General features: G+C 43.8%; 12 protein-coding genes and 1 non-coding gene across 15 annotated transcripts in view; 6 read left to right on the plus strand and 7 right to left on the minus strand.

Moving 5' to 3' along the window:
- The first annotated feature begins 4083 nt into the window (after window positions 1–4083).
- On the plus strand, window positions 4084–5508 carry nr0b2a (nuclear receptor subfamily 0, group B, member 2a). The gene is made up of 2 exons (XM_056286702.1): window positions 4084–4676; window positions 4851–5508. The coding sequence occupies exons 1-2, from the start codon at window positions 4142–4144 to the stop codon at window positions 5090–5092; spliced, it is 777 nt and encodes a 258-aa protein (XP_056142677.1). The 5' UTR covers window positions 4084–4141; the 3' UTR covers window positions 5093–5508.
- Window positions 5509–8672: 3164 nt separating this feature from the next.
- On the minus strand, window positions 8673–11575 carry kdf1a (keratinocyte differentiation factor 1a). The gene is made up of 4 exons (XM_056287100.1): window positions 11553–11575; window positions 10207–11267; window positions 9651–9725; window positions 8673–8764 (listed from the first exon to the last, which is right to left on the minus strand). Exons 2-4 carry the CDS (start codon window positions 11246–11248, stop codon window positions 8673–8675), a joined length of 1209 nt encoding a protein of 402 aa, XP_056143075.1. The 5' UTR covers window positions 11249–11267; window positions 11553–11575.
- An 11573-nt stretch (window positions 11576–23148) lies between these two features.
- Window positions 23149–24649, minus strand: LOC130118467 (trophoblast glycoprotein-like). Its single transcript, XM_056286921.1, has 2 exons — window positions 24390–24649; window positions 23149–24127 (listed from the first exon to the last, which is right to left on the minus strand). Exons 1-2 carry the CDS (start codon window positions 24647–24649, stop codon window positions 23149–23151), a joined length of 1239 nt encoding a protein of 412 aa, XP_056142896.1.
- Window positions 24650–26989: 2340 nt separating this feature from the next.
- Window positions 26990–35062, minus strand: LOC130118227 (transmembrane protein 222-like). The gene is made up of 6 exons (XM_056286625.1): window positions 34939–35062; window positions 34540–34624; window positions 34143–34174; window positions 33932–34028; window positions 33604–33734; window positions 26990–29132 (listed from the first exon to the last, which is right to left on the minus strand). The coding sequence occupies exons 1-6, from the start codon at window positions 35055–35057 to the stop codon at window positions 29045–29047; spliced, it is 552 nt and encodes a 183-aa protein (XP_056142600.1). The 5' UTR covers window positions 35058–35062; the 3' UTR covers window positions 26990–29044.
- An 11483-nt stretch (window positions 35063–46545) lies between these two features.
- Window positions 46546–66465, minus strand: wdtc1 (WD and tetratricopeptide repeats 1). 2 transcript variants are annotated; one of them, XM_056286241.1, is made up of 17 exons: window positions 66333–66465; window positions 65655–65795; window positions 65072–65155; window positions 64911–64957; window positions 64074–64185; window positions 63773–63960; window positions 63469–63651; window positions 62828–62922; window positions 62581–62696; window positions 62397–62472; window positions 62199–62292; window positions 61539–61709; window positions 61175–61410; window positions 57385–57553; window positions 53216–53408; window positions 48177–48402; window positions 46546–47909 (listed from the first exon to the last, which is right to left on the minus strand). In XM_056286241.1, the coding sequence occupies exons 2-16, from the start codon at window positions 65718–65720 to the stop codon at window positions 48205–48207; spliced, it is 2028 nt and encodes a 675-aa protein (XP_056142216.1). In that variant the 5' UTR covers window positions 65721–65795; window positions 66333–66465; the 3' UTR covers window positions 46546–47909; window positions 48177–48204. The 2 variants fall into 2 exon arrangements, with proteins under 2 accessions (XP_056142216.1, XP_056142217.1); XM_056286242.1 differs by lacking the exons at window positions 46546–47909; window positions 48177–48402 and having other exon boundaries at window positions 53335–53453.
- Window positions 66466–66560: 95 nt separating this feature from the next.
- cep85 (centrosomal protein 85) lies at window positions 66561–80241 on the plus strand. 2 transcript variants are annotated; one of them, XM_056286207.1, is made up of 14 exons: window positions 66561–66586; window positions 68775–68834; window positions 68926–69057; window positions 72979–73775; window positions 75565–75695; window positions 76784–76901; window positions 77022–77207; window positions 77300–77452; window positions 77576–77730; window positions 77860–77977; window positions 78156–78206; window positions 78286–78393; window positions 78521–78764; window positions 78948–80241. In XM_056286207.1, the coding sequence occupies exons 2-14, from the start codon at window positions 68795–68797 to the stop codon at window positions 79109–79111; spliced, it is 2397 nt and encodes a 798-aa protein (XP_056142182.1). In that variant the 5' UTR covers window positions 66561–66586; window positions 68775–68794; the 3' UTR covers window positions 79112–80241. The 2 variants fall into 2 exon arrangements, with proteins under 2 accessions (XP_056142182.1, XP_056142181.1); XM_056286206.1 differs by lacking the exon at window positions 66561–66586 and adding an exon at window positions 67542–67741.
- A 68-nt stretch (window positions 80242–80309) lies between these two features.
- Window positions 80310–84704, minus strand: ubxn11 (UBX domain protein 11). Its single transcript, XM_056286922.1, is given in 14 exon segments — window positions 80310–80621; window positions 81107–81256; window positions 81419–81492; window positions 81669–81772; window positions 82452–82581; window positions 82698–82775; window positions 82864–83081; window positions 83270–83396; window positions 83492–83571; window positions 83712–83763; window positions 83854–83957; window positions 84181–84297; window positions 84417–84505; window positions 84634–84704. Coding segments are annotated over 14 exon segments (1551 nt in total). The 3' UTR covers window positions 80310–80464.
- Window positions 84705–85532: 828 nt separating this feature from the next.
- On the plus strand, window positions 85533–91214 carry fez2a (fasciculation and elongation protein zeta 2a). The gene is made up of 8 exons (XM_056286727.1): window positions 85533–85922; window positions 87357–87465; window positions 87607–87723; window positions 88169–88301; window positions 88482–88753; window positions 89598–89673; window positions 89764–89829; window positions 90890–91214. Exons 1-8 carry the CDS (start codon window positions 85621–85623, stop codon window positions 90904–90906), a joined length of 1092 nt encoding a protein of 363 aa, XP_056142702.1. The 5' UTR covers window positions 85533–85620; the 3' UTR covers window positions 90907–91214.
- A 2906-nt stretch (window positions 91215–94120) lies between these two features.
- clec3ba (C-type lectin domain family 3, member Ba) lies at window positions 94121–96199 on the plus strand. Its single transcript, XM_056286642.1, has 3 exons — window positions 94121–94368; window positions 94517–94609; window positions 95396–96199. The coding sequence occupies exons 1-3, from the start codon at window positions 94272–94274 to the stop codon at window positions 95794–95796; spliced, it is 591 nt and encodes a 196-aa protein (XP_056142617.1). The 5' UTR covers window positions 94121–94271; the 3' UTR covers window positions 95797–96199.
- A 2105-nt stretch (window positions 96200–98304) lies between these two features.
- On the plus strand, window positions 98305–98378 carry trnat-agu (transfer RNA threonine (anticodon AGU)). The gene has a single exon. It is a non-coding gene; the product is annotated as a tRNA-Thr (tRNA).
- Window positions 98379–109798: 11420 nt separating this feature from the next.
- LOC130118469 (CUB domain-containing protein 1-like) lies at window positions 109799–116102 on the minus strand. The gene is made up of 9 exons (XM_056286924.1): window positions 116093–116102; window positions 115947–116024; window positions 115425–115787; window positions 114914–115282; window positions 113102–113296; window positions 112456–112818; window positions 110921–111277; window positions 110613–110700; window positions 109799–110255 (listed from the first exon to the last, which is right to left on the minus strand). Exons 1-9 carry the CDS (start codon window positions 116100–116102, stop codon window positions 109799–109801), a joined length of 2280 nt encoding a protein of 759 aa, XP_056142899.1.
- Window positions 116103–124239: 8137 nt separating this feature from the next.
- Window positions 124240–124973, minus strand: LOC130118409 (transmembrane protein 158). Its single transcript, XM_056286855.1, has one exon. The coding sequence runs from the start codon at window positions 124955–124957 to the stop codon at window positions 124259–124261; it is 699 nt and encodes a 232-aa protein (XP_056142830.1). The 5' UTR covers window positions 124958–124973; the 3' UTR covers window positions 124240–124258.
- Window positions 124974–137646: 12673 nt separating this feature from the next.
- The window catches only part of lars2 (leucyl-tRNA synthetase 2, mitochondrial), a 51550-nt gene continuing 47878 nt past the window's right edge, over window positions 137647–141318 (plus strand). Inside the window, exons 1-2 of the mRNA XM_056286332.1 lie at window positions 137647–137783; window positions 140806–141049. Coding sequence (XP_056142307.1) covers window positions 140816–141049 — 234 coding nt within the window. The 5' untranslated portion in view covers window positions 137647–137783; window positions 140806–140815. The remainder of the gene's footprint in view (window positions 137784–140805; window positions 141050–141318) is intronic.

Consider the following 141318-nt stretch of genomic DNA (forward strand, 5'->3'; position numbering starts at 1 on the left):
TTTCTAGAACTACTGCTCAGTTGGAAGCAGTATTTCTAGTTAGCAATTTCATCTTTATCATTTCAGACCACATAGAATTGAAATTATGAAACAAATTATACTTGAACATGTAAAAAAATAAGCATATATAGATAACATCACAATGAATGCTCACCAGCTAATTTCTTGTCAATCTTTCTCTCTAAATATGTCATTTACTAACAAATTGAGAAACCGCTGAGATTCAACACTAGACAATGTCAACAAAGTGTTACCCAGCAGCCAGGTGGCCAGCAGCTAGGGCAGAGAAACAGTCTCTGACAATGGAATCTTTATTTGGAATAATTATTAATGACACTTGGAGCCAGGATATTCATTGAAAACCAACAAGGGTGTCTGTCTTCCTTCTTGTAAGCCAAAAAAATTTTTTTTCCCTAATTCTTTCATCCCCTTCAGTGAACTGGAACCCAAATGAACTTAGAAAGTCTTCCTGTTGGAATTGTTGAATGCAACTGCAAAGCATGGATAGGATGTATATGTAAGCGCACAGCTATTTCCTTGGATCTCTAGGCTACAGTGGCGAAAATCAGAGAGAATGGCAATCCAATGTATGCAATATGTAAGCCCTTATTGATTAAGATCATGAAATCATTTTTTTTCCCTCACAGCCCCATTGCGTTGTGGTTTTCATTCCATGGTCTCGTCTCGAATGGTTGCAAACGTGTCTTGGTGGGTGCACAAACAAAAAGGCACACACGCAAACACGAACAACAGACATGTCCAAACACAACGTAAACTAAACCAATAGTGAGCCAAAAGGAGAAGATACCTCTCCCTAAACTGGATGTTTGATCATTTGGGCCGAATTCCTTCTAAAATAGGGGATTACTGTGAAGGGTTATGTGACGGACCAGATTACTTTAACATGCTGTCACAAGAGTATGCTGTCACCTCTGGGTTGATGACCCTGTGAAAAGGGATACGGGAAGTTAAATCTGTGTTGCATGAGCCATAGGTCAAGGCCAAATCATGTCACAGACTGGATGTCCATCATGCACATAGACAGTTGTGTATTACCACCGTATGAGGTCAGTGACCCAGGAAAGCTAAAAGCTGTGCAAGTGCAAAATCTTTTAATTAATAATGGGGTTGATGTTGTATGGGAATTAGTGATTTCAATCAATACTTGGTTTCTGTTGCCCAAGTCATGGCCATGCTGACATATTAGTTCTTAGTATTATCAAGTAACTGTTTATACTTGTTATGTTATACTTTTTGATCAACTTTGTAACAAGTTCAACAGGGATACAGACACAAGAGTGTTGGGGGATATAATGAGGCAGCTATTACATCATGCTCCACCTGTCTTGACAAACTGATGGATCCTTTCACTCCCATGGTCGCAGAATACAGCTGCTGCCTCATTTATGGAATGAAGGGCATATGCAAGTTTTTTTTTGCCCCCCCCACCCCCCACCCCAACTATCTTGGCAGTGATAAGGGTTTGTCCTCCGTGCCCGTCTCTGCCTGCTCCTAACATCCATAAACACAGGCCTTATCGCAAGTATTTACAATTATCAGTACACTTGCGGAATGACGTTATTATAGCCCAATGGCTGCAGAGTGCATTATGGGTCACCCTCAAGGAAGGATAATTCAGATCGCATGGTGGAATGTATTGGTAGCAATGGTGGTTTACACTACTTCTTCATAACGATCACTATAGCTGTAGTGGATCCTAATCGGGTCATTCCACAAGAGAGGCCATGATGAATGAAAATACCGAAAATATGGAATGGGGGGGGGGGGGGGGGTCAATGAGGCTAAAAATCCTGTTCAACAAGATTCTAGACACTATAGTGTCTTGTGAAGAGGGGTAGCGACACAGATGGAGAAAAACAATTCTTTGGTGACTGGTGCTGCCAGTTTTGTCTGGCATATATAATCTCTTTATTGCTGTTATTCGCTTTAACCGGCCTTGACCCCGCTGCTCTGTGCTGTGGAGAAGTTCACCCGGGAATCCCATGTTACTGCAGGTTTTAAGCTTCGGCCGCCCCACTGAAACATATTAGCAACGTTTATGATTCATACTGAGTCGCATATTATTGAAGTTACGGTGCAGCCATGACGGTAAACCTCCCAAACGGGGGAAGTGTATATTTATTTACAGATTGTTTACTTCTCATATAAATAAACTCATGTGCTTATCCGTCTCAATCCTCCGTACTAGGCACAGGGAAGATAACAAGTTAGGGGTTGATTATTGGCGTTGATAATCACAAGTGACAGGTGGACCATTTGTACTGCTAATTATCCTTGTCGGACGCCACAAACTAGAATTCTCCTTGTTTTGTTTTCGTATTATTCCAGACAGCAGCTCTAACAGATATATGTGAATGAAGACCTCTTTCTTTTGAAGTTTGATCACAGAGAAGCTATAATTTACTTGGTGGTACGACATCAGGAGGCTTTTGCTGCAGTCGTTAGCAGACTGTTCAAGGCTTCACCGGCCAATGAGTAAAATGTTATAATGACACCATTACCTTGTGTTTGTCTGTATAGTTTTGCTTAGGTTATAATGTATTAATTGTTTTTGTATTTATTTCTATTGTTTCCCCCCTCCTTTTTCTCCCCAATTGTACCCAGCCAATTACTCCACTCTTCCGAGCCGTCGCAGTCGCTGCTCCATCCTGCCGATCCGGGGAGGGCTGCAGACTACCTCATGGCTCCTCCGATACATATGGAGTCGCCAGCCGCTTCTTTTCACCTGACAGTGAGGAGTTTCACCAGGGGCACGTAGCGCGTGGGAGAATCACACTATTCCGAGGCGCCCCGAGCGCGACCGACCAGAGGAGGCGCTAGTGCAGCGACCAGGACACATACCCACATCCTGCTTCCCACCCGCAGACACGGCCAATTGTGTCTGTAGGGATGCCCGACCAAGCCAGAGGTAACACGGGGATTCGAACCGATGATCCCCGTGTTGGTAGGCAACGGAATAGACCGCTACGCTACCCGGACTCCCCTGTTTCTATTGATTTTTACTGCACCAATCTGAAGAGCAACCACAATCTCGTTGTACTTTGTGCGATTACAATATGTAAAGATTTTAATCTAAAATCCGCCCCCTTTCTTTCAAATTGTTGTCATGTTCATTAAGTAGATGATCAAAATGTCGCCCACGTGACAAACTGGGGTTATTTTATAGTTTTGTTACCAGAATACTTAGTCATATGAGTCCAGTCTCGGCTCAACGGTTCAGAATCGGTCTGTCTCTGTAATGTTAATTTGGATTTTGAATCTTAAAGTCGGAGCGAGATTAAAGGCATCAATTTCTGACGAGAGACGTTATTTGCTGCTATGTTGTCAGACACTATATAGAACTCGATATTTACAATAACTAGCATGATAAATTTGGTCAAAACGTTTTTGTTTTTTGTTTTTGTTTTTACTCTAAATTACACTCTTTTCTTTTGGGAAAGACTTGATTTTTTTAAAAAGAGAATAATTCAGAACGTCTAAGTCTAAAACCTAAATTATACTTTCTTTTCAGAAAAAAAGGGAGCATAATTTAGAATTTTTGAAAAAAAACATTTTGTGCCAATTTTATAAGGCTAATGAATACAAAGTCGGTTCATTGAAAGGTGTTCACTGGTCTTGATGCAAGTGAAAACCACTTGGAGTCAGAGAGGCAGCTTGCAGCTCTGAAGGACTTAACTTGTAGGTCAATGCCCTTTCCTTGCTTTAGCCTCATTCCACCTTACTAGGTGTGAGCTGGCAGCATGCGGGGACATATAGTCTGCATTATTACCTTCACGGTCCTTGGTTGCTTGGTACGGCCTGGGTTAATGACCCAGTTGAGTAAGATAAGACCAACCCCACCTGAAATGTAGACATGACTCCAACCGTTCCTTTCCTTTGGGAAAACCTTATCACATCCTGGGGCTGTTTGAGTCAGTCACCTGGCTGTGCATGGAGTTGTTTTTCACGGACAGAGTATTGACAAGTCAAGGTCCATCGAGTGGGCTGGGCTGGCCTTATAAATACTGGCGTAGTTAAAGGCAGCATCACCATTACTCACAACCACATGAAGATCCTATCTCAGGGAGAGGACAAGAACATTGAGCTGCAGCGATCACGGTAACTTCAAAAAAAAAAAGAAATGGATAACAGGTGTCGTTGTTCAGATCACAGCAATAGACATTCGAATGCTATTCTTTACAGCATCCTCAGCCAAATGGATAAAAGCGAACCAAATGCAATCAACCCAAGCTACAGCTTGATACCTCATAGGTGCAACTGTGAGACACGGCGGACCGTGTGCTTGCAAAGGCCGTCAGAGATTTGCAAAGAAGCTTCAGCGGTGTTGGTTAAAACAATTTATTTTATGAAGAACTTACCTGCTTTTAACCAGCTCCCACCAAACGACCAGTTTACACTTCTTCAAAGCTGCTGGGCACCACTTTTTGTCTTGGGCCTGGCCCAGGAAGGTTTGGACTTTGAGGTGATTGACACCCCTGCTGACAGCATGCTGAAAAAGATCCTCCTCAACAGTCAAGAGAGCTCTGAGATGGAGAGAGAGCAGCCCACCATGACAGGCGTCAGCAAACTCAAGTCCTGCCTCAAGAAATTTTGGAGTTTGGATTTGAGTCCCAAGGAATACGCGTACCTCAAGGGAACCATAATATTCAATCCAGGTGAGTGCTCACTTGATGATGGACATAAATGAAGTTCATTGCGAGTTCATTAATTCTGAATGACAAATGCAATTTCTAGGATGTCTTAAAAAGGTATTTGAATCAGCACTGGGATATTTGCAAGTGTGCCATATGCAAATGTGTCACTAATTTCACGTTTCGACATTCAAACAGATGTACCAGACTTGAAGGTGGCTCTGTTTGTCGAAGGCTTGCAGCAGGAGGCTCAACACGCTCTGAGAGAAGTTGTCCAGCCCCTCCATCCGGGGGACCAGGGGCGCTTTGCTCGCATCTTGCTCACAGCGTCCATGCTGCAGACCATCACGCCCGGACTCATCACTGAACTGTTCTTCCGGCCTGTGATCGGCCAGGCCGATCTTCTGGAGCTGCTGGTGGAGATGCTCTTCTGCAGATAGAGTAGGATAAACCTGTCATTCTCAACAGCTTCAGTGGCAACGGCAGAAGGGAAGAGTCCGGTATGTAGGGCTTGGATTTTTCTTGCCCTACTTGGACCAAGTTTTTCTTGTGAACCAATCAAAGATGGACTGCAAAAAAAAAAAAGCACCCATATTTGGGAGATAAAAAAAATACAAAATTGATCTGAATACATCGTCTTCTGTTGTGAATTCATAATACATAAGATGGAAATGAGGTCACTTTAGCCACATCTGTATTCATTTTATTTGCCAGTGAAAGATGGCGAGATAACTTTCCACACAGTGTAAAACTACAGATTGTGTTGTTCTGGGGACGCATTGTGTTGCTTGGATGTTGTAAATACGTTTTGTGTGTGAGGTTTTGGAAAATATTTCAAATAAATATATTTTTTTACATCAAATAAAAAGTGACTTAATACTTCAGCATCAGAACAAGCCATACACGTTAGAACAGCCACATGACATTTCAGGCCATTCTCAAAATAGAGCAACTACAGTGGCTCTATTTATTCGTAAAGTAAATAAGAGTTACGTTATAAGCATTATATACACTATCAGCGTGAGGTACACTTATGTCATCCCTCCCTTGTTCTGTCTGTGAACCCAACTGAACTTGGATTACATTTCTGTGTCACCGGCCATGGGTCACTGGCTGGTTAATGTAAATGTTACATCACATCTGCTGCACCCAAAAAGGCCTAAACAGTGTCATGCCCTCTCTCATACAATAAAGTTATTGATACAGATGTGACTCACACAAGAGACCACACAAGACTGTGTACTATGACTTACAAGAGATCCCTTATTGCGCAGCATGGTGGCTCAGTGGTTAGCACTGTTGCCTCACAGCAAGAAGGTCCTGGGTTCGAACCCCAGGCTGTCCCAGGTCCTTTCTGTGTGGAGTTTGCATGTTCTCCCCGTGTCTGCGTGGGTTTCCTCCGGGTGCTCCGGTTTCCTCCCACCATCAAAAAGACATGCATGTTAGGGTTAATACTCCTGTCTGTGCCCCTGAGCAAGCCAATGGAAAGAAGAACTGGGGTTGGCCCCCGGGTGCTGCAGCTGCCCACTGCTCCTATACAATAGGATGGGTTACATGCAGAGAACAAATGTCATTGCAGCTGTACAATGACAAATAAATAAAGTGGCTCTCTAAATAGACAGACGCAGGTTCATAGTTTAAGAAACGCTATGACGATTTAATTTACGCAAATCTACTTTCAAGGGTGGGCGAATGGTGGCCCCATCTCAGGAGGCAACAGCTTCTTTCACATAAAAGGGTTTCATGTCAAAAAGTAAATACTTGGTCCTTCTTTTTTTTTTTATTCTAGTAGTGTTTTGTCACCCTCTCATGGTAATAATCCGATGTTACTTCTTCCCAGCTAAACCTGCCTGGCATGGAGGAGCACGACACAAGGGCCGAAGGCGAGCACACAGGAGAGGCATAAAAAAAGGTGGAACTTGAAATGTTCTCCTTCTTTTCATGTACGGTGTACCCAAATGAATTCAACGATTTGCAATTCATAAGTTAAGGATTTGCAAAAGCATTGCACGCCCTCCTTCTTGTGCGAATGCAAACGCTATTTTTGGTATCACAAAGACTGCAGAAGCAACACTCCAGATATTTGACACAGATCAAGTCCTTAATGGCTCGTCTTCACCTGTGGTATGTTAAGTTGTGAAACAGTCAGCGTTTACATGACAACTCATACAGGTAGAACAGGAATGTGCCGGTGGGGGCAGACGGCGAAAAGAAATGGGGAGTTTACGCAGAATAACCCAAACATACCATAAACAGCAGGCATAAAAGTCACGTAAATGTCAACACCGGGCACAGGGGACTTCGGTTCATTTGCAGGGAGGCCGCTGCAGTGCGGTTGTGCACTATCTTAAGTCAGAATATCTAATGAAACCACATGGGCCCCATTCACTTAAGACCACATATTTCAGCATTTGCATCAGCTCTCGGTCAACGGGTTGCTGGTGGCCCTCCAGCCCAGATCAGCATCTCTATCTATACCTGTACATCGCAGGTGAGTCCATCTTGCAAAATCAAAACATTTGCTAAATTTGCATAAAAACTATACAATGCACATATCCAAAAAATCACCAAAAAGGGAGCGTAAATGACAAACAAGTTGCCAATGATGCAAATGTTGTAAGTGGCATTCAGATTTCAGGATGAGGGCAGGGGGGAAGCTCCTGAAATCAGGTCGGTTTTCTCCAGTGCTTCTTTCCACTGTTATAAATGACAAAGACAAACCCCGGGATTTTATTTCCTTTCTTTTGTCAGAACCAGCCAAACAAGTTCTTCCTTTTTGCTGAGGGCGGAAAAAGCATGCCTGACACAAACCAGTGACCCCAGGGAGAGAAGAGCTCGACAACGATGTGTTAAGAGTAAAAAGCCAGGTTAATGAGACATTGGCTGAAAAGGCTGGCAGGGAAATAACAGACAAACCTGTTTTGGGGGACGTAGTTAATCTTGTGGTTCAACACAAGAGGATTCAGTGGAACCAACACCGAACTGGCTCTCGAGAAGAGGTGGTTAACTCGGTTGTTCAACACTCGGTGTAACGGCAAGTTCCTGCACAGTCAAGATTTCTATAACTCCACATCACTACTCTTTTCATGATGAACCAAAGTGAATACTATGCAGCCTCAACAGTCCTTCATACAGCAAAATCAATTTATAATTTACTGATAATTTGACGATGCTATATAAATGTAGGATAGCCAAAAATGGTGTTGAGATATTTTTATTTTGATAAAAACAAGACCTTAACATTGAAAAAAAAAGGCTGATAAAATGCCACAACTGGTTTAACAGCCCAGGAAGTAACAAAACACAACAAGCATCAAAATATGGCTTTAAAATACAGCTGGAGGCTTGTATTCAGTTGTATATAAATGAATTTAAGTCAAAAGTCCAAATAACAGGACTCCTTCAAGGCCATACAAAATCTCTTGTACTAACACACGTGCGCGCACACACACACGCACACACACGCGCACGCGCGCGCGCGCGCACACACACACACACACACACACACACACACACATGGAACGAGGACGGTTATGTTTTGAGATCAGTCCTATCCTTTTGCCTGCGCCAAAACTGAATGGAGTGTAATGGTGTCTCTTTGCACCATAGAGGCACAGGTCAATGCATGACATAAAAATAGCAGAAAATCTTCCATTTTTTCTCCAGTCTCCAAAACAAAACAAAAACAAAAAAACAAACAAACACTGTGTGTCCTGTGTGCTTGATGCACAAGTGAGCTGGTTGCAGGGGAAACACGGGGCCAGATGGACATGCACGCGGGTGTGCCATCCCCTCTGACTCACACTGAGGTCCTTGAATTTTAAAGGGCACTCCAATATCAAACATAGGCAGGATCATTAAAGGGAGCGCTACGGCGGTCCGGGTACTCCGCTTAGTAACAGCATCAGTCTTTTTATGCAGGCAAGTTAGAAAAAAAAAGATATCAGAAGGAGACAGTTGTCCATCCACATCCATCTATGTGTCTTTTGAGTGTTGGAGCTTTGGTTGTTGCATGGCGGTTCAGAGAACATGTAGCAGAGGGGCTCCCGAGGAGTCCGTTTCAGTTTCATGTTGATAGGGAGAGTAGGCTGTGGCACTGCTGGAGGAGTACGCTGTGAGTGAAAACAAAGTATTTCATCAAAACAATGTATGGAAAAAATACAGCATCATGCTAATACAGTGCTGATACAGTGGATGATAGTGGGATCTGTATGCATCCAGGAAACCTCGCACATTCCCATGCCAAGATGTGAACGATAATGTAGTGTACCCTTGTTCTAAGGCGCGTAATAGGACACTGCCTCCTTTTCATCACTGAACAATAAAAAAGGGCCGTTGCACACCAATCCATCTGTAACCCAAGCTGTTTGCTAAATTGCATAATAAACCATAGGACATTATGTGGTATATGTTTAATGCGATTTGATCCACTGGTCTCGTTTAAGGTGAAGTGAGCCAAAAGGTAAATTGAGGAGGGCAGATGGGTGGGTGTAAGGTGGGAATGGAGAGGAGGAGACAGCTAATGACCAAAGGATTGCAATACACAGAGAAAAGATAGGAATGTGGGGACTTTACTCTGCAGGACTGCTACCAAAGCCTGGTATGTTGCTGGAAAGTGGAGAAGAGGTGAGAAAATGCCTGCAGCTGCAGCGGGTGCAATGGAAGATGAATATCAGAACTCTACGGCCTCTGAATGGACTCAACGAAGTAATAAATAGAGTTCACTGACAAGGGCAAGTCTGGACCGTGGCTCCAATCAGCACAGTAAATAGTTCACTTTGACACTTTAAACTGTTGTGATGCCCTATTTCTTCAGTGCTCAAATCACATGTGCATACCCACTGAGCCATAAATTAACATCAGCTCAAATTCAAGTCTTAATCAACATTTCTCTGCGTATGACTTTGACAGAAGCCTGAGAGAACACACAATCTTGCGTTTTGACCCAAAATTATGTTGGAGGTCGTCCCGGCGATAAGAATCCAAACGTATACTTACTTCTGCTGTTGTAGTGTCTCATTTTTCTTGCTAGCTCATCTGACGACGTCTGCTCTGAAACTTTCACCTCAGGCACTGTGGCAGAGAACAAAGAGGAGTGTTATAAAGAAGAGAGACAGATAACAGGAGTGGACATACCCAGATTCTAGTCTAAGACGCCACATCGCAGATATCCACAACACACCAGCGTTTAAAGCTGAAGTGGATTGGGTGACCTTTACTGGTATTCTATACATGATTCTCGAAAAAACTCTGTGCATATCCATTTTCCAAATACGATGAATAACCAAATGTTATCGTCATGAAAAATAGTGAAGAACAACACAGCATCAGCGATGCTCTGCAAGTCACCATGAGTCATAAGGACAGGTGACGTGACCGGTATTTTACGCATGCTGTGGAGGAAATGGCTGTGACAAATGATCTTGTGTATCAAACAGTCAGTATATAAATACTCCTTATATATTAGTACATGTATGTCATAAGCAGTTAAAGAGGAGTGCAAGGAACAATTAAACAAGCTTTGGTTTGTTGTGTTGTGCAGTCCTTATCTTACAATCACTGCTCATTAAGGTGCAGATCATGGTTTCATTGCCGCTGTCGGGAAGGGTTCCATCGCTCCGGCCATTGGGTCTCTGCACCGTAGACTGGAGGTTCTTGTTCCTCTTTCCTTTTCGTGTGCTAATGCGGATGACGCCATGTACCAGCTTGCACTCAGCCTCCTGCTCCTCCAGGTTGTAGTCCTGGGCGATGCTGTAGATGAGCTCGCTGATCTCGTTGGTTTTGCGGGAGAAAGAGGAGTCAGAGGTGCACTTGGCCAGCTGGTCGATCTGGTGCAGGGCGTAAAGCTCCAGCAGCTTCTTGGTGATAAGAGAGTCAATGTCTGTGCCTGTGTCGCTCAGGTCATCCAGGTCGAGGTCCTCACGGGAGTACAGGCTGGTGTTGCTGACCGGTCGCTGACTGTCCCCCTTGCCCGCAGCATGGGTCCGTCTGGGGTTAGAATACGGATACACCACAGTCTGCCCCGCGATACGCACGTCTTGGTAGCGGAAGCTATCGCTGGTGGGCAGTTTGGAGGGTTTGGCAGGCTTGCTGGATTCTAAAGGGATGCCACAAGTGGGGTTGGAAACAGCCATGCCGTTGGGAGGGCGAGACTCGCCGGGCGATTTCGGGGGTTGGTCAGTGGAGCTCTCGTTAACAGGCAGGCACGGCTCTCGGCTGCCGTAAAATCCACAGGTCAGCACGCAGCAGATGAGGGCCTTACAACCACCCCAGCCCATGGAGGCACAGGAGCCGCAGGCATGTCTGCCGGCAGGCGCCTTATCTGCTGACCCAGGAATAAAACCTATCGTCTCTGACCCCCTCCCATTGGTATTACGTGGGTGGTCCCTACGCCCGTGCTTAGCGTCCGAGTGGCGGAAATAGTCCGTGTGGTGCTCCTGGGTGTGCTCCCCGAGGTGGCCCTTGCAAGACTCTTGGCTGGTGGCACTATCCCTGGATATGGTCCGACCTTGCCGATAGCCATCTGCTCTGGAGCTGGAGGGGTGCTGTTTGTGATGGCGGGACGACTGGGGGGGCCCTGTGCTGTGGCCAGGCATGGCTCAGAGCACTTTAGACCTGTTCAGGGGAGGGTATTTTGATTGATGATACAATCAGATGTAATTTAAACCCTCTATATATCCCCCCCCCCCATCTCAGGCTTGCAGTTAACCCCATGACGTCATAAAACAGCCTAATACAAATACGGGAGCTCTCTCAAAACATTTACATCATCTTTTTTTAAACACACACACACACACACACACACACACACACACACACACACACACACACACACACACACAATGTAAATACCACAGTGAGGCCGCTGTAAATGCTGGCCGGATGACCCGCTTGACTCACTCAGTCGCGCCGAGAGAGAGAGCTCCTGCGTGGCCTACGTCTGGAAGACTCGGCTCAGGCCAGACGCTTCATCCGGCCGTGTGCCCCGGTCGTCTGCGTTAAGCTGAAACTCACCGCATATGAAGGCGATAAACCTGGCCGGGCTTTTCTCGCAGCCCGGATTATCCGATCGGCGGTGGAACTGCGGAAGTCTCACGGGAGGGAAAACAAAACAAAAACAAAACGTTGTTCCTCTGGCGCTGGGAAAACAAAAAGAAAAACAAAAGCTTAACAACTCACTTCCCAGGTGCTTTCCTTCCGAGCAAACGAAAAGCCAACACGGGTTCGGTTAGCGCGGGTTTAAACGAGCCGAATCATCTTTCTTTTTTTTTCTTTTTTTAAAAAAAAAATTATTAATATAAAAAAAAATAAAGCAAAAGTGTCGTCTCGTTTAGGTAGATTCCGGCGTTGCCTTTCCCCCGACCCGTCCCCAGTGTGTTTGGTTAACCAGCGGCCGCAGCTACTTCCAAAACCTTACACCCACTTACAGGTAAGCGGTGACGTCACACGAGGCGGATATGTGTTTTGGAGAAGGGTTGGAAAACAGTCTTGGGATGACTTTATACGGTGTCCTCGGTACGGACATCTTTTGCGCAACTACCACGCAAAAATTGGGGAGGGGGGGGTCCAAAAGGTAATGCCTTGCACTGTGACAGTTTTGGACAGAAAGTGCAGATGGTTATCTCGTTCGTGTGTTTCTGAATCGTATCTGGCTGGCAGGTTTTATGTAAGGACGCAGAGTGAGACGCCAGAGAGGTGCACAGCCGCAGAGCCAGCAGTGTGTGTTGCCTACCCAGATATTTCCTTCTGTCCCATTTCCCGCTATTGAAACACTCGGATCTTCTTCTTCTTGTTGAAAACTTGGTTTAGTGTCGGAGGTATGAGTCTTTAACTTATTGATATGCTGTATTTCTTATTAGAACTGGGGGGGGGGGGACAGGCAACAGAAAGTTAAATGTAGGAATATTTTATTCATGACTGAATACCTGAAAAATGGAAATATGGATAAGAGCCATGGGGATGTCCGTACGGTTTCAATACGTATATCCACACACACACACACACACACACACACACACACACGCACACACACACACACACACACACACACACACATACACACACACATAAATTGCATGCACTGCACGATACATGGTTATAATACAATTACGCAATTCAGCACTTCCTGTACACATTAATTTTACCGAGTCATACACTTATGAGCTACACAATAATCAGAGGGTTCCTCTATCTTTCTAGATAAAAGTACTTTATGCCCAACATGCATTTTTCCCATGCCATGAAGTGAACATTTATGACAGTTTTTCCTACCAGTCCTCCAACTTGCTCAGTGGCACTAAGACTTGATAATGAAGGACAGAGCATTGACTGACAAAACAGTCCAGCTTCTGATTGTAACAATTCTGTGTATCCTGTGTACTTTAAGAGAGCTGTGAAGATCAAATGATGGTGACATCGCTCCCATGAAAGCTCACCGAGATGGAAAGAAAATGAACCGCCTATAAAATAAAAAGGCACTTATTAGTCCATGGGCCAGACGATATTTCGGTACACTCAAGGTGGCAAAACTTACTTATAATTTTTGAAAGGATCCATGTCTGTAGATGATATTTTGGTATGATAACCATTCCTGAGTGGCAGCTGTACCACAGTTATCAGCTCATGAAGTTAACCACCCGCTAAACTAAATTGCATTTTAGACGCTGGTGCATATCCTGGTTTAGCCTCATGGTCAGGACATTTTTCAATGTTCTATAATATTGTCTTTGGTATCATTTTAAAGGGGACCTTCTTAGCTTTCATTCAAGCCCTGTTGTGGATATTTCTCACAAATATAGAGGTCACTTGAGCTCTTCAACCCATCAATAACACACATCTTTCTGCAATGTTCGCCTAAACTATATACTTTCTTTTAGCCCTGTGGCATCTAGGAATATCAGGGACACAAAACACAAAAACTGGACTACTCACAGGACTGTAAAGATTCAGAAAATGTATAATATACCCATACTATTTCATTGTGTGAGGTGATTGTGAGCCTTAAATGAGAACTAGACCAAAGCCAGTTAGGTCACAAACTGGTCTCTATACATTTGTTTAAATACACAATCAAAATACATGATAAAAAGGAATACCATAGTGAGGTAATGAACTATTTTAACATTTTAAACAACATTGACATTTACATATACTTAGTCAATGATACATGTAATCCCATATCATTAGTGGGTATATGTAATGGTAATGGGTAGGGTAATGGGTATATGTGAATATGGTTACATTATTGTTATCAAGCTCTGGGTAACCAAGTCCAGAATCAACATCCTGTGCATCAATAGACTACTACCACAGTAATACCATCAGAATCATCACACTGTCATTCATCAAACTGCTCGTTTCTCTCATCATCTGACTCCCCAAGTTCAAAGTCCAGTTCTGGACCATCCTGCTGTTTTTGGTTACTGCAGGTCTGTAACCTGCACATGTCTGTGCATGGAAGTCCATTTGACAGGCACATGCAGCTTGGCATTTTGCATGAATGCACACACTTGCATGTTAGCATTTCCAAGACCACATCTGGTGCAGGTGGGGAGCGCATCCAGTAAATGGCCAGCTTGCCTTCATCGTCTGTCCATCCATACTCAGTAGGGCTTGGCACCACAGGGTTAGCCTGCAGACAGCACTTCCATATTGCTGCCTGATAGTTGGCTCGTTGAACATGCATAGAGAGACAGTCTCTACATGGTGGCAGCTGGCTGGACTCAACCTCTCCCCTTTTGGTGCAGAAGAGCTGGTAACGCAGTTTGTTCACCTCAGCAGTGCTGCTATTAGCAACATACATCCGACAGGTGAACTGCTCAATTTTCTGGAACAGCTCATCACTCACATTCCATGTCTGTCCCAGTTGACTAAAAGTCTCTTGGCAGGAAGTGTGCTTTCTCACTATCTTCAGGGCATTCAGCTTCCCTCGACCAGCGAATGCACTGACAGTGTCGCAGCCTGTGAAGGCATGTAAGCCAATTAGGCTGTCACAGATGCTGTCTCCAAGTGAACTTGCCAGTTTGGTGATGTCGACAAACCGTGTGCGGTTCTGAGTCCCATACTTCTGGTAGATGGGACAGGTGATGTCCTTCTGGAAGCCAAGACAAAGCACCATGACATCAGTGTCCTCAGCTGTGATGATAACTGACTTTGAGCCCGCATTTGCTGCATGCAATGCATGCAGGAGCAGACGGGTGTCAGCTTCTTCATGTGTGGAGTGCAGTTCTGCTGCTTCCTCACACCCATCTTCTGTCAACTTGTAGCAGGTTTCCTCACAGGTCATGTACAACACCTTGCCATGCAGCATAGCTCTGTATCGTGGGAGTTTCCACTCTTCCACCAGAAACTTGATGAGACTGGTCTTGTTGGAGGAACTGCACAGAAATTTTCTCCACTGCTGGACATGGTGTCCCCCTGCAAGACTCTTGTACTGGAGAGTGATGTCTCCACCCCGGTTCAGTCGTTCAGCATCTTTGATCGAAGTCTGGTGACAGACATCAAAAACAACATCAATCCTCCCACTCTGTGCTCCCTCATGGAGGACCTGGGTCAAGGCTGACTCTGCCACCTGTGCAAAGGTTTTGTTGTTGCCATTCATTTTTTGGACCAGGCTCATCCCATCAATGATGGAAGTAGATGGGATTGGGATGTCTTCTGCCGGAGATACATACTTTTCAAGCTCTCTGGCAAGTGCAGCCTTGTTTGTTTTTCGTAAGGACCCATCAGCATTTGCCAGTGCCCATGGTAGTGGGCCCAATGGGTAGGCAAGGACATCCTTCAGATTCACCTTCTTGCTTTCAGCCACCAGGATCATGTGACTGAAAAGGTTTCTATCTGCCTTCAGAACCACATCCTGTGCTTTCTTTCCATGAGCTTGTTTTGTGCTGACATTGGAGAATGTTTTCAGACTTTGCTTGGTCATCTTGTCGTGGAATTTCACAGGTGGTGGGTCTGCATCTAACCTTGTTTGCTGGAATGCTTGGTAGGCCTCTTCTCCTTTCTCAAGAGCTCTCAAGAGATCTATGGTCACATCAGGTGGAGCCATGTTGCCAGTGGAGAGGCTAACCAAATCAATCTCATCAGGGGACATAGGATTGAGCCAGTTATTCTCCATAAGGTCCATGAGAGACTGGACATCTGCTTCATCTCTCTTGATCCTTGGACTCTGTAGATCTGGATGAGACCATTTGCACCTGCCTTGACCTGTCAGGTCTCTCAGCTGTCTGAGGTACATGCTTCTATACTCAGCTGTGAGATAATATTTGGTCACAGCTCCTGGCTTCAAGCTGAATCCCTTTGTCCCTCCAGCTGTTTGGGTGTCTTTGTTCACCGTTTCTTCTATAGCTTGGTCAACAGGGATTCGGCCAAAGGGATTGGTGGAGCCCAGTTGGACTGAGAAGCCTCCTTCCATGAATTCTGTGTACACATCTGGGTGTGTGATGGGCAGCTCAGACATCTGGGCGTAGTAGTAGGGGAGGTAGCGTGCATAATTCATCCTGTCATAAGCAAAGCACCATGGGATCATTGCTCGAATGCTAGCCAAGTGTAGCATCCAGTCTCCCTCTCTGGATGCTCGGATGAGCCCCAACAAGATTTCAACCATGTCCAAATAGGACATCTAGAAGTTCGAGAGGCTGCCGTTTCCACCTCTAAGGAACTCACGGTAGACTTCAAATAGATCCATGATGCGTGTACAAGAGCTGTTCTCGAGGACCTCCTTCAAAGCATGTTGTGAGACTTCTTTCCCAAGGCTGTCAATGGTCTTCAGTGTCTCATTCAGGTGAACCATGTCATTCCTGTGAGTTTCTTCCAACCAGGACAGGAAACCATTCAAGGTCAGTCACATGAGAGCCTCATACAGGAGCTTGTGTAGTCGCACTGCCCTGTTGTACTTGCGGCCATCCATAACACCAGCAATTGAGCCTTCTGCAATCATGCCAGACTCAATGCAGAGGTCTTTGAGTCCAGCATCTTGGAAACGCTTTCCTATTATTGCCAGCAGTGTGCAGATGGTGTGGAATACCCCAAGCCTAACGATGATATCATGGAACTTGTCATGGTGTTTCCATGTGATCTCGGCAGCCTTCGCATACAGGGCTTGGTCAAAGACACAGACAATCTTCCTCAGGCCTAAGCACTGCATGATGCTCAGTGACTGGTTAAGCACCTCGTTGACAGTAGACATTTGTGTCGCTGGAGCATTGATGGTAGGCAGATAGCCTATATTGTCGGGGATGACCGTCATCTCTCCTCGAGTCAGGATGTTGAAGCCTGTCCAGCTGCTGACTGACTGTTCTTCTTGTTGTGACATGCGTGCTAGGACCCAAAGGAGGTTTTTCTCTCTGGCAAGCTTAGTATTGGCTGCAGTATCGGCATCTGACTTTTTGCTTTGTGGTGGCCCTACCCGTTGTCCAGCATTGTAAGTTGGTAACATTGGTGGGGGTCCATCAATGCTTCTCTTCTTTGTTTTGGGAACAGTGGGCATGGGTTGGACAGGAAGTGGGTTGACTGGCTTTGCTTGCACAGCAATCCCATTGACTCTGTGAGATGTTCCCTCACCACTGACAGTTTCTTCAAGACGGTCGATATTGTCCCAGGCTAAAGTTGTGAATATGCCAGAATGGATGTTAGCTGGAAGGGCAATGCCACTCCCTGATGATGAGAGTTTCTGGAGACACAGGGCAGTGTTGATCTCTTCCATCTGTGAATAGGACACACTGTGACCAAGTCGGTTGAGGATGTTTATCAACTCTACATTTCCTGTCAACGATTTGACACTGAATGGCAGAACAATGTGCTTGGAAGGCTTGGTACTTCCACATGTCACTGCATATACTATGTCATGGCCAAATGACTGCAGAAGGCACTGCCCTCTCTGGGATGCATGATCAGGATCATTTGAGCCTGTGAGTAGAGAGTACAGGAAGATAATGAGCGACTCTGGAATGGTAGGACATTCTGCTTCTGGTTTGACTTCAGGCGGCCAGGTTTGAGGAACATCTTGACTTTTAATGTCTGCTCTCAATTTGATGGCTGCTTTGGCTATAACATCTTGTGCACTGACACTTTTCAGGGTCTGCAGCTCCCTTTTGAGAGACTGATTTTCTTTGGCAAGTTCCCTCATGGACAAGTTATCAGGATAGAGGAGGAATTTTCCTTTCTCATCAGGGAATATCTGCAAGGCTCCAGCAAACTCACTCTCCAGGTTTCGCCTTATGTGCTTCTTGGTTGATTCCTTGACTTGGGCAATGCCTTGGGAGTTCATTGAAGCTACCAGTCTAGAAGAGAGATCAGTCATTGTCATCACTTGAGGATTGCCAAAAAGCTCCATCCTGATGAAGAGGAACAGCTCATTGTATGCCTTATTCACAGCAGCTTCATACTGGGCTGCAGCATCATCATCTTCATTGCTGGCAACCTCTCCTTTGGAAACTTCTTCTTTGGTGTAAAGTCTATAGCATGACCTGTGGTAGTTCCCTTCAGCTGCTACAAGGTCTCTACTCACAATGGCAAGGATTCTGCTGTCCCTTTTCTTTGTGGCTGCACTCCTGATCTTTGCATCAGCTCGCAGTTCTCGACACTGCACCAGTACTTCTCTCGTATTCTGTCTCTTGGAATATTTGCTGTTTTTCTGACAAAATGTGCACTCTGCATCATAAGTCCTAGATGTACTTGGAGCATGTCGAGCTACTCTCTTAGATGGTTTCTCTTCAGCAGAGACACAACTTTTCTTTTCTTTTGCAAGGAGGCCATCAAGAATTTGCTTCATAGTGAAGATACTGCGACACTTTCTGTGGTAGTAGATTGCTGGAATCTGTCCCTCAGGAATGTCTTTTGCCAGTTTCAAAACTGGTGCATGATTTTGTATCTGAGCTGCCCTGTGCAGAGTTCTCCATGAGTCGACACTTTGTAGTGAAACCAGCTTATCTGTATCATCAGAACAGTGGATAATGCACTCCACCCGTGGGCGCTTTGGTATTGGGTAAAAACTTGCTTGTTCACCAGTGGCCATATTCAGTCAGTTTTCACCTGCCACATACAAACAAATACATGTAACTTAGGTGTATGAACACTACTAAAACAAAGTTTACTTTGCTTCACCAGCGTCATATTACCATTATTTATCTTACATAGCCACAAATAGATACATTACCTAGTTGCTATGCAACAGCTGTATTTTGTCCACATGAGGCCGCTAAAATCAACACAAGATGAAAGTTCCTCGTAGCCACTTTAACTAATCATATTAACATATACATTAAAAGAACATGCTAACATTATGGGAAATTAGCTTACAATCTTCTCCAGAGTGAGACAAGAAGATAGATACCAGTTTCCTCTATATGTGTTTAGTAGAAAGCTATCTGGCTGCACGTTAGCCTAGCTTAGCACAATGAATGGAAGTACACAGTACTGGTTATCCTTGGTTGTTGGCCAACTAAGAACTGTCCCAGAGTTTAAGCTAGGCTAATCAGTACCAGGGGTGTTGAAATGCTATATTTGTAAAAATCTGGGCAAATACACAATCGTGAGAGGCACAGAAACAGGTTTCCTGAAAGAAAAATGAAATAGCTGCTCATTTGGAAAGGTTATCATGTATTATTTTACTTCTGTTAGTGTACCAAATAAAATGGCACCAGTGAAGTTGTGTCACCTTGGGTGATATCGATATCTGGTCTGACCCATGGACTAACTGGCTTTGGTCTAGTTAGTTTCTTAGTAATAATGCCCTTCTAATTTAAGGTTCACAGTCACCTCACACAATGAAATAGTATGGGTATATTATACATTTCCTGAATCTTTACAGTCCTGTGAGTATTCCAGTTTTTGTGTTTTGTGTCCCTGATATTCCTAGATGCCACAGGGCTAAAAGAAAGTGTATAGTTTAGGCGAACATTGCAGAAAGATGTGTGTTATTGACGGGTTGAAGAGCTCAAGTGACCTCTATATTTGTGAGAAATATCCACAACAGGGCTTGAATGAAAGCTAAGAAGGTCCCCTTTAAAATGATACCAAAGACAATATTATAGAACATTGAAAAATGTCCTGACCATGAGGCTAAACCAGGATATGCACCAGCGTCTAAAATGCAATTTACTTTAGGGGGTGGTTAACTTCATGAGCTGATAACTGTGATACAGCTGCCACTCAGGAATGGTTATCATACCAAAATATCATCTACAGACATGGATCCTTTCAAAAATTATAAGTAAGTTTTGCCACCTTGAGTGTACCGAAATAGGAAATTTTGGGCTCTGGCCCATGGACTATATGAGGTCAGCTCCTTAACCCATGAACACTGCAGTGCTGAAACGATCGGTCGGTTAATCAGTCAGTCGACAGAAAATAAAACTATATCAAAGGAAGTCTGTGAATGTTCCCATTCATCCAGGTCATGGTTATCCAAAGGAGTTGAATCCAGTGCAACTGGACTTGGTATATATCCGTGATGGTATATATCACGGATATATACCAAATCCAGTTGCACTTGATTCAAGTCCTTTGGATATATCAAAGGAAGTTGAATCAGTTCATCTGGACACAACGTTTATTGAGAGAGAAACGTTTCATCACTCATCTAAGTGATGTCCCGATGTGCACATCCTTGATAGGAGGGCCGCTGGTTTGAACGGGGAATCAAAGAGGCCAGCTATGTGAAGAGGGAATGACCATCACTGAACCGGGGGTGGGCTAAGAGTGCATCTGTCACTATTGTAGCGAAGTCGGAGGACAACGCAACCACAGGAACTGCCGCGGCCGGGAAGCAAACAAGTATCGCCCGCACCGCAGGAGACATCGCTAACCGCTCGACTAAAGGGTCAGACCCGCCACCCAGCGGCCAACGTGTCTTCTTATCCATGCACGTTACACTACCGCCCTCCTTCGGGAGGCGCGTCCCCGCGCTTAAGCGTATCAGCTCCTTCACGCCGTAGGGCGCATGCGCTTCCGATGGCCTTACGGTCTTTCCATCCCACTTCTGACACCAATGTAGCGAATACGGGGGACAACGCAACCACAGGAACTGCCGCGGCCGGGAAGCGAACCCGTATCGCCCGCGCCATTAGACACGCTGGCCGCTGATTGGCGGGTCTGACCCTTTAGTCGAGCGGTTAGCGATGTCTCCTGCGGTGCGGGCGATACGGGTTCGCTTCCCGGCCGCGGCAGTTCCCGTGGTTGCGTTGTCCCCCGTATTCGCTACACTACCTTACAATGATGTGATTGGAAATATTCCCAAATCCTCTGTGAATAGTACACATGGCCATTGTAACTCTAGTTAATGGTCACAAAAATGTGCATACCCTGTAGGAAGTGGAAAAGAGGGCTCTGATGTCCTATCCAGGGACAACACTTGGCCATTGGCTCAGATTTGTGGACGACACCTGGGTTAAAATTAAAGCTCTTGATGTACCACCTTTCACCGACCACATGAACTCTGTGGACAACCACATCAAGTTCACCAGGGAGGAGGATGTGAAAAATGGCAGGTTAGCCTTCTTAGACTGGGAAATTGCAATTGGTGATGGGGGACATTTGATTGCTGACGTTTACCGTAAACCAACACATACTGATCACTAAAGTTTGACTCTCATCATCCACTGGGGCACAAACTAGGAGTCATCAGGATGCTGTACCACCGAACTCACAACGTCCCCATCAACACAGTGGCCGGGGAAGAGGAGAAATCCCACATTAAACAGGCCCGGGTTAAGTGTGGTTATCCTAACTAAGCATGTTAAGTGTGGTTATCCTAAGACAGGAGAAGGACAACAGTTGCCTAAGCGTTAAACCAGTGGTGAGTCCATAAGTGGCGGAAAAAATCAGATGGGTATTTTCAACACACCGCGTCTCAGTTGCTTTCAAACCCCAAAACACACTGTGCCAGAAATTAGTCTACCCCAAGGATCGGGTCCCCCGGCACAAACAGAGCAATATAGTGTACACTGTTAAGTGCTAGGAGGAATGCCGTGACTTGTCCATTGGGGAAACTAAACAGACGCTGGCCAAGAGGATGGCACAACACAGGAGAGCTAACACGTCAGGCCAGGACTCCACCGTCTACACCCATCTACAGGCCAGTGGCCACTCTTTCAAGGATGAGGCTGTGCACATCCTTGATAGGGAGGAACGCTGGTTTGAACGGGGAGTCAAAGAGGCCATCTATGTTAAGAGGGAACGACCATCCCTGAACCAAGGGGGGGCTAAGAGTACATCTGCCACCATCTTACAATGCTGCGATTGCAAACATTCCCAAATCCTCTGAATAGTGCGCATGGCCGTTGAAAACTGTACTTAATGGTCAGATGCATATTTGTATATGAAACTAGTCGGTGGTTTCGGTCGTTATACCACTGTGTTGTTTATAAGGGTGAGGATACCTGCAGTCAGTTTAGACTGAAGAGGTCACTTAGACGAGTGATGTCCTGATGCATGCTCAATAATAAGGTTGAATCAGTTCATCTGGATACGTTTATTGACAGATACATTTCATAACTCATCTACGTGACCTCTTCAGTCTAAACTGACTGCAGGTATCCCCACCCTTATAAACAATAGTTTCATATGCAAATGTAGGCGTGACCATTAACTAGAGTTTCAATGGCCATGTATTCACACAGGATTTTGGAACGGTTGCAATCACAGCATTGTAAGATGATGACAGATGGACTATTGATTGTACCGATTGTTGATGTTTACCATAAACCAATACATACTGGTCAGTCCTTAAGGGTCTGACTCTCATCATCCACTGGAGCACAAACTAGGAGTCATCAGGACGCTGTGCCACCGAGCTGACACTGTCCCCACCGACACAGCAGCCGGGGAGGGGGAGAGGGGTCACTTAGATGAGTGATGAAGCATATCTGTCAATAAACGTTGTACCCAGACGAACTAATTCAACCTTCTTTGATTAGATGAGTGATGAAACATTTCTCTCAATAAACGTCGAGTCTAAATGAACGGATTCAAATTTCTCTTGATTTTCTTACCTGGATTATTGAGTGTGCATAAGGACATAATACAATTACAATTTTGGCAACTAATCATTTAATTTAGTCATTGATCAAATGAAAAAAAATGTACTGTTACAGCTTCACAAATGCAGAATTTGCTTGCCTTTCTCAGATTCATATCATGACATAACAAATTGAATTATACACATTCATATGACATCATTATGAAAACGGATACAAGTTTTGTCTGGCTGCTGGTCTTAGTGGAACAGTTTGAAGATATCCCTTTCAGTTCTTGTTTAGGCATTTGCCATTATTTTTGACATTTTTTTTTAGACCAAATGATTAATTGGCCAATTGGGTTGGGGGGGGGGATCAATATTGAAAATAATTGTTAGTTGCAGCCCTAGAATACGTTTCAGAAGCCAGGGAGCCCAAACACATTGAAAAAGCTCTTAGAACAATGTCAGAATAATTTTACTTTCGTAGGACATATGTATCGATATCTACATGGGTCAGTTCATCCTGGTTTTATTGATGGATCATAGGTTCATGGGAGGCGGGGTAGTCACCTGTTTGAGCTGTGTGTCTGTTGGTATCTGAGCAATACAGGTGTCAGATGGTAGCTGGGGTGAGGTAGCTGGTCTAAAATGTCCTGGTACCCTCCCCACAGTGCTGTTTGTGGACAGGTGCCCCAGACGAGGGTCCGAGTCGATCTCATAACGGTAGTGATACCCCTCCATCACATCCCGACAAGCATCTCTTGTGTCTATGATCCACTTTTTCATGCCTTTGCGGTTGAGATAGAGCACCAAAAGAAAGACCATGCCGACAAACCCCAGCACCAGCCCCAGGAAGACGTAGGATGTCTGTAGGGAGAGGTCAGTCACCTTGGCTGGGGCAGCTACACTGCAGCCAATGGCCTGGATCCCAAGCCCTCGCAGACTAGCATTGTGCAATCCTCTGGGTGAGGCGCACCTCGCAGCTTCTACATCTGTCACCTGGGCCCAGGAGTTGTTCAGCCAGGCCACCAAGTCACGAATCTCACAAGAGCACATATAGGGGTTGTGACCCAGCAGAATGTGGCCGTGTCCCAGCCTCCCAAGCTCTCCCAGCGCGTCAGCCCCAAAAGTCCTGAAGGCATTGTGGGTCAGGTCCAGCACCTCCAGGTGCTTCAGCCCAGAGAAGGTGCCATTATAGACAGCTGCCAGATAATTACTAGTGAGGAGGAGGTGCTGCAGGTTGTGAAGTTGGGAGAACATTCCTGGAGGCAATAGTACTAGATGGTTTCCAGAAAGGTCCAGGCGGAGAAGACCCCCAAGGCCACCCCAGCGCAGGGCAGTGGCGAGGTCGGTCAAAGAGGTGGAGTTGTACAGTGACTGGCTGAGGTTGAGCTCCTGAAGAGGACTGCCTGGTATACTAAGAGCCTCTGGATGGATCAGTGCCAGCTGGTTCCCGCTGAGATCCAGAAAGCGCAGGTTGGACAGGGCAGAGAAGCTGTGGGACGCCACCTCTGAAATACTGTGAAAACGGCTAGACACTATAATAATCTGTCTTCAAACATTCAGCGTTTATTACTTTTATGTTTGGATTACATTTTAAAGATCAATAAAAATCTTTAGTGTTTACCAGTAACAGGGTCAAAGTAACACACATTCACAGAAACACAGCACTTATTTCTTCAGATACATATCAGGGGAAGCTACAATCATATTATTTGAACGCCAGTCAAATTTCAATCAAGACATATTTTGAATGATAAACAAACAGACGATATCCTCACCTGTTATTGCTTAAAACGAGATTGGTGACATTCTCCAGTTCTGTGAATGAACCAGGTCCAATCCCATAAATTTTGTTTCCTGTGACGATTACAGTCCTTGCATATCCTGGGATACGTTGCGGCATCGTGCGTAGGTCCTTACGGATACATTTCACCGTGCGTGTGGCAGCAAAACACTCGCAGCCAAAAGGACACTCCGTACACTGGTATGGTGCACAAAGCAGTACACCCAAAAATACATGGATCACAAAAAAGTACATATTTAGACTGTAACCTGTAAACAACAAAGACCTTTTTTTTTCCAAGTTCAGAACAGCAAAATATGACCCGAAATGTAAGAAATCTTTACTACCAAGCAAAAAACAAAAAACTCCAAACCTAAATGTTGTCAGATTTTTCTGTAGGAAACAGCTTTTACACTAAAAAATAAATGTATAGTGGCATGGGTGGAAAGTGCTTTGCTTTCATCCTTCTACATCTGCTGTGCTGTGGAAATAAAGATCCCAGTAAGCTGATGGTAGTTCATATCACACTGAATCCTGTGAAGGCACAAAAAAAAGTGTGGTTCTCTTAAAGGTACAGCGTATGAGAGCATCACCGGTGACCGACCGACTCAAGACGGGGTGAACATAAAAAGAACTTTGCACAGAGTACTTCCCATAATGATCGTTCCACAACGCAACACCAATCAATTGATATGGCATATGTATAAAACAATAGTTTTATTTAGAAATACACAACACCAAAATAAACACAATACATACTCAAAAACACAATACTGCAATGTAGTATTGCCCATTGTTTGCAAAACTCAACGCGACAGGCAAACGGGCTGCACGTTTCCCAAGCACAGAAGTTCTGTGTGGAAAACGGCTAACAAATATTTGGTACAAAAAGGGGACATGGGAGTCAATTTCACAAGACAAAACTGGCATTTTTCAGATGTGGGTATTTTGATAGTGTTCCTTTGATAGTGTTCAGATGTTAACTGTCAATACTTGAGATGCATATCCATTTTGTGCTGATATAACACCGCTATAAAGATCCAGTTTACCTTAAACTATACAATAGATTTAAAAGATCACTGCAGCCTGAAAAAGCCTTGCTAAACTCAACAGCGTTGCTTTTCCTCTGAAGGGTTTGGATTTTGTGATTCAGCATCTAGTGGGGAGGCCGTTCCCAAGGTTTCATGTTATCAAAGCTAAGGATGGCGCCTCGCTGTTGCAGCGGCTCCTGTTGTGTTTTCATTTTTCATCACTTTATTTTCTTGTTCATGTGTTTTTTTTGTTTGTTGACTTTTGTTTCAGTGAATTAGCAGCAATGGGTACTTTTTGTTTTGCCACTTTTCTCATGGTTCTACTGTTAGTTTTTACACTCTTTGTAACGGAGAGCCATGCGGAGAGAAGTGAGGGGATTGTTTACTCATGAGACCAGCTGATCACATTGAGTAAACCACACAGGGGAGACAAAAACAACTTGACAGACTGCATCAAATTCTGTGAACACACCGCCTTGCTGGCCTAGACTATTCGCTGCTTCCCTAACAATAAGCCCTGGGTCACCGGTGACCTGAAAGTACTTCTTAACAAGAAGAAGAAAGCCTTCGGGTCTTGGGATAGGGAAAAACAGAGGAGTGTACAGAACGACCTGAGGGAGTTCAAGGACTCCTACAGGGGGAAGTTGGAGGCCAGACTCAAGCAGAACAACGCGAGGGACGTGTGGCCTGGAATGAAGGGTTCAAGGTGAGAGACAGACAACCAGTTGGCAGACTGGTGAAGGCAAATGAGCTTTACCATTTGTTCAACATTACAAAGTTGAATCAGTTCATCGGGACACAACGTTGTCTCCCGATGAACTGATTCAACTTTCTGTGATTTTCTTACCTGGATCATTGAGCATGCATAAAAAAATAAAGATTTTTTCAACAGGTTCAAGTTCACAGCCCTCAGCTGTCTCCTCCATCACACCAACACACATCCAGACTTCCACACACTTCCACTAATGCTTTCGGCCTTTCGCCCTCAACCCCCCCCCCCCCCAAGTGAGCTCCTTGGACCCAAACCCCCAACTTTTGAAGTACCTTTCCTCCACTGAGACAACAAGCACCCTCCCCCGCCTGACTGTGACTACTGGTCAGGTGAGGAGACAGCTGGAGACTCCACCAAGGCAAGGCCACAGGCCCCGATGGTATCGACCAGCTGTCCTTACATCTCATGTGATGAAGGTGCTTGGAGAGGCTGGTCTTTGCCCACCTTTGACCCCAGGTGAAATCATCACTGGACCCTCTTCAGTTTGCCTACCAATCTCATCTGGGAATGGAGAATATCATCTACCTGCTGCAGCAAGCTCACTCACATCTGGATAGAACCAGTTGTACCTAAAGAATAAGGTTCTTTTGTTTTTCCAGTGCATTCAACAGCATCCAGCCACTGCTGCTGAGGGAGAAGCTGCAAGCAATGGGGGCAGACATGTCCCCCCCCCCCATCTCCTGGATTACAGACTACCCGATAGGCAGACCTCTGTTTGTCCAGCACTGTTCTGTCCGAAATGGTGGTGAGTAGTACAGGCGCTCCGAAGGAGACTGTGCTGTCTGTCTCCCTTCCTTTTATACACCACAGATTTTCAGTACCACTATGGGCTCATGGCACTTGCAGAAGTTCTCTGATAACTCTGCAGTGGTTGGGTGGGAGGAGGAAAAGTACAGAGCAGTGGCGGATGATTTTGTGGAGTGGGCTGGAAGAAACCATCCGTTTCTAAAAGTGGCCAAGACCAGGGAGATGGTGTTCGACTTCAGAAGGAAGAAGCTTGCTACACAACCACTGGGAAAGAATGTTGACGTGGTGGAGGACTAGAAGTTACATGGGCGACTACATCGACAACAGACTGAACTGGAAGACCAACACTGAGGCTGTATATAAGAAAGGAATGAGCAGATTTTTTCCTGAGGACGCCAAGATCCTTCAATGTGTGCAGCAAGATGTTGGAAATCTTCTACCAGTCTGTTGTGGCCAGTGCACTGTACTTTGCTGTAGTCTGCTAGAGAAGCAGCATTGGAACTGGTGACACCAACAGATTTAATAAGCCGATTAAGGAGGCTGGCTCCGTAATTGGCTGCAAATCTGACACCTTTGAAGTTGTGGTGGAGAGGAGGACACTGAAAAAAAAAACAACTGATCATTATGGACAATCCTTACCACCCTCTCTACCACCTACTGGACAGACAGCGGTGCTCTAACAGACTGGTTCAGGTTCACTGTCACAAGGATCGATACAGGAAATCTTCCCTGCCCAAAGCAATAACTCTCTACAACACCTCACCTCTGTCTAACAGAGAACGCTCAGAACTCAAGTTTTATGGCTTCTGTCTCAACCAAACTCCACCCTATTTTGCTCCTTCAGTAACTTTGCTCATGGTGAATCTGCACATCTTTATACTCCTACTTTACCTCATTGCATTTTAAAAACGTTAACTACTTTGCACACTTGTCTGATGTTTACAGTATGTTATCCTATGTTTATATTTTACAGTGTATTCTAATATATTTATATTGCGTATTCAAAAGACATATCCTGTATTGAGCCATTTAATTTTAGTTTATGTTGTTTACTTTTCCCATTGATATATACTTCTTTCTTCTAGTGTTGATATGATTATTTATTGTGTATTTACTGTTCCCATGCAATGGCTGGATAACCTGCTGCTGTAACAAGAATTTCCCAATTTGGGATCAATAACCCAAATTTCCCCTCGGGGATTAAAAGTATTTTTGATTCCGATTACATACATCTATCTATCTATCTTATAGCACAACTTCATAACTGTTAGCGTCACATTTAAAATCACATTGAAATTGTCTACAGACATCGGTATGGATTTTAAAGGGTTTAAGGTAAATTTTCAGGTACAATGAAATCAAGTGGTAGTGACATCAACACAAAGGAAATAAATAAAAAAACATAACAGCAATATTGACATTTTAACTTATCACTGTTTAAATATAGAATACATTATGCAAAAAAACAATATTGCACTTGAACAAAGGAGACTTCTGAAAGTAGGTTCATGCAACAGGTTAAATATAAAGTAATTTGAGCAGTTCTGCAGTATTCTAAGAAAATCAGTCAGCTAAAGAATCACATTCACCTGCTTTCTGAACTATGAAAGTACGATGATTTTATATTTTTATTTTAGTCTGTCATTTTCCTTCAGGCACTTCACACACAAGCAGGAAGGGGTTCCTATATTCATTCATTTCTCTCAAACTGCTTGTCAGCATTTTAGCAGCTAGTTGTGTTCATTACCTGGAATTCAAAATGCCAAGTTATTTTAGCTATTATAGGAAATGAAGGGTATGTGTACGTGTGCATAATAATCCCTACATGTGGAATGCCCAGTGAAAAAAAAATAACCCACTAAAAACTTCAAACGTAAAATCATTGTTATTACGAGTTTCCAAATGAGCCACAAGCAGCTGGACCTCGCCCACTTCAGGCAACTGGAGATGAAAATGAAGTCCTACATCTGGTATATTTCTGTATGACGACGCATCCCATCAAAACGTTTCAGTCAGTTCGAAATTCAATGACATATCTTGTGTATGAAAAAAAAAGTCTGTGTCATTACTTCTCTCTCCGGCCCCATGTCTCCTTAAGGATTACTGTAGGTTGAATGTGAGTATGAAGGTGGCAATGACACCAGAGAGCATGAAGAAAGGTAGCCAGGTCTTGAGGAACGCCGCACAACTGAGGGAAAGAGAGAAGGAGGATTACGGGTGTGAGCCACAACAATCATTAAAACCTGGAATTCTGGTGTAAGTGAGCATCAGAGAGGGTAAAAATAGATTCCGCTACATACTGAAAAAAGACTAGGACACAGGAAGTAATGTTGAGGCGTCGCATTGTGAAATCGCTCCTCTCTCTCCGTGGTAACCCGCCTTTCCCACCATCCCCACGGCTATGCCCTAGCCTGTGTCCTATTGCCCTTCCCACCTGCTCTCCCGCTGCACACACAGCAAAGGGAGCCCCAGAGGCAAGGTGACCTCCAGCGGTGACTTAGAGAGGAGTGTTTCTGTCAGTGATGAATTACATGACTAACCCCTGAACTTTGAAGACGCAGTGCCTTGGGAGAACAACGCAGAGCCAGCACAAACTGCGATGGCAAGTTTTTTTTCTATGTGGGTCAACAGAGAATAATGAGGGGTTTTCTCAGAACCATATGTCTCTTAATTCACAGTGCAAGTACCCTACAGCAGAGCACATGTATAGGAGCCTTTAACACATCCAAACTTGTGCCTCTGATCCAGGATTGTCTTTGGCACAAATATTGTTGGCAAACAATGTGCTACTAACAATACAATGTATAGCAGGATGTCTCTCTTGAGACGGCTCAGGTCCTTTGATGGATATAGCAAAATATTGCACATGTTTTGATCAGTTTCTAGAGGCTGGTGTAAGATCTTACACTTTTATGTGGGGGCGGGCTACATCTGTGTAAATGATGTCTACATAATGAACAAGGTCGACAGGGAGGCGAGTTCAGTTGCTAGACTTGACCTTGGCTTACTACAGACAGCGGTGGAGAAAAAGATGGTAGCCAAGTTGCTGGCCATCAAGGACAACGCCTCCCACATCCTTCATGACATGCTGATGAAGCGATGCAATTCTTTTAGCAAGACTCCAATAGCTAAGGCGTACCAGAGAGTGCTTTGGGAAGTTTTTATACTTACCACCAACAAGCTTCTAAACTTCCTCCTGTGCCAGGGCTTTGACAATTGTACTAATGCACCCGTCTACTACACTAGATATACTACTCTTTATTCTATGTACTAGGGATTGCACGAATGCATAATTTTACAACTCGAGTACTCTTTTCCTGTAAAACTCAAGTTCTCAAGTAGTCGGGGGGGGGGGTGCAGGAGGTGTCTTGCACCAATTAAAAAAGACTATGCAAAAATGATGGGGTTGGTCTCAGCATATAAAGCAAAGCAAAGATAGAAAGGTCAGTCGACAAAGTGGGTTTTTCACTAAGTGTTCTTATTGTGTTTAGATATTATTTTGTAAATTCAATGAAACCTGGTCAACATTAGTAAGCCTGACTTAAAAATGAGATTATTCATATTTGCTTGCATCCATTTTTTAACAACATTAATTTGTTTAGCTGCGTTAGTGTAGTAGCCTAGTTTATTACATGAAAGACTCGATGTTAGAGCCATCCTTGAGAAATCCATCAACAACTCACAGTTGTCGGACGTTTATTTCACCACAACCACCTTGGGAAAGAAAATCTGCAGTGAAATACAACAATAAAGCAAACACACATTCAGTAACCTACGATGTGAAGAAACTGAGCGTGCACGTGTTCTAGCATCCCGTGATTGGAGTACTTGATGTTAATATATAAACTCAAGAATTGATGCAACTGCTCGAGAAATCGAATGCTCGAGTACGCTGTGCAACCCCTACTACGTACTGCTCTATCTACCGAATATTGAAAATTAATTCAGTTGTGTTCCTTTGAATCATGACCATGATGCTTATTCTGTTGTTTTTCTCCTCTAAAACTATTCATATTTATTTCGCTGATAACACCTCTAATTTTTTTATTTTTGACAAGTGTTGACCATTTATGGCTATTAGATAGGATATTTTATAGTAGGTTAATTTCAGTGACACCGTTTAGTGTCTCTTCATTACTTTAGTACAGACAACACACTACTCTATGAATAACTTGTGCATTAGCCGTGTGTTATTAGACATTTTTTCAGTCCAAAAGAAGACTAAGAAAAGTCGCCCTATTTTGACTCTTGCTTTCCCCAAAGAGATTATAAAGGTTTATTATCCCTAAACATATTCCTCCTGCTGTAACTTGAACACAGGATCTAACAATGAAACTCAACTCAAGAAACTAACTGTAGCACATATTGTTACAACTTCATTTAGCAGATGCTTTTATCCAAAGTGACATATCTGAGCGTTAATACAACACAAGCAAGGATCAATGCATAGGGTGCATAGAAGCGATTTTTTTTGTATTTTATCAATACCATCAGGTGTGGAGGTGTTTGTGAGAGAAAAGAGCTGGTTCTTTAGCTTCATCTTACAGATAGAGAGGGAGTCAGCAGATCGAATGGAGTTTGGTAACTTGTTCCACCACCAGGGAACCACAGAATAGAAGAATCTGGCTCGTGACTGAGGACCCCGTTGTGGTGGAAGTGCCAAGGACCTTTCATTGACAGAGCACAGTGAGCGAGACTGAGTGCAAACCTGAATGCGAGAGCTCAGGTAGGCGGGAGCCATTTCAGTTGCTGTTTTGTAAGAGAGCATCAAGGTTTTGAATTTGATGCGGACAGCAACTGAGAGCCAATGGAGGAATATGAACAGCAGAGAGACATGTGCTGATTTGGGTTGGTTGAAGACCAGACACACCGCTGCGTACTGGATCATTTGCAGACGTTTGAAAGTGCACGCAGGGAGACCTGCCAGTAAGAGTTGCAGTAATCAATGCATGATATTACAAAAGCCTGTACCAGGAGTTGTGCTGTATGCTCAGACAGGTAGGGTCTAATATTCCTGATGTTATACAGGGCAAATCGGCATGACCGAGCAATTGAGGCCACGTGAACCTTAAAGGTTAGTTGGTCATCAATCATGACACCCAGGATTCAGACAGACTTTGTGGGCACAAGTTTGGTTGATCCAAGCTGAATATTGATCTGTTGTTGTAGGGATGGCCTGGCTGGGGTGACAATGAGCTCAGTCTTAGATAGGTTAAGCTGAAGGTGGCATTCTTTCATCTATATAGAGATATCAGCCAAGCATGACGATATCCATGCCAAGACTGTGAGGTCATCTGGCAGGAATGATAGGAAGAGCTGGGTATCGCCAGCATAGCAATGGTATGAGAAACCATGGCAGTGAATGATTGCACCAAGTGAGATAGTGTATATTGAGAAGAGAAAGGGACCGAGCACTAATCCTTGAGGCACCCCTGTGGATAAACCATGCAGTTTGGACACTTCTCCTCTCCAAGATACTCTAAAAGATCTCCCTGAGAGGTAGGACATGAACCAGCTGAGGGCAGATCCTGAGATACCAAGCTCAGTGAGCGTGGAGAGGAGGATTTGGTGGTTAACCATGTCAAAGGCAGCTGACAGATCTAGCAGCAATAAAAGATGAGGACTGACCAGCAGCTCTAGCCAAATGCATCGATTCTATTACCGACAGGAGTGCAGTCTCGGTAGTGACCCCGTTTAAAGCCAGACTGATTCGGATCGTACAGATTGTTCTCAGAAAGGAATTCAAAGACTTTGTTAAAGACCTTGCACTCAGGGACGTCCAGGTAGCATAGCAGTCTTTATTCCATTGCCTACCAACATGGGAATCACCGGTTCAAATCCCTGTGTTACCTCCAGCTTGGTCAGGCGTCCCTACAGACACAATTGGCCGTTTCTGCAGGTGGGAAGCCGGATGTGGGTAAGTGTCCTGGTCCCTGCACTAGTGCCTCCTCTGGTCGGTCGGGGTGCCTGTTTGGGGGGGAGGGGGAACTATGGGGGAATAGTGTGATCCCCCACATGCTATGTCCCCCTGGTGAAACCCCCCACTGTCAGGTGAAAAGAACGGCTGGCGACTCCACAGGTATCGGAGGAGGTATGTGGTAGTCTGCAGCCCTCCCCAGTTCAGCAGAGGGCGTGGAGCAGCGACCGGGACAGCTCGGAAAATAGGGTAATTGGCCAGATACAATTGGGGAGAAATCCCCCCCCAAAAAAAGACTGTGCGCTCAATATTCTTGATAGAAAGGATAGGAGTGAAACAGGTCTGTAGTTTTCAACCTGGGTTGAGTGTAGGTTTTTTGAGCAGCGGGGTGACCCAAGCTTGCTTAAATGCAGTGGGGAACACACCCATTGTAAGTGAGGAGTTGATGTGTGTGACTGTGGGGTCAAGTACGGGGGAAATAGTCTGTAGGAGGTTTGATGGTATCGGCTAAGAGACAGTGATAGTCACTGAGGTCAGTGAACGCTCTGGTTTTACACCATTTTCTCCGCCACTCTGAGCCTCGCCCTTTGATGACCTCAGTGAGCCATGGACTGGGGGGGGGGGTTATGAGCAGGTTTGGATGCTAGAGAGCAGAGATTGTTAAGAAAGGGTGCTAGTGAGGAACAGTGTGTCTATGATACATACTATACAAACAATGTGCACATGGACCAAAAATATTTACCTGACATGTTTTCCATGAATGAGAGAAAGCAGACAGAGGTTAACCATGTTCCAGGATGTACTGTTGTCGTAGCGCATTAGGTTGAGAGCCATGGCTACATGGGAGTGGCAATTATCACAGCACAGATTGTGCTAGAAAAAGAAAAACACATAAAACAAAGGAAGCAGCGATGCTGTACATATTTAAATAATTATACTTAATATTAAATTATCATATTTCTAAGGACATCAAAATACAGTTCTAAGAATTACCCCAAAAATAAAAGTACATTTATGGTTGTAAACACCATGTCAGAAGACAATCTTTTACATGAGATACGCCATCATACCGGCCGGCATTTGTATTCCTCAGAAGCATCATGGATGGCTTTATCCCATGTTGCAGGACCACTGCCACAGACCTTGTCCACATCGAGCTTCCAATACCTTTGCAAAAATAATTTTTCTCATTTAGATTTTTTTTAAAGCTTTGATTAAATTCATAGATCTGATGTTGAAATGCAACCAATATGCTGGATAGAAACAATTTTAAAAACTTACTTTGTTGGTCTACCGAAGCCCATGTTATCCTCCTGAGAAAAAAAAAAACAACCTGAAATTAGTTAACAAGAACGTTTTAATTTAGGATTTTACCTTTGCTTGAATGGATCTCACCGATTACTGTATCTACAGGTCAAATGGATATCACAAAAAGAGTTAGAGTGTAAAAAAATTAATAAAGTAAACAAATGATAGATTAAGTTTGTTTGAGTTGGCGTCCACTATCTTTCATTGGGAATACACCAGCTCTTGCCTTTACATTACAAATCAGACTGATGGCAAGTGGCCTTGGTACTTGGAAAGCTTTCTTGGTGGACCCACTTCAGCCAGTGGAATAAAGGGTGGTGTTCCTTTCCAATCTACTATGCACAATAGGTGCACATCATGCTTGACTCACCGAGACAAAGTATGATCCTGCAAAGTCTCGTATGACGCCGGAAGAGGTACAGATACCCATGTGACCGATAAAGGGGAGCAGCCACCTGCATGACGCATTCACAAAAAATAAGGGGGGGGGGCAGCGGTTAAGTGTCAGTCAACCTGTAGACTTCATTGTTAAGCCCAGTGAAAGACGGCGTCAACGCTATTATAGTCACACAAAAGTTTTCAGATTTGATATTTGCATTTTCTGCCACAGTCTGCTAGTCAACGTGTGATGTTAAAAATCTTAATTTATCTAGCAGAGTGCTGGTCTTCCGTCTAAGCAGCTAACGTCGTCGCATTCAATGACAAACAATAACAGCGACCCAATAGCAACAGCCAAAAAGGAAAGAAAAACCGGATAAAATACACTTACGATAAAATAGGAATAGGTGTCCAGACCACGCAATAAGGATAGCGGCTATTTATGCGGTCGATTTTCTCGAAACCCCCGTGGTAATTCATCATTACGTCGACGTCGTCCGCCTCCGCCATCACTGGATGAGTCTGTCCGAGTAAAGCGGTGGCAAAACGAAAGCGGAAACGCGCCTTCGTCACCACCGTCGATCTACAAACTATGTAAACCGGTGTATCCAGGAGTTCTTTCTCCAAGGAAACCGAAGCACTAATATATATACATAGTGCTTCTATATATATATATATGTGTGTGTGTGTGTGTGTGTGTGTGTGCAGCGCAAATATATGGGAACCTTTTCCGTGTTTTGTTATTTTCGGTATTATTATTGTAGCGAATTCGGGGGACAACGCAACCGCAGGAGCTGCCGCGGCTAGGAGGCGAACCCGTATCGCCCGCACCGCAGGAGCCGTCGTTAACCGCTCGACTAAAGGGTCATACCCGCGAGCCAGCGGCCAGCGTGTCTTCTTATCCGTGCACGTTACATTGTTTTATTTTCAGATTATCAACACGGTTTTACACACTAGTACCACTGCAATCACGAGAGGTGCTTGATCATACAGTCATAACTGTGCACAAAAATTGTTAGGCTGACAGGCCCAGTAATATGCGAGATTAGCTGCGGACAGACACACACGGACAGAAAAAAAAACTTTTTCCTGCCATTATCAGACTTTGGCCAAGTCGATTGAACGAGAAATGTGGGAGGAAAGGTTGTTACTATGCAGCACTCAAGCTGTAAATGACATTTAATGTAGCCCAGCATACTCCCCGTATCTATTACATTTCATGTTTACTCATTTGTAAGTTTAAATAATTATGTCATTAGTTTATATATCAAGGTCGACGGTCTTAAAATAAGAACGTCGACATAATGCCAAAACCAGTTAAATGAACTGTAAAGGGGTGGAAAAGACCACAGAGGAACTCTTAGGGACTTCAGAGAAAGCCCAGCATATCAGCATTTTAAATGCTATTGTAACGCCCATGGATAAGTAGACACGCTGGCCGCTGGCCTGACCCTTTAGTCGAGCGGTTAGCGATGTCTCCTGCGGTGCGAGCGATACGGGTTCGCTTCCCAGCCGCGGCAGCTCCTGTGGTTGCGCTGTCCCCCGAATTCGCTACATTGGTGTCAGAAGTGGGATGGTGAAGACCGTGAGGTCATCGGTAGCGCGTGCCCCCTGAGGCGTGAGGGAGCCGATATGCTGAAGGACGGGGTAGTGTAACGTGCACGGATAAGTAGACACGTTGGTCCTTAGCTAACAATTGTTATCCTTTAGTCGAGCGGTTAGCGATGTCTCCTGCGGTGCGGGCGATACAGGTTCGCTTCCCGGCCGCGGCAGTTCCTGTGGTTGCGTTGTCCCCCGGATTCGCTACACTATATTTAAGCCCTTTCATTTAATAATAATAATTCTGGTAACACGTTAGTATGGGGAACGTAGTCACCATTAATTAGGTGCTTATTAGCAACATATTGGCTCTTAATTGGTCATTATTACGTACTCATTAATGCCTTACTCTGCATGGCCTTATTATACAACCAGTAAGCCATTAACTATGAGTTTTCCCTCTATAACCTCAGAATTATTGCTTATTAGTAGTACCATCTCAATATGCTTTGCTTAGAATGGACTTTATAAGGTGGTAATACCACAAGAAGAGTTATTCTCCCTTACTAACACTTAATGAATATGGTCTGTTCTTACATAACAAAACTACAAGTGTTAAATTAAGTTTTTGTTACTTAGAATATGTTCCCCATATTAAAGTGACATCTTGATCATTACTAATTCACTAGCAATTACGTTTTTTATGTTCCCCATACTAAAGTGTTACCATAATTATCTCTTCTAATTTCAGCCCTAGTTTCTATCAAGTTTGCTTTCGTAATGAAAGGGTTACTGTCCTGAAACCATGAAAATCGAGTTATCCAATCAGATTTTGTTGTTGTCTCTTGGCAGAGAAAGGGTTAGCTCCCTCATTGGTTAGGACTGCTAGAAGTCCTTGTGCTTATACGTTTATTTAGAAAGTGACAGGTAAATCAGCCAATCATATTTTGCTGCTGTAGTGGGTGGGATAAAAAAAAAAATCGCCCTAGGACTTCTAGAAGTCCAGACAAGGGCTCACTTATATAAAAGAAAGATGTGCGGTTGCTGAGGAGTCATTACTTGTGACTGACCAACTCTTTCACATTGGTGATCCAAATCTACTGGTTCACTTAGAGCACTTTGAGTGGCTGTTGCAGCTAGAAAAGCGCTATAAAAAATGCAGCTTGATTAAACCAATCGAACCGCACATCACTAACGTTAGTCTGTGTATTAGACGAGTGCAATGAAGTTTACGAAGCATGGCTACAGGAGGAGATGAGAGCGATGTTGTAGCTAGCTTGTTAGCGTTACCCTTCTCAAGATGTGCTTTCAGGGAAAAGCAACAAGTGATTGGAAATGGAAGGCCAACTCCCGCTCTTGTCTCACCTATGCTTCACCTCATCGGTCTGGTGTTGACCATCCCCGTATCCACCTCTTCAGTTGAGCGGTCTTTCTCGGCCCTATCAATACAATGAGACAGGATGGACTGGGAGCTTTGGCACCAATGTCCATAGAAAAAGGCCTTCTGATGGAACTTAAATCCAAGGACAAACTGCATCATGCTGCCATTGCCCACTTCACAAAGAAGGACCGACAGATGGACTTTGTATTCAAATAGCCTAATAAGGTAAGCTGCCTCATTTTGTTTTACTCCAAATCAAAGCTGGCATCATTTTACATATTATGATGGCACTTCATAGCTGGTTAATACCACACTTTGCTCATGTAACATTAGGCCTACTATACTCAATATTATGGCGTAAGATTTGGCATATTTTGCATACGATTGTATTGCGACTTTGCTCATGGCATATTCTGCATGTAAAGGTTGATTTTATCGTTATTTCTATTCTTTGCTCATGAATTGTTTTGACTTGGTCTGGTCAGTTTGTAAAGAAGGGGTTTTATGATGCTGCATGCTACCACTGTCCATGGTGCTGTTGTAGGCCAGAAGCAGAGGCCATGTCATGTACATTTTCATTGTTTTTCCAAGTATGGAGAGAGACAAGGGCTATTTGATACCCAATGGATTTGATTTTGGTGGATCTTGAGGCACTGAGTTACTGGCGGTGTGTTTGTGTGTGTCGGTGAGCTGTGTGTGTCAGAGGTTTTCACATGTGGTGCTGCGATGGGTGCACTTTGTGTGTGTGCGTTAGAGCCGTGTGTCGGAGCGGTTCACATATTAAAAGATAACCCCAAAATTTGGCTGATTACAATATCATTGCGCCGGTAAATGCCCACTGCCAGACCCCACGGTTCACTACTGGATCCAGCCAAAGGATGCTGTGGGATTCAGGACATTTGCTGATTTCCTGAGTGCATGTCAGGAAGCTATGCCTCATATTAAAGGTCTGGACATTTTGAATGACTGAGGAGAATCAGAAATTGGTTCAAAAATTACCTGACTGGGCGGCATCAAGGTGAAACCGTCAAGCTACTCAAGTCATGAAAGAAAAGGAGAATTCCCAAAATTTGAAGATTTTGCCAACTTCATGACAATGGAAGCAGAGGTTGCATGTAATCCTATCACATCCTTTCCCGCTCGCCGCTCCTCAGACTCCACTACAGGTAAAAACTATCTCAGAGAGAAGAAGTCTACTTCTAATGTTCTCCACACACAATCAGAGACTGAGACTCAAGGCCACATAAAAACAAGTTTAAAGACACAATGCATGCTTTCTCACAACAGTAAGCATCGCCTGCACTGCTGTCCAGAGTTTGAAAGAAAATCTCTTGATGAACGATGAAGGTATGTTAAAGAAAAGAAACTATGCTTGCCTCAAGCCAGGTCACAGTGCAAAGGACTGCTGACACAGGCACACACGCAAGAAAAAAACATCCTGTCTCCAAGATGACAGCTACTCAAAAGTTGAACCAGTGGCAGTCCCAAACCTCAGGAACACAGAGGAAGCAGCAACCATACTGTCTCTTAGTACAAAGACTGAGAAGCCATCTTCCAACACCTCCATGATTGTGCCAGTATGGGTTTCTTCGGAGTCATCCAGGTATGGAAATGCTTGTTTATGCTCTTCTTGACACACAGAATGACAGTTTTTATTGACCAAGAAGTTAGCAACAGTCTGAAAATCAAGTTAACTCCTGTAAGGCTAAAGCTAATTACTACTACTACTTCCAGCTGCTCCGATTAGGGGTTGCCACAGCGGATCAGGTTTCCATCTCTTCCTGTTCTCTGCATCCTCCTCTGTCACACTAGCCACCCCCGTCCTCTCTCACCACATCCATAAACCTCCTCTTTGGCCTTCCTCTTTTCCTCTTCCCTGGCAGCATCCTCCTCTCAATATACCCAGCATCTCTCCTCCATGTGTGTCCAAGCCATCTCAATCTTGCCTTTCTTGCTTTGTCTTCAAACGTCCAACCCGAGCTGTCCTTCTAATATACTCATACCTAATCCTGTCCTTCATCACTCCCAATGAAAATCTTAGCATCTTCAACTCTGCCACCTCCAGCTCTGCCTCCTGTCTTTTCATCAGTGCCACTGTCTCCAAACCACATAACATAGTTGGTCTCTCAACCATTTTGTAAACCTTCCCTTTAACTCTTGCTGGTACTCTTCTGTCGCAAATCACTCCTGACACCCTTCTCTACCCACTCCACCCTGCCTGCACTCTCTTGTTCATCTCTCTTTTCTGCACTCCCTGTTACTTTGTACAGTTGACCACAAGTATTTAAACTCGTATGCTTTCGTCACCTTCACTCCTTACATCCTCACCATTCCACTGTCCTCCCTCTCATTCACGCTTATGTATTCCGTCTTGCTCCTACTGACTTTCATTCCTCTTCTCTCCAGTGCATATCTCCACCTCTCCAGGCTCTCCTCAACCTGCAACTTACTCTCACTACAGATCACAATGTCATCCGCAAACATCATAGTCCACGGAAACTCCTGCCTGATCTCGTCTGTCAACTTGTCCATCACCACTGCAAACAAGAAAGGGCTCAGAGCCGATCCTTGATGCAATCCCACCTCCACCTCTTACCCATCTGTCATTCCAACCGCACATCTCACCACTGTCACACTTCCCTCATACATATCCTGCACCACTCCTACATACTTTTCTGCAACTCCCGACTTCCTCATACAATACCACACCTCCTCTTTTGGCACCCTGTCATATGCTTTCTCTAAATGCACAGACACAATGTAACTCCTTCTGGCCTTCTTTACACTTTTCAATCAACATTCTTAAAGCAAACATCACATTTGTAGTGCTCTTTCGTGGCATGAAACCATACGGCTGCTTGCTAATCATCACCTCTTCTCTTAACCAAGTTTCTATTACTCTTTCCCATATCTTCATGCTGTGGCTGATAAACTTTATACCTCTGTAGTTGCTACAGCTCTGCACATCACCCTTATTCTTGAAAATCGGTACCAGTATAGTACTTCTCCACTCCTCAGACATCCTCTCACTTTCCAGGATTGTGTTAAACAATCTAGTTAAAAACTCCACTGCCATCTCTCCTAAACATCTCCATGCCGCCGCAGATATGTCGTCTGGACCAACTGCCTTTCCACTCTTCATCCTCTTCATAGCTGCCCTCACTTCCTCCTCGCTAATCCACCGCACTTCCCGATTCACTATCGCCACATCATCCAACCTTCTCTCTCTCTCATTTTCTTCATTCATCAGCTCCTCAAAATACTCCTTCCACCTTCTCAACACACTACTCACATTTCCATCTCTATCCTTGATCGCCCTTATCTGCTGCACATCCTTCCCAGCTTGGTCCCTCTGTCTAGCTAATCGGTACAAGTTCTTTTCTCCTTCCTTAGTGTCTAACCTGTCATACAACTCACCGTATGCCTTTTCCTTTGCCACCTTTCTCTTCACTTTATGCTGCATCTCCTTGTACTCCTGTCTACTTTCTTCATCTCTCTATCCCACTTATTTTCCAACCTCTTCCTCTGTATACTTTGCTGTACTTACTCATTCCACCACCAATTCTCCTTGCCTTCCTTTCCTGATGACACACCACGTACCTTCCTAGCTGTCGCCTTCACTATTTCTGCAGTGGTTGCCCAGCCATCTGGTAACTCTTCACTACCACCCAGTGCCTGTTTTAACTCCTTCCTGAACTTCACACAACAGTCTTCCTTCTTCAACTACCACCATTTGATCCTTGGCTCTGCCTTCACTCTCTTCCTCTTCTTGGTCTCCAAAGTCATCCTACATACCAATATCCAATGCTGCCTAGCTACATTCTCCCCTGTCACCACCTTGCAGTCTCCAATCCCTTTCAGATTGCACCTTCTACATAAGATATAGTTCACCTGTGTGCACTTTTCTCCACTCTTATATGTCACCTTGTGGCTAAAGCTAACTACAATGCTCAGATAGGATGCTTTAATGCACAGTGAAAGGGTCTCAGAGTGACGTTACAATTCCAAAATCATCATTGCTTTCCCTCCTGCCACACCAAAGCCTGTATACCAGTGAATCGAACACATTCCTACCTGTGACACGGCAAGGCACTGGAATCATCTCAATACAATAGCAGATGAAATTCCACCACAGCTGGAGTGTGAAATTGGCCTATTAATAGGCTACAATTGCTCAAGGGCACTAGCACCACAGCAGGTAATCTTAGAAGGAGAAGGGAAACTATATGCAGTTTACATAGAAATATGGAGTATTGTTGGTTTTTCCTCACCACATCATGACTCAACAAGCATCACAAACGTGCCAGAGTCGCTGTCAAAGAGCTCCCTCTAGTGACTACAGCAGATGCTATTAAGGTTCCTGAGTCTGATTTTAAGGATGACAGCAAAGATAGCAAGACAGTTTCTCAGGGCGACAATCTTCCTGAACATGTTAAAGGAAGGAATCTACAAAAACGTGAATGGATGCTATGAAATGCCACTCCCCTTCAAAGAGAGACCCTACCTCCCAGACAACAAGCAACTAGCCATTGTCCGGCTCAGTCATCTCAAAAGAAAAGTGTTAAAAAATTACATGTATAAGGAACGGTACGTGAAATTTATGAATGAGGTCATTGAAAAGGGTGATGCAAAGGAAGTTCATGAAGAGGGGAAAAATTATATATTCCTCACCATGGGGTCTATCACCCTAAAAAAAAACTCCACATGGCCTTTGACTGCTCTGCTCAGTACATGGGAACAAGCCTGAATGATCACCTATTGACAGGCCGACCTGCTAAATAATCTGAATGACGTTCTCATCAGATTCAGACAGCAACATATTGCCCTAATGTGTGATACTGAGAAGATGTTTCACAAATTCCATGTTCATGAACCTGACAGAGACTATCTACTTTTCCTCCGGTGGAAAAATTTAGTCCTGAATGCTGAGCCACAGGAATTTCACATGAAGGTTCATCTATTCAGTGCTGCGTCATCACCCGGATGTGCCAATTATGGATCGAAACATCTTGCTAAAGAAAATAAGGCTCCGTTTCCCCTTGGCTCACAGTTTATTATGAAAGACTTCTGTTGATGGTGTAACAAGCACGGCAAACACAGATGAAGCCATTCAGCTTGCAATGAAAGCCAAGAAGATCTGTGATACAGGTGATCTGAGACTGCACAAGTTTGTGTATAACAACAAGGCAGCGTTAGAGACTGTACCTCCATCTGAGCTTGCCACTGAAGCAAAAGCCCTTGACCTGGCCCTCAATGATTCAAATTTCGAGAGAGCCTTAAGAATCCATTGGCACATTAAATCTGACATTTTCAGATATTGTGTTCACCCTAATGGCCAACCAGCCACAAGGCGTAGCATGCTAGCCACAGTTGCACCCCTTTAATCAGAAAAACATGTGCTCCAAGAAACACAAACAAGGCACAGGCTGGGATGACCCTCTCCCCAGTGAACTGAAACCAGTGTGGGAAAACTAGAAAAGTGATATTGCAAATTTGGGGGGGGGGGGGGGGAAATCATCATACCCCACTGTTACTTGCCTCCTGACTTTGGACAAGTTGTGAAAAAGAGCTCCATCACTTATCTGATGCAAGTACATATGGTAATGGCCAAGAAGGAAATGTACATTGCGTTCTGGTGATTGCAAAGTCCAGTGTAGCTCCCATTAAGGTCATAACGATACCCAGATTAGAACTGACAGCTGCTGTTGTCTCAGTTGCAGCAAGCAACACCTTAAAAGATGAGCTTGGACTGTCAGATATAGATGAGTACTTCTGGATGGACTACAAGGTGGTTCGGGGGTACATAAACAACGAAGTTCGCCATTACCACATATTTGTGTCTAACAGGGTGCAAAAGATACCTCTCAGTACCTCTCCTCAGCAGCGGAGATACATCCCTACTGATCAAAACCTTGCAGACATTGCTTCAAGTGTAAGTGAGCTTGCTACATCTAACTGGTTTACAGGACCTCAGCTCTTTTGATAGAAAGAGATACCTCCAGCTGCGGAAGTCATCACAGGAATACCAATCGGGGATCCAGAAGTCAAAAGGATCCAGACACCAAATACACTGAAAACAGAACATGCAAGTCTCTCACACCGACTGTCAAAGTTTTCTTGTTGGTATAGAGCCACTCAAGCCATAGCACAGCTCGTCAGTTGCATCAAGGAAGACAAATCAGCATGTCACAGCACTGTTCAAGAAAGTGAGTGTGTATGGAACATCCTCATAAGAGATGTACAAAGACAATGAAGAGGAGATAAGGATGCTCAAAAAGAGGACTCCACTTCCATCTCAGAGCAAACTGTTTCAGCTTGATGCTTTCCTTGATCAAGATGGACACCTCAAGGTGGGAGGAAGATTGAAAAATGCATCACTTCCTTCTTCTTTGAACCACTCAGTGATCATCCCATCACCAGAATAATAATAGCTTATTATCATGAAAAGGTCCAACATCAAGGTAAAGGCCTAACTATTAATGAGATAAGAGCAAATGGATTCAGAGAATGAACAAGAGCTATTGCATCATATGTGCATCAGCGTGCTAAATGTCGAAAACTGAGGAAATACACAGAACATCAGATCTACCGTCAGAATGGATAGCTCCATCATCACCATTCACTTACTGTGGAATGGACTGTTTGGTCCTTTTCTCACGAAGCAAGCACACAAAGTTCACAAGCGATATGGCGTTCTTTTCACATGCTTTCTTTGTCGAGCCATTCACAATTGAAATGTTGGATGATAGGTCGACATATGCCTTTATTAATGGACTTCATTGCCATAAGAGGGGCAGTATGTCAAATAAGATGTGATCAAGGAACTAACTTCGTTGGAGCTGCAAATTAACTTTGTGAGGCTTTAAGTCAAGTGGACACGAGTCATCTCAACACATTTCTGGCTGAAAAGCAGTGTGATTTCAACATGAACGCTCCCCATTCAAGTCATGCAGGTGGTGTATGGGAGGCAAATTAGAACAGTGAGGAATGTTCTTCGTTCCACTCTCACTTTCATCTGGCAGGCTGGACAACGCCTCTCTGCAGACATTCTTCTATGAGGCTATGGCTATTGTAAATAGTCGTCTGCTCACAGTTGATCACTTGAGTGATCCAGACTGTCCGAAACCACTAACTCCCAATCACCTGCTCACATGAAGTCTATAGCAGCCTTGCCACCTCCCAGCAGATTCATCAAAGAGGACATGTATGCTCCTAAGAGGTGAGGTCATGTTCAATATCTTGATGAGCAATTCTGGAATTGTTGGAAGGAATATGTCCATGTTACAGCCAAGGGATGTAACGGTCTAATATCGCCACCAGACAACGATGACATAATCCAAGGAGAAACCTCAAGGTTGGGGACATCGTCATGAAGAAGACGGATGACCTCCCACGGAACAAGGGAGGTTAGCCAGTGTTGTGGACACAGTGACTGGTAAAGATGGACTTGTAAGAAAGGTAAAGATTATCTTGGAGACAAGAAGTTGGGTAAGGAGGGACAGCAATCCAGTGCAAAAGCTGGTCCTGCTCTTAGAAACTGTGAATTCCCTCTTCACTTCACAACCGTATCCTTAACAGTTTGAAAGTTTGTTTTTTGGACATTGTTACGGCTGACCTAAAACCGAAAGACCCAACAAGTGGTGCAAGAGCCGTACCATAAGAAAGCCACTAAAGAAAATGGTTCAGAGTCACTTTTACCATATAATTATGGGTTTATTACAATCTTGGCCAAAGCTCATGAACAACTAAGGCAGGGCAGCCATAAGGGCAAACTATGATGACTAAAGATGAATGCACTAAACACAAACAGACAAGGGAAACAATACTCACCGTCCTGCCTGGCAAAGCCAAATAAAAATGAAGGGGGGTACTAACCCCAAGGTCAAAAAAGGGGTCTAGAACATAAGCATGAGTGCCAGGCAAAAGTTAACTAAAGTTTATAAAAATCAAACAAACAGCATTCAGCAATGTGAGAGGACCTCTCCCTGCCCATGGACTTTTGAGCTTTTATAGGAGTCAGTAGGGGAAGGCCTCAGGTGCAGTCCGTCTGCAATCAGTGCAGCAATTAGCGCCACTTCACTGGCCCCGCCTTCCCAGGCACCACCTCAGATGACAGAATGGGCAGGGGCGTAACAGACATTCTTATAGACTCTTGCATAAAAGCACTGACAATGTTTAATAAACCTTACCAGTTAAGAGGTCACTGTAGAAATAATTTGAGCTTTACATTCCATACTGTCATTTAAAGTCCCTAATGATTTGGTGGGAGTGTAAATTACCTTTAATGTAGCCCAGCATACTCCCAGTATCTATTACATTTCATGTTTACTCGTTTGTGTTTTTGTAAGTTTAAGTCATTAATTATGTCATTAGTTTATATATTAAGGTTGACGCTCTTATTTTGAAAGGTTAATGTCACGCAATGCCAAAAACCTGCTCAATGAACGTAAAGGGGTGGAAAAGGGGTGGAAAGACGTAAACAAAGCAAGGTGTAAATATCGCCATGTGTCTGCTTAAGTGAATGCATACAAAAATTTGGTTCCACTACACTACAACCGTGTTAAGCTCATTCAAGTTAGATGCTGTGTTACTACAAAGTTTTTATGCAAATAAAAAATAAAAAAATCAGATAATATATCCAAAGTAACTCTGATCCAATGTTTGAAGGAGCATGAGAGAAAGTTGACATGGCCTGCTCTAGATAATGGTCTGCAGAGTGCTTTATCACTGAAACCTCTATTTCTCTTCAAGCTGGGTCACCTCATTAGTGTATGTGGGTCAGGTGATGAAATCCCATATAGTTATTATGCATATGATATATTGCATGCATTTGATTTCAAGCTCAACACTCAGCAAAAACAGGGGTGGAGGAAAAAAATTACCAATGAAATTAATTATAACTTAAGCATCCATACTGTAGCCTAAGGCATCATAGCCCATATCCTTACAACTTTGTTAGTGAAGCATCACATATGAATGAATCACTCTAACTGTGGGTATGTGCTGTGGAGTGACTTGCATACCAAGAGACAAAATTCACAAATGAGTAACAATCAAAGAGTGGGAGTACAGGCAAGGTGTTTAACAATAGTCTTTTATTTTCCAGCAATGGGTTTTACAAGTTTTCTCAAAGAAAAATAAACAGAATATCTCATAAATGATTTTAACAAAGTGAACACATGGAAGCCTATTATTGCGAAGATAAATCATTCTATTTATTCTATTTTGGGCCAAAAGGGCCCAAAGGGTTGTTTTGGGCAAAGGATGAAACCTTGTCCTGTTTGCCCAAAACTATGGTTAAAGGAACCTTAACATAAGGAGGCCTCCTCAAACATCTGACTGCAGCAAAGGAACAGTGATAGGGCCAAACTGCTATTAGGAGGGAAAATCCTAACCATATCTCCCCAAAACACTTAGATCTGTTTGAAAGGAAAACTAAAAATGCATATACGCTCCTATGTTCCCAAATACCACTATTTAGCATCTGTGCTCCTAAGACATTTCTGAGTCTATATTTAGGCCCAAGCTTCTCTTTCTGGGCCCAGTATAAGTTTCACATTGGTGGCATTTGCAATCAATATGACTGTACTTAATCTAAAAAAAAAAACAAAAAAAAAACAGTCATGGTAAGTTATTAATTTCCAAACATTTCCCCAAAATGAATAGAGAAAAGATGTTGACCAAAGTCAACATTTTGTAGTACAGCATCCCTCCCAATTATAGTTAAGTATAACTCAAGGACAGAATGCCAAAAGTATGTTTTCACAAAATATAGAGAATAAATAAAACATTAATCCTTGGCCACTTAAATTACATAAATTTAAAACGTTTGACAGGGGAAACAACTCATTCTGCCACATGCTTAAAAAAAAGTGCCACAATATCATTAACACGTTTTTGTTTTTTTTTCTGAGCAACACTAACAACTTTCGAGACTGAAGAGAGTGATGCTTACTTCTAAGCTTCCTGTGATCAAAATTTCAACAAGTGAAAATATGATCAGGTTTAAATTAATGATATAGCTGTGGAGCCTGTCAGAGATGAGTGGGCGTTGTGACTGCTGTGCTCCACCTGCAGATCAGCCAAGAGATGCCACAAAGCACCATCTGTATGGTTCTCCATAGTGGAGAGTGTGGCTGTGGGGCTGCACTCTGACCTCAAACTAGGTCACCCGACGTTGGGCTTCACCTTCTACTCAATATTTCTCTCTCGCACAAACCCGAGGAGGGATAAGTGCTCGACTCCTCTTTCTCTGCGAGAGATCGAGGAGCGACGTGGAAAGTGCTGTCCTCTTCGTCAAAGGTGTATCCACACCACACGAGGGCACAGGAAGAGGTTGAGAGCTGAGGTGTTGTTGGTATTTTGAAGGGCTGAGAGGGGCATCTCCACCCCAACTCCACCTGTTGGATTCCTCTCCCCAAAGTAGCCTCCACCAATCCTCTCTTAGGACAGGGGAGGGTGGTGCATAGTGCAGAGATGTGACATGACATTCACTCAATCAATGTTTCTCTCAGTAAGAGGGGGTAATTAACACTGAAACAGAATATCTATGGTGCGTTCCCCTCTGTGCGCACACACACACACACACACACACACACACACACACACACACACACACGCAGACACACACACACACGCACACACACACACACACACGCACGCACGCACACACACACATGGGGAAGTTGGGAGAGTGCTTTGCTTCCTACCTCAACTCTATAGTGTTCTAGTGCTCATTTAGCTAGGTCGACACTGTACTTGTCCCTCTGAGCTGTCCTCATCATCTGAGCCTTCTGGGCCAACACCCCGCAGGCCTGTGATGCGATAGCCCATGTTGAGCAGCATGACCTCCAGGGGATCTGCATTCATACGCCGTTGGTTGGCCTGAGCAGCACCCTCCATGTCCTCCACCACACGTCCGTTTTCACTCTCCGTCTGGATTATGAGGAAACAGCAGTGAGAGTAGCAAGGCAACAGTGCTGTGATGGTATATAGAACTGATGCTAAGACTCCTGGAAAAACACCAAGGTAGACTTTCTGAGGGCCAAATTATATTAAAAAGGTATACTTTTGTAATATTGGCACCTTTGAATGTGCAAGGGATCTGAATCAAAACAAAACAGAGCCTGACCCCACCCACCGCCCAGTTCCGCTCTCCAAACAGTGCCATGAACGGAAAACATTATTGAATATACGCAACAGAAAGAAAAACATGTCCTTCTTCCCTAAACTGGAAGTACTGTGTCATCTTTGGATTTTGCCTTTATTGATTATTTTGGCTGCACATTAGCTCGTAACTGACAATACAATTAGATAGCTCATATTAGCCACCTGTAGAGCTATACTTTAGCAATGTAACGGACGTTAAGTAGTCAGTCAGTTAGCAGAGCGCTGGTAGTGAGTAGCAGGCATTAGTAGTGCCAACACTCCCTTGAGACAGCTGAGCAGCGTGTTCTCTCATGCTATCAAAGCCCTTCCTTTGTCTGAGGCTATTTGGGAGGCATACTGGGTTTGATTTGCCATCTGATGACAAGCTTCTCTTCAGCAATTCTCACAACTCACACTTCTCTTTTGAACTGGATATACTTGAACGCTTATGAAGGGTGGGGGTAATTCATTTATAGTCTGACATTCCAAATACAGCCACAATAATAAACCAAATTGGGGTGAATGGGACAAAGCTTCACGCCACAAACATATCATTACACCTATATGGTCAAATACAGGCTAGTCTAGATTGATTTGAAAGTCTTCCATAGTAGGCCTTTAAAAACATCTTTTATTAGCACGGGTAAATTTCATCTATAAGATCATTTAAAATGGGTGTCTGTACTAATATACCTAAAGTTATTGAACCAATAATGACGACGATGACAGTGGCAAAAGCTATAGCTTAACCAAGCTACAGCCTGGCTATGGACTATGGCCATGCCCGATGCAACAGACTACTGCTGCATTTGAGAGAACTCAGAAATAGAATAGAATACTCCTTGTTAGTAATTTTGTACATACTTACACATTAAATTTATTCTCTGCATTAGACCCATCCTAGCTATGTAGCTAGGAGCAGTGGGCAGCCACTGTGCAGCACCCAGGGACCAACTCCAGTTATTTCTTCCTATTGCCTTGGTCAGGGGCACAGACAGGAGTATTAACCCTAACATGCACGTCTTTTTTGATGGTGGGAGGAAACCGGCGTGACCAGAGGAAACCCATGCAGACACAGGGAGAACATGCAAACTCCACACAGAAAGGACCTGGGACAGCCTGGGGTTTGAACCCAGGACCTTCTTGCTGTGAGGCAACAGCGCTAACCACTGGGCCACTGGGCCACCCAAAGTTGAAATATCCAACTTCCTACTAGGAAAACTGCAACAGAACACCACTTGATGGTAGAGTTCCAACTATGAAACTGGGGTGGAATTGAAGATGGTGATATGCAGGGAAAAGTACACTGTGAATAATGAAAAATCATCTTAAGACAATTTGAAAGCTTTTAAAATGTACAGTTGAGTCAAATTTCCTATATGGCATGAAAATAAACCTGTTATACTTGTAGAGACAGGCATGTAACCACACAGGTAAATTACAAAACATTAGCATTTGCTTAGTAAGCAAGTGGATATCAATTAACAATATCATTTAGCCTGTATGTGGCGTAACCATTTTCTTTTAGAACTCCGGACTGGAAAGCTTTGTGGGTCGGAAGTTGAAAATAGCAAGAAGGAATTTCCCACATTTGACTTTGGAACACAGCATAAGGCACCAGACACACAGGACACGTCACGTCACGTCGCCATCAACATTCCGTCAACGTTACTTTTGACCTGCCTCACAGCGCACGTCGCATCACGTCATGTTCAGCCCACGCGCAGCCGACAAACGGCTGTAAAAACAGCATCTGCGCAGCAGAGACATGGGTAGAGCGCGAGAGGACGGAAAACAGTATCAGCGTGCGGCAAAAGGCACAAAAAGGTAGGTAAAAACAGCACGAGCACGCGGCAGAGAAAGCAAAATTACCAACAAGATACTAGTCAATTTCTGTAGGCCCGATTATGTTTTGCCTCGCAAAATACTTCCTTTGACTTCGTATTGTAATATTGTAATAAAATCGGGCAGATTGACAGTAGACCTATTGCATTGGGATGAGAGAACAAAATTATTTTGAAACAGTAGTCCGTAAACAGCAGAACCAATATCACTATATCAACTTTATTTCTCATTATTACAATGTACTACGCTGATTGACGGATCCGTCAGCCATCGAGAATTCAAACTCTAATTCTTGACGTTGAACGGAGCCATCAGACGTGACGGAATGTGGCTAGTGTGACACCTCTCATTGCTTCCAATTAATAATTTACTTGACGTTCGACGGAGGACGTGACGTGACGTGTCCTGTGTGTCTGGTCCGTAAGGCCATGCTCAATATCACTTTTTGCAATTAAACTAACAGGACAAAAACATCCATCCATCCATTATCCAAAACGCTTATCCTGCCCTCAGGGTCATGTTGATGCTGGAGCCTATCCCAGCAGTCACTGGGCGGAAGGCGGGGAGACACCTTAGACAAGCCGCCACGCCATCACGCAGGGCTGACATACACACACACATACATTTATACATAGGGACAATTTAGTACGGCCAGTTCACCTGACCTACATGTCTTCGGACTGTGGGAGGAAACCGGAGCCCCCAGATGAAACCCACGCAGGCAAGGGGAGAACATGCAAGCTCCACACAGAGGACGACCCCCAAGGTTAGACTACCCCGGGGCTCGAACCCAGGACCTTCTTGCTGTGAGGTGACCGCACTAACCACTGCGCCACCGTGCCACCAGGAGGACAACAACAATCAGGATAAAACTAAGCAAAAGTTTGGCATGGGTTTGTGTTTGTTTTCTATTTATGTTTTTTCAGGGATAACGAATGACTCAAGCCAGCGCCACAGTGGAACACAGCCACACTCTCACTGGCTCCACCTAACTCCAAAGACCAGGAGAGAAGTGTTTCCCCACAATTTGTAAAGGAGCTTTAGCAGTGTGATAGAGAAATAGAAAAAAAAAATATATATACACTACCGTTCAAAAGTTTGGGATCACCCAAACAATTTCGTGTTTTCCATGAAAAGTCACACTTATTCACCACCATATGTTGTGAAATGAATAGAAAATAGAGTCAAGACATTGACAAGGTTAGAAATAATGATTTGTATTTGAAATAAGATTTTTTTTACATCAAACTTTGCTTTCGTCAAAGAATCCTCCATTTGCAGCAATTACAGCATTGCAGACCTTTGGCATTCTAGCTGTTAATTTGTTGAGGTAATCTGGAGAAATTGCACCCCACGCTTCCAGAAGCAGCTCCCACAAGTTGGATTGGTTGGATGGGCACTTCTTTGAGCAGATTGAGTTTCTGGAGCATCACATTTGTGGGGTCAATTAAACGCTCAAAATGGCCAGAAAAAGAGAACTTTCATCTGAAACTCGACAGTCTATTCTTGTTCTTAGAAATGAAGGCTATTCCATGCGAGAAATTGCTAAGAAATTGAAGATTTCCTACACCGGTGTGTACTACTCCCTTCAGAGGACAGCACAAACAGGCTCTAACAGGTACTATTTAATGAAGATGCCAGTTGGGGACCTGTGAGGCGTCTGTTTCTCAAACTAGAGACTCTAATGTACTTATCTTCCTACTCAGTTGTGCAACGCGGCCTCCCACTTCTTTTTCTACTCTGGTTAGAGCCTGTTTGTGCTGTCCTCTGAAGGGAGTAGTACACACCGGTGTAGGAAATCTTCAATTTCTTAGCAATTTCTCGCATGGAATAGCCTTCATTTCTAAGAACAAGAATAGACTGTCGAGTTTCAGATGAAAGTTCTCTTTTTCTGGCCATTTTGAGCGTTTAATTGACCCCACAAATGTGATGCTCCAGAAACTCAATCTGCTCAAAGAAGTGCCCATCCAACCAATCCAACTTGTGGGAGCTGCTTCTGGAAGCTTGGGGTGCAATTTCTCCAGATTACCTCAACAAATTAACAGCTAGAATGCCAAAGGTCTGCAATGCTGTAATTGCTGCAAATGGAGGATTCTTTGACGAAAGCAAAGTTTGATGTAAAAAAAATCTTATTTCAAATACAAATCATTATTTCTAACCTTGTCAATGTCTTGACTCTATTTTCTATTCATTTCACAACATATGGTGGTGAATAAGTGTGACTTTTCATGGAAAACACAAAATTGTTTGGGTGATCCCAAACTTTTGAACGGTAGTGTATATATATAATAGATTATCAATTCAAATTACGTGTTAATATGAAACTTGTCATAATATTTATTCAAAATAAACACACACATGGGGTGTCTCTGTAGCCGAATGGTTATAGTGCATACCACACGGTCACAGGTTCGATTCCAGCCGACGACATTAACTGTATGTCATACCCCTCTCTCCCTCCCATTTCCTGTCTGCCTTTCACTATCACTGTCCAATAAAAGGGGGGAAATAAATAAATAAATAAAACACACAAGTAAACACAGCTGTTACAAAATGAGGTAACTGCAGCAAACTTCCTAAACATGTGGTACGCCTTCAAATACAGTAGTACGGCAGTTATTGTCGCAGCCCAACTGGTGAGATCACCAACGCTTCTCTCTCAGATCAATCACTCACATATGAGTGCTAACGTTTTAACTGTGCGTTGCTTTAAAAAGTCAAGATAATACAGGGGAGAAAAAGACCCATCTTTTACCTCTGGTCTGGGGTTCCATAGCCGTACCACAGGATCAATGCCACTCGTAGCCAGGAAGCAGTAGCTAGGATGAGGCTGCAGGCAGTTGACTATGGACTCGTCCCCCTGCAGGATCCTCACCAGATTAGTTGTCTCCTTTTCCCAGATGAAGAAAGAGCCATCATCTGAGCCACTCACTATGTACTGGCCTTTGCTGTGGCAAGAGAAGGCAAAAGTTCCAACCTACCATAGTCTTTGGCTGCATGTAAAAGATACATGTATGTGTTATTTCAACTGTATAGCAAATTACACTAATATCAGAACAATTTCAGATTCCACACCTTCACAATGGACCAACAACCCAGAAATACCGTCAATGTTAAAGTTTGACCCTGAAAAATGATCCAGACAAATTCTAGGGAGTCAAACTCTGGTTTGCGTCATGTTTATTTCAATGTTCAAACCTGGTTATGGGGCTAAAAGTCCTAAGCTTATTTTCCTTCTGCAAGATTGTGACATAAAAAAAGCATTGTTGGCAAAAGAGATAATCAATAAATCATGTATGTACACTACCGTTCAAAAGTTTGGGATCACCCAAACAATTTTGTGTTTTCCATGAAAAGTCACACTTATTCACCACCATATGTTGTGAAATGAATAGAAAATAGAGTCAAGACATTGACAAGGTTAGAAATAATGATTTGTATTTGAAATAAGATTTTTTTTACATCAAACTTTGCTTTCGTCAAAGAATCCTCCATTTGCAGCAATTACAGCATTGCAGACCTTTGGCATTCTAGCTGTTAATTTGTTGAGGTAATCTGGAGAAATTGCACCCCACGCTTCCAGAAGCAGCTCCCACAAGTTGGATTGGTTGGATGGGCACTTCTTTGAGCAGATTGAGTTTCTGGAGCATCACATTTGTGGGGTCAATTAAACGCTCAAAATGGCCAGAAAAAGAGAACTTTCATCTGAAACTCGACAGTCTATTCTTGTTCTTAGAAATGAAGGCTATTCCATGCGAGAAATTGCTAAGAAATTGAAGATTTCCTACACCGGTGTGTACTACTCCCTTCAGAGGACAGCACAAACAGGCTCTAACCAGAGTAGAAAAAGAAGTGGGAGGCCGCGTTGCACAACTGAGCAAGAAGATAAGTACATTAGAGTCTCTAGTTTGAGAAACAGACGCCTCACAGGTCCCCAACTGGCATCTTCATTAAATAGTACCTGTTAGAGCCTGTTTGTGCTGTCCTCTGAAGGGAGTAGTACACACCGGTGTAGGAAATCTTCAATTTCTTAGCAATTTCTCGCATGGAATAGCCTTCATTTCTAAGAACAAGAATAGACTGTCGAGTTTCAGATGAAAGTTCTCTTTTTCTGGCCATTTTGAGCGTTTAATTGACCCCACAAATGTGATGCTCCAGAAACTCAATCTGCTCAAAGAAGTGCCCATCCAACCAATCCAACTTGTGGGAGCTGCTTCTGGAAGCGTGGGGTGCAATTTCTCCAGATTACCTCAACAAATTAACAGCTAGAATGCCAAAGGTCTGCAATGCTGTAATTGCTGCAAATGGAGGATTCTTTGACGAAAGCAAAGTTTGATGTAAAAAAAATCTTATTTCAAATACAAATAATTATTTCTAACCTTGTCAATGTCTTGACTCTATTTTCTATTCATTTCACAACATATGGTGGTGAATAAGTGTGACTTTTCATGGAAAACACGAAATTGTTTGGGTGATCCCAAACTTTTGAACGGTAGTGTAGATCTGTCCCTGCTATGTGCAAATGTGAATGTTAGGGGCACAGAACATCCCTATGTAAAAACTGCCAATAAACTGGCTTCTACACAAGGGGCACCTGGATCAGCATACTAATATCATTAAAGCTAGAATCCTGAAGATGATCCTTTTTTTTTTTGTTAACTTACTGACAGTTATGGTGATAGTGGTAATTACACTGTTGTTTGATTATTACGCAGCCACGTAATCCATTCAAAATGCAACAAGAGTTGCCAGTGCTATTTGTACTTGCCCCATTGCCAAACAAAAACATGGTTGAACCTGGGTTTTAGTTATCGATGTTATAGTATCTGTTGTAGCACTGTAACTAACAATTATTTTCATAACTGATTCGTCTATTGGTTATTTTTGATTAATCTCTTAATCATTTAGTCTGTTAAAAGTAAAAAAAAAATACTGATGAATGCCCATCTTACATTTTCAGAATCCAAAGCAATGTCATAAATCTGTTTACTTAGTCCGACCAACGGCCATAAAAAAACTCAAATATTAATTTCATAATGATATAAATCAGAGGAAGGCAAGACAATCTTAGCATTTATGAAACTGCAATCAACAAATGTTTGGTATTTTTACTTGATGAATGACTCAAACGATTAATCATCTTCCAAAATAGTAAGCCATTAATTTTCTGTCAACTGATCAACTGATTAATCGACTGATCGTTTCAACAATAATCTGTTGGAAAAGGTCTTCAGTGAGATTTGCCTGCCATATCTGCTTGTTAGCCACAACTTCACCTCCATCTCAAGCTCATGGCTACTGGCCTTATTCTCCCACATTTGGCTGCTTTGGTAAGGATATAAAAATGATAAGTGCTGTCATTGGAAAGTCATTCCCAAAAGTATCTGTCAAAATGAGCAACTTTAAAAGTATTCATGATTTGGGGCATCTGGGTAGCGTAGCGGTCTATTCCGTTGCCTACCAACACGGGGATGGCAGGTTTGAATCCCCATGTTACCTCCGGCTTGGTCAGGTGTCCCTACAGACACAATTGGCCATGTCTGCGGGTGGGAAGCCGGATGTGGGTATTTGTCCTGGTCGCTACATTAGTGCCTCCTCTGGTCAGTCGAGGCGCTTGTTCAGGGGGGAGGGGGAACTGGGGGGGAATAGCGTGATCCTCCCACATGCTACGTCCCCCTGGCGAAACTCCTCACTGTCAGGTGAAAAGAAGCAGCTGGCGACGCCACATGTATCGGAAGAGGCATGTGGTAGTCTGCAGCCCTCCCCAGATCGGCAGAGGGGGTGGAGCAGATATCGGGACAGCTCGGAAGAGTGGGGTAATTGGCCGGATACAATTGGCGAGAAAAAGGGAGGAAAAAAAAGTATTCATGATTTGGATATTTATGAATTAGCTATGGTCTTAAATACGCCAGTGATAGGACATATCAAAAAGGGAATATGTTTGCATCTAAACCTTAAGCACTGCAAGTATAAGTATAACACTACTATTTGACTTTTATGTGAATTACACAACAATGGCTTTGCCCTGACATTCCAATTGAACGCTCAAACGCTGTTCACAGGAAGGGCTGGTCATTGTTTAAATTCAAATTGTTTTGTTAATAATAATAATAATAATAATAATGGGTTTTAAAATGAGGGTGGTTGAGCAGTGTTTTCATGTGCAACAGGAGGATGAAACCAAATGAAGGTAAGGAAAAACAACTGTGGAAAGAGGGGAGGAATCGCTCTTGAGCAGTAGGATCCACTTATGTTCCCGACAACATATCCAACTAGTTCCAGAGGAAGACCAAATATCTTGTCACTTACTCAACTGGTGAGTCGCTGTTATTCGTTTCGTCCTGTTGTAAGCAAATCTACATTTCAACTCACTGAACAATTAGTATGCTCTACCTTAAGGCAGAACCTGTCCACACAACAGTTGGCCACAGAGACGAGTCACACATTGGACGAAGAGTTATGTATGTTACTTGTTAGATTTGAATTATTAAGGAGTACAAACGCTCTCTCGGTTTATGTTTCGAGAACATAACACTGCTGGTCTTTTCAGCAGACCATGCAGGCCGGTCATTTCACCAGAGCTCATGGAAATGTCTCATGTGCACACTTTATTTAAAGTGAGGGGGTGACTGTACTTTATAAATATACCTTTTGTGGTACTGGTTTGTGCAAAATGTTTACCTTACTGCATTGGGGGATAAAAATTAAACAAAGGTGGAAAAATCAACCAATTTGTCCATCTACTATATTAAAAATATGGTCGTTTCTTTCATACTTTTAACAAAACACTATCAATATCTACATACTGTATGTCAATTTCCTCAATCGATCTGTGGTCCACTATGTATCCTGAAACTGGTTCCAAAGTCACAGTGCTGACGACTGCCCCCTGCTGACAGTTCTGGGAATGTGAGATCTACTGACCTTCCAAAGAAGTTGGCCTCTTTGATGTCAGTGGTGGTGTTGCAGTGACCACAGTAACGGTGCTTATAGTCAAAACTTCGCTCTCTCAACACTATCTCGTCCTCAGGGATGGACTCCTTCCGGCTGAATGAATGGAAGCGAATGGCGCTATTGGTCTTTTTGTCTTCTGCTAGAAAAGACAACAAAAAAGTTAGTTCATCATGTGAACATGAGATAAACAGAGTTTGGGATGGGCAAATTTATTCTTCAAGCACAAAATGGAATATTTACTTGACCACTTACTGAAGCCAATGTAGATTTGAGTACTGGAATGACCTTGAGAAATTGGTTTGGCTCATGACACTGACAATTTATTTGATTTCAAACTCCAATGTGAAGGCTCCATATGACAGCTGTATTCGCGCCCATATCTGAAGATACCCAAATCATCTCTCTCTGCCTTTTGGGGGGAAAGGTAATAATATCTAAAGAAAAAATAGTTAAGATGACTGCTAAAATCTAGTATAAGATAAATTGACTTGATTGAAAAGTTTCCAAGCTTAATCAAACTGTCAAAGAGACTGCAAAGACAGATTTTGATTTTGGCAAGCTGAAACAATACGGATTTTATTTTGCAGTGTTTAGTATTCAATAATCCAGCCACTGAGAATGCACAAGCCAGTGCATTCCTAGTGCTGGTCCCAAGCCCGGATAAATGGGGAAGGTTGCATCAGGAAGGGCATCTGGCGGAAAACTTTTGCCATATCAAATATGCAGCTCATAAATCAAGATTTCCATACCGGATCGATCAAATGACCACCATCGGTACTGTTGGCCAGCAGCGTGCCAGTGGAAACTATGCTACTGTTGGGTGAAGGAGAAGGAGAGGGGAAAGGCAAGTCCAAAGGGAGCGGGAGAGGAGAGTCAAAACTTCAAATGTTGGCACTATGACTGGTAAAGGGAGAGAGCTGGCTGATATGATGGAGAGTGATGATACGGTGTATGTAAGAGACCAGGTGGAAGGGGAGCAAGGCCAAGAGCATCGGAGGTGGGATCAAACTCTTCTACCATGGTGCAAATGGGAGGAGAAATGGAGTAGGAGAAATTCTGAATGAAGAGTATGTCAAGAGTGTGTTGGAAGTGAAGACAGTGTCAGACAGAGCGATGAGTATGAAGCTGGAAATCGAAGGTGTATTGATGAATGTTATCAGCGCATATACCCCGCAAGTTAGGTGTTAGCTGGAAGAGAAAGAAAAATTCTGGAGTGAGTTGGATGAAGTGGTCGAGAGCGTATCCCAAGGAGGAGTGGTGACTGGAGTGAACTTCAATGGGCATGTTGGTGAAGGGAACAGAGGTGATGGGTAGGTATGGTGTCAAGGAGAGGAATGTGGAAGGACAGATAGTGGTGGATTTTGCGAAAAGGATCGAAATGTCTGTGGTGAATACATATTTCAATAAGAGGGAGGAACACAGGGTGACGTATAAGAGTGGAGGAAGGTGCACACAGGTGGACTATATCTTATGCAAGAGGCATGATCTGAAAGGGATTAGAGACTGCAAGGTGGTGACAGGAGAGAATGTAGCCAGGCAGTATCGGATGGTGGTCTGTAGGATGACTTTGGCACTCAAGAAGAGGAAGAGAGTGATGGCAGAGCCACGGGTCAAATGGTGGAAGTTAAAGAAGGAAGACTGTTGTGTGGAGTTCAGACAGGCACATGGTGGTAGTGAAGAGTTGTTGGATGGCTGGGCAACTGCTTCAGAAATAGTGAGGGAGACAGTTAGGAAGGTACTTGGTGTGTCATCTGGACAGGGGAAGGAAGACAGGGAGACTTGGTGGTGGAATGAGGAAGTATAGGAAAGTGTACAGAGGTTGGCAAAGAAGAAGTGGGTTAGTCAGAGAGATGAAGAAAGCAGACAGAAGTACAAGGAGACACAGCGTAAAGTGAAGAGAGAGGTGGCAAAAGAAAATGCATATGATGAGTTGTATGACAGGTTAGACACTAAGGAAGGAGAAAAGGATTTGTACCAATTGGCTAGACAGAGGGACCAAGCAGGGAAGGATGTGCAGCAGGTTAGGTTGATGAAGCATAGAGATGGAAATGTGCTGACAAGCGAGGAGATTGTGTTGAGAAGGTGGAAGGAGTACTTTCGAGGGGTTGATGAATGAAGAAAATGAGAGAGAGAAGGTTGGATGATGTAGGGATAGTGAATCAGGAAGTGTGGTGGATTAGCAAGGAGCAAGTGAGGGCAACTATGAAGAGGATGAAGAGTGGAAAGGCGGTTGGTCCAGCTGACATACTGTGGAGGCATGGAGATGTTTAGGAGAGATGGCAGTGGAGTTTTTAACTAGATTGTTTAACGCAATCTTGGAAAGTGAAAGGATGCCTGGGGAGTGAAGAAGAAGTATACTGGTACCAATTTTTAAGGATAAGGGTGATGTGCAGAGCTGTAGTAGCCACAAAGGTATAAAGTTGATTAGCCACAACATGAAGATATGGGAAAGAGTAGTGGAAGCTAGGTTAAGAGGAGAGGTGATGATTAGCGAGCAGCAGTATGGTTTCATGCCATGAAAGACCAATACAGATGCGATGTTTGCTTTGAGAATGTTGATGGAGAAGTATAGAGAAGGCCAGAAGGAGTTACATTGTGTCTTTGTGGATTTAGAGAAAGCATATGACAGGGTGCCAAGAGAGGAGGTGTGGTATTGTATGAGGAAGTTAGGAGTGGCAGAGAAGTATGTAGGAGTGGTGCAGGATATGTATGAGGGCAGTGTGACAGTGGTGAGGTGTGCGGTTGGAATGACAGGTGGGTAAGAGGTGGAGGTGGGATTACATTAAGGATCAGCTCTGAGCCCTTTGTTGTTTGCAATGGTGAAAGACAAGTTGACAGACAAGATCAGGCAGGAGTCTTCATGGACCATGATGTTCGCGGATGACATTATGATCTGTAGCAAGAGTAGGGAGAAGGCTGAGAAGAGCCTGGAGAGGTGGAGGTATGCACTGGAGAGAAGAGGAATGAAAGTCAGTAGGAGCAAGACAGAATACGTATGTGTGACCGAGAGGGAGGACAGCAGAATGGTGAGGATGCAAGGAGTAGAGGTGATGAAGGTGGATAAGTTTAGATACTTGCGGTCAACTGTTCAAAGTAATGGGGAGTGTGGAAGGGAAGCAAAGAAGAGAGTAAAGGCAGGGTGGAGTGCGTAGAGAAGAGTGTCAGGATTGATTTGCAACAGAAGGGTACCAGCAAGAGTTAAAGGGAAGGTCTATAAGATGGTAGTGAGATCAGCTATGTAGTATGGTTTGGAGACAGTGGCACTGATGAAAAACAAAAGGCGGAGCTGGAGGTGGCAGAGTTGAAGATGCTAAGAATTTCATTGGGAGTGACGAAGGACATGATTAGGAATGAGTATATTAGAGGAACAGCTCAGGTTGGATGGTTTAGAGACAAAGCAAGAAAGGCAAGATTAAGATGGTTTGGACATGTGTGGAGGAGAGATGTTGGGTATATTGGGAGAAGGATGCTGAAGATGGAGATGCAAAGCAAGAGGAAAAGAGGAAGGCCAAAGAGGAGATTTATGGATGTGGTGAGGGAGGACATGCAGGTGGCTGGTGTGACAGAGGAAGACACAGAGGACAGGAAGAGATGGAAATGGATGATCCACTGTGGCAACCCCTAAAGGGAGCAGCCAAAAGTAGTAGTAGTGTTTAGTATTCAATGTGAGTATTTAGTATTTAGATCAGTCCAGTAAGAACAGCATTGACGCTGTGTACACCGGTACTCATTAATCGAGCACCTTGCCCCTGTTCCCCACCTGACTCTGTCTTGGAGAATAGGGCAGCCTTGATGTCTTTATCCAAGGCATCGCAGGCACTGCTATGGGCTTGCTCTGGGAACTTCCCCTTGAAGTCGTCTAAGCACTCCAGTGCCTCAGGCACATACTTCAGCTCAAACAGGCAGCGTGCCAGCCTGAAATGAGCCTTGAGATGCCCAGGGTTGAGAGTCAGGGCTTTCAGACAGTCCCTGAGTGCATCATAATGGTCACCATCCCTATGAATCACAAATACACACACACACACACTTACCAACTTCATTACTGCATTTAAAGGCTTTTCACAGAGGAATTTGAAGCACCCCTCTGAGGAGTTTTAACAACATCAGGACCTGATGTGGCCTACCATTTACGTTTCATGTAGGCTGCAGCACGGTTCCCGTATAGCATGGCATTGCGGCTGGCCTGATGGATCCCTAAACTATAAAGCTGGATTGCCTGGGTCCACTGCTGCCGTGCAAATGCGTCATTAGCTTGTTGTTTTATTCTCTCCAAGTGAGGGGGGAGCTCGCTAGACCTAAGAATAAAAGACAGGTATGGGAAAGACAGGCTATACTGAAAACGAAACCCCTTAAACATGATTATAAAATCTACATACACACAGCCTCCCACCCATGATCATGTATGTCGAACATCCCTTGTGACCTCATCTTGTCAGTGCTACTGTTTCATTTCAATATACTTTTATGCATTTGGCTTTTTAACCATTTTCCATATATTTCTTTAAATCATTAAGATTCTGTTAACCATTTTTGATGTCTTTCATGTTAAAGTGGGGCTTTTTGGGGGGGAAGGTTTCATTTAATTTCCTTTCTGTGTTTGAAGCCAAGATGTTTTTACAAGAACTGCTTTTTATCTCACTTGTAGTAATTCATCCTTTACTTCTTGTGTTTTCAATCATTTTATTTTTATCATTAGATTTTTAAATCTATATCAATTCAATGTTTTATCACTGTGCAAATAAACAACTAAACAGTTTCTGAGAGGTTGGAAAGACAATGGTTACCCAGTGCAGATCTTGCTTTCAGCTAATCGGAGGCGGCTGGCAGGCAAGTGAATTCCATTTGATACTCCATTGGTTGTCTTACCATTCTGTACATCTGTCAGGATATCAAAGTTATACAAAGGGACAGATATAATTTTCTATACAATTCAAAGTAAGGTTGCCTGTGCTATCTATCAGGTATAGATGGTACTGTCCTACCTGTTGATGATTGGCACTTTTTTGGAAGCAGCAAGGTATATGGCCTCTGTTTAAATGTCAAATCAAACAGATACACCTGCAGACCCCACAAAAAATAAACAAATATCAACCATTATAATACTATAAGAGAAACTAAATGACAGCCCCCTGACTCTATTCTCCTGTTTTTCCAATCGGGCAGTACCTGTTCGCCACCCATGTTAACTAGCAGTTCAGTACCATCAGGACTGAAGGTGACATAAGTGGCAACCAGCACCCTCAGGCGGTTGCTGTAGTCTGGGAGTTTCACTGGGAGGTGTCCTGGGAAAGAGTGGAAGAAACGGAGGGAATATTATTTTATCAACTCTTTAAAAGCCAGTTTATATCTGCACATATCACTGTGCTGTACTTTTGTACATGGTGCAATTTAGACAATTAAGAAATATTCACACCTGCAACATAATACTGTCCAGCTCCATCTGGAATGGGCTTCTGCCTGTCACAGAAGGTGTGCACAGCAGCCGATGTGCTCTGACTCACTGATTTCCTGCAGAAAGAAAGATAATCATGTCCCATTACAAAATATCCATTTGTGCATCAATGTCAAAACCTGGACTAAAGAACTTTGAAAAAGCCCATGGCTGTTAAATGACAAGGTCTGAGCTCCTACAGATCTTCTCATTCAACATCCCAAAATGTTCCAACTCTTAAAATTCTTGGTTCACTATGAAGCGTTTAGTCAATATTCAGTATCATGTATGCTAACAGGGGCTGGGCAATTCAACTGGTTTGTAAGATTTTGCTACACTATAACAGAAAAAATGTTATTTGCAGCAACATAATTGCAGTATGAAACATGACACAGTAACTGGTCTACAACTGACTAAATTGTGTAATCATGTACATTGGGACAACAGTAGTTTGCATGCCTTTCCATTTTTGTTCCAAACTCTGAAGGCTTAAATATTATGTGTCATTTTCCAAACTTTCAAACCCTTCCAGAGTTATGCAAGACTTCTGAAAGCCTATCACTTGCATTATATAAAAAAAGTCTAATGGCTATGTGATCACTAGTGTTTGTGATTAGACTAACCTGTGGTTGTGTATCATGCGGATGTCATAGAGGCGTACAAAGGGGCCATTGGACCCCACTGCCAGATAATTGTTGTCCCGTGGATTGACAGCTAGACACTTGGCTTCAACCAGCTGACCGCAGAACTCGGTCAGATCAATGAGCACCTCAGAGCGTTTACTGTTCTCCCTTAAATCATACTGCCTGTAGGGGACAAGAGGAGTGAATATACCCAGAGTGCAGCTTCACTGTAGAAATAAAACATGAAATAACTTTTGAGGTTCTTCAACATGTAAATGGTAATTTTGGATCATTGGGTTAAGACCTGATGATGCCGTCCTCTGCGGCACTCCAGAAGGTATTAGGCCACATGGGTGCTGTGGCAATCCGTTTGACTCTATTCGTGTGGTCAGAAAACATGTGGATAGTCTCCTTGGCTGTTAAGTCATGCACATGGACCTTTGTATCTGCCGCACCAGTCACTAAGATTCGGTCTCCAGAGTGGGGGAGGAACTGCATAGGCATGACAAAATTTCAGATTCATAACCCCAGGATAAAGTGATGTCCAACACCCCTTTAAAAATATGTGACCTACTTCCCAACCTTGTGTTCAGTAGTCATCCTACCTTTACAGAGAAGATGTTTGCTGCATGTCCTGTGTGAATAGTAGTGAGCTTCTTATGTTTGAAGGGATCCCAGATAATTGCATGTTGATCATCTGAACCCGAGGCCAGCAGACTGAAAATTAAAAGAAGGACCAGAGAAGACAAGACTCATTCTTTGGTGTCTTTTCACTACCTCATTCCACTAAAAAAACAAGGCTGACATATTTTTTGATGTGAAATGACTGGCAAATTTCATAAACTTGCCTTCAACACTATAGTGATTCAAGCCTCATGAGTTGTGATTGAAATGCATCTTCTCATAGGAGCTCTGGTCTGAGAACAGTTTGACCCTTTTTTCATTTATCACATTATATAATGCAACTTGTGATCCCAAATTAAGAACATAATTCTTAAGGGTGAAGGTTGTAATTCTACTTGAATCCTGACCTCTGTTGTTCAGGGATATGCATAATAACAACAAAACAAAGCATGTAAGAAAAACAAATCAAGCATAAAGGTTGCGAATACACAACACAAAGGTCAACATCTACAATTTTTGAAAACCCTGTGTGTAATGTTCAATACAACTGCTGTATAGTTAGAGTTTGAAACAAGTCCTTTAGTGGGCAGGCCATAAAAAACCAACAAAAGTAGTCGATCCAGCCCTTGTGTTGTTGAATGCAGCAATCTGGGGAGTGTGTGTTTGTGTACATCTAAGTGCATTTGTGCGGATAAATGCTAACCATTAGGTATTCCACCAAGTGACTTCTGGCTCTTTTAAAGGCCGTCTACATCCAGACCATGTTCTGCAAAAAACTTCAATATAGGAGGTACTTTTGGTGTCAAGTTTACACTTACTCTCCTCGTTCATTCCATTCCAGACAATTCACGCACCCAGTATGGCCCTGTTAACACAATTAATATAAACTGTTAAGAGAACAATGTTTGGTGATAATTCATTGATGCCTGCATTCTCTTACTCTCTCCCTTTGAAACACACATGTAAATTTGCTGATCACCTGAAGCTCAGCTTCCAGTCCCAGTCTCTTGATGAAGGGGTCAGTCACATGATGGAACCTTTGGAAGCCCAATGCTCTCTTGTCCTGATGACATGAATTAAAGAATCCATCATATTTCACCAAAAACATCTCCTATGCCATTACTGGGTATGGTCATGTTTCAGAATACTTCCCAAAAGACACCCTATTGCTTAAGAAAGTCAGAATTCTGATTGAAGTGGCTTTAAACCGTGATAATAAAAATCTTTCTAAACACTAGTCACAGTATAAAATAGAGGTTCTGGCCAAAGTCCTGCACAAATTTTCCATGTTTATTCAACTGGGCCAAATTTGAATACCATAGTATTTTTTTAAGTATAGACTTAAAGTGAAATGTTCTTTGTTTTCCTTATAAGCAGCACCACTTCATAATGTCATCCGTTGTTGTTTTGTTTCTGTTTTGTCTTTTTCCAAAATAAAGTGCAGAGAGAAATTGAAAGTTAGGAGAGGCGTTATGGAATAACATAAACCAGGCTTTTATCCTGGGATGTTGCATGCACTGGCAGATTTCGTCTCCAGGTTGCCTATGTAATTATCTACTTACTCTGATCTGCCTATGCAGGACATCTCTGGTGATATTGACGGCAGACATAGCCTCGCCGCAAATCATACGGTGGGGTCTGGGTTTGAAGGTCCAGAGGTCAGAGCTCCGATGACATTTATTCCGCTCCTCTCGTGGAATAGGCTGTAATTTTGTTTACATCATTGTAGACATGTGTGAGGCGCGACGTATAGCCACGTACCTAACGTCAGTGGCAATCTTTGTGGTAAACGGCGAGAATGTCGACAAAGCTTTGATTTCTCGAAACCAGGTGTTTTCAAAAATCGTGGCAACGATTGTTGAAACCAGCAGTCTGACCATCTAGCAGCTGGCCAGGTAACATCAGCTGCTCAGACCAGCGTGGTCCGCCTGACTTAGCTCAACACTGTGAAGAGACTGAAATGACAATCCTCCGCTCAGGGTTAGCAAACAACCCACGAGAAAGCGAATTACTTGTCCAAATGACTTCAGCAGCTCCATCAAGTGTTACGTTCAGACTAATCGGCGAGAAAGACAGTCAACAAATACACAAACACGAAGACACTGGTGGCGTGAAAGAAATGCTAGCCACCAGTGTGTCAGGCCTTCACAGCGCATTAGCCTTAGCTCGCTAGCTAAACAAAACGGCCATTCTGTGCCGACTCGCGTAATTATCATTTACGACTGCGTATGAGAACTCACCGCTGTCCAAGTACTTGCTGTCAAGAAATTCCCATTGAATAGGCGTGTTATAGCGCATAGCACGAGTTTGTTTACAAGGTTCTCGGCAATTCCTTCTCTTGAGTTAACAAACCCTCCCAGTGACAATATCCATTTTAAGTGATTGGAATAACGCAATTGGTTTGAGGATCGGTTACGCAAAAAACGCGCGTATAGTAGTTTTGTGAATTTCAGTGCTGGGTTTGTTTCGTCGTAACCTGCTTTGGCTTGTTCAGGTAACATGACATGAATGACATGAATGACATTTAAAGGAGAACTTTTGATATTTTGCATGGACGTGCCGTACACAGTTTCACATACATTTGATTTAATAATTCTAATTTTTTTACATTCAGATGCAGATTTATGTCATTGCGTCACCAACAAATTTGTGACAAGTTTACGTTTTTTTTTCTTAATGTTCAATGGCTAGTTTTTGGTAATTTTGTAATGTTCAGTAAACATACGTGTCAGGCAAAGCTTCTGCCGATAAAACATGAAATTATAGTTACTCTTTCGCTCCCGCTAAATAACCAAAACCTCTTCTTATTATTTCGACTGCTTCAGTTAGGGGTCGCCACAGCGGATCATCCGTGCATACCCAGCGGCTGGGTTTTCTAAATCACCAACACTAAAGGTTGTTATTTTAGGGTCTGGGAGTTCATTTAACCATTGGACCTCTGCTTGGTTTCCCATTAAAACCTGAGTATTTTTGTTGCCTTTTATTGTCTCCACATTGATAACCTTTTAATTACTGAATGACACAAGTACGTTATAATCTGGTGTGTCACAGAAAGTTGAATCAGTTCATCTGGACACAACGTTTATTGACAGCAACGTTTCATCACTTGTCTAAAGTGGCCGAGTGGCCTCTCTGAAGCGTTCATTTAGATGCGTGAACACTGATTTCCTTACCTGGATTATTGAGCATGTATTATGACGTCAATGTTGATCGTTTGACCCTCTTTGGAAATGGGCGGGTTCTATTTATCATGGGCGGGATTTTGAAATGCGCCCGAAGGCTGGTATGCGCTCGTTTTGCATCAACGTGTTTTTATTTGGGCATATGACTGGATGTTTTGACTGGAAGTTTTAAGATGTCTTTATTTGTCACACGGGGACTATTTAATCCAAACACTGTACGACGACCTTTAATGGCAGACAATAACCGGGAAAGTCATCCACATTTTCTTGTCTTGACAAGCTGGGGCAGCAAAAAGGCAACGGTTTCCGCATGAATCGTGTCGTACCGGGCAATAACGGGATATGAAAGGAGCGCTCCCTCCTGTCCCTGAAGGGTCGCGATCGGTTGGCCAGTGTAGTATTGCAACAACAGCGGCAGCTGGTGACGGTTTGGCGTCGTTCATCTGTATTTTATATCTTTGTAAAAGGTAAAGAAAGGTTAACGCCATTGTCTAGTTTGCTTCTTCCGACTCCGCCGGCTAACTTGGCTAACTCGGCTCACAAGCTAATTTAGCTAATGTTAATTTAGCGGTAGGTAGCACTGTCAAGTATTGCTAAGTAACCTAACGCTAAACACGAACGTCAGCTTGGGCATACGATGTGGTAGTTAGCGTTACCGTTTCGAGCTAATTTCGCTCCACATAAGTGAGAAAAGAGATTTTCTCACCGACTTTAACGCGTAATGAGATGTGAGCACTATTCATTTTGAAATAGCCCGCATTTACCGCAACCTAATTTGCGTTTCGTTTCGCGTTAATACCGTACAGCCGATGCTCTTTCAGCCACCGTTAGCGACTAGCATGTGTTAGCTGGTTTGCGGTCAAGCCAACACAATTGAAGATACATTTGCTCAAGGGCACTTGGCGCTTGCACCCAACAAGACTGACCGATAGAGTCTGTAGTCGGTGTTGAATCGTCGGTTAAAAAAGAAGAAGACGAAAGCATGCCAACCGACTGCATTAAGTTTCTTTGAAGCTACGGAATGGCACAAGTGTATGTGTCAACAGATTATGTAAGATGAGCACATGTGCTCTTGTTGGTATTTTTGTTAGGGTAACTGCCCCGAAATGTCCCTTGAGGTTGTCTGTTTAATGTTATCTGGCAAAGAGTAAATCATATCAGTTGCACCTCCGGACAACATGTTTTCCCGTACCAAGAGGACAAATCTCTTGTCCAGCGGCCGCTGCGATTGGTTTACCTTTTAAATTGATTAGTTTCATACTGATGTATATATTTCATACTGAAACTTTTCAGATAACGCGATTTGTTTTTTAGATTAGAATAGGGCGTGTAAAGGATAAAGAGGCTAAACCCTGAAATGCTACCAGCATCCGTGTGATGGTAATTTACCAAACTCAGTAATTTGTCCTCAAAATGGACACATCAAGGGCATCTCCTTTGTGTCTATGCTCCACAGGAGGATCAACGATTTGTAATTCATGTCCTTTTCTCCTACCTCAGGTCACACTCTGTTGTGTGCAATGACCACCCCGCAAAGATATATTGAATCCAAACCGTCAGGTAAGTCAGAACTCACAAGAAATCAAACTACATTGCCCATGTGTCAGTTGGCTCGCCAATTGTTCAGTGTTTAACATCAAATGTATTTTAGTTGGGTTCACTGACACGGAGTGGCAGACACCAGCTGTGTCCGAGAAGTTCAAGAGCTGGATTGGCCGCAGGCCTGGAACAACAAACAGTGGGGACACTGGTCTCGGCACCTCAGCATCTGATGGCACAGAAGGTGACAGCCTTTTCTTCCTCTGTGTTATGTAATATGTGGACGTATGTTTAACGTGTCTGTCCTATCAGCAATTATGTGCCAGTTAACAATAAATTCATACTGTCAAAGTTATGTGACTTAATGGTGGCAATATTCTTGTGAGCTACCTGTATACAAGGTATTGATATTAAGGAAGCTCCAGCATTACATATACTATCGGATATTTTGATTAAAACATGCTTTTGTCAGTGTGCAATATTAAGTCAGTTTTGTTTATATAGCCTTCAATCACAGTTATTGTCACAGAGGGCTCCCCATTCCTACAATGAGAAACAGGTAGATGGAGCAAAACAACACCTCAGATCCTCAGACCTACTATTTGGATGATGAAAAACTCTACAGAAAATCTATTCAAGATAAAAATAGGAGAAACCTTAATAAGATTATCGAAAGGAGTTATCATTCTTCCAGGAGGGATAGGTGTACAACAGATGCCGAACATTGCTGAGTGGGTACTGTCCTTTTATAGGCTGTGAGAAGTGACTCTCTCGAACACATATGCACATACACAGATCAGCCAAAACATTAAAACCACCTGCCTAATATTGTGTAGGTCCCCCTTGTGCCACCAAAACAGCTTTGACCTGTTGAGGCATGGACTCCACAAAACCTCTGAAGATGTCCTCTGGTATCTGGTACCAAGATGTTAGCAGCAGATCCTTTAAGTCCTGTAAATTGCGAGGTGAGGTCTTCATGGATAGGACTTGTTTTTCCAGCGCATCCCACGGATACATGATTGGATTGAGATCTGGGGGATTTGGAGGCCAAGGCAACACCTTGAACTCTTTGTCATGTTCCTCAAACCATTCTTGAACTATTTTTGCAGTGTGGCAGGGTGCATTATCCTGCTGAAAGAGGCCACTGCCATCAGGGAATAGTGTTGCCATGAAGGGGTGTACCTGGTCTCCAACGATGTTTAGGAAGGTGGCACGTGTCAAAGTAATGTCCACATGAATGGCTGGACCCAGGGCTTCCCAGCAACATTGTCCAGAGTATCACACTGCTTCCACCGGCTTGCCTTCTTCCCATGCATCCTGGTGCCATCGCTTCCCCAGGTAAACGATGTGCACACACCTGGCCATCTACATTATGTGCAAGAAAACATGATCATCAGACCAGGTCACCTTCTTCAGCTCCATGGTCCAGTTCTGACGCTCAAATAACGATTGTAGGTGCTTTCATCAGTGGACAGGGGTCATCATGAGCACTCTGACCAGGCTGTGGCTACACAGTCCCATATGCAGCAAGCTGCGATACACTGTGTGTTCTGACACCTGTCTTTCATAGCAGCATTAACTTTTTCAGCAATTTGAGCTACAGTAGCTCTTCTGTAGGATCAAACCAGACGGGCCAGCCTTTGTTCTCCACAGGCATCAATGAGCCTTGGGCACCCATGACCCTGTCACCGGTTCACCAGTTGTCCTTCCTTGGACCACTTTTGGTAGGTGCTGACCACTGCATACTGGGAACACACCACAAGAGCTGCTGTTTTGGAGATGCTCTAACCCAGTCGTCTAGCCATCACAATTTGGCCCTTGTCAAAGTCGCTCAGATCTTTACGCTTGCCCATTTTTTCTTCTTCCAACACATCAATTTCAAGAATTTACTATTCACTTGCTGCCTAATACTATATCCCACCTCTTGACAGGTGCCATTGTAATGAGATAATGTTATTCACTTACCTGTCAGTGGTTTTAATATTTTGGTTGATCAGTGTATATAACACAATACAATATGCAATAGGATCACTACATTTTCTGTGTTGTAGTTGGGAAAGCAAACATCATCTTACAGTTTTTGTTGTTGTGTCATAGACTATATATAGAGTGAGAAATATATTCATGGTCCTCGGATGCACTGGAGATTTGCAGGGGTGGATTATATTCCCAGCCAAAAATGCCCCAAGGCTCTGTTCCATTGCTGTGGTGCTGAGCCTAATTAGGTGGTTGGGCATGTGGGGTAATGGGGAGGATATCAGGATTGGACAGCTAAATGGAAACCATGAATCTTTCCCGAGTGTCATATGGAGAGGTTTTAATACTATCATGGTTTCAAATGGAACATTAGTTGAATGCTTCATTTAGAGATGTAAAATCCCATTGGAAACTCTGTTTCTGTTTCCATTCATAAATGAGTATTATAAATTGGCGTATATTTTGTTAACGGATAGTTGTATTCCATTCATGCAAGTTGGTGCTGTTGGTACTGCGTTTATAGTTGCAGCACCGTAACCAATAAGTGTCTTGAAACATGAGTCTTGACTCCTACTTGAGATATAATGCTGACCCTACAATCATTGATATTGCATACTATAATCATTTGGATGGAAATATTAAAGGGGACTCAAGATCCCTTTTCTAGAAAAGCAAATTGATGTCAGTTTTATGTAATCTGTGTTAAGTTTTCAGAGGCAGGAAGGTTGGCAGGATAAGCAGCATGCATGTGAGGGATGTTCTTTTTCTGAGCGAGTAGTTTAGACTTGTTCTAGCCAGTCTTGAATCACATGAGCCCGGAGGCAACTTTTACACTCAAGGTTTACATGGAACTTGATGATATTGCCAGAATAATTTTGCATGTGTTCTGTAATTGCTGTTTTTCCACAGTAGTTGCAAAGATCTACAGGTTCTTCTGAGGTTATTTAGGTCCAAGATGAACAGCAAAAAATTTAGCTTCACCTCTTGTTTTTGGATGTACACGTGTATGACGTGTGATATGGTGGGAGTGGGAAAGGTGCTTGAATAAGCGGCTTCCACAGATCACCCTGTAACTCGAGAGGTGGGCTATAAATACCCCTAACCTTTCCTGTGTGTGCCTGTTGGTGTGTGGTTGCACAGAGCTTGGTACTGGGTGGTTTGCTCATTCCTTAGGACAATAGTCTTGGGCAAAGAGCCTGCTTACTGCACTGCTGCCAGTCTTTACTTCAGAGATCTTTTTTTGGTGGTGCTCAGAAATGAAGAGAAAAGAATTTGGTGCCGCTCTGAAGCTTTCATCCGTTGACTTCATGGCAGCTGTGAAAAAATGCCTCGGCTAATAACCAGTTTTTCATGCTCAAGTAAATTCCAGGTGTCCAGACTTCTGCAGGTGTCTCAGGTTTGTACTGGGGTTTTAAACTTGAGTTATGTAACGTGTCCATGACAAGACTTGTGGAGGTCCTATTAGCTGTCTTTAAGTGATTTTGCTATTTGTTTTCATGTTGTTAGCTTAAAGTCATTTTGGGGCTCTTTTTGCATTCCCTCTCCCACATAAAGGGAGCATAGCTTTTTGTGAATGCTTGAAAGAGAGGTAGGGTGTGTACCTTGGTGATATGAGGTTGCTTGTCTGTTCTTGCATGTTGTTAAGGAGTAACCCAGCTATAAGTCTTTTGCTTTAGTGAACAGAGGATATTTCAGGCACCAAACAGCAAAACTCTGGTACAGGTAATTTCAGTATTGTAAACATAATAATCAACAAATCTGTAAATTTGTTTGTAAATTTGATACATTTTAATACATTAGATTTTTATACATTTAAATACATCTAATCTACTTAGAGGCTATGAAAATAGCATTGTACTGCAGGCATATTGCTATAAATCAAGCCAAGTAAATAGCCCATTTCTAAGTACTGGTTAAATATCTAAAATTCAACTAGGTAGTCAGTCTGTAGTAGCTCACTTGTCAATGTCGACACATGATCAACATCAGAGTAGGCCCCCATAAACACCGTTGTCTGTATTTTACATCGCAACCTGAAAATATAGTAAATTGGCTGTACTATAATGCTCCAGATATTCTGCTCTGATTTAACATAGTCAGAGTGCATCCGTCTATTGAATAGTGAAAGCGTCTTATGTGGCATAATTTTTAATTACTTCTCTCTTTTTAATGTCTATCTTTGTGTCAGATTTCTGCAGTTCCAGTAGCAGCCCCTCTTTCCAGCCTATCCGCAGTCAGATCCCCATTCCTACTGCACATGTCATGCCTTCCACGGCCAGTAAACTGGCCTCCAAGACTCAGCCACGTACCCAGGAGGAGTCTCAAGCCTCTGCGGAGGTTCACAGGCCTTCTTCTGGCTCCAGAACATCCAGTGGCTCCAGCTCAAAGTCTATTTCACTTTCCAAATCAGCATCATCACCCAACCTGGATGCCCAGGCTGGCGTTGGAGTGGATCTTGCGGAGCCCAAGCCAGACTGCTTGAGCCGTTATCGCAGCCTTGTCAACGGACTGGACCATTCACTTTTCCCCACTGGGGACCATACACACATGGACGACGGCCAGAGGTTTGACACTCCTGCTGTGGAACCTACATTAAATCAGTCAGCTCTGCTGGGGGGTATGTGCCCCGATGTCAGACTCAGACTACAGACTACTGGGCTCGGGGACACCTTGGACTGTGTGTCTGAGGCCTATAGAGGGGGATTGGATCACTCCTATAAGGTGCTTCCTGAGGCCAGATCTGGGGTTCCCGGGGCACCTGACCCCGGCACCCAGAGAGGAAACCAGACTAGTGGTGGTAGTTCAGCGAGCATTTATCCAAGCTCTCTGGGCCTGCAGACGCAGGTTTTGCTGAGGGAGCATATTGGGGCCAAGGTGTATGAGCCCTTGCTGCAGGACAGGTGTACTGAACTGCCTAGCTGGCAGCAGCAACAGCAACATAAGCAGCAACTGGAGAGTTTAAGGGTACAACTGGAGCAAATGCAGGTGAGCAATAATTATACAGTGGAAACCACCTATGGTGATCACGGTTATGGTGGTTTATAGTGATAAACTGCTTATACAAAAGTCACTGAACGGAATCTTTCCTATACTAAAACTGTTTTAAATAATCTGGTTATTGTGATCGAACAGTCCTTTTTAAAGTTTTGGGTTTTTCATTTTGGGTCCTTAATTCATGGGAAATTATAAAATTGTTTTAAAACCAGTAGAAATCAGGAAGTCTGATGTTAAAATTTTTATTTTTTCACTTACTGCCATGATGCTGAATTGTGCTACCTCTGCTCCAAAAATCTGCCTCTAAAATCACTAGATAGCCTGAAGTGGCACTGGCTTACTTTCATTTTAGGCTTTGGCCTACTGTTATTAAAAATGTACTTTAAGCAACCCTAGGTGATGTTACTGTAACCCATAGTCTATTTTTATATTTCTGTTTGAAGTGTTTGAAGCAGCTGATATTTTAATATAGTACAATAGCTGACAGTAAGGCTACTGTTGTGGAGTCAATTAGATTGAGTAAAATAGAAAAGGTTTCTGTTTGATTATATTTGTTAAGTGTGCACTTATCAGTTGATGTCATGAAAAAAAAACCAAAAAACCTTGCCTTAGTTTTAAACTGATCGATTGCTTATGGTGATCACGCCGACCTGAATGGATGTGATCACTATAAGCAATTTCTCACTGTAAATATGATTTTAGACTTGGGCAGCGCGAGAGAGAGACAGACTCCAATTTGTAGAGTTTGTCCATTTCATCCATGATTGTTCAGTTGGGTTTTTCATTTTGGGTCTTTAAGGTGGCATAGTGGCCCAGTGGTTAGCACTGTTGCCTCACAGCTAGAAGGCCCTGGGTTCGAACCCCAGGCCATTCCAGGTCCTTTCTGTGTGGAGCTTGCATGTTCTCCCCATGTCTACGTGGGTTTCCTGCCACCATCAAAAAGACATGCATGTTAGGGTTAATACTCCTGACTGTGCCCCTGACCAAGGCAATGGAAAGAAGAGCTGGAGTTGGTCCCAGGCACTGCACCACAGCTGCCCACTGCTCCAAGCATAGGATGGGTTAAATGCAGAGAACGAATTAGTTGTAAGAATACAGTGACAAAATGAAGTGGCTTTCTTTCTTCTTTCTTCAATACATGTGCACTATAAGTATCCTGTTTTATATATTTCTTTGGGTGACAGGTATAACCTGCGCTATGAATAAGTCCTTTGACATGGAAAACCTTTTAATAGCAGTGACCTTTCTCTGAAAAGTGTAATTATACAAAGTTAGATTTGATATGGTATGTTGTTGACAAACAGAATGACAAAGCCAAAACTCAGAACCACGTTTACATTTTTTTTTTTGTGGGATGACATCACATTGAATTTCATTGATAAAAACATCTCAGAAATTATTTGTCACTTAAATGTAAGCGCTAATCCTCATTTTATCTAATTGCATTCTGAAACTTAACTATAACTTTTACTTGAGTTCAGAATTCGGTGTGGATGGGATCATGCTTGAAAGCATCAAAACACACATGCACGCGTTGCGGTGCCCTTTAATAAATATACATGTTTGAATGAGACCTGTAGTAGTTGGGAGTAAACAAAGTCCTACAGACTGGTTTCAACACTGCGTTAAGAGAGAGGAGGGCAAGTACTCACGCACTTATCTTCTTTGTCATACTGCTGCCAAGTTTGTTTGCCAGCCAATTTCTATATGCTATAAAGGTTGAATGGCTGTAGCTACATCTTATTTATTCTCTCTTATTTTTCTGTCACTGGTGGTATAGTTGATGAGTGCTGGAGTGGGTCAGTACCCATCTTTATACTCAGGCCCGCTTCATTCTGAGACCAGCAGGTGGGATGCTCTTGTGAAAGCCAATGAGAATCTGCTGAAGGAGAAGGAGCTTGTAATAGAGAGGTAACTATTGCAGGGCCATTTCATTTTTGCTTCTTCTGAAGGGATAGGGTTCAAGGTAGTGGTAGGAATATGCACAGAGCCCCCTGATATTACCATATTAAATAACATTTATGTCACAATGTGATTATGTAATCCCTAGTGCTCTCCAATACAGCATGCATGTTTAGTTTTGTATTTTCTCCAAGGTGTTCTTTAGCATTTTTAGACTTAATCTGACAGGACAGTAAAGATGTATAGGAAACACAGGGTAAAGAGAGTAGGGGAAGACATGCAGCCAAGGTCCTGTGGCTGAATTTGAATCCTGGACACTGCGATCAGGTCTGAGCCAAAATGGTGCACAACTAGCGGTCTATTCCGTTGCCTACCAATATGGTGATTGCCACTTCGAATCCCCGTGTTACCTGTGGCTCGGTCGGGCGTCCCTACAAACACAATTGCCCGTTTCTGCGGGTGGGAAACTGGTTGTGGGTATGTGTACTGGTCACTGCATTAGCGCCGCCTCTGATCGGTCGGGGCGCCTATTCAGGGGGGAGGGGGAACTGGGGGGAATAGCGTGATCCTCCCACGCGCTGCGTCCCCCTGGCGAAACTCCTCACTGTCAGGTGAAAAGAAGCGGCTGGCGACTCCACATGTATCGGAGGAGGCATGTGTTAGTCTGCAGCCCTCCTCGGATTGGCAGAGGGGGTGGAGTAGCGACGGGAACGGCTTGGAAGAGGGGTAATTGGCCGGATACAATTGGGGAGAAAATCCACAAAAAAAAAAAGAAAAGGTATGCAACTAACTGACCGAGTCACCAGGATGCCCCAGAGCATGCATGTTAATTTGTTTTAGTTTTGTTTTTTAAAAATCGTTTTACTTTTTTACTTAAAATTAAGTAATTAATGAATTATTAGATAAAGTTCTAGAGTTTATGAATCATGTATACCATCTTGGTTTGGTTTTATTATTGCAGTATTATATTACTATTACCCGCTGCTAGGTACTGCACAACATTCTTGGACTGTCTGAATTGTTTACAGTGTTGCTGCATGGGATGTGTTTATATCATCTGTGCTATTAATAAATCTGTGGACATGGTCATATTTCAGGCAGAAGCAACATATGGCACAGCTTGAGCAGCATCTGAGGGAAAGTGAGCTGCAAGTGCATGGGGCTCTGCTGGGCCGCGGGGCACCGTTTGGAGACATGTGCATGCTCCGACTGCAGGTCAGCAGCACAAAAGATAAGATGGAGACAGTGTGCCACACATCCGTCCATGCCAGCTGAAGAACTTCACACCATTGACTAATCATGAATCATAACTTTTCTTGCATGACTGTCTTATAGGAGGCTCAGAGGGAGAATGTGTTCCTGAGGGCTCAGTTCGCTGAGCGCACCGATTGCGCTGTCCAGGAGAAGGCTGAGGCAGAGCGCAGGTTGGGGGTGGTGGAGGCTGAGACACGTTGTTTGGCTGACAAGCTGAAGGAGAGCACCGAGAAGCATACAGAGGAGATGAAGAAACAAGAAGAAAGGGTTTGTTCACACATTAACATAGCAACAACAGGTCAGACGGAGACCACAAATTACTGCAGCTATGATCTATCTCCCCGTGTGTATTTCTACAGATCCGCAGTCGAGACAAACATATCAACAATCTGAAGAAGAAGTGTCAGAAAGAGGCAGAGCAGAACAGAGAGAGGCAGCAGCGAATCGAGACCCTGGAGCGCTACCTAGCCGACCTACCCACCATGGAGGATTACCAGAACCAGAACAAAGAGGTAGGAAATGTTCTGCTTTAATTTCCCCCTTTCTTATTGAGCTGATCGTGATCTTCATGGGGTGATAGTTATGGAAATAAGCACTAGCTAAACATATCTTGGACATGGGCATGTGTCCATCAGCTTTTAGAGTCTGAACAGCGGGCTGCCCAGCTACAAGGCAGGGTCCGAGAATTGGAGGTCTGTCTGGAGGAGGCACATTCGCACACCCGGGAAAAAGATGCACAGCTAGAGGAACAGAGACGCAGGGAGAGAGAACTGCTCACCACCGTTACCAAGTATGAACACACATGCACTCACATACCCACGTCTACAGTCCTCTGATTTAGATGTACCTACAGAATTTCTCTTCATTGCCAGTGCATATTCATAGATGTAAGCTGAACACAGCCTGATGTCTTTATTAGTTTGCAGGAACGTGTACAAGAAGGCCTTGAGGATGGAGCCAGACTCCCCTCTTTGGACATTGAGAAGCTTAAAGGAGAGAATAACACCCTAAGAGAAGAGCAGCAGAGACTGAAAAAGGTCTGCCCTTCTCTGCCCACTAGAGTTTTTATTCCCCATGAATGCTCACAAGACTGTCCACAACATTAAAAATGCTCACCATCTGTTGCTGCCCTTTGTACTATAGCATTCTGTTGAATGAAATAAACAATTTTCAAACAATATTTAATGTTGAAAATTAAAATGCCTCTCTTTGTAGGTCATTGAGAAGCAGCACAGGATGATGGAACAGCTAGGCTCTCAGATTCGGGTATGTACCTCTTCACAAGTCAAATACATTTTATGACCATCTTCCGCCTGCTGTTTCTTACACGTGTATGTGTGTTTAGACTTTGGAGGAACAGATTTCTCAGGAGGAAAGCAGCTCTCAAGCCCTCAGAGAGGAAGTTCTTGCCAAAGAACAGAGCTTGTTACAGCTCCGCACGGCCATGAAGGAGGTGAGTGAGTCTAGCGACCCCATCTTGTTAGGAGTCCAAAGAGCCTGCGAAATTTTGTCAGACTTTGTTAGGAACTGCTAAGCTACAATACATTTTCTAATGAGAAATGCTGAATCCTATGTTCCAGCTTTCAGTCCAGAACCAGGAGCTGATGGAGCAAAATCTAACCCTGCAGGAGCATATGGAAGATCCAAAGTGGAAGTATGCTAACCAGGCCTCCTCCACCCTGCAACCAGCAGGGGCTCGCCTCACACAGAGACTACATGGAGAGATGTTCTCCTGCCTGTGTGAACTGCGCTCTCTGTGCAACGTGCTGACTCAGCGGGCCCAGGGACAAGACCCCAATCTCTCCCTGCTGCTCGGCATCACATGTAAGCACTGCTTGATTCAAATGAATCATTTATTGATTTGTTGTCTGTCAAAACCTGAGACAGATGTGTTAAACTAAATAGAATAAGGGTGAATAATAAACGAATGTTTGTAGATAATTGTTTTCAGAGAATGAACGGTACCGTCTGACAACAGACTTTAGCAATATCTTGTTCCTATTTCAGCGTCCGCTGCGATGGGGCAGGAAGTGGAGGACTGGATGAGTCCGGAGGTGCTGCAGAAGAAGTTGACTGAAGCCCAGCAGTTGCGTCGAGATGTTGAGGAGCTTCGCACCATAGTCTCGGATCGTTACGCGCAGGACATGGGTGAGAACTGCATTACCCAGTAGCCTATCACTCAGGTAATGAGTGATAACGGACCTTGAATATTTGACACTGGAACTGAAATTAACTTGTTGCTCAGAATGTTTATCACGGAACGTTCATCCGTCTCAGTCCAAGGGCTATCACTAAAAGAACTGAACTGTCATACTTGACTCTCTTAAAGTCTTTCTTTTGTGTGTGTGTTTTTCAGTGGACTGTTAGGTTATGACACATCTTTTTTGTTGCCGAAAACACTTCCACTTTCTAAATTAGTTTGGATGGGTCTTTGTCGAACTATTCCCGTAAATATAATTTATTTAAATCTCGCATTTTCTTACTTTCCCTCTTAAGGGAAATAATCCAGGATGTGGTTGACAATCAACCGAAAATACTTTTAATGTGTTTTTTATTTGAATGTATTTCTGTTGTGAAAGAGAATCTGGTCAGGACGGTTGCACAGTGCTATGAATGTTTGTGGACGCTCCTCAGCTAGAGGCCTTGTATTGAATGTCTGCCAACATGTGCCTTTAATGTGATGTTTGCAGCCATAATGCTAATTCAGTTAGACCAACCAGAAAGTGCTACTTCAAACTGACTCTTTGGATATAATTGACTTTTTTTTTATGGTGTTTCAACCAACGGTATAATCAATACATTCCTTGACTCTGATTGTAACCAGTTTTGGGCAGTGTCATTACTGCTTTTATTAGCAACTCATTGCTGCTTTTATTAGCACATTGAAATTACCGATTGATACTTTTTCCATGGAAATTCATTCTATCAAGTGCTCTGGGTAGATCCCAGCCTATCTAGGTGAATAAGCCAATTGTATATGAAAACCTTTCAAGCTGGTAATGACTGACATGCTATAACGGTTCACTGTCTGACACCCATAACTGAAAAGTTGTTTTTTTTTGCTTATGTTCATAAGACAGCATGAACGTGTTCTGAGTCCCTTTTATTCTTTGCTGTAATGTCTGGCTACAAAACACGACACTAACAAGTTGCAGATTTGACTTCCAGCTGAAAGAAAGTTACTCCATGAAGTCTGCTACCATATGCCTTAATGTTTCAAGTCTTTCGTGAAAGGAGGAAGAGTTTTCCATATATTTTTGTCCATGACTGAATTTGCATATATTAGAAATAAAGATTTTCCAAAAAAAGTGGTTTTTATTCATTTTTGAGGGCAGCCATTCGTCCTGCTTCTAAGCTCATGCACCTGCTTTGTAACCAAATCTATGTGTGGATCATGTGCCTATATAATTTAATAGATATAAAGATCAATTTCAAAAAGCTCCCTTTTTCATCAAACCTACTACAAGCATACTAATTTAACTGGAATCTAGTATACCTGAAAAAAAAAAAGTATTTTCAGTCTTTTAACTTGGAGGAATTGGTTCGCGTTTGCTGTGTGTAGTCTGTAACAACAGTGTAGCACTGGGTGTGAGTCCACAAGACAGGAGATCCTCACAGTCGTCGTCGTAGCAGCGTTTTGGGAGCACACTGATGATGTCATATCCTGATAAATGTGTCCCTCTGCGGAACAGGAAAAAAAATCGACTTTCAATGTGTGTTTTCCTTTTAACATGTTTTTGGCATTTTTAGCCTTTATTCAATAGGACAGTAGAGATAAGAGAGACAGCAGGGAAAGACATGCAGCAAAGGTCCCAAGCCAGATTCAAATCCAGGACACTGCAATTGGGCCCGAGCCAACATGATAAATGCTCAAACTGGCTGAGGGCGGGGACACCCAAAGGGATTCTTTTTTCATTTATTGATTAAACCGTGTGTAGTACTGTTCTGCATCCAGCATATCACAGATTCGATTTTACTGTCAGTCTTTTTCTCTTTCCTCTCTCTGTCAAAGTAAATTCATTCACATTTGCAGCTAGAAAAGCTCTATATAAAATGCAACGTGATTGATTGATTGATTGATTGTGGCCTGCTCCAAACTCTCCAAGAATCTACACTTTCTTGCCAGCCCCCCACCCCCACCCCCCACCCCCCGTGGTTTCACTTACCTGTGTGTGTCCAGATATTGTCGAAGGTGGCCTATAGTTTCTGAGAAGTGCATTTTCAGCATGTAATTGTGATCCCCATTTTCTGACCTCACCCTGAGTGTGGTGACATCTGGGATAGACGGAGGCTGATCGGAGTCGCACATCTGTAGTCTGAGTGTTACAGGATGACAAAGTCATGGGCATGCACAGTCTTATGAAAATATTCATTTTGCCTTCGTCTCATTGCGAGCATGAGAACATATGTGTTTTTGCAGATATCTACTAAACTGAGTATCTGGAGAATGAGAGAAGCACAAATGAGAGCTTGCGTACATCTCTTTCACAGCATGCAGCGCTGGAGTATCTATGAGAGTCACTGAACTGTTCTTCTGGTCATCAGATAAACCCTGTAGAAGAAGGTACTTTGTCACATAAACGTCATAGTACATAGTGAAGTGTTTATTAACAAGTAGATGGGCAAGATGTCTGAATATAGTGATCATTGGTAGCCTTTAAATGAACATTAGACAGTTATAGGCTGTTGGAGGCTTCATTCCCCGATCCCCTTGTTCACTAGCCTCACCTGGAGGGTAGCCCTCAGTGAGTTTCTGATGTCAATCACCTGACCAGCTTTGACTACTACCTTTGGCAACCTGCTCAGGAACTGATCCATAGTCAGTTTCCTCCCTGTGAACATAGAAGTTATCAGTACATGCCTGGCGATGAAAAACATATTGATCCACCAATCAGCGCTTAACAATTGTGACCTTCCAGCATTGATGTCTATACTTCACTTATCCTGCTCTCAGGGATGCTGGAGCCTATTCCAGCAGTCATTGGGCTGCAGGCGGGGCGACACCCTGGATAGGCCGCCGCCAGGCCATAACAGGGCTGAGACACACACACACACACACACACACACACACACACACACACACACACACACACACACACACCCATTCATACCTAGGGACAATTTAGTATGGCCAATTCACCTGACCTACATGTCTTTGGACTATGGGAGGAAACCAGAGCTCCCGGAGGAAACCCACGTAGACACTGGCAGAACATGCAAACTCCACACAGTACGACCCAGGATGACCCACCAAGGTTCGACTTCCCCGGGGCTCAAACCCAGGACCTACTTGCTGTGAGGCAACTGCGCTAACCACTGCGCCACCGTGCTGCAACTGTAAAACAGATTCGCACTATCCTGGAGATGTCTTGAAAGTTTGTTGGAGATCGCAACGGTAACTTAACAGAAGCAGACTTGGAGAAATTTTGCGAACCGTCATTTGGTTAATTATCAGATTTGTGGCACATTTCCCATTTTATCTATCAACAAAGTAACGTGTGGAGGACAGACCTGGTATTTGAGAGGAGAAAGTGTTTGAAAATAGTGCTTTATCCGTCGCCCCGTCAACAGATAGTCCCTTCCCTGGAAACTTTGACCATGGCCATCTGACACTAAAGTCCTCATCTCGTCTGTCATGAACCTGTAAAAAGATTGAATGAATTAATGTTTAATTGAGATTCAACACACTGCCATTAACAAAAAAACTTAAAAAATGTACATAAGTTTGCATGTACACATGCACCCAGAGATGCACACCTCAAAAGGCACTCCATCAGGGAATCTCTCTTGAAGCTCCAAGGGGAAATATCCATCCATCAGATCTTGCATGCACCGCTGCAAAGAGCAATAGCATACAAACCAAGGATCTTAAATGATGAAACTCAAATACAATTTTTTTTCTGAGCACTTGTAACACACAAACCTGAGTGCTGTGCTCTTGGTAAGAGCGGAAGGGCCCGTCAAACATTAAGATGCCATTTCTGTAGAGCCTTAGCTGAATGGGGTCCTTTTTGGCTAACTGTGCACCCTTGGCTGTCGCTTTTACAAAACATTCCCCCTCTCCAGCCACAATGTTCAGCTCCTTGATGTTCTGCAGCACGAGGTCAAAGTTCACGTGGAAGTTTGTATCCATGCAGGTGTCTGAAAAAGGACAGGTTAAGAGCTCTACATTGAAGATAATACAGAATATTTTTTGACGGTATCTATCCTAGCACTGCTCAGTGGAGTTGACATTTTGGAAACTGAATGCTTTAGGAACTATTCATGATTTTTTTTTTGGGGGGGGGGGGTTGTGGACAACTTGCGTGTGAGAAATTGTGGGTCCCTACTACCCGGATACCACTAACCTTTCTCTGGGCTCTGGGTCTGGGTGTGCTTGACTCCTTCCTGTTGGCAGGCTGTGTCACAGGTCTCCCCACTTCCCACCCATGTCATGCCGTAGTCACTCAGAAAGCACTGTGGTGGAAAAAATGGCTAACTTAAAAAAAACCCCAAACAAACAAAGAAAAAAAACAATGCATTTATCATCATACTGAATTATAGGAACTTACTTCCATTTCAGATACTTGTGTTTGCAGGCGGTGGCAGGTCCTTACAAGATCGTCTTTATCATCCGCATCACTTGCTCTCTCTAAAGTGACATGGAGTGACAATTTGGCCTAAATTAAAATCTTTGCATTGAGCACTCCTGAGGTGAAAAGTGGCTACCTGTAAAAACTCTTGTTTCTCTGTTTAAGCTAGAACCCAGCTCTGCATGAGACTAGGGAGTACCTGATTTTTGAAGCCTGTTCAGTTTCCCCTCCAAGACAGAAATCTTTTTCTCCTTTGGTTGGATAGAGAAAAAGAAACAAGATATGTCAAATTACGTCCCGACTTGATTCCGTCTGATCTGGGCTACTTTGAAAAGGCTCACCTTGCGTTCAATCTCTTGTGCCTGACCCTTCACCTTTATCTCCAACTGAGTCAGACACTTAATCATGGAGGACATTAGCTCAGGGTCAGTTGGTGGAGTAATACCTGGTTGGTTATTAATCACACACACACACACACACACACACACACACACACACACACACACACACACACACACACACACACACACACGTTTATGTTGTAACCGAAGAGATGTTACCCTACAATATAAACATGTCCAATCTTACCCCAAAATCTACCCAGGTTTGAACAATGTTAACTGAACGAAAACGAATTGACTCTTAAATAACTTGTGTGAGAACTTAACCTTTCTTGAGCGAGGCCTTTAATGTAGAGGTGGAGACGGTTTCAGTGGGCTGAGCATGGGGCACAGGTGGGCGTTGTACATCAGGGGAGTCGTCTACGGCCTCTGTGGTCCCATATTCTGAATAGACCATTGAGACGCTAACGTTAGCATTCAGTCATGATGAGGGGAAACACCGCCTGCTTTCAGTACGTAGGGGGGGAAACCCGTTAGAAAATCTGAATAAATTGTTGTCATACCGTGATGGCCACCGTGTTGGTGGGTTGTCACTGCTGAAAGCCTCCCTGTGGAAAGACCCCCCTTGAGGGATTCCCTTCTTCCTCCGCCCCTGGTGAACAAAGCGTTTTTACAAGCCTCACAAGTGCTCTCCATATCAATTAAGAAAACTTGAACAGTGAAGTTGTTATTTTCAATCTTTGTTTTTTGGGGGGGTGTTTCCTTGAATGAGTAGCCTACCCTTGCGGGATCAAAGGTCCTTGGAGTGGAATGCGCTTCGTTTTCTTCAACATTGACAAAGGTGAGCTCATTTTTAAGGCACCTCTTGCTTTCTCTTGCGATTGTGTCGGGGTCCGTCGCCATTGGTTACGTGGAATCCACGGCCGTTGAAATGTCTTGTTTCTACCACAGGGAGGCGCTGCTCTCTCGCTCGCCCTCGCTCTCTGCATGTGTCTATCAATTCAGGTTCAACTCAAAGTTGCTTTATTGGCATGAAATAGATGTTTCGTTTGTGCACTTGATAGGATAATCATACTTATTATAACATAGTAACAGCTGTTATTATAACATAGTAACAGTGATCACAAGAGTACTATTACTCTTATCATTATCTTGAAAATAACTCAGCCACAATCGACAGTGTGGCGTTAAAATTTCTAACAAGATATTAAATCAAAGCTGTCTGTTGACGAGAGGAAGAAACTTGACCGAAATGGGACGCCGCAGGTGGTCGCTGTTTTCAAAGTGAACTGCGACGCCGAATTTGACATCCCCAAAATAACACGTATCCCCGGATATAATCCACGGAGTTGCTGAACAAACATTCACCTCGACTTTCACTTCAGTTAAAAACAGCAAGCACGTCACATCGTTTAACTGAAAATTTCTGGAAACCATTTCTAATTTATCAACAGGGTTTAACAATGTAGCCCTACCGAAAGCCCCCCCCCGCCCGCCCATTGCAATTCGCTTGCTTTCGGTAAACTACTTTGTTTATGAAGTGGTTAAAAAAAAAACAAGAGGGCGAAAAAAGATTCGGCGTCTCGTATATGAAAAACATAATCGCATAATGCGGCATATGTGAGGGGGGGCGTATTATTTCGGGGGATACAGAATTTGGCATCACGCATGGCCAGCCAGAGAGGATGCTGAGGCCTGACATTCCGTCGACACATACATCATTTATCCCGGGCTGCTGCTGCTGCTGCTGATGGGCTGGTCGCGGCCATGGCGGCGCCCTTTGCCTGTTTCAGCGAGGAGTGGCGAGGTCCGGACGAATTCGGGACGATGTCGGACGCAGTCATTCATAAGGGATGTGTGGACGGGAAAGTCGAGGGACCCCCGGAGGTCTCGGAGGACCTCCGCGAAATACACAACGGCGGTACGGCCGCTTTCAGGTCCGTGGAGGACCTGGTGAAGGATTTCGACGAGAAGTTATCCGCGTTCTTCCGACACCGAAACGCCACAGAGACGGACACCGTCCCGCCTGGAAACGCCATCAGCGAGGAAACGCTGTTGAAAAAAGACGAGTGAGTTGTTTTGCGTTCCTTTATCTCACTCTGTGTGTGTGTGCGTGTTTGTGTGTTTGTGCGTGCGTGCGTGCGCATCTTCACAGCAACGCGACACTGTAATACGATCGTCCTTGACGTTATCGGGTTCCCGGCGTCAATGGCAGCGGAGGGTTCAGTTCCGAGTTGCATGCGCACCAAGTTTTTTTTTTCTTCTTCCAAACTACAAACTAACACTTTGCGGCAGTGTCATTGTCGTTTCCCATCTGTTGGACATTCCCCGACAGAGATGAGGCCGCTCGCGACCGCTGCCGTCGCTCCTCCCGTCGATTTGGAAACGCGAGCGAAACTCGAGAAGAAGTGAATGTAGATGAGATTAATGGTTCAGAGGGGCTCCGTCGATATTATTTGGACGTGGCGGCATGTGGAGATGTGAGGCTCCGCTATTCTGAGAACTGCACAAATAATCGCGATGATCGAGTCACCCCACATAACCCGTTATCATCATCATCATCATCATCATCATCTCTGTCTGGGACTGTCTTCCCCATGACACTGGATCGTCTCTCATTATATATCCAATGCTTTCTGTTACACATAGCCCCCGTTGAGTACTGAGGTGATTCAGATGTTGGGTCTGTCTGTGTACCCTCTCTGCCAAATCCCCTTGAGAAATCAAAATGTGTAATACAGGCCTGCCTGCTGTTATGCAATTTACAAACAAACCAAATCTAAACTAACATTTGATAACATCAAAACACAACTGCAGATGTCCATCTGTCACACACTGGGTGGCTCGGTGTCAAAACAAAATGAGTTGGGGAATGAAAACTGTCCTCGTTTCAGTTTAACGACAAAGTCACCGAGGTCACTGGACTGGCAGTGCAGGAGGGTTAATACTGTATTTATGGACTGGGACTGGAGTCATATCTTGAAATATTGCGTTTTACCGTTGGCAAAACAAACAGCAAACCATAACATTTGTCACAGTTGTTGTGTTATAGTGTTGTTATTCTATGTTAAGTGCACAGAGAGCCACGAAACCGGAGTCACATCCCATGTATGTGCCAACCTTACATGGCCAATAAACATGATTCTGATTCTGACTTTTTGAATTCCACCACATTTTTCAATCCAATTGCAACATTTTTTTAATATCAGCTGACAGTTTTTTTCTGTTTTTAAGCAATAAATAATTTCTACCCGTGTTAGTCCCAGGCAATGTTAGTTGTTCTCTAGGACGATACTATAGTGAAAACAGAGGCTATGTTTCAGCAAGATTTTGCGAACTGCTCTGCAACACTGAGCTGATAATCCTTTTTTAGTCAGGGGGACATTTTTTTTTTTATAATTCAGGCATGTGTGGTATATACTTCCATTTATGTATGTAGTGGTGGTTTGAGGTTTGAACTAACTTCATTTGTACCCTCTCATCCCCCCCCCCCCCCCCCACAGAATCTGGAATGCTTTAACCGACAACTATGGAAATGTGATGCCGGTAGATTGGAAACAATCTCGAACGCGCTCCCTGATTGCCCCCATGTTCAACCCGGAAGAGAAACCAGTGAGTTAGACCCCCCCCCGCCCCCTGCTCCAGTTTCCACCCTGACCCCATCCATCCTGTTCATCTCACAAATCTCAAATATTCATTGTTCCAGGATTTAGTCCCTTGATTAAATCCCCTCCCCCTGTCCTGTCCCGGCAGAGAACGAGTGATGTAACGACTGAGCTGTCGGACGACGAGGAGCTAAGGGAGCAGCTGGACATGCACACTATCATTGTCTCGTGCCTCAGCGAGGAGCCCCTCTTTACTGCCGAGCAGGTGAGCCGCACCAATGACAACCTGCATCTTCGGCGTGGCATCGCTGCAGCTTGTGATCACAGCCTTTCAGAGTGCTGTAAACACAAAGGAGCCAGAGCTTGGCATGGCCGACATCTGGCTGTGCTCCACTCAGACAGATTTAGATAGACATACTTTATCATCCTCAAAAGAGGATATTTGTTTTCACCTCTTGTACAGAGCCTCACATACAGTAAATACATAGACACAAGCTATACATACCACATGACATACGTAGAGAACAGGGAGACGACAATACATCAACACAACAGTTTCCATGGCACAGAATTTATTGACTGGGCTGATGTTTTACGGTATCGTTTTGTGTGTATGTCGCTTATCTTACGTGTGTGTGTGTGTGTGTGTGTGTGTGTGTGTGTGTGTGTGTGTGTGTGTGTGTGTGTGTTACTGGTGGGTGGCGCTGTAGGTCATTGAGGAGATAGAGGAAATGATGCAGGACTCTCCAGACACTGAGGCAGAGCCGAAGCCATCTCAGTCCGATCTCTCTATGCTTTCCCTGGACATCCAGTGCTCCGACGCCAGCCACAGCTATGAGGAGAGTCAGTATCGATCGAACAGGGCTGTGTTTCATGCATGCACCCATTGTCTGCATCTAATAAATTGTAAAAGAGAGAAAAAAAGGAAAGAGATGAATAGACCGGGGTAAAAAGATAGAGAGAGAGAGGGAGGTAGAGTATTGTGTGCTATACATGGTTGATGTACATGTTTTTCCGGTGCAGGGGTGAGGGCCCTGAGTGTTGCAGAGCTGAATGAGTGCCTGGAGGAGACAGAGGCAGCCATCAGAAAGTTCTCCGAGGAACTGATACAGCATCTGGCCCTCAGGGACGAGCTGGACTTTGAGAAAGAAGTGAAGAACAGCTTCATTTCCGTGCTCATTGATGTCCAAAACCGACAGAAGGAGCTCCGGGAGCTGCTGAAGAAGAAGAAGAAGCTGAAGAGTGGAGGTGGGACCTCACAGGGATGCGCGGAGAAGACGCAAGCACCTGGATCAGTTAGTCCTCTTTCTTTTTTCTAATTTTTACCTGTTGTGGTTTTGTTTTCATTCAGTCATTGAGCAGCAGAGTTATCCCTTTTGGTCTATTCATGTCCATGATGTCGTCTTATTCCTTGGTCTTTTTTTAACTCGCCGTCTGGTTTATTTTTGACATTCATTATCATGGTCTTATTATTCTCATTTTTTCTGCTATTTCCAGTATGCTTTATCCAGTATCTTGCTATATTTACCATTTTCCCACTATATATGTTATGTTTTTTCAATATTTAACTGGTAGTAGCAGTTCCCTGTATCCTTTCGATGGGTGCTATGATCTGAGTTTCCTGGAAAACTGACATATAAATTGATCCACATGTGTTATTTTCTAAATTGCATTCCTGCCTGTTTCCTCGTTGTGCTTCTGTGTTCACCTGCCGTGGCGTGTTTCTCTGCTTTACTTCTCTCTTCAGCGCTTTAGCATGGAGGGACTCTCCACTGTTATTCAAAATGGCTTCCGGCAAACTTTTGGGAGTGGTTGCGGTGAAAGACAGGTTACTTCCTTTTTCTCTCCCAGCCACTGATAGCTATCATTCTTCTGTTTCACCGAGAATCAAAATGCTGCTGATGGAAACATTGTCCCATTCTCATATCTGAAACATAAAACCTTTGACTCTAATCAGCTGGGGGGGGGGGGTTCAAGCGAAAGGAACCTAATCTGGTTTGCCACCAAGCAATAAAATAAACAAAATTGCATTCATTGCTCAACTGTAACTATCATAGCCCCGTCCCATCTCCATTATGTGGTATATATGAATTCTCTCCTCACATTTCTGATTTCCTGTTGTTTTTCCTGATATCTCAGTATTTGACCACGGTCATCCCTTACGAGAAAAAAGGAGGCCCACCATCTATCGAGGACCTGCAGATCCTGACTAAGAGTGAGTCTGATGACTGTCTCGAGCGTTACGTGCTGAGTCAGTTCCACTGGGACATCAGTTCCTCCCTCTGACGTGACTTTTGTCTTGCAGTCCTGCAGGCTATGAAGGATGACAGCGACAAGGTGCCCAGTCTCTTAACAGACTACATTCTCAAAGGTAAACCACATTGATTCTTGCATACACTTTAATAATAGGTGGTATATTGTGTTTGCAATATGTTTAGACTATTACACATGCTTTCCAAGTCTCTCTAAAGAAACTAAAGAGTCGCCAACCGAATCGTATTTTCCATATTACCAGTGATTGGACCGGAAGCTTAACGTTATGCTTTCAACTAACAACCAAGAACATGCATACCTTTTTGTGGGTCCTTTCTTTAATCTGCCATTTTTGTCATTATTCTGTTTTATCTCCTCTCTCCTTGCATCTTATTTTCCGTTCGATCTCACTTGTTGCTACGTTGCACGTGCTAGCTCTGGTGTGAGAGCGATGGATGGAGAGGTTTGTGACATGCATTCACATGTGATGTGCACTGTGTGGTGTTATCGCTCATGGTGGCCGAGTGCCCCTTCTTGACCACTGAGCCCAAGGGCAAACCGATCCTGACCTACCCTTTTTCACTTCACTCCCCTTACCAGTCTACACTTAAATGTGTAGGGCTTAGTCGAGTCCGCTTACCTGTCATAAGACTTAACCATCTCTGAAAACCGGCAGCCACATTACTGCGGCCACTTCCCACTGCAGTAATGGATCTAGAACAAAGATGCCGCTGAATATTGGATGGCAGCATGTAACAGTAAGCGATCACTTAACCCATTTCATCCATCTTTCATTAAGGTGGGTGGCAGTTATCCAGCAATAGATTGTGATAGATTGTCCTCTGATGTTTTAAATACCCTACCTTGTAAGGTTTCCCAAATGTCCTCACCTGTTTCCCCATAATAATACTTGACAAGCTTAACAGCCCTTAATTGCCAAATATTCTTCCCTTAAAGTCACTTCATCTGCTTAAGCTGTTCTGACCCAATCAAGGATCTTTTCATTAACATACACCCAGTGTAGTCTGAATACTTACCAGATGTTTTTTTTTCCTTACTTCTTCATCTTAGCCTCCTACTTGTTTGATTTGTTTGACATTACTGTACTGCCAAAGGAGGAAGCCCTGGTCGATAGTAGTTATCTGTTCTGCTGATATTCACCTCTGGTTCCTTTGCAGTGCTTTGCCCAACGTAGAGCAGACGGATGATGCTCGACTCTCTGGCGAGACTTCAGGTAGCGGGGGCTGTTTTACCATGGCAACAACTACCAAGATGAAGAGGATTCACTGTACTATTTTTATTTATTTCTTCCAAACACAAGCAGACTTAATTTATTCCTGCATGTTTTTTACCTCATGGTGCTCCTTCGTTGTATTCCACATCTCATTTGGTTCTACTTAATTATTCTGTGCGAGCATGAGGAATTCGCTAAACCTTGTGTATGGACAAACCTGCTGTACTCTGCCGTCACCGTTTATGTTGTATCACTGTTTTTGTTTTTGTTTTTTCTTTTGTTACACCGTGAAACAGTATCTTAAATGGTAAACCATTGAGAAAGTATACTTAGTGCGAGAGTAGTTGGAAATTGCAAGCCTTGCTAGCCGGTTAAAAGCAGGAGTGACGCTGCGACTTTAAGGGTTTTGCATCCATTTGGTAAGCCCCGTCTGATGCGCTTACTAACAATTGAGTGCTGAATATATACTGAATATGCATAAACCATGGTAGGCTCTTGAATAGATTGTGCTTGGCCCTGCTGGTTTATCCCTAAGAATGACAAATAGCAGTGAAGGAGGTTGACGTGTGTTATGCACACCATGCATTAAGTAAGGTAGGATTAGAGCACAGCGACGGCAAAATAAACATTTACAAGCAACATTTGAACCATTCGGTCTGCATCTAAAACCGAAAAGTGCTTCATAATTCACCTCAGCCTAGCAGCTATAGACAGGATGTACTGTGCTTTTTCCTATTTTGTGGTCATGATTGCAGTACTCCATGTGCACCATTATCATTACATGGAAGAGTTGGTGTTTATGGACGAGTTAATATAGCGAGGTTTGAAACGGTATAACACTGGTACTAACAAACAACCTAACTAACTATGCATTTTAGTGATCGATGAGATGAAATATGACCCATGCGCTGTCTGTACTTTTGAGACACTGATTGGATCTCTGAATCAGAGACTCTAGCCTAGACCTGCCTATTGTGCACAAGGCAACCTGTATGTAATGAATGGGCATTGTTACATGTATTTCTATCCACTAGTGGTCAAGCTGCCTTTGCCTTTGCTTGAACTTTTGTACATCATAGATGACTTATTTTCGTTGAATGTGATATGACCGGGCTACTTACCTGTTTCATTATTAATTTATTTTGTAAATATTTAATTTCCCAAAGATTGATAAACTCATGACTGTTAAACAAAATTTCAGTCTTGAGTCGTTGTTTGTCGTCGAGAATGATAGTGCAAAAACAGCGAGCCACCTCACCAAGATTTGTCTTGATGATGTCTAAGCGTTCGTAAACAGTCAGGCTATTTCACCGTATTCGAGCAGTTCATGTTCTGAATTAAGCGTTAGCATTACATCAGTTTAACTTTCGTGTTATATCGTTGCAAAATCTGTGTGCCAGCGTCACATCGAGGTGCCAACTTTGAGATCAGCATCAGCAACAGATATCTGGAGAGATGGGCTGTCAGTTTCAACACGCCCACTGTGCTGGCCGAGGATGCTGAAATAACACTCAAGCGAAGGCTCCTGCCAAGGAAAAGACTAAACAAAAGGCACCACATTAACAGTGCTGTGGGTTTGTTATGCAAGACTCTGCCACATGTCTGCTGTACCTTTTCCAGTTTACTGAGGTGAACCAGATGCTGACTCTGGAATAGCTGCAAAACATATATCCAGTATCTGACCTGCGACTGACATCACACAAATCATAACAAGCCCTCCCATGTCCTGCCAGGAACTCCGGATGAAATGAGTCTATAGCAGACAGCCGTGAAGAGGACTAAACTGAATTCGAGCTGATAATTATTTGCTATACCATTTGTGGGACTCGTGGTCTGCTTAGAGGCACATATAACGACAAACTGGTCAAATACAGGTCATGCGGGGTGTGATTATAATGGGTGATGTTAAGAGAGAGACTTAAACACCAGTAGTGGAAAACGTATTCAGATCTTTTACTTAAGTAAAAGTAGTAATACCGTGGTGTAAAAATAATTTGTTACAAGAAAAAGCCCTGTATTCAAGATCTTACTTAAGTAAAAGTACAAAAGTATTAGCATCAAAATATACTTAAAGTAGCAAAAGTGAAAGTACTCATGCAGAATGGCCCATTTCAGAATCATATTATTTGGACTGATTCATTAATGTGTTCATTACTTTAATGCTGCAGCTGGATGGGGCATCCCGGGTGGCGTGGCGGTCTACTAACACGGGATCGCCGGTTCGAATCCCCGTGTTACCTCCGGCTTGGTTGGTCAACCCTACAGACACAGTTGGCCGTGTCTGCGGGTGGGAAGCCGGATGTGGGTGTGTGTCCTGGTCACTCCACTGGCGCCTCCTCTGGTCGGTCAGGGTGCCTGTTCAGGGGGGAAGGGGAACTGGGGGGAATAGCGTGATCCTCCAAGGTGCTGCGTCCCCCTGGTGAAACTCCTCACTGTCAGGTGAAAGGAAGGGGCTGGCGACTCCATAAGTATCGGAGGAGGCATGTGGTAGTCTGCACCCCTCCCGGATCGGCAGAGGGGGTGGAGCAGCGAATGAGAAGAGCTCAGAGGGCGAGGTGATTGACCAAGTATAATTAGGAGGAAAATGGGGGGGGGGTAATAATAATAATGTTGCAGCTGGTAAATGTGGAGCTAATTTTAATTACTATATATTGCTGGGTAGCTTAACCTATAAAAATACATCATTATTTATTAGTTAATTTATAATTTGTATTAATAATCTAAATCTACAAAGTAAAGAATAACCAAAGCTGTCAAATAAATGTAGTGGAGTAAAAAGTACAATATTTCCCTGTGAAATGTAGTGGAGTAGAAGTATAAAATAGCATAAAATGGAAATACTCAAGTACCTCAAAATTGTACTTGAGTACAGTACTTGAGTTAATGCACTTAGTTAATTCCACCACTGTTAAACACAAAATGTCGCTATCGTCTGGATTAAAAAAAAAACATGTTGCATGTAGACACATCGTAACGTTTGCAAAAATTCATCGGTAACCCCCCCCCCCCAAAAAAAACCAAAACAACAAAAAACACATGGAAGCCAAGTCACACTCGTCCCGGCAGTGTTTAACGCTCCATGAGCCTGTTTACCATCCATCTCTTGTTAACGTCTCAAAAGAAACACAAACAGCTGTTCGACATCTGTAAAACATTTGTCGTCTGTGACATAGTGTTGCCTCGTTCAACTGTGTGCCGCCACTCCTCAAGTGTAACGACAAAACAGTGTGTGTCTGGCCAGCCCTGAAAGCCACAGAGAGCTCTCGCAGTGCGGTCAGGACGGAGTTTCTGTAGTGGATTTTCTAGCCCCTTGTTGCTTGAGCGTTATGGATACTAGACGTGTGTGCTTGATGTTGTGCCTTCTTCTACTGGCGCACTCCACAACCCAGCAGACCTCTTCCAAAAGGAAAAATGAAAGGAAAGGTAGGATATACATAAAAACATCTATATGGACACAGAAGTATGAGCTGTCATAACTTGTTATCCCTTTGGAGGATACAAAAGCATCAAAATGAATGAGAAATCAAGTGTGGATGAATGGTTGTTTATATGGCTCCTTTCTCCTTGGTAGACAACAGTGCTGCGATTGAGGAGCTGAAGAAGCAGATTGAGGATATTGTGCAAGAGCTGCACTTGCTGAAAGAGCAGCAAGCCTTGCAAACAGGTATTGTACCGTCAGAGAAAGGACACCGTCTATACTTAGCACAAAAAGTAAGGAAATGTGTGTTTGGTAGATGATTTCTTTGTGGTAACAATGCTTCTTGGCAATACATCTTATACTGTTGGAAAGCCTGTTTATTTCCCTTTTAAATGACGCCACATTTGTGAGGAACATGCATTTGTGGGATGAGCAGCAGAGCTGAGTATGTGGGTTGCGCCCATGAAAAATTTGTCAGATCTTCTCTGCCAATGCCAAACAGTTTATTTTGCTGTTGCTGTTGACTCTTGTTTTGAGCTTCTGGTACCCCAGGTGCTGACGATCGGGTGCCTGATATAAGATTTATTGCCAAGAAGCATTGTTACAGCAAAGAAATAATCTACCAAACATAAATTTCCTTACTTTTTGGGCTAATTTTATATTTATTAAATTGGTACACTGTAAGTATTAAGCTTTGCGCAATCATGAGGGACCCCAAAATGCCAAATTAAAAACAGAGACGGGCAATAGATGTTTGATGTTTCTTCCTGTGTTTGAGGTCCCACATGAGATCACTATCATACACTATTACAAAGTTTACTTGTATCCCCCCCCCACACACTGTAATACAAACAGTATGATGAATGGGGGTAGCAATTCGGTTGGGTGGGGGTTCTCATCCCAAATATTAAGCATCGAATGTTGGAACAGCACTTTGCGATTGGGAACCTAAACATGACACTGTGATGAAAGGGACAATTACTCACACTGACGCCTGTTAAAAAGCTAACTTTGCGTTAACCTCTCCCCCAGTTTGCTTGAGAGGCACAAAGATCCTCGGCAAGTGCTTCCTGGCTGATCCAGTGAAGAAGACCTATCATGTAGCCAACGAGGACTGCATCGCCAAGGGGGGCAGTCTGAGCACCCCAGTCAACGGAGACGAGAACGACCAGCTCAACAGTTATGTACGCCAGAGCATCGGCCCCGAAGAGCACATCTGGCTGGGAGTCAACGACATGGTGACTGATGGCCACTGGGTCGACCAGTCAGGGACCAGTGTGCGCTTTAAAAACTGGGAGACAGAGATCACCCTGCAACCAGACGGAGGACGGAGCCAGAACTGTGCCATCCTCTCCACCACGGCCAACGGGAAGTGGTTTGACGAGAGCTGCCGTGCTGAAAAGGCCTCTGTTTGCGAATTTAATATTGTGTGAGGGAGGCCGTCGTCTTGCTCTGATGTTTCTAAAGCTCATGTCAATAACATGTTTCTGAGCAGATTAATTTTCACATGAAAAGGTGAATACTGCACGCAAAAACAAATTCAACGTGTTGCGCAATTGAATGCTTTTGGGTGCATATGCGTAAGAGACCCTTGGGAGTGATGTCTTGCATTACCTAACCATTAGCTCACTGTTCCTTTGTCAGATGCAGATAATCTAAAACAGGCTGAATTCACAATGCTGGTTGGGGATGGAGGATGTTACAGACTAAATCACTGGTACATGATGTTCTATATGCAAATGCTTTAGCTGGTGTGAAATATCTTTTCTATGAGCAATGTACTGTACCAGCCTACAGTTTGCCTAGAAATCACCGATGGGTGGCTCGTCTCCAATACTTGTTGATTCTCTAAAGAAAAAGTCCTTTCCTGCTGTAATTCCTGCTGATCTGTTCAATAAAACCTGTCAACGAGAAGCAACTGTCGTGGGTTTGTTTAATCTGACATATTTGGAATTAGTTTTCTATTTTTGCTCAATGGACAGAAAGAAACAAATCAACCCTCGTTCATCAGTGTAACATAATACAATATATGCAATATGAAAATACATGTAAAGTAAAAAATATGAAATGTGATACAAGTTGTGGCATTGTAATTGTCAGATCCTTTGTGTGATTGCCATCCACCTGCTCTGTTCTCCTTGGTTTTCTATTTTCTGTTGTTTTGTTTATTTTACGATTGCTCCAGCAACTACCTCATTTAGCCACAGAGATCAATCAATTTTATCTTTTAATAACAACCATCAAACAGCCTTCTTTAATTAGGATACTTTGTCATTAGGATACTTTAATACTTTAGGATACTTTGTCAATTAGGAGACTTTAATTAGGATACTTAGTCATTGTACATGCATGCAATGAAATGTATCCTCTGTGTTTAACCCAGACACACAATAGGGGCAGTGGGCAGCTGTAGTGCAGCACCCAGGGACCAACTCCAGTTCTTTTTAACGCCTTGGTCAGGGACACAGACAGGAGTATTAATCCTAACATGCATGTCTTTTTGATGGTAGGAGGAAACCCATGCAGACACGGGGGAGAACATGCAAACTCCACACAAAAAGGACCTGGAATGTCCCGGAGTTCAAACCCAGGACCTTCTTGCTGTGAGGCAACAGTGCTTTTTTTGTTTTTGTTGGCTCAAGCTCCCGCACCTGCCCTCCAGTCCCCACCAGGTTTAGTTTGTAGTTTATTTTGGAATGAAAAAAAAAATTTTTTTTAATTGTAGAATTCAGAAGACATCCATTAGTGTGTGTTTGTGTGTGTGTGTGTCCAGATGATGGTTGTCTCATCTGCAAACTTCAGGAGTTTAACAGATGGGTCACCTGAGGCAGAATCATTTGTGTAGAGGGAGCAGAGTAGAGGGGAGAACACACATCCCTGGGGGGCGCCAGTGCTGACGGTTCGGGTGCTGGATGTGATTTTCCCCAGCCGCTTCCCGTGTTTCAGGAAGTTTCTAACCCACTGACAGATGGGGGCTGGTATGGTGAGCTGGATTAGTTTGGAGTGGAGAATATCTGGGACGATGGTGTTGAACGCTGAGCTGAAGTCCACAAACAAGACCTTTGTGTGTCTCTCAGGAGTCAAGATGTTGGAGGATGTAGTGCAATCCCATGTTGACTGCGTCACCCACTGACCTGTTTGCTCGATAGAAAAACCACAAGGGGGTCGAGCAGAGGGCCTGTGATGTACTTCAGGTGGGCCAACATCAGTCTCTCAAAGGATTTCATGACCACAGACGTTAGGGCCTATGGTCATTTAATCCTGTGATACGGGGTTTCTTGAGGACTGGGATGATAGTGGAGCTCTTGAAGCAGGAGGGGACTTCACACAGCTCCAGTGATCTGTTTAAGATCATTGTGAAAATGGGGACCAGCCGGTCAGCACAGACTTTAAGACAGGAGAGTGACACGCCATCTGGGCAGTGGCGCCCCCAAGGGGGGGCCTGGGTGGCCACGGCCACCCTGATACTATCCCTGGCCCCCCCCAGCCACGAGTCGCATATGCAGAATATGCTTCTATCTGATATTTTACATTAAGTGCTGTTCATTTAAATCAATAATGTATATTTTTCTTAACTCTCATATTGACAGTTTTCAACTAGCCTATACAGTATACTACAACAGCATCATAGAATTCCCGAAATTCAGTCATGGCTTTTGGTTTTGGTGTGACCCCCCCAAGATTTTCAGCGGCCCCATTTGGCCACCCCTATGAAACATTTCTGGGGGCGCCACTGCATCTGGGCCCGGTGACTTGCTGGTCTTCTGCCTCTGGAAGGGCTGGTGCACGTCCTCGACACATATCCTGAGTGTGGGTGGAGGTTAATGTTCTGTCTATTGTAAATATTCCATGTAAATTCAGCCGCATACTACTTTATTGTATGTGAATATTCGCACTTGGTGTGGCAGTCATCAAATCTCGCCACAAGACAGCCCACGGGAGGCGCTGTGGCTTAGTTGGTTAAAGCGCCTGTCTAGTAAACAGGAGATCCTGGGTTCGAATCCCAGCAGTGCCTTTTCCGTCCTACCAAATATAGTATTTGTCCTGTAAACTGCATTAAGGTCACACACTTTCAACAAGACACTCTGTCCCCCATGAGATACTATAGAAGTCCATAACATAAGGTATTTGTTAATTACAAACGGGTGTGATGATGTGTGTGCTGTTTTGTTTTGTTTTTTTAAAGAAAATACCAGGAGGCATCAGGCTATACAGCTAACAAATTTAAAGATGCTGTTCAATTTGTTACTTCTAATATTATGATATGTGTAAAAGTGACTTGGTAGGCTTTGGCCTAACAGTTGTGATGTTGTCCATTAAAAGCCGAGAGATTTTTATCAACTGAACAAAAAGAACTTTAATGGTGCAGTATTTTTAATACATCAAAGTGTCATGTATATGCATGCAGAGGAGGAGAATGTGTGCTGTTCTTCTTCTTCCTTTTTTTTTTAACTGGCACACCTTAATATTCACCGACCCAGAAGATAGCTTTAAAAATGAAAATGATGATGGTATCGACGATGGGATGCGTCTTGCGTTTTTTTTGAAATGGGTTATAAGAGAAACGGCTCTTTCTGTTGCCATTCGGGGCTTCAGATGGCGGCGTTTCTTCACAGGTTCCGCTGGCGCTTTCATTGCTGGTGTCCTCGGCGCTTTCATTGCTGGAGACCTTGGCGCTTCCTCTCTTTAATTTGCCGCAGAAGTTCCTAAAGCGCTTTAGTAAACCGGGTTTCTTTGTTGGCAGTTCTGGCCTGGGAGGTTCCTCCATCTTCAGGTGCGTCTTTAGGGACCTCACCAAGGCATCATTGAAAGCGTTGTCCCCGGTCGCTGTGGTTGCCTGTATTACTCGGTCGGACCCAAATTCAGCCAACAGATCCCTCAGCACCGCCTTGTACACTTCTTGGATATCATAATCCGACGATTGGGCAGCAGTGGAGTTGCTCAATTTCCCCATTGTCCTCTGAGACAGATGTTTGACCATCTGATTAATGACGTCAAAGGTTTCAGTGCCTTGTTTGGAGTTGACCTGGCTGAGCAGCCTCATGAGAAGCAGATTAATAACGAGGCTCAGAGACTCACTGCTGCTCTCGGAGGAAGAGGACTCGCCTCTCACGTCCAACACAGGGGAAGTGGACTTAGTTATAATGTCAAACTCAGAGGGGGACTCGCTGGGATCATCAGCCATTGCAGCCTCCAGCCTCTCCAGCTTGTTAACCTTTCCTGCTGGCGGCGTTACCGACACCTCCTCCATGCTGCAGTGCTCATCCAAGCGGTCTTCAGATTGGGGAGTGGCCAGTTTTGCGTCTCGTTCAGGATTTTCACAGTTCAGAGATAACTCGTCATCAGTCCCCTGGCACTCCTGCATAATCCAGATTTCAGCCTGGTCTAGGAAGCGCTGTACGGCTCCCTCTGTTATAGCATAGAGTAACACAGACACGGCGCCTCCATCAGCATCTTCATTTTTCTGCAGTAGCTGCAAAATGGCGGTGTCCAACATGCTCATTCCAAACGGTATCACCGGACTCGGGTATTTCCTGTCAGTCACAATGAGCTTATGGATATTGTCAGTGAGGTCTGCAAAAAGGTTCTGCAGCTCACTGCTGGAGATTGGCATTGTTTTTCCAGGCCCATACCTTGGTTTCAGACATTCCTCCACCAGATCGGTGACAAGCTTCTCGACAGCCATTAATTTTTTATCAAAGGCTATCATAGCACGGGCTGCTTTGCACCTGGCTCGAAAGCTGCCACGGCAGAGTTCGGATGATTCGGGTACAGCTTCCGGCACACTCATCAACTCCTCATGGGCTGTTTGTAGCCTGTGTGACTGGCTCAGGTAGGATATGGCCTCTGAAAGCCGCTCTGTTGAGCCCACTATCACAGAGGCTTTATGTTGGCCAGAGGTCTGTATATGGTGTTTGGCTTCCACCTGAGTGCATTCTCTGAGGGTCTCCCCCAACCAACGAAAATGCTGCTTAGCAAACAGCAGAAAGTTCTTCTTTGATTTCCCCTTCAATATAGAGCGCTGGGACTCGGCCTCTACCACGAAACTCTCCGGCTTTCTGTTGCTAGGAGCAGACAGCGAGGACTCAGCGGATGCAGATATGCCTCTTTTTTTAGAGCGCTTCGTTGACTTTCCAATGTACATGCTCAGGAAGGCACCCATCGCAGTGGCCATTTTGCGGCGCATGGATGGGCACGTGATGCACCCGCTCACATATATAACCGGTACATCTTTCGCTGTTTCCGGTCTCTGCCAGACTTCGGAAATGATCGAGTTAACTCTGTCAGCTACTGCTTTCGCAACCAGTTTACGTACCTCGACAGACAACTCTTTAAATTTCTCATCCAGCTGCCATTTATCAGACGGAGCCATAGACACAGGCGTGAAAAGACTGCGCAGGCTCTCCTCGACACTTTCTTCTGTAACAGTGAGATAATTCATCTTAGATGTCGTATCCTGGGAACTTCCTGATGCAGCGAAGCTCCTTGACAGGTTAAAAAAAGGGGCATTCCGATGCACCCGAATGAAGCCCTGGACCTTAGGCAGGATGTTCTCCACGATCGCTGTGGCAGCTCCCTGGACAATGTCCATGCACAAGCCCGCTAAGTGCGCCAACACTTCAGGGCTTGTTGTTTGTGATGCCACGGTCCTCCTTTGTCCTGGAGTCAGGTTGTCAATGAACTGTTGGATGATCTGATGGAGTTCATCCAAGTTGACATGAGTGAGGTTTACAGTAATTGCCATTTCGTAGTAAATAGAAATGCTCTTAAACTCTATAACGTTGCTCTGCAAATGTCGAGTGCTGCTTTCTCAAGGAAGTCTTGGAGCAAACTGAGGGCCAGTGTCAATCACATCGCCTCTTATGCTGTTCTAGAACCATACAACGTCATCGAACTAAAGAATGGAACCTCAATTAAAGGGACAATACACCTATTTTCCCAAGTGGAAAAATACCAGTTAAAGAGACAGGACACCTATTTTTCCAAGTGGAAAAATACCAGTTAAAGAGACAGGACACCTATTTTTCAAAGCGGATAATAAGTGTCAGTCGGGGTAGCTAGCTTAATTAGTCTAGTGCATTTGTTTAGCAGAAGTCGGGATTCAGGTATGTGTCATGGAGTCATTCATTAACAATTTAGCAATTTACAGGTGAATATTCTCTCTCCGTCTCGCTAGCTCTTTCACTAACAGACACACACACACACACACAAACACACGCACACACACACACACACACACACACACACAGTCAAATACAAAAAAGGCTTTAGGGAAACCACAGATTGCCACGTTTTTAAAGATGTATTTTTCCACCATTTTATTTTTTTCAACCATGTTTTGAAAAGTTTTATTTTCATCATCTTATTTTTGGTCATAGAAATTATAATGGGATGTTTATCATCAGGCAGTCGCCATGAAATTACTTTTTTTTATCTCCTGATCCTGCCACTTGCCGAGCCGACAGCATTGCAGCTATTCTAGTATCAAACTGGGATCTGTTTTTATTGTTTGTCATTTGGCCGCGTGTTTCTCATTTATTGTATTCAGGTATTTACAGGATATTGTCATGGATGGCTGAGAGTCCATTAAGCATAATTAAATCCCTTCAGTCATTCTGGCAGTTCCACTTGAAGGACATTGGAAGCCTTTTTTTATATGCACTGGAAAATATTGTGTACTCAAGGCAATTGGTAAATCATTTTATGGAAGGAATTGCAGATTAGTTTCTTTCATGTTGTTGGTGTATATGTAACAGGGATAAGAACTACATGTTATAGACTTTTTGCAGTTCGGCTAAATATATTAAATTACTGTTCTTTATATATTGAGTTTCTCTTGCGCTCCCCAATATTCAAACCTGGCATCATTCACTCAGCTCCCCCTGGTGGTGACGGTTGTGGTCAAGCGCATTACGTAGTTTTTTTTTCAATCCCCCCTCCCCCCCTTTTTCTCCCCAATTATATCTGGCCAATTACCCCGCTGTTTCTGAGCCGTCCCGGTCGCTGCTCCACCCCCTCTCTCCCGATTTGGGGGGCGCCCCGACTAACCACAGGTGGCGCTAGTGCAGCAACCAGGACAAATACTTACATCCGACCCCCCCCCCCCCCGCAGTCGTAGGGCTCTTAAATGGGCCGTGTGGAAGCCACTGACTACGTAGCTTTCCGTTGTGCAGGGGTGCTCAACCAATCGATCGCGAGCGACCAGTTGCTCGCGGGATGATTGCTAGTCGATCGCGAGATGATTTTGAAAAACGGAGTAAGATCTTGAAAAAATAAGTAAATAAACAAAATCCGCAAACTGCCGATTTTATTTATCTTGTTTGGCCTCGAACCTTACTCACCATTAAGAGGCAATGTCTGCATTAGCCTTGTATTAGTCAGAGCCAACGTCAATCAAGATATTATTGGCGAATTATCTCACACGCAACCTCTGACGTATGAAGGCGTAACCTTTTTGTTTTTTTCCATGTCCCCTGCCGTATTGTTTATAATTGTTTATATGTATATATATATATATATATATGTGTGTGTGTGTGTGTGTGTGTGTGTGTGTGTGTGTGTGTTTATGTTCTCTTTGTAATGTTTTGAATTGGATTTAAAAAAAGTTTTGTTTAAAAAAGTGGAAAAGAGGAGACGAGAGTTGAGACTAACGTTAACAAGATCGACTTCTCTTTAATTTTCTTTTGAGTGTTCGGAGATGACAAACAACAAATATAGCAGAAGCCAAAAGATCGAAAACGTATCATTTCCACAATGAATGGGAGGAAGATTATTTTTTCGTTCATTCATTCATTCATTCATCCATCCATTCATTCATTATCCAAAGCGCTTATCCTGCTCTCAGTGTCGTGAGGATGCTGTAGCCTATCCCAGCAGTCATTGGGCGGCAGGTGGGGAGACACCCTGGACAGGCCGCCAGTCCGTCACAGGGTGGACACACACACGCACATTCACACCCAGGGACAATTGTTGGGCGTAATTTCATCACCAATTGCCAACATTATGATAATTAAAAAGTGGACTTTAAAATTTGATTGATTTGATAATATAATAATTTCATGTGTGTGTGTGTGTGTGTGTGTGTGTGTGTGTGTGTGTGTGTGTGTGTGTGTGTGTGTGTGTGTGTCGGCCCTGCGATGGCCTGGCGGCCTGTCCAGGGCGCCTCCCTGCCTGCCGCCCAATGACTGCTGAGATAGGCTCCAGCCTCCCTGCGACCCTGACAGCAGGATAAGCAGTTTGGATAATGAATGGATGGATGGATGGAGTCTTAACCTACGAGTCCCCCCCCCAAGTGGTATCCGTAGCTTTTGTTTACACCACCTAAAAATATTTTTTGTTCAGAAAGAGGTGTGTATGTGTATGTGTGTGTGTGTGTGTGTGTGTGTGTGTGTGTGTGTGTGTGCATACACACAGGGTGTTGTGATGCGTCTAGTGCAGCAGTGTGTAGTTGGAGGGAAGGTGCATGTGTTCTTCCAACCCGCTTGTGTCCTTCCTGCCCTTAGCTTGCTGCCGCTGGCTAGCCTTTGTGGCGAATAGGGAAGCATCCTAGCGTGTAAGCCTTCCCATGCCAGTACATAGCCTCTCCTTCACCAAGACTCCTGCCAGGCCTCCCCGTGGCCACACGTGGTAACTGGGGTCTTGCGGCCCCAGGCTAACTTGGCAGGGGATCTCGGAGCAGCAGTGGGCCCCAGAGATATGGTGTGCAGGCCCACCCTGGTGGACATGCCCTGGCACCTATCAACCACTGCCCCGCTGCCTTGTGGGTGAGTCTGGGGAGACATAAGGCTAAGGGAGCTTACCTCAACAGAAAAGCAAGCTGTGGCGGTACGCTTCGAGGCGGTTTCCGAAAAACTGGATTTCCGGCAGCCCCCTGTAGTTGTGTGGAGGTGCCGGTCGTCTAGGGATCCCCCTTGCCATCGGAACCATCTCCTCTACAATCAAGTCATGTGGCGTTGGGAGAAGCGCACCCCCCATGCCACTTTAAAAACCATCTCTGCGCAGGTATCTTCTGCTATCTGAGTCCTCAAAGGACCCACAAATAGAAGAAGATGGTCATCATCGGGCACGATGGACAACCAGCAAGCAAGCAAGTGTGTGTGTGTGTGTGTGTGTGTGTGTGTGTGTGTGTGTGTGTGTGTGTGTGTGTGTGTGTGTGTGTGTGTGTGTGTGTGTGTGTGTGTGTGTGTTTGTGTGTGTGAGAGCTTCAGTTGTGCCAGTGGCACTTATACCAGACTCAGGAAAAGAGTCTTTGTAGACTGAGACCTAAAGGCCCAAACAAAACTCTTGGTCTATAGAGCTGTTGTTGTCCCCACCCTTCTGTATGGAGCAGAGTCATGGACCATCTACAGTAGGCACCTGAGAGCCCTGGAACTATACCATGAAAGATCCTGAGGATCAGCTGGAAGGACAGACACACCAACATCAGCATTCTGGAAGAAGCCAACATGAGTAGCATCACCACCACAATAATGCAGGCTATGTGTTCCACATGTCCATCACTTCTCCCCAGACAGATCCTGTACTCCCAGCTGAAGGAAGGTCAGCGAGCTCCTGGCAGGAAAAAGACACGTTTCAAGGACAATATCAAGACCAGCCTGAAGAAATTCAACATCACATTGAGAAACTGGGAACACATTGCACTGGATAGGCGCTCCTGGAAGAAATCCGTGCAGAAAGGAGCTGCATGTCATGAAATGGAACCCCACTGTGCTGCAGAGAAAATCAGCAGCACCGCAAGGAGAGAGAGAAAAAGGCTCAACCACCAGCACCACTTTCCCCTGCCCACACTTCACCAAAGTATGTTGATTGCAGCTCGGCCTCTATAGCCATCTGAAGGCCCACAAGTAGACCACCCAATGGATAGGACAGTCATACTCACTTTGAGTGACCGCCAATGATGATGATGATGATGTGTCTGTGCATGTGTGCATGAGAGAGAAAGAGACACCATGTCTTTAACGAAGGGTTACTTGTTTTGCTGCTATTCAACAATAAAGAAAACTGTTTGGAACAATTCGTCTGTTCATTTAGTAGCCTAAATTCAGACACTATTAGGCTGAGATACAATAGGCTATGCCTTGCAATCAGTGTATTATGCTGAGCATCCATCCATTCATCCATCCAAGCCGTTTATCCTACTTAGGGTCATGGGGATGCTGAGCAAACGGCCCAAAAACAAAATAGTGCAACACTGCTCACTTTCCTGGCGTAGGCTAAATGTGGAGGTTTGTGGGTTGGCACGGGTTCGGGTGGTTAATTAATGCATATTTTAGCAGGGCCGGTGGTGCGGATTGGCTCTCATAATGGATCGGGTGGGTGTGGGTAGTAAAAAACGCTGACCCGCACATCACTACTGAACCACCATATAAATGCGACTTAATACACCGAAGTGACTTATGTGTGTGTTTTTCCTCACAACAACACGTTGTTTGACTTGTAGTCTGGGAAATACGGTAATCAGTTGTGTCCCTGATGCTGCTTATTGTGTCTGCTATGCCCTACCTGGTGTGCTGTAAGCTTGTGTGCTTCCCACCACCTCTTTTGATCATGTTGGCTAACACCCTAGCTAATATCTTGTAATTGCTATTCAACATGTTAAGTGGCCTATAGTTTTCAAATCTATCCCTACTCCCTTTCTTGTAATATAGTGCTAGCTACCCCTGTCGACATACTAACCAGCATCTCGGCCTTCTCTTATTCCTCTCTAAACTCAATATAATCTACTCTTTCATCTATCCCTACAAAATCTGTGATCTTCCCACCATCCTTTCCCTCCTCTTCTTCTGCTTTCTTTTCTAACCCTAAAAAAATAAACCCCTGTACAGTTCTCTCCCTCGATTACATATCTAGCTCTGCTATTGCTCTCATGCACCGCTTGTCTTCTATCTTCTTCAGTTCCTTTTATTCTAATATACTCCCCTAAATCATAACCCACCTCCCTTTCCGCCCTGTCTGCCTCTAGCTAACCCTCCCTTTAACCTCCCCTCCTCTCCCGTTCCTGCCTCTGCTATAATCTATACTCAATTTCTTCCTCTCCTTTCAAACTCCCCCGCCACCTCCCAATGTTCTCCTCATACATACCATACATACACTCGTTCTTTCTCATTATAAACTCTGTCACTTTCTCCTTATATCTCCCCCCTCTCAGCAACTCACCATTCAGACCCCCCCCCCATCCTCCTCTCTACACCTTGGCCAAAGCTAAACCCCAACACCATGTGATCACTGAGTATCGTGACCTTGTAATCTATTCTATTGTACCTGCTATGCCCCGCGTGCTCAAAACTAAATCTATGCTGCTCTGTTTTAACACCCCCCCCTTCACCACTTGTCTCCCCGAAAAAGCCCACCCCTCTGGATTCCTCTCCCTCCACACAGCAATCAGCCTCTCATTACTTTTTTCAACACACCTCTCGACGAATCACTCTTAAAACGCTCACTCACAGGCGTACCCAACCTTAACCGCTGTACCCGCCCACCACCATACAGACCCCCCCCCCAATCTCTCAAGAAAAACAAAAACACCCCAGGACTTTCTTACTGTGAGACAACAGTGCTAACCACCATGCTGCCCAACTCACATTCTATATAGATTGTTGGTCCTTCGCTCAGTAGTATTTTCAGGCCAGTCCAACAACACATACACCCCTTCCCTTCGCCAAGTGGTTAATGTGGGTTTCCAAAGATAGACTTCCCAACACTGGGTGATCACGGGTTTCATATCATTTTAATGCCATCTGACACTTAAAATAGCCGCAGCGTCAACACAAAGATTTAACAGAAATGGAAGCGATCCTCTGGGTGTCTCACCCTGCAACTCAGTGTACATATTAGTGAAACATCAAAGTATGATGGGACTTTTTCTAACAAAAGTTAAAATCCTGCAGTTTTTGTTGTTATTCAAGTAATTTTGACTACGCTGTAGGCTCAGTGTGAGACAAACAGAATAACAACCAAGCACAGAACCTTGAGATTTACTTGCATGAAATGTTTGATTTCACATTGCATACAAATCCAATCTATCTACACAATCCCAGCCTTGTCTCTTGCATCATGTGCAGGTCTATATGTAGCCACTCATGTCTCATAGCCAAAGGAATAGTTACGATTACATAATACAGTGTGTTCTGGTTATTGCGCAACACATCTTCCCATTTCCAGAGGCATCCGCCACAGCAGTCTCACAAACAATTCCCTCAACTCAGTCCTTTGAGCCGACACAGAGCCCAGCAGTGTGTGGGTCTGATGGTTCTTGACCGACTTAGCTTTTGATATTGAAATTTGCTGCAGTGTAAAACTACAACGAGCAGCGAGCATGGAAATATCAACTGGTGGCACTCTTAAATGGTTTATGTCTCCCTCCACCGTGTAGTCTCGGAATAACATGAGGCGAGAGCATCCAACCCTGTGAACCTCATACCTGTGACAACATGTCTTGTATACACGTTCACACAAACACTGAATTCACAGGGCGTCAGATGGCAGTTTTGTTACTCTAAACAAAATCAGTTCAGCTGTCACACAACTACTTATATATCATAAGCTAATATAATCACCCTATTTCATTCAACCATGCTAAAAAGAACTACTTTGTCCAGGGTTATCGTTTCCTTATTGTGTGTATGCCGAATTCACCAGCGGTTTCTTATATTGCAGTCTAGCTGGAGACGGCCCTCAAGAACATGGCACGACAAACAGCAACAAGATGCAACAGCGACGCTCATTCATCTGCAAGATGACGCTACAGTACAAAGGTCATCACCACTCCCAGACTTTCCCTGCTCCCTGCATGGGCCCAAGGCTGCTGATGCAAAAACTAAACAACTAGTCGAGTCCCTTTTCCTGGCCCGGACTAAAACAAAGGTCTGTATTATACCACTACAAATGTTAGTATTCAGCTGTGCTACAGGGAAGGTGGCAGAGCTAGAATAACAAGACAGACATATTTCATAGACAATCATTACAGACATAGACAATCGTTTAATATGCAACAGTGAGCCTCATAGAAACTACTAACAGAAAATATGGCCTAAAGATCTGTCCAGTAATAAATTTGTGCAACAACAGTAATGATAACAATAGAGATGGTACAGTGGCTTAGTGAGTAACATTGTTGCGTCATATCAAGAGGGTCCAGGGAGTTTCGAGACTTTCTTCCAAGAACCGCATTATCCTCCCATAGTCCATGCACGTTAGTCGAATTGGACAGTCCAAACTGCTCTTCGGTAAGAATGGTGTGTTGATTGTGTCTTGCCCCTGAGTTGGACTGGCAACCAGTCCCATATTGCTCCCTGCCTTTCACCCATTGCATGATGGGATAGGTTCCAGCCGACCCCCCCCCCCCAACCCATCCCGGGAAGCATAGATAATGTTGATAACCTTGTGATCCTTCAGTCAAGAAACAGGATATGTCTTCTGTAACACACTCTGGGTGCCTGAAAAAGCACATTTGATTGTTTAATGATAACATGCAAATATTGCCATTTCCAGTTGATAAATACGAGAAGAGTGAGTAAACCGTACACATTGTTGGCTGTAACATTCATTCTACATTTTGTCCTAGGGTAAGACGTAGACGTAAAACACAACACAAACTACATTCATCTATTTAAAGGTAGAACGAGTAAGATTTTCCTAAAAATTTATGTATAAACTCATACAAAAATAATCCTTCTCAATCATCACTTATGACCTACTAGATGTGTGCGGCAGTGTCTGTACCTGCACAGACCCTGTCCTCGGCCTGTATTTTCTTATTTTGCTGTGTACGGGACATTTCTGGGCATTAACCTTTAGGCAGCAGGGCTCTAAAAACGTAGAGACCAGGTGCCAGATCGAGATCGTAAGCACGCATCCAAGCGGAAGCTACGACAATAGTGGACACAGTGCCGAAAAGACGCAAATATAGTGAGGCGGAACGCCAGGTCGACAAGGCTCATTCCAAAATGAGAGTGAATCTGGGGCTAGTTTTCACCCACTGGCGAGGACTGAAGGAGAGGATGGGGATGAAGAGTAATGTGGAGTTGGCCTGTATGTACACTGGGATGCGGTCAGGGGGCGCGCACTTCTGGAGTCGTTGAGCTGGGGAGGAGGGACCAACTCTGAATGTTGCGTTTACAAACTGCAACCAACAAATCCTACTCGTTCTACCTTTTAAAGCAACATAAATATCCTTAGCAGTCCCAAAAGATTTGAGACGTTTGGCATGGGGATCAGCTGTAATGAAATTAGGAAACTACCTACAGGCAGGTCCTAACTGGTCTATTTTGTATCTTTGGCTTCAGTGTAAAACTGCAACTGAAAGGCATTGAAGGATTTTTTTTTTTTTTTGCAAGGCTAGACTGCTGTTAATCACACAGATGCCAGGAAAGGACATACGAGAGTTCGAGAGTTCAAAGCAGTCAGGCAAAAAGAAGACAGATTTGCATCTTCTCTTCAGTCTCCTCCCTCCGGGTCCATCCTTGGTCCTAGCACTGCGCTCCTCGTAAGATCTCCACAGTCTTCCTCCTCACTGTTGCTCTCAGTGCAATATAAGTCATTTTTCACAAAGCACTGGGCTTGGCTTGGAGGTCTATTTGGAAGAGGAGGGCCCTGGTGAGACGGCGGCACAAACGGCCGGTACACACCGACCTCCGGACGCTCAGAAGCCATGCCCTGCGAGTGTGGTGGTTCTGTGGGGCCCGTGAATGGCCGATACGTGTCAGCCTCTCCATATACTCCCATCTCTACCCCTTTTCTTAAAAGGTGCGTGTAAACCAGCGAGTCCTCAATGGAGGCGTAGACATGGTCATCCTCCTCAGGTGATTTTGGGAGGCCGTTGTGTCCTGGCAGGAAGCTTGTACCGTTAGGATTGTAGATAGACACCTGATGATTCATCTGTCTCTTCTTCTTCCTGTTCAGCAGAAAAGATGAAGTGATAAAAAAAGACAGTGGGATACTCATATCAGAGACATACATCTGTTTGGAGTTAAGTTTGGGTATGAAGAATTCCAAGCAGGAAATGACTCATTTGAAGTCAGACAAAGACACAAGATCAACAAAATCTAATGTATGCAATGTATCTTATTCATGTATTACTGTAAACGATGCTAGGAATTTTCCATTTTTAACAAGTAGTCATTAATTGTACAATAAAGGGATAAGAATGCTAAAAAAAAGTAAGCATGCAGCCACACGGATGTACATAAAATAAACCCCAATAATAATAATAATGATAATGTGACAACCAGACACAAGAAGACGCACTCACCTGATCACCACACAGACCACCCCCAATGCAATGAAAATGATGAGCAACAGTGCAGCCACCACGCTCAGAACAGCAATCAGGAGCAGGTCTAGTTATTTATAAAAAAGAGACAAAATAATTAGAATCATTTCAGCGTTTGAAGGAATAATGCGCTCATTCTTGTAACATCACTGTTAAAGCTAAAATAATACATACAGATATCTAAGTCTTGAACTTTTTTGTTGTTTGCCCCAAGGCTAACAGGAGCAAGAGGGCTTTAGTGGTGGATGAATAAGAGGAGAAAACCATGCGTGTTAACATTTTCTTACTCTTGTTCTTATGCAAAGTGATCTGCGAGACGACAGTGAAGTGTCCTCTTTCGGGCATACAGTTGGACATGTTCAGATAGAAGCTCTTGGAGATTGTGATCTCACTGTCAGCTTCCTCGTCCTCTCTGCGGCTGTACATCTCCTCCAGGGAGCCCAGGCTCTGCACCCTGATGTTGGTGTGGCGGTTGTTACATTTGGGCTGAGTGATGTTGGTGAACATCAAGTGAGCCTCCTGCTTGGCCGGCACAGAGATGATCCAAGAGACTGTGGAGTAGGACTTCATCCCTTCTGGCCATCCAGGAGTAGCTAAAACGGTCTGGACTCCTTTCTCAGGAGCTACATTGAATATGTACCTCTCTAAATCAAGAAATGGGCAAACAAAGAGGAAAGGAATTAAAGGGAAACAACCATGATTTTCAACATTATCAATATATTTGCCATGCCATTTTTATTTTTCCATATTCAAATACCCATATATCCTCTATACTACTACTATAGATAAGATCTATTTATTAATTAAGTTATATGCAATATACAACCATCGGCTTGCTATTATGTGCAATATACAACAACTGTGCAGTAACTGTGGATAACTGTACCCTGTGCAATAACTGAACATATGATCATGCTGCTGCATCTTTTTTTTTTTCAATGTAACCTCTGCTATATTTCTTTTATACCAATGCTCTTGATCCACCCTGCTTTTATATATAAATATACATCTCTTTAGTCTATTTTATTTTTAGGCACTTCAGTTTAGTCTAGTTCTTTATATTTTCTATATTCTCTATAGTTTTGCTTTATATTCTTGCTATTGTTGTGTGTATTTTTGATATTGTGTGCCGTTGGATTATGCAAGCTGTAATGACGCTTTAATTACCCTCGGGATCAATAAAGTATCTGTCTACCTATCTATATGCTGCAGGGATAACAGTTAGTTAACAGGTGTAATACTGAGCAGTCTTCTGTGTCATTGAAATGCTGCTGAAATTGTGCAGAAAAGCGAATCAAATTCATGTATTGTCCGCCAGTAATGTCACTGGTGGACACTTTTCTGCACAATTGGGCAGCTACTGAGAAGCACGCAGAAGACTGCTTATTATTATGGCTGTCAATGAGTTTTATCCCTACAGCTAGGGCTTGCTGATATTGACAAAATCAAATAAAACTTCGACAATAAGATATCTTATCAATAAGGCATTCACAAACAAGAAAATTTTGAAAAATTATCTTTAGTAATGTAGATATGATGGCCAAGCACGTAGAGGCATTCATTGTTCATTTCATTCAACTAAAACAGCCTGATAAGTTCAGAAAATTGTATTGGTTACTGTAATGCAGCCTTTAAGACCAGGAAATGACAACACAACTTATATCACGACAACCAAAATCCTACATAATGTCTCACGTCAAGATATCCGCATATCAATATAATGCCCAGCACAACCTGCGGAGATAACATTGAAAATCGCGATTAAGTGTTCATTTATGACGTGTGACCTAACACACCTTCTACATTTTAAGTCACTTGATACCTCTGATCTCCCCTCTGAAAACAGCATGTAGCAGCAATTTGGAAGTTCGCAGCACTCCATCCCCCACGCCGGAGGCGGTAACGGAGACATTGGCGTGAATCTGGATGCTCTTTATGGCTCCCTCAGGGCAGAACTGGCCGAGAGAGGTGCCGTCATCCTCAACCACTTGGAGAATGATGCTGTCATTGCACGGCTGCCCGGGCGGTGACTGTCTGAGAGGGTTGCTGGGGGACAGTAGCTCCACAGCTCCATGTGGAGGAGGCAGGAGAGTCCAGGTCACGTTACTCAGTGGGGCAGGAAGGCAACTGGGCAGCGAAGGCACTGCCAAAGAGACCTTCGGACAGCGGTTAAGCTGTTGGCAAGCTACACCAAAAAATGGAAAATGATTACAAGAAATGACAACAAACGTCATTTGTGACCTGAAAGGTACAGTGAGTAAAGACTGAATTCAACTTTTTTTTTTAACTAAATTGTTGGAAATAGATGAATTAAAAGTGGTCAACATATAACATCATGTTGTGACAGGAGTGTGATATGGGTATGACATGAGTGGTAAACCACACAATGAGTTGCGTGACTTTGTGAAGCACTGTATGAATACCCATACCCTGAAGGAATGATGACTCAACGTGCTAGTTTACAATACCTATAATTCTCCTGGCTGTCACCCGTACATCTTCAGGGGAGCAGTCCTGGAATGACAGCTGAGTAATGCTTTTAGATGGAAGGGTGATTCTCTCCTTGGTATTGAAGTTCATTTTCATCTCGCACTCAGAGCCCGGTCTGGCCTCGATGTAAAGAGAGAGCCTCTCCTCTTTTCTCAGGTCCACTTCACACAACACTACAGAATACATCACACTAACATGAGCATGTCTTCAAACAAAACCTGCCTCTGTCTTTATCTCTCTTTGTCTTACTCAGTAGTGTACCATTCCAGTCATGACGCAATGGTGAAGCAATCTCAGAATTCCCCTTAAAGCCAATGAGGTCCTCAAATGAAGGCCACGGGGCCCACTTTTTAAACCAGGCCATCATGCTCACCTAAGTCTATGGCTATCACTAAACTAAGTCCAGGCGGACAAAATCCAAGTATATACCTGTCTAACAACCTTGCATTCTTTCTGTAATGTTGTGTTGGTATCTTAGTCATTTAGGTCAAGCTCCAATTCAGAACAACCTGGAATGGGCAGGTATGTTTAGAGACTTGCTCAGGAACACTCCCTAGAAGAATATGGGACTTCCCTTCTAACCTAATTAAATAGATGAAATTCTTCTTTTTTTTGTGGATCCCCCCCCCCCCTCCCTTTTTTTCTCCCAAATTGTACTTGGCCAATTACCCCAATCCTCCAAGCTGTCCCGGTCGTTGCTCCACTCCCTCTGCCGATCTGGGGCAGGCTGCAGATTACCACATGCTTCCTCCGATACATGTGGAGTCGCCAGCCGCTTCTTTTCACCTGACAGTGAGGAGTTTTGCCAGGGGGATGTAGCACATAGGAGGATCACGCTATTCCCCCCAGTCCCCGCCCCCCCCCCAACAGGCGCCCTGACCAACGAGAGGAGGCGCTAGTGCAGCGACCAGGACACATATCCACATCCAGCTTCCCACCCACAGACATGGCCAACTGTGTCTGTAGAGACGCTCGACCAAGCCGGAGGTAACACGGATTCGAACCAGCAATCCCCATGTTGGTAGGCAATGGAATAGACCACCACGCCACCGAGACGCCCTGATATAATTATTATAATCAAATACATAAAAGATATATCACTATGACAAAAGCAACAGTGTTCAGCATTAATTTTGTTGATAAAAATTGTGATGGAAAATGTGTGTCATTGAACTGGGGGGGGGGGACAATAACTAAATCAAAATTCTCCTTTCTAAACACAAAGGTGAAATGTAAAGTTCCATCTGTCCATCCATTGTCTGAACCACTTATCCTCCTCTCAGGGTCGCAGGGATGCTAGAGCATATCCCAGCAGTCATTGGGCGGCAGGCGGGGAGACACCCTGGACAGACCGCCAGGCCATCACATGGCTGACACACACACGCGCGCACACACACACACACACACACACACACACACACACACACACACACACACACACACACACACACACACACCTACCTAGGGACAATTTAGTACGGCCGATTCACCTTACCTACATGTCTTTGGACTGTGGGAGGAAACCGGAGCACCCGGAGGAAACCCACGCAGACTTGGGGAGAACATGCAAACTCCACACAGAGGACGACCCGAGATGACCCACCAAGGTTGGACTACCCCGGGGCTCGAACCCAGGACCTTCTTGCTGTGAGGCGACCGTGCTAACCACTGTGCCACCGTGCCGCCAAATGTGAAGTTATTTTCTCATTTTTAATCACAGAAACAAGGTCAATGTTGAACTTTTTCAGTCATGCCAGGGTGTAGCATAATAAGGTGCGTGGTTTACAAACCTGGGCGACTTCTCTGGACAGCGGCGACCTTAAAGTGTACGGAGAGTCCGGCTGTATTATCACGGGCCCTGTCCATTTCACAGTTCCTTAGGGTCAGGGAGAAGTTGCCTTGGATCTGGGTTGACTGGGTGACGGACAGCCCCCGCACCGATGCCTCTCTTCCTCTCCGGTGGTACTCCACAGCAGTGCTCTTCTTCAGACAACGGGGCTGCGTGTGGTCCAAGAAATCAATGGTTGCATTGTATTTGGCTGGAGTCTGAAACTCCCACTCCATCTGGTCATCATCAGGAAAACTGCCCGGGTAGTTTGGAGAAAGCAACTCTGTAGATGAGCTCCTCTCTGGTAAAATCAGTTTCATTTTGGCAAGGGCTAAGAGAGAATACAAGTACATGAGAATGTCAGTGGGCTGCGTCATTTATCTTTAAAATCTACCCTTTAATGATCTCTGCAATCTGTTGGACCTCATCGCCTCTGTATTTTCACCTCACAGAAATCATTTAAAGCAACTCACATTTGATTTCCTCTCCAACCGATACACCAAACCGGGCACCTTGTAACTTCTGTTTGGCTGGAACTTGTACAGAAAAGCTGCCCTGCTTTAGCACCTGAGCCCCATGAAAGGAGCCAGTTCTGCAGTATGTCCCAATAGCCACCTTCCCGGTGGCCTGAAGGGCCTGGAGGCTGTAGGTGTGTTTATCTGGACAGGTTTCTGAGGGATTAATCTGTCTCAGACCTGTGCTGGTGAAGTCTAGTTGAAATGCTTGCTGTGCAGAGGCCTTAAGGTTCCAGGTGAATGTGCGGTTGAAATCCGTCAAAGGAGTGGAGCCGTACTCAGTCTGGATGATATCTCCATTGCAGGACTTTGCGGTACACTCTGAGGAAGAGGGATAATTCTGTTCACACACAGCCTATAAGTAAATTCGACACTTACAAAGAGTCACCACTGTGACCAGGTTATATAAAGATGTCGTGAAATCAGATCACCATTATTTACACACCTTTCATTTAATTAGTGTGAATGGAAAACTCCTACCTATACTTCGAAGAATTTCCACACTGAATACATCCTGAGGTCTGGGGCACCTGAACTCCACTGACACAGTACCAGTGTCTCTTAATAAGGCAGATGCATCACATAGTTGTGACCTTCCTGATCCAGTGCACACATTGCACACTGACCCCTTGACATTTTTACTGCTGATGTGAAAGGTGGTGCCCCTGTCAGGGGTGATGGTCAGCTTCTGTGTCCCTGGATAAAATAAATACAGGCAATATACCAAGAAGGGATGAACGCAGGTCAAAATAATACGTAGTAATCCAAGAAGGTTAAATCAGTTCATCTGGATCAACCGCTTCAGTCTAAACTGACTGCAGGTATCCCCACCATTATAAACAATATAGTACCATAACAATCGAAACCAATGATCGGTTTCATATGCAAATATGGGTATGACCATTAACTAGAGTTTCAATAGCCATGTGTGCTATTCACAGAGAATTTGGGAATGTTTGCAATCACAGCATTGTAAGATGGTGACAGATGTACTCTTAGCCCCCCCCCCCCTTGGTTCAGGGATGATCATTCCCTCTTAACATGTAGATGGCCTCTCTGACTCTCTGTTCAAACCATCATTCCTCCCTATCACGGATGTGCACATCCTCATCTATGAAAGAGTGGCCACTGGCCTGTAGATGAATGTAGACTTAGGAGTCCTGGCCTGACGTGTTAGCTCTCCTGTGTTGTGCCATTCTCTTGGCCAGCATCTGTTTAGTCACAGCAATCCTCCTGGCACTTAACAGCATACACTATATTGCTCCGTTTGTGCCAGGGGGCCCGATCCTTGCGGTGGACCAACTTCTGGCGCAGTGTATTTTGGGATTTGAAAGCAACTGAGACACAGGTTTTGGAAAATATGTGTCTCAGCTTTTCCCACACTCCCGCCACATACGGGATCACCACTGGTTTACGCTTAGACAGCTGTTGTCCTTCTCCTCTCTTCGATTGGCTGGTGCACTGTTTGGGCATCTTCCTGGCTTTGACAAATGCCCAGTTAGGATAGCCACACAGTGACTGTAGCTTCCTACAGTCACTCCTCTGTTAGGAATCTTGGAGTGATTTTTGACAGCTCTTTTAACTTTGACAAACAAATAAGCTCAGTAGTCAAAACAAGTTTTTTTTCCAATTACGACTTCTGGGGAAAAGTAAAGGCCTATCTCCCTCCAAATGACCTTGAAAGGGTAATTCATGCATTTATTACCTCTCATTTGGATTATTGTAATTCATTGTATGTTGGCGTAGCTCAGTCGTTGCTTCGTCGCCTGCAGCTTGTACAAAATGCAGCTGCTCGCCTGCTGACAGGAAAGAAGCGACGTGATCACATAACGCTTGTACTGGCCTCCCTTCATTGGCCTCCGGTCTGTTTTAGGATCCAGTTTAAGATTTTATTATTTGTTTTCAAGTCTTTAAATGGGCTGGCACCATCTTATTTATCTGAGCTGATACATCATCATACACCAGTCAGAGCACTCAGGTCAGCAAACCAGATGCTCTTACATGTTCCCAGATCCAGGCTTAAGAATAGGGGCGACAGAGCCTTTGCAGTGGCTGCGCCTGATCTCTGGAACAACTTACCAGTGCACATAAGATCTGCTCAGACCCTAGAGACTTTTAAATCTTGGTTAAAGACCTACCTCTTCTCGCTGGCATTCAATTCAAGTTGAGCTTGACACTGTGATTTTAGTGTGCAAATATACTTTTACTCTTGTGTTTTATTGTTTACATTTTAATTTCTTTATTTTACTGTCTTTTTTTACATATATTTTTATATTCATACGTGTTACTTATTTTATATTGTATTTTAAGCTTGTGCAGCACTTTGGTTCAACTGTGGTTGTTTTAAATGTGCTATATAAATAAACTTGACTTGACCAAGGCCTGTTTAATGTGGGATTTCGCCCCTTCCCCAGCCGCTGTTTCGGTGGAGACGATGTCAGCTCAGTGGTGCAGCGTCCTGATGACTCCTCCTAGTTTGTGCTCCAGTGGATGATGAGAGTCAAACCTTAAGTCAGAACTCATCTGTCGCCATCTTACAGTGCCGTGATTGCAAACATCCCCAAATCCTCTGTGAACAGTACACATGACCATTGAAACTCTAGTTAACGGTCACACCCATATATATATTTTTGGATTCAACCTTCCTTCATCTTCTTACCTGGATTAGTGAGCATGCATCAAGACAATGTGTAGTCATAGTAACCAGTTATGACCATTGCGATAATGGTGACAATGTTGTGAAAATGAAGCGGTTAATCTAGTTTGTCCTTAATATCATTCAAAACCGTGACACCGTTGGTTCATAAGGGTTTGGAGACGAGTTTTCTGCGTTTGAGTTTGTTGTCGACAAAGCCAAGTATGAGGGACTGGGGTTGAGAAAGAGGGAGGGTGACAGCTCGGCTCGACTCCCTCTATGACTAACCAGGTCGACGTTAAGTTAGCTGACTCCTGACTAAACAAAGCAACACATGTCCTGCGGTTGCTGGCATCAACTCACGATCCGTTTCATTTGTATTTTTCTTTTTTTCAACCGTATTCTATCTGCCAGCGTTTGAGTGTGTGTGTCATCTACATGACACAGCGGAGATTGTTATCTGTAACTGTGACTACTGACTGTGCAGTGGATTTGCACGACTGACGCCAGAAACGGGTTTTCTCCAGTTTTGAAGAACTAATAAAATCCAATTTTGCACCAACTTCGCAAGGGTAAAACATCTTCCAGTACTTCCACCTTGGCCTCGCTCAAGACGTTTATGAGGATAGAGATCTGCGTCATGACCAGTTTCCTGTGTTAACACCCGGTTACTGGGTGGTGCACGTACACTTACGAGTTCAATTGCATCTACTCAGCTCAGGCACACTGATTTGAGATGTGAACTAATTACAGACAGTACTGTTTATATTAGACCATGAAATATGTCTGATGATAAAACCCCTTTTTAATTTCAGCCGTCTTATTTACATCTACAATTAGTTTTCATTCAACTCAGGTATTTCCCACACACATAATCTAGTAGGGCTCGGCCACTGCCATGACTAGTTAAAAAGCCAGGTGAGTTAAACCCATTACACCCATCTCATATCTTCATTTAATGATCACATCTCAGTACACCACGTGACTGCATTGCCGCTTACCTGATACACTCAGAACGACGGAGGCGAGGACGATGATCTGTAGGACGGCGCTGACTGTAGGTAAAGGCATGCTGCTATCAAATCTCAGCGCGACTCACTACATCGGCCCCGAGAGAGGTCGCATACTAAGGGCCTATTTTGGTGTGTCCATTTCGGTCCAGTTAGATGAGCATTCATAAGACTTCTCCTGCTGAAAGCCAACCCGTGACAACTCGCCAATACGCGTCCGTGAGACTTCCTGGTGGGACTGTACCTCCTCCAGGTAAAGGCGTGGTTCCAGCGGCCATTTTGCCCATGACGAGGAAGACGGTGCAATACAAGCACGTCATTACATATGCATCAGCTAATATGAATACAAGTTAAGTGTTATAGCTGAAATGACAGTTCGGGGCTTTATAGCTCTCACGTCGCAAATTGCCTATAGTCTTTAATCAGACGTCGATGAAAAGGCCAGTTTTATAGTTCGACAGTCTATAAGTCAGTATGGTCATCATCATCGGCGGTCTCTCGAAGCGAGTATGAAAGTCCTCTGAAGGACGCCTGTGCGTGATTTTTTTTAATGCATGCTCAATAACCCAGGTAAGAAAATCAAAGAAGGTTGAATCAGGTCATCCATATACGTTTATTGACACATACGTTTCATCACTCATCTAAGTCAGAGCCCTAGAAAGAGAGTTACGTCAACTCCGTAGACGTCAATGGGCCAACAGCAATGGCGGATCATGGGAGCCCCGGATAGTTCCAAACAGTGCGCATAGAATATGCGTCACGTTGGAATATATCTATATCTATATATAAATGTAAAAAATCTGAAAATATTGGTTAGTAGTGTAAACTACTAATAATACACGTTAGTCCCTAGCTAACGGGTGTGACCCTTTAGCCGAGCGGTTAGTGATGTCGCCTTGTGGTGCAGTACACTCCTATCGAATCCCGCACCGGGCAAGAAAATAACCGGTTACAGTAGTTACCAGAAATCGCGGCTAAGCAGTTCATTTAAATGACCCGCCAAGCTTCGTTTGGAACTATTCGGCGGCTACATAAACCACGTGGCCATCTCGCGTTCTGACCCCGCGTTGACGCAACTCTCTTTCCAGGGCTCTGATCTAAGTGACCTCTTCCAGTGGTCACCAACCCTGCTCCTCGACGGCTACCGTCCTGCCGGATTTCAGATCAATTGAATCAGGTGTGTTAAAGTAGGGTTGGAGTGAAAACCGACAGGACGGCAGCTCTCCAGGAGCAGGGTTGGTGACCACTGTTTATATAACGATCGAAACCAACGACCAGTTTCATCTGCAAATATGGGCGTGACCATTAACTAGATTTTCAGTGGCTCTGTGAGCTATTCACAGAGGACTTGGGGATGTTTGGAATCACAGCATTGTAAGATGGCGACATTAGGGAAACCGAACAGACGCTGGTCAAGAGAATTGCACAACATAGAAGAATTAACGCGTCAGGCCAGGACTCCGCAGTCTACACCCATCTACAGGCCAGTGGCCACTCTTTGAAGGATGGGGCTGTTCACATCTTTGATAGGGAGGAACGCTGGTTTGAACGGGGAGTCAAAGAGCCAAGAGTGAAAGAGATGTTAAGAGGGACCGACCATCCCTGAACGGAGGCGAGACCTAATTAGAGCCCACCTGTCACCATCTTACAATGCTGTGATTGCAAACATTCCCAAATCCTCTGTAGGATACATATAGCCATTGAAACTGTAGTTAATGGTCACACCCATATTTGGTTTCGGTCCTTATGCAACATATTGTTTATAAGGGTGGGGATACCTGCAGTCAATTTAGACTGAAGAGGTCACTTAGATGAATGATGAAACGTATCTGTCAATAAACATATCGATTCACATAACTGATTCAACTTTTATTGATGTGCGTGACTTTGTTTAACATAGGGAGACTGGTGCAGAGACAGCCCCCACAAGGTCCTTGATAGATCTGGGTCAGGATCCAGTGGCATGGAGTCCAAGACGACTGGGGGCCCATTTCTGCTGCAGCCTTCATCTGCCTTCCCAGCCGTTGTGATGTTTCCCTAAAGTCAGCCATCATCCTCCGCCTGTTCGACCGTTGAGGTCTTGGTTAGATTGTTCTTTGTGGGGGACCCCATGTTAACCTTGACCTTACCACCATGGGTGACCCTACCAGGAACATAGCTCCAGACGGTGTTGCTCTCGGGATCTCAGGCCCACACATGCTTCTCCACCACGACAAGGTGACAATCCATGGAGAAGTCAGTATGGTACTGCAAGCATGACGGTGAGCTATTACTGTATAGGACATATATAGGCTATATGCACTGTTACAGAAAATATTAGGCATACCGAACGCGCAACGATAGACCTAAAATGCCAGTTAAGGAGTGAAAATTAAGATTACAAACTTGGCATTTGGTCTCCCTATGAAATCCACCCATTGCGAAGAATGCCCAGTGGTGCGTCACGATTGATCTTCAGCCTGCATAGCGTCTCACACCTCTCTCTGTGTCATTACACTGTCTACATGTTGCTGCCCTGCATAAAAAATATTCAACGAACTGCATCAACTTACCAGCAAACCTGTACATGCGCACCGTTCCTCATCTTCATTTTCTCCCTCTGGCAGATATACATATTGGCCCTCTGCGAGATTGAATGGATGGCCCTCCGAGTTTCACAGACTTCCTACAAGGCCTAAAACCTTCCTCTACCAGACTTAGCTTTATCTTTAAATGGTCTCCAGTGTGCATCTAATATGAATAATCTAATATTACTGTTGAGTATAGGCTATTACTATTGCACTATGGATATTGGTGTCTACTGTTGTGCCCTCCTCCTTTCTGCACTTAAAATTTGATGCTTTTATGATGATAATCGCCTGTTATACCGATCTGTGGCAGGTTTGCCCTTTGATTCTCCTATTCACTGCACTTCACATGATACGCTCCCTTGGCTATATGACACGATTACCGGAGCCTGTGGGTAACACTCATATTTATCTGCTAATCACCGACTTTCTTGTGCGTTACTTTGGATAAATGCATCTGCCATATGAATAGATGTAAACAGTAGCCATATTTGGAGAACGTTCTACAAATTAATGAATCACTGCAGTTTTGATAGGGCTACGGGTCGATGAGGCAAATAATGCACTGATATCCCAATACTTTGGTGATCTGATATATTCTAATGGCAACACTCACCTTGATATCATAGCTTGTAACCGAATTTATTCATTTTTTATTTTTTTGGTGTATTCTAGAACGGCCATTGGATGACAAGAGGGACCGATAAGGTGAGCGATGCGGCGTTTTCTTCCTTGTAATGTGATGTGGGCCCATCTCAGGCCACAAAAATAAGCACCATCAGACTAATTATGTTTATTTCTGTTCGTTTTTGACCTGTTGTTACAGCACATGATTCTTTATAGATGCTATTCCTTTATTAGATGGAGACGGCAGTGCTATTGCACTACACCGGATCATGACTTTGGAGCCACATATGCGGTAATCAGCCCTAGAAATAATGAGTGAGAAATGGCCACACGCACGCACCTATTTTGGATTCTCATGTACTGTATTTGCACATCCACGCACGCGGCTCTGTCTCACTCACACACACACACACACACACACACACACACACACACACACACACCTGACAACAACGGGGAGTTAACGAGGATTTTCATTTAGCACGTCCATTAAACCTATAGTTCATATCCTCTTCTTGATTTAGCTACAAAGAGATGAGCAACCAGTAAAAATCAAAAACCTACCAGTGCTACCTACTGGTTGACAAAGGCAGCTCAGCCATAAGGTATATGCATGAATTGCAATTAAAATAACTCACTGACAGACCTTGAGAAAACAGCTAAAAAAAAAAGAAAATAAAGTCTATTAAACAGCCTACAGAGAATTTTATTTTTTACTCTAGTCGCTGCAACACAACTACAAGTGAGCACGTGTTTTAAAGTTGACGTTATAAATATGACCATATAAATATTAGAATTTTATTTCAATCATAAACATCTATGTGTAAGAATATATTGAGGGGACATCTACATTTATTCTAAAACCTAAGTACATATGGCATACATATACTACTGTATCGTATACGGAACACACGCAAAGTCAAAATGTCTTTGTGTGAAGGTTCTACACGTTGGATAAGGCAACAAAACAAAACAAAATTTCTATAAATATTCAAAACTATACAAACACTGGCTTATAAGAAAAAAGTCTGCTGAACTTACAATGACCTAACTTCCGGGAAGGTCTATACACGGACATACAAAAACAAAACGCGCGGTAGCGCTAACCGGCCGCTAAGAAACGGGCTATTGATCCAGTTACTAGAAGGCTACGTAACTCAACCTTAAACCTTACTTAACGTGGCCCTAATAAGAGTCAAGAGAAGAAAAGAAAATGGGTTTATACCTACCATGACCTCCAAACCTCCACCTCAGATACACCACTGAATGCTATAGGATAAAGGTGGTGCAGACTTGTTTTCAGGTCATTTGGGAAGCATCTCATAAACCCGCCGTTACTCACTTTCACCCACTCACGTGCGAACTGACTTCAGCTGTACCATCTGCGTGGATTTGGGGGGGGGCATCCAAAACTGTTTGTGACTGTATCTAAAAGTAATTTGTAGTTGTAAGACGTTGGAGATTTTGTATTTTTTCCCAATAACATAATGATTCACAATTACAAAACCAAGCCTCTTTTTCATTCACGACTACCACTATTCTCTCTTACCCCCCCCCATATTGTCACGTTGTGTTGCCCGTGGAGGTAGGATTTCACAGAAACTACCAACAGAGGTGCAGTACTTGACTATCGCCTTGAACATAGCCAAACAAACGAGTATATTGATTAAAGTTTAGCTAAGGTGTTTCTGATGTGTCATCTTAATATTCTGGGTTGTCAGTTATCCAAAACTTTTTTTCCCAGATGAGCAAACCTCAGTCCCGTTCACACCGTCGATGTTGAGTGTCCAGGCATGATATCGTGTGAATATGTAGCGTTAGCTCCTTAGTTGAAAATGTCCAGTCAACACTATAGGCCTGCTCACAATAACGAACTCAAGACAACGATCCTGTCCACAACACAGCCATCCAAGTTGTGCTTCGCATCTTACGACACTGTGCATCTCCGTTTGATTATCTCGGCCGCCTCTGCTCCATCCCATTAGGCAGAAATCCTGCAATGATAGGGACCGGCCATATGAGAGCAGCAACACTCCACACAATGATGACCAAAGTCATGAAACAAGCCACAAGTGTCGACTCGATGGGTTTCCGGTTGAGCCTCCAACTTTTGTCCCCCTTCAACTCGTCAAGGCTGAAGTCGACACAGCAGAAACTGATGGGGTCTCCCGTCTGCTGGCCCCTCGACCTGCCTTGGCCGAACCTCCTGTACCGGGAGAGCCCGCAGCCAACACACAGCCTCAACTCCTGCTGACCGCTGTTGACTCCGAGGTGCTCGATGATGACGGGCGAGATCGCCCTGTTGAAGGAAGCGGAGAAGAAAGCCCTGCCGTGGTTGTTGGTGGTGTAGAGGAGCACGTCGCACTGGAAGCCGAAGTTGCTGTCCCAGCGCGCCACCAGCGAGGTGGGCAAGAGTCTATGGACGCTGACGTTGCACTGCGCGAGAGTCTGGAGCGACGCGTCGGACGAGGCTTCGCCCTCGTCCACGGATCTCTTCGAATACCGCACGTCCACCTCCAGGTTGGCCAGGAAGCGGTTGGTGGAGTTGATGGGCGGCAGGAGCAAGTCCTCGTCGCTCCAGCCATGGCATCGCTGGAGAAGTCCGGCCACCGTGGTCAGAGCCAAGAGGAGAGTCGGGGAGTTGTTCAGCATGGCACAGGGCGCGTCTCTCCCGTTCGCATGGTGGGTTTTCCGAGGGGGATGGTAGGCGATGCACACCGCGTATGGTGTTTGAAAATACCCGTCACCTCGCCAGTGAATAATAAAAAAAGAAAGAAAGAAAGAAAAATCAGCCACTATGTCCGGTCGGAGAGATTAAAAATCCCCCCCCCCCACCTTATCCAGCCGTTATGGAAACGTCAGATGCCAATCATACGCGCACTCCCCCCTCCCCTCCCTCGGTGTTTTTCCTCGCTACAAAGTAACAGACTTGTTTTTCCCACATTCTCGCTTCTCGGGAGATGGAGGTTGTAGGTACCATTCCCTCTGCCGTTGACTTCAGGAGCATCGCTGTGCATCACCTCCCCCCTCCCTTCCCTTCCCTCCCCTCCTCTCCGCTCCGCTTGTCTATTCAGGTGTGATGAACGCTCGGAGTGGTGGGCAGTGATGAGGCACCTGCGCGGAGACACGCCAGTTTCCCCCTACTGGGTGCTGCGCAGCTCCACTTTCCAAGGCTCAGGTCGAGGTTCCCAGACAAACAAAGATATTTTGTCATTTTAGGAAATGTCCAATCCGGATGCAGCACACAACATGCTCATCTCATACTGGGTCTGTTTTTTTTGGGGGGGGGGTGTAGTTACATTTGAGCTTTGATCAAGACATTTTTTTCAAGCTCAAGTTGAACAGCATTACAGTAAGTGACAAACAGGAATTTTAAAATGCAATAAAAAAAGCATGGGGGGTAGAAGGGGGCTTTGGCGAGTTCCTTAAAGTCGCAGTCACAGAGACGGTTGATCACAGTAACCTAACAAAAAAATCCTTTCTGATAGGCCACAGTGAATTATGAGTCCCCAGTTGGGAATATATAAGGAGGCCGTTTTGGATGGAGCTGTACAGGGAGTTGCGGTACCCCTCGCGCCTGACCCTTTAAGCATCTTAATGTATTTCTTCACAATTGTTTCTGTCCAGCAGATTCATGATTGGCTCTTCAGCACCACACACACACACCCCCCCATCACCCACCACCCAGATTTAAATTTTAACCAAATGATTTTATTGCATAAACAATATGATGGAGAGATAATTAAAATGGCGATTTGTCAAATTCCAGTGGCACACGATAGACCTTACCGAGATTCCAAATACTTTTGGAAAATATAAAACATGACCTTCCACCCTAATTCTTTTTTCTTACATTGCAGTTGACAATCCATCCATTCCACCCATTATCCAGACTGCTTATCCTAGTCAGGCTCATGGGGATGCTGGAGCCTATCCTAGCAGTCAGTTGGGCAGCAGCCGGGGAGACACCCTGGACAGGCTGCCAGACCATCACAGGACAATTGATATGCAGTTGACAAGACTCATAAAAATCCTGTCGTCCGTGGGCTAAATCTAAGACGACTGCATGTGACCATAAAAGACAATAATATAGGGTCTGTTGCTGGACTTTGGCTGTGATTGAAACGTCTGGATGTGCAGTAGTTTCAGTGTGAAATACCCAGCTGTGGGTGATGGATTATGGATGACCAATTCACTGGATATGGCTAATCACAAACAACCCCAGTGCACAAAAGGGGGGTTCTTTGGTCCTGGTGTCATGGAGTCAGAATCCACACGTTATTCGCCAACTTTTCTCGTGTTATAATTGTGTGTGCTGACCGCTCTCACTTTGTTTCAATTAGATCACACGGAGATGTCTTTAGATTCTCCATCACTGCAGAGCAGACTCCAACTGCCACAACATTTCTCCCCCCCCCCCTTGTGTTTCATTACTCATCACTTTGCATCCTCTATATGGTATTTAGTATTGGGAGCTCATCATAAAATCCTAAAACCATTCCAGAGAACAATTAATAAACAAATTAGTAATGATATTCATTAATTAAGAATTAGATTTTTTATTGCATGTTAACCTGTCCAATGGACTGTGTATTATTTTTAACTGTATTGCCCAACACTTGCAGCTGTTTCACAAGGGCACAATGCGTGGTCAGGGGTATCTGGCCACATAAATAAATATCTGCCTGTACTGTGTTCAGACTGCAGGGATATTGTACACAGCGTGTTTGGTCTGTGTGACATTGGGTTGTTGCTGTGTTTGATGCTGAAACAATAGACGCCCCCCCTCCCCTTTTTGTTTTGAGTGCAACGCTCTTGCAAACAGCGAATATGATTGCGATTGCAGCTGGGGACACAGATGCAATGTGGTTCATCAGAAATGTGTGAGGTTGTAATGAAAGTTTGCACATCATAGCAGCGCACTCGGCCTTTTTTCCCCCCGACACAACTGACCCCTCACACGGCCAGTAGCACCGTCCCCCTGTTTGCGTGGAGTTAATGAGGTGACGCTCACACATATCACTGTCTGCAGGAATAAGAGCCCTGTTGTCAGGAAAAACTATTGCGAGGGCAGGACTCTTGTCTTTTGCCTGTCATGAGTGCCTCGTAGTCTAATCTGCAGACTGTCATACACAGAAACAACCTGTTCCCCTGTTTTCATCGTACACCAAAATGAGCTGCAAAATGAGCCCATAATGTGCACGTAACTGATGCGCACTTGTTTTCCTTTTAATAGCTCTGCCATAATTAATTAGCCTTGTAGACCCCATACACTTAGATAAGGAAAACAATCACTATTTGTCAATGCAACAAAAATTGTCCTTGCATCCTTAATGCCCGGCTGGATTGTAAGTTAGCAGATGGAATGACTTTATTTTAGGACATTTGTTTTGCTTTTTAGTTTTTAGCAATACATTACAACAATCATATGCACACACACACACACACACACATATAAATATATATATATATATATATATATATATATATATATGTATATATATGTATATATGTATTTGTCACAGCATGGAAAGTTATCATCTGACTCAGGTAATTGACCTGCAGCAGAATAGTGATCTCTCATTCTCTCTCATCTCTGCCCGGGTGTATGAGTGGCACAGATGTATTGTTTTCCCTCTGTGCTGTCTAAACGGGGTAATTTGCCCCCGGAGGACTGCCTCCATGTATTTGATGTGAGGACCATCTGAAATGAAAGACACTGCTTGCGTTTGGCCTCAATTTGCATCTGAAAGCCCCCTTTCCTCCCTCGCATATTTTTTTCTAATTATCAAAGCCAATTAGGCCCAATTTTTATGGTAAAAACAGACTTTATTTTCTATCTTTCTACACAGTCAGACATCTCACTGGTAAACGCAGACACACTCCCACACGTTTCCGTGCTGGTGCCTCCCCATCAGATATGAACCTGACAATGTACTGGCGAGCAGAGCAAAAAAAAAAAAAAAATGTAAATGACTTTCTTGTTCATTAATTATGCTATAAAAATGTAAATTGCTTCTCTGCCAAAAATGCAAATGGGACAAAGATAAAAGTCTCTTGTGCCAAAGGAGAATGTATAAAAGATTCATTTTTGCAAAATGTGTCTCTTTGTGCAGGAAACCCAAATGGAGACCTGTTCGGGGCATCCGGCTGGCCTCTATCAACTCGATGCTACAGAGCAGACACTATTAGAATGACCCGCTAGCTCGTATGGACAACGAGCTTAATTAGAGATTGAGGATCGGGTGAATGTGTTGTCATTGTCTCCATGTTCACTGCTCTCTTAAATGTGACCCTTGTTAACCCCCACTGCCTGACTTTGATTGCCCTTTTCATGCCATCAATGACAAGGTTGCGCATCATGACCCAGGTAATTTACCGAACATTGACATTCTGGCAAGTTAAGTCTCATCACTTTCACCGATGGGGAAATATACAGTATGCATGTGGTCTCTGTAATTCTTAATAGTAGTACTAATAGTAGAGTAGTAGTGGTAGTAGTTGTAGTGACAGAGTTCACATTAGTACTTATCCATGCACCTTGTTTTAGCACCTTTTAACATATAGGCCTATTTTATAATTGGATAATGACTGGGATAGTTTTACTAGGTTGGACAATCCTCAGACCCTAAAATAGGGGAGGGTTAATTTGATGTGCACAGCCTTGGGAAATGTAAGAGTTGCTTTTTGTCCCATTTGTTCTATTGTGCTGAATTGCATACTTTTAATTACTGTCGACATAGATGGCGTGTACCTCCTGCACTGTCTCAGTGACATAAATGATGCAGACCTAGTGGGGATAGACCTGACATAACCTCAGCTATATTCACCACACCCCTCAATCTTTAATGTTACATTCGGGATCACCCCTTCATCGGAAATAGTGCACAACAGGCTGCAAGTACAAATACAGATGAGGCCTTGTTTAATGAGAAAATAGGCTCCAGCATCCCCGCGACCCTGAGAGCAGGATAAGCGGTTTGGATGATGGATGGATGGATAGATACTTGGAAAACATTTGTATCATAAAATCCTTTCTGTAACTGTTACTGTATGAAGGTCAATGTTAACCTCCATTGAGTAAATCAAAATTGCTATCATATATTGATTTGGTTCATAGTCAAGTGGAACACATATTATATAGATAGATACATAATGCTGTATACAGTCAAAATAATGTCATATTTTACTGAGTGCAATATTCTAGACGTGAATACTCTATAATGTGAATACTTTAGTTATAGAGTATTTCATTGCAATTACGCAAAAAGGCATTTACTTGCATTACTTTTTCTTGCAAACCCGGAGATCCAGTATATCAATATTCATAGAGCTCTGACATCACTTACTTACTTTTTATGTTATTTGTGATATATTTACTCATATCTTTGCTAAATTTTGTATTTGGGTTGGACAGTGGGTCCAGCATATCTGGTAAAGGTCTAAAAATGATACACTATGACCAAACTAGATTCACTATGGTGAAATTAGACAACAGCTTAGATGAAATAAAAGTACTCAAGCCACCCAAGTCACACTACAATTTAGTTGTATTAATTACAAACAAGTCCCTTTGTCAGCCTAGATAAGTAAGAGCAGCATAGTGCAACAAAGACACCTATGTCAGAATGTTGTTTATTGACTCTATAGCTCTGCGTTTAATACCATTGTACCATTTAAATTGGTATTAATGCTTAGGGACCTTGGTCTTTGTAATTCCATCTGTAAGTGGTTATACACCGATCAGCCAAAACATTAAAATCACTGAGAGGTAAGTGAATAACATTGATTATCTCATTACAATGGCACCTGTCAAGGGGTGGGATATATTAGGCAGCAAGTGAACAGTCAGTTCTCGTTGATGTGTTGGAAGCAGGAAAAATGGGCGAGCATAAGGATGTGAGCGACTTTGCCAAGGGCCAAATTGTGATGGCTAGACGACTGGGTCAGAGCATCTCCAAAACGGCAGGTCTTGTGGGGTGTTCCCAGTATGCAGTGGTCAGTACCTATTAAAAGTGGTCCAAGGAAGGACAACTGGTGAACAGGCAACAGGGTCATGGGTGCCCAAGGCTCACTGATGTGCATGGGGAGCAAAAGCTAGGCTGTCTAGTCCGATCCCACAGAAGAGCTACTGTAGCTCAAATTGCTGAAAAAGTTAATGTTTGCTATGATAGACATGTGTCAGAACACACAGTGCATCACAGCTTGCTTCATATGGGGCTGCATAGCTTCAGATCAGTCAGAGTGCTCATGATGACCCCTGTCCACCACCGAAAGCACCTACAATGGGCATGTGAGCGACAGAACTGGACTACGGAGCAATAGAAGAGGGTGACCTGGTCTGATGAACCACATTTTCTTTTACCATGTGGATGGCCGGGTGTGTGTTCGTCGTTTACCTAGGGGAGAGATGGCACCAGGATGCACTATGGGAAGAAGGCAAGCCGGTGGAAGCAGTGTGATGCTCTGGGCAATGTTCTTGCTGGGAAACCTTGGGTCCTGGTATTCATGTGGCTGTTATTTTTGACACATGACACCTACCTAAACATCGTTACTAACCAGGTAAACCCCTTCATGGCAACGGTATTCCCTGATGGCCGTGGCCTCTTTCAGCAGGATAATACGCCATCCCACACTACAAAAATTGTTCAGAAATGGTTTGAGGAATGTGACAAAGAGTGGCGAGGTGTTGCCTTGGCCTCCAAATTCCCCAGATCTCAATCCGATCGAGCATCTGTGAGATGTGCTGGAAAAACAAGTCTGATCGATGGGGGGCCCACCTCACAACTTAAAGGACTGAATCAGAATCATGTTTATTGGCCGTGTAGGTTTGCACATACATTGAATTTGACCCCAGTTCCGTGGCTCTCTCAGTGTACTTAACATAGGATAACAACACAACAATCTTCAGATATATACACAAGGATTGACTATATACAAGTGACATAAGAGGTGATAAAGTGCAGTGGTTCGCAGAATATATCAGAGATGCTGAAATAAATGTTAGCAGGTTACTTACATACATGCCTGAGGTAGATGGACATGACAGAACATACCAGTATACATACAATGTACAGTTCGGTATGGTTGGATTTATTTGGCAGTGTTAAGCGTTCATTTGAATGTCAGCCCACGGAAAGAAACTGTTTTTATATCTGGTTGTTTTGGCGTATAGTGCTCTGTAGCGCCTACCAGAGGGGAGGAGTTGGAACAGGTTGTGCCCAGGGTGTGATGGGTCTGCAGTGATGTTGCCTGCCCGTTTCCTGACTCTGGAGGTGTATAAGTCCTGAATGGAGGGCAGATTGACACCAATGATTTTCTCTGCAGACTTAACTGTCCATTGTAGTCTGTCCCTGTCCTGTTTGGTGTCCAGTCCAAACCAGACAGTGATAGATGTGCAGAGGACAGACTGGATTATTGCAGTGTAGAACTGAATCGACAGTTCCTGAGACAGGTTGAACTTCTTGAGCTGGCGGAGAAAGTACATCCTCTGCTGGGCCTTTTTGATGATTGTGTCTATGTTGGATGCCCACCTTAGGTCCTGGGAGATTGTTGAACCCAGAAATCTGTAGGTTTTCACCGTAGACACGGTGTATGGTGGAGGGGGCAGTGTTGGGGGGCTCCTCCTGAAGTCCACTGTCATTTCCACTATTTTGAGCATGTTCAGCTCCAGGTTATTATGGCCGCACCAGAGGGCCAGCTGTTCAACCTCCCGTCTATATATGCAGACTTGTCACCATCCTGGATAAGGCCAATGATGGTTGTGTTGTCTGCAAACTTCAGGAGTTTAACAGACGGGTCACCTGAGGTGCAGTAATTTGTGCAGAAGGAGAAGAATAAAGGGGAGAGCACACGTCCCTGGGGGGTGCCAGTGCTGATTGTCCGGGTGCTGGATGTGATTTTCCCCAGCCTCACTGGCTGCCTCCTGTCTGTCAGGAAGCTTTTAATCCACTGGCAGATGGGGGCTGGTACAGTGAGATGACTGAGTTTAGAGTGGAGGATATCTGGGACGATGGTGTTGAACGCTGAGCTGAAGTCCACAAACAGGACTCTTGCATATGTCCCTGGGGAGTTGAGGTGTTGGGAGATGTAGTGCAATCCTGTGTTGCCTGCATCCTCCACTGACCTGTTTGCTTGATGGCGAACTGCTGGGGGTCGAACAAGGGGCCTGTGATTTCCTTAAGGTGGGCCAATACCAGTCTCTAGAAGGATTTCATGACCCTAGACGTTAGGGCCTGTAGTAATTTAATCCTGTGATACGGGGTTTCTTGGGGACCGGGACGATAGTGGAGCTCTTGAAGCAGGAGGGGACTTCACACAGCTCCAGTGATCTGTTGAAGATCAGTATGAAAGTGGGGACCAGCTGGTCAGCACAGACTTTCAGACAGGAGGGTGACACGCCATCTGGGCCCAGTGCCTTCCTGGTCTTCTGTCTTTGGAAGAGCTGGCACGGGTCCTCAACATAGATCCTGAGTGTAGGTGGGGGTTCGGTGGGGAGGGGAGAGTGGCTGGCAGGGAATGCAGTTGGTTGTGTGTTGTGGCTGGTGAGGGGTGTGAAAGTTCGCCTTTCAAACTTGCAGTAAAGGATAAAGGATCTGCTGCTAACATCTTGGTGCCAGATATCAGAAGACACCTTCAGAGGTCTTGTGGAGTTCATGCTTCGACAGGTCAGAGCTATTTTGGTGGCACGAGGGGGACTTACACAATATTAAGCAGGGGTTTTAATGTTTTGGCTGATCGGTGTATGAATTTCAGACAGGCAGACTCCAGACAGTGAGAGCAGGTACCAGCTACTCATCTAGCATAGCTCTCAACCAACACAGGAGTGCCACGGGGTTGTGGCCTTAGTCCCTTATTCTACAGTCTGTTCACACATGACTGTGTTGCCAAATATCATAGCAGCATAGTGAAATTTGCAGATGACACCACAGTAACTGGATTGATAAATGACAACAATTAAGATGCCTATAGGAAGGAGGGGAGGGACCTATCCATATGGTGTCAAGATAACAAGTCCAAAATGGTTCAGACACAAGTTTACATCAACAGTGTCCCTTTAGTCAACATTGTATTCTTACAACAAATTGTATTCTTACGATGAATTTGTTCTCTGCATTTAACCCATCCTATTGTATAGGAGCAGTGGGCAGCTGCAGCACCCGGGGACCAACTCCAGTTCTTCTTTCCATTGCCTTGGTCAGGGGGCACAGACAGGAGTATTAACCCTAATGTGCATGTCTTCTTGATGGTGGGAGGAAACCAGAGCACCCAGAGGAAACCCACGCAGACATGAGGAGAACATGCAAACGCCACACAGAAAGGACCTGGGACGGCCTGGGGTTCGAACCCAGGGCCTTCTTGCTGTGAGGCAACAGTGCTAACCACTGGGCCAAGAATTTCAGATTTTCGGGCATTCAGATCTCAGACATCCTCTCCTGGTCTCGTAACACCAGCTGTGCCATTAAGAAGGCACAACAGGGACTATACTTTATGAGATGTCTTAAAAAATTTCAGAATGTCCACAAAAAAGCCTAGTCAATTTCTATCAGACTACCATAGAAATCATCCTCACTTGAAGCATACTGGTGTGGTTTGGCAACCTGGCCGAACAGGGCCACAAACAACGGCTTCAAAAATAACAGAAACAGCACTGCCACAGCTTCAGGACATGTACACCACCCGTTGCAGAAGGAAGGCCCTAAGTATGATGGAGGACAGCAGCCACCCAGCACATGGTCTGTTCTCACTCCCTCCCTCAGGACAACACTTACAGAGTACCAGAGCTTGGACCAGCCGCCTGAAAGACAGTTTTTACCCCCAGGTGATCAGATTAATGAACAATAGGCGCTTATATAACTTCAGTGATTTATTATCTAGTGGCATTTCTGATTTCTTATTTATTGTTTTTGTTATTATTTATTATTTCCTTATATATAGTTTTAAGATCTGAGAGAGCCAGGGCACATACATTCCATTACATTTGAAGCTACATGGTACTTTTTACATATATATGACAATAACGTGAACTTGAACTCACAACAAGCTCTCGTGGGTCTGTCACCACTGGGCGCTGGAGTAAAAGGAAAATAATAATGACGCTCTTTTCATGTCACTTGTGCTTTGCATTCCTTTTATTGATCTTGCGCTAGTCAGTTTGCAGTGTTTTTGTAAGAAACCTGATTAATTGCGATGATAATGATTTCATTTTTCAACATGTTGATGTTTCATTAACTTTTCACAAAAAAATTTTGTTTTTAAATAGAGTGTTGGTGAAAGTGCGTTAAAGGGATACCACATTTCAAAGCTGCTGCTGAAGCTCCAAATAAAGAGGGCCATAGAGTTTTTGAGTTGCCAAGCGAATGTTCCAAAAAAAAAAAATCATCCACTTAAAAGAGAGAGATTCTTCAAGGGGAAGAATAGTTATTACAGATTCTCTAAGATCTTTAAGCATCTCTAGTCGCTCTCAACCCTCCGTTTCCATCTCACCATCACGGATCTCTGTCCGCCACTGGTAAAGATCAGTGGTGGAGACATACATGCCTAGACAGGGTGCTTTGGTGAAACAGGCCCTGAAAATAGCATCCCACGTATTGGTTTCTTTGAACGACGGTCGCAGGCACGCGGAGACCTATCAGCCTTCTCCTTGCCGCTTATGCGAAGCTGAGATAGTGTGAGATTGCTTCTCTCTGGCATGGCCACCAGCCTGTTTCTCATCGTCATGGAAGTGGATGTAAATCGTGCACCCGTCCATGAAAGGTCACCTAGTATGGGGTGGAGACAAGCAAGCCCCCCCACCCACTCCCCCTCTACAACATCCTACCCTTCTCCTTCTTGCTGGTTGTTTCTCATCTGTTTCGCTGCTAGTGAGATGTAATCACCCTCAACAAAAATAGAAAAAAAATAGGGTGAGATTACCTGAAGTTGTTTATCATGGTGGTACACAGCGAGGTGGGAGTCAGGAAAGGTGGATGTGGATGCAAAAGGAGGCATCTGAGAGTGTTTGATCCTGAGAGTCAAAGCCCAGGGAGATTCACAAAATGTCAGTTCTGACAGGTAGAGCAAAAGTATTTGCCAGTGAAACAATGAATGACGTCACAGAAAGTTGAATCAGTTCATCTGGACACAACGTTTATTGGGAGAAACGTTTCATCACTCATCTAAGGGACCTCTCCAGTCTCAACTGACTGCAGGTATCCCCACCCTTATGAATAATACAGCAGCATAACGACCGAACCAACAGCTGGTTTCATATGCAAATTGCGATGACCATTAACTAGAGTTACAATGGCCATGTGTACTATGAATGATGTCACAGTGGTTGTCAGCAATTTGGTGGCTTGAATGAGGTCAAGTGGTGAAGACTGACATCAGTATCTAGTTAGGATGCTTACCATAGTTGTTTATCATAAAGCATGCTATGAAGGGTACAATTTCCTGTTAAACCCCAAAGTAAAAAATCATGTCAATAAGCTATCCAGTGAACAAATCTCTTGGCTATATAACACATTTTTCACCGTGTATTGTTTTTTAACTGGTTTACCACTGGCCATGTCTAACATGGTTATGTGGACCCTAAACACGAAAGCAGATTCATCAACCTGTTCATATGATGTGTTACTGATTAATACATTTTTCATGTGCGTATCCACAACAAACACTGAAAAATACACCTGAAAAAATATATCATGAAAATATATATGGTCGTCTTTTTGATGAAATTCTCAATTCTCCACCAGCAATGCCAGCTTGACCCTGTGTGATAAAAATGCGTATTGAACCAGCCAGGCACAAATGGGCCAAGGATCAGATTCATTCATCAGGCAGGCACCCTCTCCGTACTGTATCTGGCTGCATGCTGATGACAGATCTTCAGTTGTATGGGGAGAGTCAGTGTCTCGATAGTGTCAAAAACCCATTTCCCACTCTCATTCCTCCTTTCAGCCACATCCTGTTGGGCCCTGGGCTAAAGCGGCCACTTGACTGTGATATACGAGGGCAGGCCAGAGCAGAGCCCTAGGTTTAGCTCACTGACGTCAGACTGAATAGCTCTGTTCCTGCTAATGCAACCCCCACTACACCCCACCCACCCCATTTTTATTCCTCGCCTGCTCTGACTTTCTCTTTCTTCCTTTGCTTCCTCCATCTGCTAGTCAGATCAAAGGTGGGAGCTCTTGGGAGTGCTCATAGAAGAGACCCTCTGATTAGACACTGCCACCTCCTCCTCTTCCTCCTCCTTTTCAACGGATCTTTCCTCTGCGATAGAGATGCATGAGAGGAACCACTCTTGGTACAGTCAGTAATCATTGAAGTTGGCATCAGAACAGCACACTTAACTAAAACGATGTATGATGAAAGCCTCCTTAAGTATCCCCGTGCTCATGTAGGCAGCACATGTATGTCATGTACTCAATTCAGTGAGTTGTGGATGGAATCATGTTTTCTGGCCATGCTCCTCACGTAGGCTCTGTGTGGTTTAATTTCAATTAGTTGTACCCGTTTGTTTTTGGAAAATCATGATGTACACTGATGTTTTATGGCAGCGTTTCAAGTGCAAAATTAACCACTTTCATGTGCAATACTGAAGAATGAAACCTTTAAGTTTTTTATTACCCCACTATTCCTGCACCCCCTTCATCTTCCTCTCTCTCTCTCTCTCGCGCACACACACACCGCTGTAGGTATAAAACCCTTGAGCTAAGAACAATATTGTGGGTTGCTAAGGTAACAAGCAGTCCAATCTAACATAAAAATCATGCATTCCAGCTCTGCCAATGAATGAAACTAGAAAATCTGAGCAATTTGCATATTACATAGACACATATTGTAGTATGTTACCCGAATGGACAATTCCGAGGAAGGTAACCATGTTTTCTATGGCCAATGGAACACATCAGCTGAAAGAAACGTTTTAAAAGTGAGGAGAAACACAATGGCATAATTTAAGATGGTAAATTCTAATCAGGAATTCCAAAACTTGATTCGAGTAGGATCACTTACTATATATTAAAAAAAAACCAAGCAAAAAAAAGGACAAAAACAAAACAAAACAGAAAAAAACAGACAAACTCTAACCAATTCAAACTATGGCCTAGATGCAAGATATTAAAACATAAAAAATGTCCCGAATACAGCGTAATCTCAATGATCATCTCAACAATTTAAATCGTTACACAAGTTCAATCTGCAGTTTAAAATGTATTAGTTAATAATAAGAATTCAGCAATGACTTTACACACAAACTTATAAACAAATCGACGAACGATCGGCGCGGCCCTGATCCTCGGTTCCTCTGTTAGCGAAGCTGTGCCGATAAAGTTATTTTGAAAAGCAAAATGGCGGCGCGCATATGGGATCCTTGAGTCCTGAAAACGACTCCTTTGAATAGCTTAAATGGCTGGATTTGGCACATTAAACGTTACTCATCCATGTAGTATTACGCAGGCTTAATCACTAAACAAGGGGACTTGGAGATAAAACAGTGAGTTGCCTCTTACTTTACGTTTTTTGATTTAACGTTAGCGTACCCCTACTTTGCTTGACCATCTCTCTTGTACGAATGCCTTGCATGCACCTAGCGTTAGCTGTGATGCTGAGAAAGCTGCCCTTAAAGACTTACTAGAAGGCATTAAGTTATTTGTGTCGATTGGATCTCTTTTTTAGTTAAGTTTGCCCGAGACCAGATGTGCTGACCAGCGATCAGACGATCTGTTGTGTGGATTGGCTAAAAGAATTAATTTATTTAATATTGTTGTGTATAATTTATCGTAGTCATTAACTAACGCTTCGTCGACTCCGCCCACCCTTCAATGTACTTAGGTTGTAGTTATATATACCCATGTTCACCGTGACCAAGTTCCATCTCCCCTGTTTGTACTCATTATAGAAAAGGCCCATTAGTTTTTGTTAGTAGTTTCATGTCGGTGGTGTTTGTTTTGGTAGTCAGTCTTACATGATTGGAGACGCTGAGGTGGATTAGCAAAGTAACCATAGGAACATGCTCTTTCTGTCTCTCGCCTCTGCCCACACTCATACACAGAGACGCACACAACCTTGACAGCATGACTCCTTCAGCCTTTGCTGGAGGAGAGAAAGCGTTGGCTGCTGTGATGCTTAGGCCATACTCAACATAATTTAGTTAAAAACACGTCCCCTCAAGTAGGTGGGTGGCAAAAAAAAGGAAGAAAAAACAACTTTGCTGGTTTTTGCATCTAGATGAATGTGCAGGTGTGACGCTCTAATATTAAAATCTCTTTCAGTGCAAGTGTAAAATGGAGCATTTTTGTCTCCAAGTCCCTCATGAGACTATCTTGTGCATATGGTTTTGATCTTGAAGTGGAAAATGTGTCTCGATTATCGATTGATTGAATGAGTCATTAAATCCAGTTATTATTTAACCGATTTGTAGAGGTATGGAAGAAACCAGGCATTTTATGACGGAAAGAGTTGCATGTGGTCACTACTGTGACTCTAGATTTAAGGTACTAGCCCTGTTTCAGTTGTTAACTTCTTGCCTTCTTGATAATAATTAAATTACACTTTATTTATCCTAGTGGGAAAATTTGTCCACTGAGTTTAGCTCATCCTAACTATAGGAGCAGTGGGCAGACAGTGCGGATCCAAATTCTGAGGCAAGTGGCATAGTTAAGGTCAATGGCAGGAAAATCTGATACCTAACCAAACACTGCATGTCTTTTGATGCAGATAATAAGATATAAGATACAATATCCTTCTAGTCTTCCTTGACAACATATTGAAAGTACATCCCTTCCACTGTTTATTTGCATTTTCACTGTAATGGAGCTTATTGGATAGAAATCCACAGTGCTGCTAGTAGGGTCAGTGGCTATGGCAACTGTGGCTGGGTTGACCCTGAAATCTAGCTGTCTCATATTGAGATGATAAATCTTGTTAAAATGCTTTCTAGTTTAGTCAGGTCAATAACATCTTCACTCTACTGTCAAGGAGGCAGAGATATCTCAGGTTACCTTAGAAACAGCGTGTGATTATTTGAGTGGGAGAGAGAGTGTGTGTATGTGTTTGCTTTTGTGTGTAAATGCAAAATATCTGTCAAATTTGCTGTTTTTGTGAGTGAAATGGCTTACAGTGGGGGTTTCTAGGGCTGCTCAATATATTGTTTCAGGATTGTCATTGCAATGTGCGCATGTGTAATAATCACATTGCAGGACGTGCGATGTGAAGTAAGGCAAATTAACTCAAACACCTCATGCTACAACTTTTTCCTGTTTGATAAAAAAGGAAAACTTGCACGGTTCTCACTTTCCATGACTAAGGACAGGATGTTGTATTGCTGTAAAGCCCACAGGCAAATGTGTAATTTGTGATATTGGGCTATACAAATAAAATTGACTTGACTTGACTTCACAAAGTCATTACTCAAAGATCTGCATCTGATTTTTTATTCAAGGTCAGAGGTCCGGCACAATTGACAAAACATTTAATCAACTCAGTTGTAACTTTAAAAGCAACATATATTCAAGTTAGAGACAGTCAAGTTAGTCAAAATACATTCGAGCCTAGTGGGAGAAATGGCATCGTTTGCCTCCAATAAATTGCTTGTACCTAGGCACAAAAGGCGTGATTACCAGCCAAGACACTGATCCAAATGTTCATTTCAAAGACCTGCCCTACTCTGCCTCTGATTGGTTGTAACCGTAATGAAAACTTGCATACTGGTAGGCTCCTCGTTACTGTCATTTATGGTCGCGCTGGTTTGTCTTCTCTCCTCTGCTCTGTTTCAATGAGGGCAGGGCTTAGCCCCCCCCCCCCCCCCCACACACACACACAGCGGAGTGGAGCAGAGCAGAGGAGAGACAGTGAACTAGGTGAAGTGAACATAACATTACTCGAGTTGACAACAACTATACTCGTTACGTTACTGTAAGTGCAATAAAAGTTTCGCACCATTCCCAAAGCAAATTCTCTAGTATAACATTAATGTGTGAACTTGGCACCAACTTGGAATCTTCTAGGATGTATTTTCTTGTAGTCACGGAGGGGGGGGGGTACTGTATTTTTGGAAAGTGTATGAAAAGAATTGTCACCTTAACATGGCCATCCCAGTCACAAGACATCCGGTTCAGTTCAATTCCATCCCATTCATTTCAGTTCAGTTCAGTTCAAATGCTTCAGTGACCACACTTCCAAGGCTGGTTGGATTAGTTTTTCATTACAGCATAATAAAACAGCTCAATTTGAGTACAAAAACTTAAAAGCAATGCCATCATCACATTAGACATACATTATGAACAACACACGGTACATGCTTTGGGCAGGAGTGATACAGCGAGCGACATCAGTGAGACACAGTAGGAAAAAAAAACACATGAAAAACATTGGGATTTTGCAGAGGTGGCCATAAAAATGTTGATTGATAGAATGTTTTTTTTTTAAAGTGCTGTTGCATCCTTCCAGTGGCGTTCCAGACAGTTTTAGAAGCTTATCTACCCACCATCTAATTGTGTTTGTCCTCTGTTGCTCAGCTGACCAACCATGCAGACATCAGTGTGTAGGCTGACCCTGTGTAAGCTGGGCAAGGTCCAGATTGGCCAACTCAGGGGTGCCCTTCTGATCCCCATTCCTCGGCTCATGCTCCCCAGTACGCGCATGATCTTCAGTGATACAGGAGTATGGGAGAAGGACTACCGAGCTGAGACCAGACAACAGGTAGAACAGTGGTGGCACCCACGGATCATGGAGCAGTGGCGGAGGGATACATCGGAGGAGGTAATTCACCTTATGTTAAAATCTTAAGGACTTTAAGGTCTGGTTATGATTGTTAACCAGGGCATACCACTTTTATTTAGTTGCATACTCATGACCTAACTGATCAGTCAGATAAGGCACTATTATTAACATTATCAGTAAGTATTAATGTATTAGAAATGCTTTAGATTTACATTCCTGAAGTTTTACATGCAAACAAATGTCCTTTTTTGATATTTTTCACCTACGCAATAGCTATTCCACAAATATCCAAATCATGTATGAATGCT

Source organism: Lampris incognitus, chromosome 9 (assembly GCF_029633865.1).
Source record: "Lampris incognitus isolate fLamInc1 chromosome 9, fLamInc1.hap2, whole genome shotgun sequence".
Taxonomy (NCBI): Eukaryota; Metazoa; Chordata; class Actinopteri; order Lampriformes; family Lampridae; genus Lampris; species Lampris incognitus.

What these genes read in the sequence shown, in the direction of transcription:
- nr0b2a (XM_056286702.1), top strand. Translation starts at nt 4,142, where the DNA reads ATGGATAACAGGTGTCGTTGTTCAGATCACAGCAATAGACATTCGAAT. An exon ending in AACCATAATATTCAATCCAG is followed by an intron (nt 4,677 to 4,850) that starts GTGAGTGCTCAC and finishes ACATTCAAACAG; the next exon opens with ATGTACCAGACTTGAAGGTG.
- kdf1a (XM_056287100.1), bottom strand. Translation starts at nt 11,248, where the DNA reads ATGCCTGGCCACAGCACAGGGCCCCCCCAGTCGTCCCGCCATCACAAA. An exon ending in CACCTTAATGAGCAGTGATT is followed by an intron (nt 9,726 to 10,206) that starts GTAAGATAAGGA and finishes TCTCTGCCACAG; the next exon opens with TGCCTGAGGTGAAAGTTTCA. An exon ending in GAGACACTACAACAGCAGAA is followed by an intron (nt 8,765 to 9,650) that starts GTAAGTATACGT and finishes TTTCACTCACAG; the next exon opens with CGTACTCCTCCAGCAGTGCC.
- LOC130118467 (XM_056286921.1), bottom strand. Translation starts at nt 24,649, where the DNA reads ATGTACTTTTTTGTGATCCATGTATTTTTGGGTGTACTGCTTTGTGCA. An exon ending in CTCGTTTTAAGCAATAACAG is followed by an intron (nt 24,128 to 24,389) that starts GTGAGGATATCG and finishes CCGTTTTCACAG; the next exon opens with TATTTCAGAGGTGGCGTCCC.
- LOC130118227 (XM_056286625.1), bottom strand. Translation starts at nt 35,057, where the DNA reads ATGGCGGAGGCGGACGACGTCGACGTAATGATGAATTACCACGGGGGT. An exon ending in AGGAATACAAATGCCGGCCG is followed by an intron (nt 33,735 to 33,931) that starts GTATGATGGCGT and finishes TTCTTTTTCTAG; the next exon opens with CACAATCTGTGCTGTGATAA. An exon ending in ATTCATGGAAAACATGTCAG is followed by an intron (nt 29,133 to 33,603) that starts GTAAATATTTTT and finishes TCTTTCCCTCAG; the next exon opens with TTGTGCGGCGTTCCTCAAGA.
- wdtc1 (XM_056286241.1), bottom strand. Translation starts at nt 65,720, where the DNA reads ATGATTTGCGGCGAGGCTATGTCTGCCGTCAATATCACCAGAGATGTC. An exon ending in TGGACAGTATTATGTTGCAG is followed by an intron (nt 62,697 to 62,827) that starts GTGTGAATATTT and finishes ACTCTTTCCCAG; the next exon opens with GACACCTCCCAGTGAAACTC. An exon ending in GCCTACATGAAACGTAAATG is followed by an intron (nt 61,411 to 61,538) that starts GTAGGCCACATC and finishes TGTGATTCATAG; the next exon opens with GGATGGTGACCATTATGATG.
- cep85 (XM_056286207.1), top strand. Translation starts at nt 68,795, where the DNA reads ATGACCACCCCGCAAAGATATATTGAATCCAAACCGTCAG. An exon ending in TGAAGAAACAAGAAGAAAGG is followed by an intron (nt 77,208 to 77,299) that starts GTTTGTTCACAC and finishes GTATTTCTACAG; the next exon opens with ATCCGCAGTCGAGACAAACA. An exon ending in ACCAGAACCAGAACAAAGAG is followed by an intron (nt 77,453 to 77,575) that starts GTAGGAAATGTT and finishes TGTGTCCATCAG; the next exon opens with CTTTTAGAGTCTGAACAGCG.
- fez2a (XM_056286727.1), top strand. Translation starts at nt 85,621, where the DNA reads ATGGCGGCGCCCTTTGCCTGTTTCAGCGAGGAGTGGCGAGGTCCGGAC. An exon ending in CCCTCTTTACTGCCGAGCAG is followed by an intron (nt 87,724 to 88,168) that starts GTGAGCCGCACC and finishes GTGGCGCTGTAG; the next exon opens with GTCATTGAGGAGATAGAGGA. An exon ending in CAGCCACAGCTATGAGGAGA is followed by an intron (nt 88,302 to 88,481) that starts GTCAGTATCGAT and finishes TTTCCGGTGCAG; the next exon opens with GGGTGAGGGCCCTGAGTGTT.
- clec3ba (XM_056286642.1), top strand. Translation starts at nt 94,272, where the DNA reads ATGGATACTAGACGTGTGTGCTTGATGTTGTGCCTTCTTCTACTGGCG. An exon ending in AAGGAAAAATGAAAGGAAAG is followed by an intron (nt 94,369 to 94,516) that starts GTAGGATATACA and finishes TCTCCTTGGTAG; the next exon opens with ACAACAGTGCTGCGATTGAG. An exon ending in GCAGCAAGCCTTGCAAACAG is followed by an intron (nt 94,610 to 95,395) that starts GTATTGTACCGT and finishes CCTCTCCCCCAG; the next exon opens with TTTGCTTGAGAGGCACAAAG.
- LOC130118469 (XM_056286924.1), bottom strand. An exon ending in GGTTGGAGAGGAAATCAAAT is followed by an intron (nt 115,283 to 115,424) that starts GTGAGTTGCTTT and finishes ATTCTCTCTTAG; the next exon opens with CCCTTGCCAAAATGAAACTG. An exon ending in GTGGTCTGTGTGGTGATCAG is followed by an intron (nt 110,256 to 110,612) that starts GTGAGTGCGTCT and finishes TCTGCTGAACAG; the next exon opens with GAAGAAGAAGAGACAGATGA.
- LOC130118409 (XM_056286855.1), bottom strand. Translation starts at nt 124,957, where the DNA reads ATGCTGAACAACTCCCCGACTCTCCTCTTGGCTCTGACCACGGTGGCC.